This window comes from Cibotium barometz, chromosome 11 (assembly GCF_041138505.1).
Source record: "Cibotium barometz isolate CiBa-2024 chromosome 11, ASM4113850v1, whole genome shotgun sequence".
In the NCBI taxonomy this organism is placed as follows: domain Eukaryota; kingdom Viridiplantae; phylum Streptophyta; class Polypodiopsida; order Cyatheales; family Cibotiaceae; genus Cibotium; species Cibotium barometz.
Genome location: NC_141056.1, coordinates 13,400,473 through 13,544,651, shown reverse-complemented (window position 1 = coordinate 13,544,651; position 144,179 = coordinate 13,400,473). Strand labels below are relative to the sequence as shown.

General features: G+C 43.3%; 3 protein-coding genes across 11 annotated transcripts in view; 1 reads left to right on the top strand and 2 right to left on the bottom strand.

The window, feature by feature from the left end:
* Window positions 1–6,068, top strand: part of LOC147633783 (dolichyl-diphosphooligosaccharide--protein glycosyltransferase subunit STT3B-like) — a 23,748-nt gene extending 17,680 nt beyond the window's left edge. For 5 of the 7 annotated variants that reach the window (XM_086804816.1, XM_086804819.1, XM_086804818.1 and 2 more), the window contains exon 8: window positions 5,670–6,068. In XM_086804816.1, the coding sequence (XP_086660942.1) occupies window positions 5,670–5,799 (130 nt within the window). In that variant the 3' untranslated portion in view covers window positions 5,800–6,068. Of the gene's footprint in view, window positions 1–5,110; window positions 5,190–5,669 lie in introns of all 7 variants that reach the window. The other 2 variants (XM_086804821.1, XR_015266925.1) reach the window with 2 other exon arrangements.
* Window positions 6,069–22,947: 16,879 nt separating this feature from the next.
* LOC147633782 (uncharacterized) lies at window positions 22,948–25,513 on the bottom strand. The gene has a single exon (XM_086804815.1). It carries the CDS (start codon window positions 25,128–25,130, stop codon window positions 23,595–23,597), a length of 1,536 nt encoding a protein of 511 aa, XP_086660941.1. The 5' UTR covers window positions 25,131–25,513; the 3' UTR covers window positions 22,948–23,594.
* A 23,122-nt stretch (window positions 25,514–48,635) lies between these two features.
* Window positions 48,636–138,155, bottom strand: LOC147633781 (uncharacterized). Of its 3 annotated transcripts, XM_086804812.1 has the most exons (6): window positions 137,975–138,155; window positions 137,195–137,314; window positions 63,576–63,793; window positions 51,849–52,038; window positions 51,575–51,742; window positions 48,639–48,866 (listed from the first exon to the last, which is right to left on the bottom strand). In XM_086804812.1, exons 2-6 carry the CDS (start codon window positions 137,276–137,278, stop codon window positions 48,786–48,788), a joined length of 741 nt encoding a protein of 246 aa, XP_086660938.1. In that variant the 5' UTR covers window positions 137,279–137,314; window positions 137,975–138,155; the 3' UTR covers window positions 48,639–48,785. The 3 variants fall into 3 exon arrangements, with proteins under 3 accessions (XP_086660939.1, XP_086660940.1, XP_086660938.1); XM_086804813.1 differs by lacking the exon at window positions 137,975–138,155 and having other exon boundaries at window positions 48,636–48,866; window positions 137,160–137,310; XM_086804814.1 differs by lacking the exons at window positions 137,195–137,314; window positions 137,975–138,155 and adding an exon at window positions 94,302–94,394 and having other exon boundaries at window positions 48,637–48,866.
* Between the last annotated feature and the right edge of the window lie 6,024 nt (window positions 138,156–144,179).

Sequence of the window (144,179 nt, the reverse complement as noted above, 5' to 3'; positions counted from 1 at the left end):
CGCCTCTCAATGGATGTGATGTATTGCTTGGCAAGCCTTGGCATCATAGGCTTGAGCCCTGCAAAGAATATAAAACCAACAGGATCACCGTTATGCATAAAGGCCATATGCATGCCATTGATGCTGGCAAAGAAGGGGATTTCATCCCAGTTGTATCTCACATCCAAATTAATAAGGCAATGAAAAAGAGTCTTTCCGCGTACTTGGTTTTTGTTCGTGACAAAATTGAACAAAATAATGTGAATGTGGATGTATTGACTCAAGAAAGGCTGAATTTTCTTAATGCTTATAAAGATTGTTTTGTCGATGCATTGCTAGGAGAGCTACCTCCTAAGAGACCCGAGGATCATTGCATAGATCTTGTGCCAGGTAGTTTTCCACCTAACAAACCCGCATATCGTGTGAGTGCTGCACAACAAGAGGAGATTATGAAGCAGGTTAATGAGCTTTTAGCGAAGGGTTTGGTTCAGCCAAGCTCCTCACCCTTTTGTTCTCTTGTGCTTCTTGTGTAAAAGAAGGATGGATCTTTCCGCATGTGTGTGGATTATCGAGCTCTAAACAAGCTCACCATCAAGAACAGGTTCCCAATTCCATGCATAGATGACATCTTGGATAAGCTTGATGGCTTGGCTTGTTTCAGCCATATAGACTTGAAGAGTGGCTATCACCAGATTCGTGTGGTACCCAAGATGTCCATAAAACTGTATTCAGGACAGCTTTTGGATTGTATGAGTTTTTGGTGATGCCTTTTGGCCTTACCAATGCCCCGGCAACATTCAACCATATGATGGAGAGGATATTTTGACCCCATCGTAAGTTCACAGGTGTATTCTTTGATGATATCTTGGTTTTCTCCAAGAATGAGGAGGAGCATAAGACTCATTTGGCTACAGTGTTTGAAGAGTTGCGAAAGCATAAAATTTTCATAAATGCTAAGAAAAGTGAGTTCTTCCTCATAGAGATACACTATTTGGGACACATTGTATCCAAAGAGGGTGTAAGAATGGACCTTGCTAAGATTGAAACCATTTGGAATTGGCTAGAGTTGCAAAATATACATCGAGTGCGTAGCTTTCTTGGGTTATGTTCATAGGCGATTCATAAGGCATTTCGCTAAGATTGTCTCGCCTTTGCATGATCTTACAAAGAAGAAAGCTACCTTCCAATGGACTTCGAATGAGCAAGATGCCTTCTTGCAACTCAAAAATGCTATCATTTGTGGGCCGGTTTTGATTGTTCCCTATTTGCAAAAGCCATTCACGGTGGAATGTGATGCATGTGGGAATTGTATAGGAGCTATTCTAAATCAAGAGGGTCATGCAGTTGCTTATGAGAGTCGTCGATTGCATGATGCTGAGATCCATACGGACATTTATGAAAAAGAGCTCTTGGTTGTAATTCATGCCTTAAAAATATGGAAGCATTATCTTCTTGGGGCTAAATTTGTAGTCAAGACAGATCATCAAAGCTTGAGGTACTTTCTATCTCAAACAAAGCTTTCGGAGAAGCAAATGAGAATGGTAAACTTTCTTTTCATGTTTCATTTTCAGATTGTACATACTCTGGGAAAGAAGAATGTAGTGGCAGATGCTTTGTCTAGGAAGCCTTGTATAGCTGCAGTTTCAGTGGCCTCTCATGGGGACTTATCTACCATGCGGGATTTGTATCATTTGGATGTTGATTTTTTCTATATATGGACTGATTTGATGGCTGGTCACTCACATGCCTCTTATGTGATCAAAGAGGGTTATCTTATGAAGGATAATTGCCTGTGTGGTGAAGGATATGCGTCCAAAGGTTATGGAGAAATGTCATGCTCCACCTTATGCTGGTCACAGAGGTATTTTACCTACGACACGCATGATAGAAAGATATTTCTTTTGGCCTAGCATGCGTAAAGACATTGAGGCTTATGTACGCGCATGTATTACCTGTCAAAAGGTGAAATTTGATAGGCAAAAGTCTCCAGGTTTGCTTCAGCCATTGCCTATTTTCTCACAGCCGTGGGAAAGCATTACTATGGACTTACCTAGATCCCAACATGGGAATGATACTATTTGGACCATAGTTGACAGGTTTAGCAAGCAAGCTCACTTTTTGCCCGTCAAGAAAACCATTAAAGTTGATCATATGGTGAAGCTTTTCCTTACTATGCCTAAGTCCATTGTTGGGGATAGAGATTCGAGGACTACGAGCCTCTTTTGGAGGGCTTTGTTTGATAACATGGGTACTACGCTTGAGTTCTCATGTGCTTATCACCCCCAAACAGATGGTCAAAGTGAGGCTGCAAATTCTACTGAAAGATTTATTGAAGTGTTATGTGGCAGATCAAAAGTGTACCTGGGAGAAGTATCATCCACTTGTGGAGTTTGCCTACAATAACACAGTACATACCTCCATGGGCAAGGCTCCGTTTGAGATGATTTATGGCAGAGTGATCTTGCCTCCCATCCTTCGTACGAAGGATGAGATTTTTGCAGCGGATGAGTATGTCCGTGACTTGGATGTAGCCTTTGCTCAGGTGCGGACAGCCATTGCAAGGTCACAAGACAAGCATAAGAGGGCTGCCGACAAGCATAGAAGGGAGGACATGCAAGTCAAGGAAGGTGATTGGGTATTGTTGAAATTTGAGAAAGCTAGGCTTCGGAAGAGGCTAGGACGAGAGGGATCATATCCAAAGCTTTCTACTTGATATTATGAACCCTTCAAAGTGATTGCAAAGATCAATGAAGTGTCCTACAGGCTTGCTTTACCCAGCCATTGAAAGATTCACAATGCTTTTCACATTTGAGTCTTTTGCGGAAGTATGTGGGGCCAAATCCGGAAGAGCCTCTTACAGAAGATCCGCCCGAGATTGATGAGCTTGAGGAGATCCTCCAGCCAGAGCAGATTGTTTTTCACAAAGAGAGCAAGCTACCACATGGGAAGCTTCCCAGGAGATACCTTGTGAAATTTAAGAACTACTTACCCATTGATGCAAAGTGGGTAGATGAGGATTACTTTGTTGACTACCCGCAGCTTTTGCACGCATATTTTGAGGCTTTTCAGTTGAGGTCAACTGTTTAGAAGCCGGGGGAGATGTCACCATTTGGTCTATCTCCATTTCTGGAGCCACTTCTATGGGACTGTCACTCCATAGAGCGGCCAGATTTCTACCATGTTCACATGTGGCCAGGCCAGTGTCCCATGTGAAAGGGTCATTTGGTGTCACATGGATGGGAACCAGTTTTGTGCCACCCGTGTGTGACTCATATGGACGGGAGCCTGTTTGTTGCCACCCGTGTATGACCAGGATTGCGTCTTATCCATGGGACTGCCACTTCATGGTAGGGCTGATATTTGTGCCGACCTTGTCTATGGGATTGTCACTCCATAGAAGGCCCGTGCCAAGACTCGTGTTTTGCCTGTGGGACTGTCACTCCATAGGAAAACCGGGACTCCACATTTCTGTTGCGCCTGTTTTGTGCCTGACAAGAAATGCTTGTACAAGTTTCATGAAAGGGAGATTTCGTCCATTACATGTGCACATGCATTTATGTTTGCATGCATAAACTTGTTTTCACATGTCTTGCTTTCATGTGTTTGTCTGCTATGTTGTGGCAGTACACTGGACGGGGACGCCTCCAGTGTACTGTGGGTGTGCTGTCTGCTGACGAGTTGGTGTGGCGTGTGAACAGATGGTAAGTATTACCCTTTTTGGCCTTTCCAAATGTAAAATCCCTTAAGTAATGTCAACCTTAATGTTTATAAGGTTGGGTGTTCACACACATTTAAACATTGGCTGGACATTTGCTCTAATGTGGGTGCCCAACATTATTAATAATATTTATAATTAGTATTGCATGAAGAAATTCTTTTTCCCCACACGTGGATGGTTGGTGGGAGGGTGGTAGATGGAAAGTACCCGCCTCTGTCTAGCAGCTTGTACCCGCCTCTGTCTAGCAGCTTGTACCTGCCTTTGACCTGCAGCCTGCAGCTAGTACCTGCCTTGGAACTTGCAATTGTACCTGACTGCATCCACTGTACTAGCATGAACTGACTGTACCCGATTGTACTTGCTGTCCTGCACCCGACTGTACTTGTTGCTGGAGTACACGATTGTACTTGTAGTTGTACCAACTGCTGTCCAGCATCTACTGTTGCGAGAATCCGCCTACTGAGTTGTGTCAGTTGCTGCCCTATACTTGGGTGTACCTGCAACCCTTGGACCTGCCTACAATTTGGGAGTGCAGCATGAACTGACTGGACCTGATTGTTCTTGCTGTCTTGCACTCGACTGTACTTGCTGTTGGAGTACGCGATTGTACTTGCAGTTGTACCAGCTGCTGTCCAGCATCTACTGTCGCGACTAAGTTGTCAGTTGTTGCCCTGTACCCGGCTGTACCTGCAACCCTTGGACCTGCCTACAATTTGGGAGTGCATTAAAAAAGGGGATGAGCTTCTCTCCTGAGGATTGAATTGGAATATTTGTCATGTATTTACCTCTATATTTTCAGATTCAGTAATTATTAAAATTTAATGTTGTTTGCACAAGTCTTGTCAGGCAAAGATATCACATCCCGTTGACTTCATTAAGTAAGGCCACCGGGACGGTGACTTTTTCCCATGATTACCTTGACTGCGTCCTCACATTTTGAGGAGCCAGTGAAGGTCCTTTGGGGTATGAGAAAAACTGGGAGCAAAGCTGATTCGGGAGCACCAAGTATTACTCCCTCCGCGGTGTTTCACCTTGCCAGGCGTTAGTACGAGCATGCCTGTTGGTGCACGGTCCCGAAAGACCAGTGAGGGCATGTGTTCACCCAGTGAAGGTGGGAGATTACCTGTGACTTGATCTACTCCGACAACTGATTCTTCACTGACAAAATCTTATTGTTTACCAGTTGTACTCACTTCTTGTTATGGAGAAATCTTGCCTAGGGCTCGTGAACACTTGTACATATCAATACTCTAAGAAATACAACCGTATTGAGGAGGGGGCCGGCCCTTTCCGGCCCCAGTGATGGTGTCAAGTGTTCTTTATCATTTTCAGTTTTAATGTTACAAGTATTGTCCATTGTTTGAATTAGTTACGTGATCTAAAATATGTGTATTTTATCTTCCGATTTGTCAGGCCTCCTATAGGGACCGTGTCAACCGCCACCATCGTATAGGTCACTTGCCTGTACGGGCTCATGATGATGTAAGCACAGGTACATGATTGCGATGATATATGGAAAAAATTCGGGGGCAAATAGGGCAGGATGAACCTTGGGCTTTGGTACCTTTGTTGGGCTAGGCTTAACCCTAATTTGCAGGAAATGGGGGCAGAAAACAGCGGAGAGAGTGAGAGAGGTGGGAGAGCAACACGATGTTGAATGTATTAGAACGATAAGGTTGTGTGTACACAACCACAAGTACAAGGCATAATAATAAAATGCTGTCGCTCTGGTGTCCTTTCACACTGGGTGGTCGCGGGGGGGAGAGAGAGAGAGAGAGAGAGAGAGAGAGAGAGAGAAATATTGAGTCACGACCCTTATCATATTCCAATGAGTCATGACCCTGCATTAGATCTGCTGTCTGATTACGGTGAATATTTGTCATTGATTCTAGTCAAATGTTACTGGTTTTGCTGTGTCGAGGAACAAACCTCAGTCGACCACTTGACTTAATTGTGTGTCCTTCAATAACAGGTGGGATCGTGCAAGAGGGGTTGAGATAGGAAACAAGGATTTTGAGCTGCACCATCTCGAAGAAGCTTTCACGACCTCAAATTGGATCGTCAGGATCTACAAAGTGAAGCCACCACCCAACCGTTTGTAAATCTTTCTTTTTTGGGTTCTTTCTCAGATGAGATGAGATGATTAGTCCGTTGGAGCAAATGCCTTTAGAAAGGTGTAGGCCTCAGGTCACCATTGGGACATAGCTGCTGCATTTTGGACATCTGCCTATATGCTGAGCTGCTCCATTGCAATGGTTCTTCAACGAATGAGAAAAGTTGTTTTTCTGTTTATGATTTTCAAAAAGTATATTTACCCACTGTGTTTACTTTGAAGAAATGGAAAGGCATATAAACTTTAAATCTCATGAAACTATTTGAGAATGCATGCATCTATCCATGATTCAAAAATTAAAGCAAATCATGTATCTAGCATTGCGTGTAATTTTTAAAATTACTAAAATACCATAAAAATGTTGTATTAGCCTTATCTGTAAGGAGACATATATTAAAAAGTGTCTTTCGTTCGTATAATGCACATGCCAATGGTCTCGATACATATAGAATAATTTTTGTATTGTATTTTGAGTATGCCTAAAAATTGGAACAAGTTACATAAAATTAAAAAGTAAAACTTTTTTTTTAAAAACAAAAAGAGCTCAAATTATGACTATGAAAAGACTATGTAAAAGGTTTTATCAATGCTCTTCTTCAAGCTAAGATCTTATATTGAGAGTAATTCCCTAGTAGTAAGAATTTCTTTACAACAGTAAACCCAAGAAGAAATGAGTTTAAAATGACAACAATATCTAGCTTCTTTTCTATAAGACTAGTAAAAAGTAATACTCTAAACAATTAAGACACTACGATAAAAGAAGCTTGCTAACACATGCTACGCTTGTAAAATAATACTCAATCGATTGTAGAACTAAAGTAGAGGAGAGCATGAACCTAGTTCAAATTAGCTAATGGAAATTAGAAGGCCCTCCTTGTCCTAGTAGTTATTTCAATTCCTTCCACCATTTCGCTAGTTGTATACACTTGGTATTTTTTTCCAACTCAGATATTGTATTGGAGAACTACTATTGAGAGAGTAGATCTCCAGTAGGAATTCCCTTGAAACAATAAACTTAAAAAGAAATGATTTTTTAAAAGACAGGAGTATTTAAAAAGTGTATCTTTTTCTATGAGACTAGTGAAATTTATTATAAGACAATACAAAAAAATGTAGCTTGCTAAAACATGTTACATTTGTAAAAGAATACTTAAATCAATTGTAGAACTCAAGGAGAGGAGAACATGAACCTAGTCCAAGTTGGAGAGCTCTTGTTGTAGTGGTTATTTCGAGTTCAATACACCAATACCTCTAAAATATATATTGAAAAGTATGCATTTTTAAGCTATCAATGGTTCATAAAAAAGAGGGACCATTTCAAGATTGTTCTAAGTGGAAGTAGAAACGTGAGTGAGAGAAGGGGTCATGGTAAAGGAACTGGTAGATGGGAGGGTACAACTAAGTGTTGGCCTATTCTTTTCATGAATATCTTCGCACACATGGTAGGGTAAAGGCTATAAAATCTTGTATCCTCTCAAAACATTTTTAAGTTCATCACCATGTGAATGATCTCACTATTCAACTTTTAAATCATTGTGATAATAAGTATGCATTATATAAGAGGAAATGAAAATGCATATCTTTTATATAAAGGGCAACATAGAGGCATTTTTAAGAATTTCTCTGCCACAATGATTGCTTGCGATAGAAAATGCTATCTTTCTTAACATGGAGCCCTTTTGTATGGCAATTGAAGTCATCTAGTGCACTCAATAAGATTTAAGGGGCTACATTTTGTAAGCTTAAGGTGAAGGATAATTCTAGTTAGTTGATCTCCATCCTTTTGTTATTAGCATGCAATAGGAATAGGAAAATTATACATTTTTTCCCTTGAAATTAATTTGGGAAATAATGGCCTCCTTTTATTGAAGTAAAGAAAGACTTATTACTATGCCGACCACTACGTTCAAAATTTATGCAAAGGCCCTGGCTAGTAGACTCTCCCGACATTTAAAACAATGGATAACGCCCGAACAAAAAGGCTTTATTAAGGGGACAGATACATACTGGATGCCATCATAGCCTTGTGGGAAGGAGTTGAACATGCTCAACAAACACAACAAGACTTCATGTTTTTCAAGATAGACTTCGACAAAGCCTATGATTGGCTAGATTGGAAATTCATCTTTCAATTCCTCAGCAGGGATATGGGTCGAGGACCAAACTTCATCCAAATAATTAAAGCACTTTTTGGGAATGTGTAGGCTAGAGTGACAGTCAATGGCCATCTCATGGAAACATTTGACTTAAAGAGATCCATAAGACAAGGATGCCCCATTGGCTCCCCTACTATTTGCTATTGTAGTGGATGCCTTAGGCTGGTTGGTTCAAAATGCAATAGATAAAGGACATTTAAAGGGTATATTCCTTCAATATTTGCAGACGACACTAATAGTTTGATTCATAACGACCAGCCATCTATACAAGCCTTTTGGGAATGCCTCAAACTGTTCTACTTGGCGTTAGGGTCAATTATCAACTATGAGAAAACAGGAATCAATACCATGCTCAATGAGCCTCCATAGTAGGTGGACGTGGGTTATGGAAAAATTGTAGGACAAATTGAACTCCAACACAATTTTGCAGGAAGAGTGATTATTCTCAAACACGTTCTCTTGCCCACAACAGTTTACTTTCTTTCATGTTGGCGTCCATCCAACTAAGAAGTGAAGCAACTAGACAAACCGTGTAGAAATTTTATGTGGTTTGGTAATGCAGAAGAGGAAAAAATTTCTAAAGTGGCGTGGCATGTGTGCACCGGGTTTGGATCTAACATCACTGATGTAGTAGACTGAATGGCTGCAAAATGGTTAATAAGAAGCCTTCTCAGGCAGATTGGGCAATACTTCTCAACCGAAACTTGGACAATTTCGGATTGACTTGCTTTTAAAGATGGAAGAAGCTCCCCAAAGTGCTGCTGTATTTCAGTCTTGTAAGAATAAAAGTGAAAGGTAGCCAGCCCGCTGGTTAGAAATATTTGGTAGGCTTGGAATAGATATTAGATTGCATAAGAAAATCAGGAAACACATCCACACTTTGCACCTAGACTCCGTCTAGTTTTCGATGGCAGTCGGGAACTACATACATGAAAACTCATATAAACAGGCTCACAAATTGCATAAAAAAGGAACCAGTTCTACGTGGGACCAATTATGGTGCAGAAATAACCAGAGATGGTTGATTGATTAGGAGCTCAAGGATTAGTACAGGTTATCTGGACCAGCTGTTCTTCTGATCACAGAGAGGATAAGTCTTTTGGAAGGGGGAGAAGACAACCCTGTTCCAACTAAAGGGACCTAAATAGACAACAAATGTAAACCAAGGATGTTTCCTTTGGCAACTGCCTAATCTAGTGACCCAACACAAAATGCAGAGACAATGTGCATAATAGAAGTCTGGACGGTGTCGACATGTGAGCGAGTAATAGCAAGAAGTGTGGAGGACCAGCTTGGTTAATGGCTATTTAGAGCTAATAGAAAACACAGACAGAGCGTGGAGAGAATGCTAGGTGCCAACATGCTAGCGGCCAAGAGCAACCCAATGCGGTCGTCCAATGCAGCATGCAAGTGACCAGGAACACAAACATCCCAAAAGGTTTAAAACCCTAGGTCTGTGTGTCTAGTTTTATACACCAATTCCACCACCCATGCCCATTAGAAACATTGATAAAAGATCACACATTCCAGAAAATTCCACTTGGACCAGCCTCCCTCTCCTTTTCAAACCTTAATCCTTAAACACATCCTTCAATCCTTTGCACTATTCAATGATTGTATTTAATTAATTAATGTAAAAAATTAAGAGCACATATTAGCTCTTTCTTAACTAATCTTGCCTTTGGAGGAATAAGTTGCTTTTGTTTTTTAAGGAAAACCAGGATCACACCTTTATATTCCACCATACTCATGTAGAGGCTCACACTTGTTGATTGAAGACGAGGGCAGGGGGAACACATCTAGTATATTTCCCTTTATTTGAAAAACATGCACTTTATTTAAGTGCCTCTCTATTTTCTCTTATTGAGTAAAGAATTCACATGAAGAATGGAAGATTTTGACTATCCTATATAAGGGGGAGGTTCATATGTATGAGAATGTTATGGAGGTGGCACAATACTATAGTAACAAAAAGACAACTCAATAGTGTGCACATTTGAATATCAATTGTAATATAAAAATGCTATTAACCTAGTATGCTTGATAGTGGTTCTTCAAAGAAAAGTTGAGTGGAAAAAGTAACACTTACATACTAAAATACTTGCTCAATAATTTTACTTATTAGATGAAGTACTTGAATTGGAATGAAATACTTCATTACAATTGAAGTACTTTACTTAGTACTTCCATCGAAATGCGTTTACATAATCCTTAGAGAAAAAAGCTAAAGTTTTTGAAAGCTAGAATTAGCATATATAATGATTCCTATGCTAAATATCATAATGCAACATGGACATGGTAATGCTATTAACCGAAGGAAATATATCGCATGTAAAAAAATGTGAGGCTTTGTTTCAGGTGTTGGAACCTAATTTCTCCATGCTCAATAAGCATTCCAAGGTGAAAATATAAAAAAGTGTGGAGCTTAATTGAGAGCGAGAAATGTACACATGTTGTAATTGATGTACGTTATTGTAAGTGATGAATAGTTACAAAACATCTATTACATATTAACCATGGACAACCAAGGTACAAGGAGAGGAGAGAAAAGAGAAATCCTGGATTTCTAAAAAATAAGACGAAGATATCCCTTTGATTGACCCTTTGTATTCTGGCTTCCATTCCTGCGTTTCGCTTCTTAATGTCTTTTACATACCGTAGAAACGTGTGCGTTGAGTGCTAGTTATTGTAATTGATGAACATAAGTTACTTGGGCATGAAAGGAGGAGAGACGGGACAAAAAAGATGGACTTGATAAAAAAAGGAAAGAAAGAAGGAAGAAGATTTGTGAAAGTTTTGGTAGGCTAAAAGATTTAGCACAGGCACACGGTAAAGCCTTAGAAGATGGGGGTATAGGGCTCGACAGAAATAGTATTTCAATGTATTTTAACTGGTTGAAATTTGAAAAAAATTGGCTAGAAATATATCAAGCCCTTACAAAAAGCAATTCAAATTTACTAGTTTTTAGTTTTTCAATGTATTTTTATCGGCTGAAATTTGGAAAAATGGGATAAAAATATATATCAAGCCCTTACAAAGAACGTTTCAAATTTACTAGCTTTTAGTTAAAATAGAGGCAAAATATTCTAAAAAATTTAGCCTAGAAAATGGGTTAGTTTATAAGCATGGCTTTATTTAAAAAAATGCTTTTGTGGGGGGATGACATAATAATAATAATATGGTGATGAAGTTAAAATATGGATCAATGGTGAAAAAGTGCGTGCAAACACAAAAAGGTGAAGGCTCTAAATCTGGCTTCTTGAGCCTTGAGGTGCGGCCACCTTTCACCACATTTTTTTCTTTTTTTGGTTCGCTTGAACCACACGTCTTTTTTTGGTTCGCTTGAACCACACGTCTAGTTTTCCCTTTTGATAGCATCTAGATGGCATCCTTGTTATCCGGGGTTCCTAATAGTATGAATTGTTGAAGACATATCTTTCATAGTGGCTTACATTTCTTAAAACATACTTAGTGGTGAGGAAGGGGTTACCTAGAGACGTTACCTAGAGATGTTACCTAGAGACGTGTCCCATTTTAAAAGGCTCTGGGCACTTTCTTGGGCATTTGCTTAAGGGGCTGTGTATGTAATGCTCATGTGGGTGTATTGACATATATAACCAAGTTCTGGTGGGATCCATTAGCTTTGAGATAATGGTAAGGATACCATGGATATATGTAATTTCTTATCCTCTAATTAATAAATATCTATTTCTTTACAAATATTTATTTCTCTAAAAAATAATAATAATTAGAGTATCTCTCATAAGAGAAGGGAGAATTCATTTTCCAAAATGAATAGATAGAGTTAAATAAATGAAAAAGCTCATTTGCATTGATGGGGCATGTTAAGGTTTTATTGTGATGCATAAGTTTAAGTTCTCACAAATGGTTTCTTGTATTAACTCTCACGTCTCCTACGTGTATTGCAATGTACATATGGTTTTATAGAGGCACATAGGTGTCTAACATAATAATGAGGCTACAATATGGCCTCAAGTTCTCTAGCCACTCTGTGTGGCAAGTTTGTGATATACCTTTATTCTTTTCTAGTGCCAAAGGCTTTATGCTAATTTGCTCGAGAAAAATGATGTAAGACTATGATCTTGTCATCTCTTAGGATGTCTCATGAGTTTGTTTATATGTTGATGTATGTAATGTAAGTACAAGTCCACCCTTAGAGTTAGTAACTCAATGGAGAGGAACTAAACCCTCTTGGAGAATTTTATGTTATATCTATTAAATCTCAATGACATAGTATAATCGATACAATAAGATGGCACGCTACTATACCAATGGGTATCATCAAGGGGAGAGAGAGAGAGAGAGAGAGAGAGAGAGAGAGAGAGAGAGAGAGAGAGAGAGAGAGAGAGAGATGAAGGAGATTAGATATTTTAGTACACACACCCACACCCACATCCACACCCACACCCACATCCACACCCACACCCACACCCATTAGTACACACACCCACATCCACACCCACACCCATTAGATATTTGATTACACATACACATACACAACAAATAAATACCTAAAAATATAAACATTAATGATTCAATAATTAATTGAATAAATATATAATTTAATTTACATTAATAATTATATAAGTTATTATCATATTTATAGAAAAATAATATTTTTAAGAGTATATTATGAATAGTATGTAATAATAATAACTTAATAATTTATGTATATACATAGGATTAATTATTGATATTATGATAAATAATAACTTAATAATTTATATATATACATAGGATTAATTATTGATATTATGATAAATCATAAAATTATGTAATGCATTTTTAATTTATAGATTATAAATAATATCATGTCTAATAATAGTATATTAATGTATAAAAATGTTAAATATAATTACATAATATATTAAATGTAAGAAAAAACATATACAAAATGTATATAAAAATATAAAATGTATACAAAATATTAACGTATAATTTAAAACCAACCAGTCATATAACTAGAAGAAATGGTATTCACATTTATGCAACAAAATTAGGTTATCACATTCCATTTTTATTGTACGGAGGTCCCTCGACCACCCCCACACCAGTTAGCAATATCTAAAAATTCAATCTTTTCCTATGGTAACTATTAGCCTTAAAGTGTACTTGAGAATTAGTGGAGGAGTCCAAATGCAGCCCATCATTGCAAAATGCATGTGGATTAGATCATTTGCTTCAAATATGTAAATTCCTATGTGGGACATGTAAAGATGTTTTGTCATGGATTCAAAAGTTAAATAAGAAATCTCATTAGCTCTAGCCATTTCTTTACAACTTATTTTGAGCTTATTATCTAATTCTATGATGCAAAATGTAATAATGGAACATCAATTAAATAGAATACTCAATACTGGACCAAAAGCGATTCAAAATACATAAAAACCTATTAGTGTGACCAGAAAGATACCATAGAGCAAATTTAGCTTCCATGAAGTCTTCTTAGATGTGCATAGATGAAGAAGATTGCATGGATTCGATATGATTTTTTTAAGCTTGATTCAATAACTAAAAAACTATTCTCCCTAGGCTATAGTATAGTCAAGAATCCTTCCACTACATTAAATAATAAACCTCAATACTATGGATACATGACTTCTAGAATGCTAGCATAAAATTCATACAACCCCTACCACATGTTAAAATTTCAATGTTGAGTTATAGTTTGGTAGTGGTTTTGTCTAAGGCACATTATGCGCAATAGAAATTCTTGTCTATTTTTAGGTTTTTTGAAAGTGGTGATTTGTATAAGGCAAGAAACACTCTAGAATGAGTGAAAAACGTAGGGGGTTCAAAGGAAAAAATGTATGATATCACAACATATGACCTATTTGTAATTAGTCCGTTTATAATTTTACATTTACAAGAGGTGTCTTATTTATTGATTGACTATGTATTTGGAAAAAAAATCGTATACATACAGGAGGATACTTGGCATGTTTCCCTTAATTACAAATGACATTGCCTGAAGTGGTTAAGCGGGAAGGATAAGAAGCCGCAAGTTAATACTATACCAGATGTACAAGGAAAGACTTCCCATGCTCTAGTTCAGAGACTTGGGAGGAAGCAGAGTCCAATGCTTTCACAACACTTAAGAATGCCATTGCAACAAGACTCGTGCTTATTGTGCTTGATTTACATAAGCCTTTTTTAGTTGAATGTGATGCATCAGGAGAATGTATTGGAGCTGCCCTCAATAATCAAGAGGGACATGCAGTAGCCTATGAAAGCAGATGTTTGCAGAAATAGCAAGGGGAAATGTGCCTTTGCCACAAAAAAATTTAAGTATAAACTTGCTTTGCTTTTGAGATGGTGGCAGGTGAGAATCCTTCCTTGACTTTATAAAGTGTTACTGTCCACAACTAGCCAGTGGTCAAGCATAGTGAGGTTTAAGGCTTTGTATTTTAATTGTAACAAAATTTGAGTTTCTTAAAGTTTATTTCAGATGTAAGTCATTCACCGTTATTGGTGTAATTATAAATTTGCCTTCTTGTGTGGTTAATATTTCATTTTTCAATTCTACAATTCCCACCCATTGAATTCATAAGAGAGTGGCAAACAAATTTGAGAGGAGGATAAGGTGATAGTTAATAGGCGCCTACAACGAGTGGAAAAAGAAAATGTATTAATTAGTGAAGGAGATGCTTTTTCAAGGTCTTTATAAGGTCCTTTCGAAGGAGGGGGAAAAATAACTCAAAGCCTAGACATTAGAACTATGAAATTCTTGAAATTTTCAGGACAGCTATGTTCTAGCTGCCCATGCACACAGAGTAACAGTAATGTCAAACGACATGTACTCACGCCTTCTTAGGTTCAGATATGACAAGACCCTAGAGCCAGTGAGCCTCACTGACACAAGGATGAAAGATATACTGGAGAACCCCCCCTGAGGCAAGGACATAGTTTTGTCAACTCACTGAAGAGACTAAGGGCAATCATTCTCATGACACATGGCAAAACGTGCAAAAGGCTAACAACGAAGCAAGAAATAGGAAGGCTGATATGGAGAGAGTTGAAAGGGCAAGGAGAGAATTGCATAGTTCTAATGTCCAGGCTTTGAGTTATTTTCCCCCCTCCTTTATTGTCAGGTTGCTAGTACAAGACACTCCTCAATACTTCCCTTTCGAGGTGGAAGAGATTGAGGTTTTATGCAGAATGTACAAGGAGGTCAACGACATAGTGATGCAGGCTGTTTTAAGGTTTGTTATGTTCCATGCCCTAAACTTTAATTTAAAGTGTTATTATTTCTCAAAGTAATACAATGTTAATTATCTATGTAGTCTAGTTTTATCAAATCTGCCATGGGAAGCTCAGTGCTGGGCATATATTTTGGATTCTCTTATATTTTCGCTTTTGGTTTCAGAGGATGTTTCCTACGTGGATATATGTCCACGGTTTAGGCACGTAGATTTGGACCATGCTCAGATCTTTGTAATAGACTACCATGAAGTGTAAGTGTCATGTGACCTAAATTGTACTTGTGGTATTCTGACATAGATACTAGCTTTACCGTCTTATATTGTTTATTGACTTTTGTAGTGGAAACTAGAGTTAGATTTTTTAGATATTGAGGCAAAGCGATGCTATCTTGAGGCAAAGCGATGCTATCTTGCCAATTCAACTAGAGTTAGATTTTTTAGATATTGAGGCAAAGCGATGCTATCTTGCCAATTCAACTACAGGATTTCATGGCAACGTGAGGTAGTAAGTCCACGTGATCATTTTTTTTATTACTCTGAGAGAGAGAGAGAGAGAGAGAGAGAGAGAGAGAGAGAGAGAGAGAGAGAGAGAGAGAGAGAGAGAGAGAGAGAGAGAGATTACTGACAATTGAAAAATGGTGTGCAGATCTATTAGAAAGTTAGTAGCTAGTATTGAGGCCCTTACCCAGGAGGTGATTTTAGATTCAACGGAGATCATTATATGCAAAGTCCTAAAGCAACAGGATGGCTTTAGTTGTGGTTGGAGAGTGTGCTACAATGCCATCTTGCTGTTGCACGCATTGTTGGCATTGCCCCCCTTAGAAAATGTAAGCATGCACTTCTTCTTCTAATGATACCTCAGTTTCTTTGTATATTCACTAATAGCACATATGTAATTTTTCGTTTCTTTTTATATTACTCGTAGTAGCTATCTTGGAAATGCTCAATGAGCTAATCCTCGATAGCCTCATGCAAGCACCCTAACTCCGAGTCCAGCCAACACACATCATAGCGTTGGAATGGGGGCTTCAGAATGGCACATTTCATGTGCCTCTGCACCTTTTGTAGTTCATGTAAGACGGACCTATGCTACTCGTACCTTTGAGTTCTCATTGAGCAAAGGCTGGAAATATTCTTCCTCGGTCCAACTTCTTGAGCTTTCTGCCCTATTTTCAGATCCTTAGACGAGGAGACCCTTGCTGTCTTCTTTGTCCATGCCATCTATAAAATATTTAGACAGATGGCTCAAACGACTAACAAGGAAACTTTTTGGATGAATATCACTACAACACGATATGCAGAAAACAAACATACTCGAACCCAAACATTGTATTGTACTACATTCACAATCGAAGAAACTACAACACGCCAAAAAGACTCAAATGAAAAACAAAAAAACAATTCGGATTAAATTCACAACGTGAGGGGAAGAGTTCCAACACACTCCCCCCCCCATATTGCGTTGTACTGCATTCATAATCAAAGGAACTCCAATACGTAAAATAGGCTTAAAGGACCACTAAGGATAGATTTTGAACAAAACTCACTACAACGATAAGAGGACTTCAAACACATTGAATCCTCCATATCGCATTGTAGTACATTCACAATCAAAGGAACTCCAATACGCAAAATAAGCTTTAAGGACCACTAAGGATATTTTTTAAACAAAACTCGCTACAACGTGATAAGAGGACTTTAAACACACTGAATCCCCCATATCGTGTTGTACTGCATTCACAATCAAAGGAACTCTAACATGCAAAAAAGGCTCAAGTGACAAACAATGAAAATATATTCGATAAAATTCACAACAACGCGATAAGAGGACATCCAACACATGTAGAATGTTCCATATCGCGTTGTATTGAATCTCATTGAAGCAAACTCCAACATGGAAAATTGGCCCAAATACAATGCGATATGCAAACAAAAAACATATTCAAACCAGTAAATCGCGTTGTGTTGCATTCAAAATCAAAGAAACGCAACAACATATTTGGAGTTAATGTACTACAACGCGATGGGAAGAGTGCTTTCATGCAAAGTCATTGCTTTCTTGATTATGCTTGATGAGAGCACTCATTGGGGATTAGAGTTTAAAAAAATTCCCCTATTTTCAATCAACATCTTTTAATTCCATATTGTACTTATGTCAAAAATATAGTTGCATAGTTATATATATCACAAATATCCTCTTATTTGTTTTCTTACTTTATAAAGTACTAGCTTTTAATATTTATGAATTTTCACTCATCACAGTGGTTGACGTTACGTAGAATTTAAGAACATTAGAATAAAATAAGCATTGAATCTCTTTAGAAAATATGAAAAAAGGAGAATTTAGATTAGAAAAGAGGAGAGAAAAGCCCAATATAATAATATTATTTTTGTACTTTTCCTAGATTCCAAGGAGGAGAGAGAAAGCCCTTAAAGGGCCCATTTGCAGCCTGAATTTTCCCTTGAGGTGGTAAGGTTTTCACGTAAAGATAGAATAAAGAAGGTTAATTTTTGTGTGTGTGGAAGCCCATTGTTTAATTAATAAGAAGAGGATGCACCGCCAGTGAGCTGGATTCATGAAGAGGAGTTGGAGGTCGTCTGTGCAGAGATGCGGGGCTACTGTGACTACTGTTGATGGCCAGCGTTGCTGGTTGCATAAGCCACAGAGGACTTGTGTGCTTCCGAGTACGCTCTTGCTAAAGCTTAATGAGGAAGACGATGCTGCTGACAGTGGTGATTATTGCCGCTGCCTTCAATATGTCGCCTGCTACAACTCACAGCTGTGATGGAATATAGCTGCTTGGTCATTATCAAATATGATGGGAGACACTATGTCTAGACTAGAAGAGGACTGATTCATGCTGAAAGCAAGTGTAAGAATCCCTGCCTGCCTGATAGATGAGACTTAAGAGTACTTAAGTAAAATAGGAATGGTAATCATGTAAGAGCTAAATGCCATAGAAATCACTCTTCATAAGAGCTAATTTGCAATAGAAATCCCTCTCCATGAGAGCCAAAGATAAATCCATCTACATAGTTGCAATGCACACTTAACCACCACATGCTTTCACCATGCCAACCAACAATCCTTCCATGCTTCCACCTGTCTGAATCTCCTCAACAACTTTTTTTTCTTCACCTCAGGGGCCTCACTCGTAAGAACATACCCTATCACTTATGTGTGGAGGATATTAAAAAATAGGTATGTATACATAGTTTTTGGGTTGCAACAAGATTAAAAAAGGGGAGCACGGTGAGCCCTTTTAAGATTTTGTCAAAACCCTCTCATGTGACATATCATTGAAAAGCTCTTGAAGCGTAGGTTCTAAATCCAGTCTCCGGCAACTTTGGAATTGGTATGCTGAAGATACACCAAAATTTAAATTAAAAAGCAAATTCCCAAAGTAATGAGATTTTTCTAAATTCCTTAATGTGGTCTTCTTTCCATTCACCTAGAAGCATGGGTGTGTTAGAACTTGAAAGAGTTAGATATCTCAAAGGTAAGGAGATATCAATCTCCTATTCCCGACTAAGTACATAATCATCATACTTTAGGGATGAGGTATGAAAAAGTGCTGCATCCATTCCTAGGAAACTTAGTGTGAAAGCTCATGCTTGAACTAACTGACATCTAGCTGTATGAATATGTAAAATGAACTAAGAGAACAGTATTAACTACCTACAAGTGCATGAGAGTAATCAAGTGGATAGGCTCCTAGCTAACACCCAATCCATCAAACAAAAGAGGCAAGTCTAATTTTGAAAAGTCATAGAAAAATTGCATTCTCAAGGAAAAAGTGGACGAAGTAAGGCAATAGCATGGCAAAGTAGTACTTGAAAGATAAAACTCGTAGAGAGGCCCCAAATTGCAAGGTAGAGAGCCACCATAGCCGTCTTAACAAGGGAGGAGTCAATAAAGAATGATGAAGGCATATGCCACCCTTTAAGGAGGAGGTCACCCAAGATAGAAAAGGAATTAAGCCATGTTGTTGGCAAAGTGAGAAAAGGGCATCATAGAAAGAGGCCAACGACACTAATAAAAGGCATGGGAGTTACTCTAAGCTAGTGTGAGCTTTAGAGTGGGCAGCATCACTGCCTCCAATTGAATCCAACCATGGGTATTGCCATTAGAGCTAAGACAAGATTTTGCATAGATCAAGCATCATGCCTAGGTAAGTGCATTAATCTTATTACATTGGTGATGTGATCGTTCACAAGAGATCTAAGACATAAAGAATATCTAACACACACACACTCTCACTCACTCACAGATCTTCATGCATGGACGATGATGTGTTTTTTATAACCCACTATTTGAAGGATGCCTAAATAGCGCTTGGTGTTGTTTTTCTAAACCATGGAAGATGTGAAGCACAATTCTGATCTCTATGTAATATCTTCAACCACACTTTTGAAATTTAAATCAGGTCAAAATAGAGGCAAAACAAGATTTGGAAGGAAAGATGAATTAATGGTTATACACAAGATTGATCATTTAATCATAGGCAAGTGTGTAGAATCTTAGAATACTAGGTTAGATATTAAGTTGTAGAATCTTAGAATACTAGGTTAGATTTTAAGTTTAGACTAAAATGTGCTTCCACTTATAGAAGGAACAAAGATGAAATATTGATCTTAATTTTTTGACTCAACTAATTATTGGCTTGAGAAGTTAAGCTTGGAAAATTTAAAAAAAAAGGAACAATAAAGCACTACTCCTTATTAGGCATCATCACATGATGCTATTATGAAAAAATATCGTGTGTCATCCAACTCAAATTATAAAATTATTATTGTTCTTTCTAGCACACATGTTCAAAAGTTCATAAAATAGGTCACACTCAACTCACGTATGCGGAGAACTTTAAGTTATTAACGTGAACCATAGAAAATCATATTGCTTAAAGTTTTGATACAAGTCTTTTTCTTCTAGAAGTTGTGGAGTCTTATTTGCATGACATGCATGCTCACTTGCTTTCAAGGTCAAAATTCGTAGGAATGGGTAGATATTTGAAGTTTTCCTTGTGTGGTTGTTGGTTGTTAAATTTCTTTTTTGTAGGAATGGGGAGATATCTTGAAGTTTTCCTTGGGTTGTTATTTTGGTTGGGGGTTGTTGGTCGTAAATTTTTTTTTTTGGGGGGTGGAGAGAGAGAGAGATCAATATTGTTTTTGTGTTTGTACTCTGGAGCTAGAGTAGATTTTATTTAAGGGGCTTTACACATTTGAAGGCTTTGGAACCTGGATTTTTGCCTATAATCACGCGTGCAGGCCGATGCACAGGGGGGTTCGCCCATGCAACACACAAATGTGGGCAATAGTGTTCGAAAAGAAGTATTTTCCCAAAAGTGGAAAACCTACATTTAAAAATTTTGAAATTATTTACAAACGAAAATCTTAAAAAAAAAAATTTGGCGACTACTAGAAGGCAACAACATACTCCGTGAGGACCCGTCATATCCTCTACAAAGTGAGGGCAAGGTAACAATCGGGTGTCTAGCTGGGGATCGAACCTCCCTTTAACCACTAGAAAATAAAGGAAAATCTTGAAGTCTCAAAGTTTTTGTGCTATAACTTCTAAAAATCTGGAGGTATTTGTACCTTCAAGTTTTAAAATTTGAAGGTATTTCTGCAGGTGCAAACTACACTAAACTCGGGGTTTTTTCAAACACTGGTGCTGGGTAGGTAGGATGGAGCGCGAAAAGCCCTTCCACTTAATTGAATGGTGAGACTTGAGGATGATGCCCTCCTCCACATGTGTGTGTAGATGCATGTGTGTGTATGTCAGTGTTCACTGTTGATGAGAGAAGTATCATTATGTGTTGATGAAGACCTTTGAAGGGACTACACGTGAAATTTGAACTAACCCATGGCGTGTCACGTGTGGTGATAGTGACACCGAGGATGCGATTGGCTGCAGCCTGCACGTGCTAGCTATCGGAGACGTGTCCGCCATCCGTGAAAATGTATCATAAAAAGTGGCATCACCACCGCGCAGCCTTTCGCTTTACCATCCGATTTAAACTAAGGTTTGACCTTTGCAACTGCGTCCAAGTTGATATTTAATTCATGTGAAAAAGCATGCAAAAATTTGCAACACTCTTCTAAGTTGAAAAGATAAGGCTTTCAACATTTCCCCCAAGCATCCAAAATTCTTACAAAGGGAACTCCAGGGTTCTAATCTACCAAGTGATGGCATGTTACTTCTGATTTGAATTCACATTTCTCTTCTAGTGAATCCTTGCTGCCACTAATCAAAATGTTGCTCTTCATCAAATTTCAAAACTATTTCATGGTGCTCTGAATCATCCATTGAAACTAGTACTTGTACCACTATTATGGAAACAGAGAGCAACCATAAGCTATCGTCTCCCTTGTTTCCATTCCATTGGGTCATGCGTTGCACAAGTTGTCATGTGGTGGGATGGATTGAGTAAATTAAAGTTGGGCATGGTCACACATCATCCGTAATTGTCATGTGGTGGGATGGATTAAAGTTAACATGGTCAATCTTGCTACCTCACATCACACATCATCCACAAGTTGTCATGTGGTGGGATGGATTGAGTAAATTAAAGTTGGCATGGTTATGGATGATGTGTGATGTGAGGTAGCAAGATTGAAATGAACTGAAAGAAAGGGCCTTAGTTCCTCAAAATTTAAGTAAGAATACACAGTGCGGCTCAAAGGTATCTATCTCACAAGAAACTTGGAGGAGTATGAGGCAGAGAAAGCACCTTGCACAAGTGGATGGGGTTTCCTACCTCCAACTTGTACCCAACTTGTAGAAAGATGGAAGAAGGCTTGTGTAAAGAAAGCAAATATAGTCAAAGGGGAATTGTAGAATGCATGGAAATTACAAGCTTACAAAGTCTAGCTCTTCCAAGAGGTAAAGGATCTCAAGAAGAGCTTAAGAAAATGTGTTCAATTAATTGAAGCAATAAAGGATGGTCAAGAGCTCTATTGAAAGATCGAAGTAGTGGAAAAGACTTACTGGGACGTTGAGAGCATCTTTGATATTTGAAGTAGATAGTGCTCTAAAGGATTGACATGAGTGGAACTTTAAGGGGGATAAGATGCAAGGCAAAGAGAGTGGAAGCTTAAGATGGATAAGATGTAAGGCAAAAAGAATTGAATTAGAAAAGCTCTTGGTTGACGAAGGGGCATCGCATACATAGATGCTTAGTATAAAGTAAATGGGCAAGTGGAAGCTTAGAAAGTATCTCATGCACTAACATATGGTCATAAATATAGGATGCCATGTGCATTATACCACATAGCAAGATATGTTGCAAATTCAGTGTTGAGAGATTCTAGCCAAACATGTTGATGGCATGTCAAAAGTATAATAAGTCTCTCATTCTTCAATATAGTTGGCTTTGTGATGCATTAAAAGGTCATGGAATTTTAGAACAATCTACTTTTACTAGTGCTTGATAATAAAAACCTATTGTCTTTGCATGCGATGCACAATTAAGTGCACTAACTTTAATGTAATAAAGCATAGTATATCTCACATAGACCATTTGTATTAGTGCTTTGTAATGATTGTTGGCTAACATGGTTGCATAGCGAAGAACGAGTTTAATGTAACTTTAATGTAATAAAGCACTAACTAACTTTAATGTAATAAAGCATAGTATATCTCACATAGACCATTTGTATTAGTGCATAGCGAAGAACGAGTTTTGTGAGAAAGTTGTCCGATAGCGAGGCAAACACCCTCTCCAAGTCATCACCATATAGCATACACCATACATACATGTCACGCTAAGCTATCATTAGTCAGATACCCACATGAAACATCCCACAGCCATCTGGAAGCCATGAAAACTTTGCATCTACATCGTCAATGGCATGCATACATCTTTTTTTGTATATCATGATGACTCCCTGCAAGCAGCATTAAGGCCATACATCTGTCATCAGAAAGGCCTCTCTGCAATCATCACCAAAACGGCATACATATGTTATCACCAGCGACCAGAAGATCTGTATGAAATAATCATCAATGGCATACATGTAGCAGTCGACGCGCGGATCATAGGATCTCTCTGCGATCATCATCAAAATGGCATCACCATGAACCATAGGACATCTGTGGAACCATCATCAGTGGCATACATGTGTTGTCTATGTGGATCATAAGACCTCTCCAATCATCAGTGGCATACGTATGTCAACATACGTATGTCAACAGCATACATGTATCATTGATGAAGATCATAAGACCTCTTTGCAACCATATGTAGACTTAAGGAGTGAGTGGTCAAGGATCCAGTGTGAAAAATGAGGATTTGCACCATAGATCATAAGATCCCAATGCATGATTGCATCATCAGCATAAAGCATATACCATGTGTTTCCATAGCTCCAATGAGAGGGTATGTGATGAGGTAGATTGAAAATCATGCACTAGATCGCCGTCCTCGGTCAAGCAGACCTTCCATGATCACCTTCTTGTACTCATGGGACTGCAAGTCATACTTGCCACTGCTAATACCTGTCATGGTTTTTTTGCTCTTTGTTTTGGTGGTGTTAAGTGTGATGCCATTGCTGCTGCTGCTGTTGTTTTTGTTGTTGCTGTTGTTGTTGTTGTCGTTATGGCTATGATGATGGCTTCTGACAAAGGGCTTGTCTCCCACAGCCTTTCTCAAACTAGGCAACACATACCACCAGCATACAACACATAGAATTGCAGCAACATAACCCTTCACAAGGCCACTTAAACACGATACTAGCCCTGTAGCTGCAAGAGCTTGGCCCAATTTTTCTGATCTCTCCTTTTCCCCCCTGTCAGAGGCCATTCTCAACACCTTAAGTGAATTGGCCTTCTGCAACAACCTATCTTCTTTGATATCCATGTGGGTGGCTTGGTTGTGGACACTGCGCATCTTCGAGGGGGTGCCAGCTGCAGAGGAGGGTTTTGTGGGCTTCCTGGAGTCTCTGAGTGTGCTGGAGCAGAACCCTTTGACCTTCCCTTTATTATGCTGCTTGGTAGCTTGTACATGTGGGGAGCCCATATCTTTGACGTGCTCTCTGGCAACTTGATCAGAGAGTGTGTTTTTGCTTGCAGTTCTCACTGGAGCAGGAGATGAAGGCATAGGCAAGAGATGGGCTTGCAATGAAGATGAAGAAGAGGCCATACCCAATGGGGGAAAAGAGGAAGAAGAAGAAGAAGAAGGGTTAGGGGAGGACATAGCTGCAGATGGGTGAGCTATGGCAACACTTTCCTCTTCGGGGAAATTCGTCCTCTCTGTAGAAGGTAAACTGTTCACCATAGGCTTGGCAAGCAAACTCAACATAACAACATTGCTTGCTATGGCTGTTGCCATGCCTATACCCAAAGCAGCAGCCTTTACCACCCATAAAACCCCTGCGGTGGCTGCCATCAAGTACCTCAAATTCCCTCTCTGGTTAACCTTTTCTTCCCCTTCATTTGCAGCAGCAATGTGCTCTGCTTCTGATGAAGCAGGATTAGTGACTGGATTTTCACCCAGATCACCCTTCTCTTCACTGATCAAGCCACCCAAAGAGGTCTTATCTTCACTAATCAAACCACCCAAATGGTTCTTGCCTTCACTAATCAAACTAGTCTTACCTTCACTGCTTAGATCACCCAGAGCAGGCTTGTTTGCACTGATCCCAGCACCCAAAGCAGGTTTATCGTCACTAATCAAAGCTGTTGTTGCTGCTGCTGCTGCTTTTCTGATGGCTTGGCTTTCATTCTTTGATGATGGAGTGATGATGATGGGGATCCATTTGCTGTGAGACCCAATGGCAAATTTCACCACGGACAATGGGGTGCCCAATTGGGCGGCCAATTTTTCTCTCTTTGCTTCAAGCTCTGCAGAAACAGCGGCAAATTTGTCCAGCCCTTGGCCAGCATAAGGGTTTGAACTGGCCTTCTTAGACCTCCTATAGCGCCACCTCAGGGCAGCCATGGCTTCTCTCAATGCAGCCAGTTCTGTTGCGATCTCAGAGTAATTTGACCAAACTTGGCGATTAATAACCTAGTCAGGAAATTGGCGATTACATACCTGATGAAAAAGGGTTTTGATCTATTGGGGCGGCTAACCTGAGGGACATTTCAGCAAATCAAGACCTACTTAAGTGGCGAAAAGGAATATTAGTGAGATGATTAAACATAGTATTAGATAAGCTTAATAATAATTAGGCTATGGAGATGAAGGAAAACGAGCTTCGCATAGGAATGGGCAAGCATTGTGTCGATTTTGAATAAGAAAATGCAGTGAGATGAACAGTGGATACATAAATATTAATTTTTGATTACGAAGTGGCATGTCTCGCAAGGCAGCCGTCTGGGTGTAGTTTAATTAACAGCATAATGATGATCTTAATGACTTAATCAAGATTGACAAAAGCACAATTAGGTTACAAGATGGAAACTTGTACTCATAGAGAGGCTTGAGAGCTGTTTTTCTTCATTTGAAAATGATCCCTTTTATATGAGGAGGGTACACCTATTTACAAATGTGCTCATATGGGATAATGTCCAAGTGACGTGGCTGCATGCTCCTGATCCTAGTCCTCTACTCATACCTTGCCCTTAGTGGCAGCATAATTTCAACACCCCCCCTTGGTGCCATGATGTATAGGCTACTACAAGGTGAGTTACAAAAGATCCATCACTTTCCCTTATTGCAACATGCTACTTAAGGTGGTCAAGTGTGGTGTTACAATATTTCATCACCCCTCTTGGGTGCATAAATTGCTAGAGAGGCTCGAGAGTTACTTGTCTTCATTTGAAAATGACCCTTTTTATATGAGAAGGGTACACCTCTTACAAATGTGCTCATATGGAAAAATGTCCAAGTGTGACGTGGCTACATGCTCTTGATCCTGGTCCTCTATTCATACCTTGCCCTCAATGGCACCACAAATTTGAACACCCCCCCTTGGTGCCATGATGTATAGGCTACCGCAACGTGGTTGGATGTGAGTTACAAAAGATCCATCACTTCCCCTTATCAAAATTATGCGGAGTATGCACAACGGAAGCAATAGTTGATGGCAAGATAGAGCAACATATATGAGAGAGAGCAAGAACACAAGATGTATAGAAAGCTTCTATATTACCTTCTATTTCAGCCACTCCAAAGTTGGCTTAACCTTCACCTTCAAGTATTGTGTTATTGAGAAGGTTAGGAAGATGGTCAGAGCTGTACTTAAAGTAGACAAGAGCAGTGGTCCAAGATGTATCCAAATGATGTGTTGTGTTACAAAAAGTGAGGTCTCCTGGGCTTTATATAGAGTCCACCAAGGGCTAGGGTTAGTAGGCCAACCCTAGATCCCTTTTCCACCCACATGCCCATTTTATTTGGGGTGTACAATGCCAAACATGGAGCAAGGTGAGTATTGGACATACAAGAACAAACTGACCCCCTCTCACCCATAGGATAGATGACAAGGTAGGTAGCCTTTATAAATTAGGCTTTTACAAAAGTAATGAGTTATAGAGAAATGTGGTTCACTCCCAATTCTAGTAAACATGCTTCACTCCTCGACTAGAAGAGTTGCTTATCTGGAACATTTGAGGAATTTACATGATATCCCTCAACCTTAGTAACATCTTTGGTACCATCTCTTCCATAGTGGCTTCGTGTACCACCCTTGTTGATCCTTTACTTTGATGAAACCATCTTTTTGCAAAAAACAATCCAATCCTTTCTTGTGGTAGACATGCTTCATGCGTACATGTCTCTTGCCATATAGACTAACACAAAGTTGCCACCCATGTTTTAATAGATTATGCATGTGCTTCTCAATATGCTTCTTGCTTCCACCTTCCACTTCATCGTGATACATAAGTACATACACCAATGTGAACATTGATTTAGGAGAGGTCTTACCACTTGTTTATCAACACAAGGGCAGTGTCTAACTCCATTACAATACGGTAGACAACTTCCATGCACATCAGTTCATCAAAAAATTTTAGGATCGGATTTCATGCTTGATGGGTCAATTTTGTTTGGTTTTAAAAATAGTGCATACCTTGTACTTCCCAAGTGAGAACGACACAAAATAATTTCTTCCTCCACTTTCCTCAAGCTTGAAAGAAATGAGGAAAAAAACATTTGAGTGCTTGGTTGAAAAACCTTAGAGCAAAAGGTTTAAAGAAAACCTTTTGCTTGGTTGAAAAACATTTGAGTGGTTGGTTGAAAAACCTTAGAGAAAAAGGTTTAAAGAAAACCTTGGTAATAAAGGTTTTAAGAAACCTTTGAAAGGTTTCAAAAAAACCTTAGAAGAGAGGGTTTTTTTTTCTTAAAAAAAACTTCTGATAAGATAAAACGCAAAGGTTTTGAAACCTTTAGAATAGCGTTTTTTTTCCTGGCACGACGGTGTTGCTCGCTATGTGATGATGCACTGGCTCTGACGAAGTTGGCTCTGCATTGCCTTGTCACAGTGTTGCTCACCACAACAACACGGTTGTTGCATAAGCAACAGCCACCACACTCAAAAGACGGTGGCCCACATATTGTGCTCAAAGGCGGCAAACGGAATCGCGATGGCAACGAAATCTTTGGACGACAGACGGCAATGAATGACAATCGGCAGGCGACGTCAAACGGAAAAAAAATGCAAAGAATTGCAGAGATGGTTGTATGACAACTTGCTGCGTTGATGTGCCAAAGGATGAAGTTGTTGATGAAGTTGCTTGTTGATTAAGAGAGCATCCCCAACAAACTCAACCAAACACAAAGAAGCTCCCATGCATCCTTCACATCTTTGAAGAAGATTTATGACGGAAAACCAAAAATTTACCAATTTTCTTGTGTTCTCTTCATTCTTGTTGTTGTTGTGATGATGATGATCTTCTTCTTCTTCTTCTTCTTCTTCCAAGCTTCAAGAACTTGTTGATGATGACTACCTCTTGATGAAGCTCTTTTTTTGCCTTCCTTCTTGATGCCTTTTTTCCTTCTCACCTTCTTCTACCACCGTCCTTCTTGTTGATGAGGATGTGAATGGCTTATGATAGTGAGAGAGAAAGAAAAAGGGATTGAAGGGGAACTTAGCCTTTGCAAGGCTCTGATACCATGTCAAAATTATGGGGAGTATGCACAGTGAAAGCAATAGTTGATGGTAAGATAGAGAAACATATATGAGAGAGAGCAAGAACACAAGATGTATAGAAAGCTTCTATATTACCTTCTATTTTAGCTACTCCAAAGTTGGCTTAACCTTCACCTTCAAGTATTGTATTGCTTGTGATGTGTTACAAAAAGTGAGGTCTCCTGCCCTTTATATAGGGTCCACCAAGGGCTAGGGTGGGCTAACCCTAAATCTCTTTTCCACCCACATGCCCACTTTATTTGGGGTGTATTTCACACGTACATGACCTCTTTCTCTCACCCTTTATCACATGTACATCATATATTTCAACACCCCTTAGTACAATATGCTACTTAATGTGGTCAAGTGTGGTGTTACAATATTTCATCACCCCCCCTGGGTGCATAAATTGCCACCCTCATGTGGTCAAGTGTGATAAAAATAAAATACAAGCTCTACTCATTTGGTGATCTTTTACAATCATGGGTAAGGTGGTGAGGCTTGTCGATGTAGCTTTGGTTTAAAAAGAAATGCTCATTGGGGATCTTCTCTTTGCTTGATGAAGCCTCCACATAGTTGGCTTCGTGGTTCTTTAGTTTGCATTCTTCTGCCTTGTTCCCGCATTTATTTGCAGTGTCCACATTTGGGCTTGTGTTTAAGTCTTTATTCTCTTTTGAAGTGTCATTTCCTTCTGCAATGGTACCATTATTTTATGGCTTTGTTGGTGTAGAATGCTTGTTCCCTTGTTGTACTTTGTGTTTCATTCTTTAGCTGCTTCTCTTCTTTAAGTAGGGATAAAATACAACCCTCAAATTTTGGTTCAGGCAAATTCTTTAGAGTGGTCACTAGTGCACCATATGCTTTTTATAAGTATGGTAAGTGTCTCCTTTTCACCTATCTTTGCATCAATGCCATCTAATTGGGTCATGATACTTTTCATTTTGCTTATGAATTGTGCTAGTGACTCATGAAATTTCATCTTTAAGCCATAAAATTCTATTTTCAAATGGATTTTCGGATTTTTGGCCTTGGAACCAAATATTAAATTTACCTCATCCCATGCTTCTTTTGTGGTTTTGGAATTAATGTGATAAATAAGGTTAGTGCCCAAGTGGAATCCAATTAATGATAGTGGATGTTCATCTTTTTCAGTCCAATCCTCAGTTGGATTAGTGGATACATTATCCTTACTTAATTTCCATAGCTTCTTGTGCATGAGAAGATACTTCATTTGTGTGGCCCAGGTGCGAAATCCTTACTTAATTTCCATAGCTTCTTGTGCATGAGAAGATACTTCATTTGTGTGGCCCAGGTGCGAAATCCTTCCCTAGAGAACTTCTCAACATTCATGATAGTGCCTGACACCATTGCAAAGGTCTTACCGTAATTTGACTCTCGACAATGTCTAATTGCTTAGAGTATAAATTTGAATGTTATTGCAAGTAGATATGTGATTGTGTGACATTTGATTTGAAGGCTTCCCAAAACCCAACCAAATGCCAAATGATGAATGTTGTACAAAGCTAATATACCCCAAAGATTTTAATTTTGCTCTCAATTGAACCCAATTTTGACTAATCACCACTTAATTTTGATGCTTGTACAAAGCTAATATACCCCAAAGACTTTAATTTTACTCTCAAGTGAACCCAATTTTGACTCTCAAGTGAACCCAATTTTACTCTCAAGTGAACCCAATTTTGACTAATCACCCTTTAATGCCGTGTTTAGTGAGTAAACAAGATAATTCGCATGACTAGAATTTGGAGGGCTTCATTGAGCTCATGGGAAGAGATCTTGAGGGGTTTTTACATAGAGCTATTAGCCTTGATGAGATGTAAAGTCTAGGGTAGAAAAAGATAGCTCAAACAATCCTAAAAGGTGTGCGTTTGTTAGAAAAAATCGACGACTTTGTTTTTCCTTCTAGCACCGTGTGACCAGTGCATGAAATAGGGTAAAACTTGGGCTAAATATAGCTCATACCATTGCTAAGGCACTCCTAAGAAGGCTCAGCTCAATTTGACGCACATAGAGCAAATGGTGAAAAAGACTAGTCAACAGAACAACGTGATTTTCGAGTAGCTGGTGGCAAAATTACTTAATTCCTTTGGTGAAGTTCAGTGCCTTGATGTGATGAAGATGCCCCTTGAATAGCTTGATTAATGGCTATAAGGATAAGGAGAATGGAGCTCTTCAAATTTGGTCCACAAGGAGGCGTATGGATAAGCTTGGGGTTAATCAGCTTAATGAGGTTGGTTAACACTAAGAAACTAAAAAATGATTAGAAAGGACTAAAGCTAATCTAATTGAGAAGCTCAAGAGAAGAGAAGTGGCTCTGATACCATGTCAAAAGATTGAACATGACCCTCAAGCATGCATGATGTGCTTAACTCTAATTATTGTGATTAAAGAACACTAATCCTATGGTGGGTGTAGCTTAATTAACAACATAATGATGATCCTAATGGCTTAATCAAGCTTGAATCAAGCACAGTTAAGTTACAAGATGGAAACTTGTACTCATGAGAGGCTTGAGAGCTGCTTGTCTTCATTGCTTGTTGAAAATGACCCTTTTTATATGAGGAGGGTACACCTCTTACAAATGTGCTCATGTGGGATAATGTCCAAGTGAGATGTGGTTGCATGCTCCTAATCCTAGTCCTCTACTTATACCTTGTCCTCAATGGTACCACAAATTTCAACACAGAGTTATAGTTGTTGATTCCACCATAAGACTACTTAGCCCTACTCATATTGGTTCTCCTATAGGTTTATTTTCACATGTTGGGGGTGCATGTTGGTTCTCATGTATGTTGGGGGCAAATGTTGGGGAATGTCACTAGATGTGTGAGTGACTATTGTGTCCTAGTAAAGCTTAGGCAAGGCCTAAGGTGGTCCATTTGGCCTACTCATTCCTCCCTCTTTCAATTGTTACCTAGAAGAGTCATGCAAAGTTTTAGTTTTGGTGATTCCACCACAAGATTACTTTTAGCCCTACTCCTATTGGTTCTCCTATAGGTTTCCTCTCTTAATCCTTGCATGACTCGACTAAACAACAGTTGTTGTATTGATGGGAATCTTTCTACACAAGTGTTCATTCCCTCATATTGATTCTCCCTCGATCAATGCCTACTTGGACTAAATGGTTCATGGAATTGTTTCTATACAAGTGCTTATTGGATAAAAGAGAGTTAGATTATTGATCTCTTTATGAGATCCCAGGAGTGATGGAGAAAGGGTATATGTAGAGATTTAGATTCCTTGATCCGTTTGTGAGCTCCCAAGTGTGATGGAGAAAGGGTATGCCAAGTCAGCAAAAGGCTTGGCGAAAGACTCAGAGGGAGGCTTCATGAGAGAGCTGGTGTGGGGAAGTCAGCATGAGACTAGGTAGGTGTGTGGTATATTCCCAATAAAGGTGTTCTTGGGGAAATCAAGTCCTTGCTACCCTACTTTCTCCACCAAGCATCGCATTTCCAAGTAAATTCTTCCTTGTGCGCATACTTATCCCATTTCTCTTACATCTCCCTAGCACTACTAGCTTCCTGTTACTTACAATCATCAATGCAAGGATTTCAAAAGAGGATTATCCCTTAGCTCAAGGAGCAATTCTATGTTAGATTTCAATCCCACGCAATAGAGCTCTATGCAAGATTTCAATCCCAAGTAGTATCTCTCTCTCTCTCTCTCTCTCTCTCTCTCTCTAAACACACAGTATCTCTCTCTCTCTCTCTCTCTCTCTCTCTCTCTCTCTCTCTCTCTCAATCCCAAGTAGTATCTCTCTCTCTCTCTCTCTCTCTCTCTCTCTCTCTCTCTCTCTCTAAACACACACACGCGCGCGTATGTATGTATGTATATATATATATATATATATACATATATATATATATCAACTAGGAAAGACTTATTGGTGATCTTGAAGACTCACAAACTTTGTAGTACCTATTAGAGTGCAACAAGAATCAACAATGAGAGGGAAAGATGAAGGAAGTTTAATAATGTAAAACTCCATTAAAATATAGAAAGTTCAACTTATGTAAAGAATGATAAGTTAATGGACATTTTCATGTCTTCTTATCCTTTTCCACTTATACCCTAGTCTGTTACATGATTCTTTTATTCTCTATCAGATCATAATTAAAGTATTAGCCTAGGCACATTTAGTAGAACTGTTGTTGTGTCATCAGACATCTATTGCTACTACGATTACCCACTACATTTGCTAGAAAAATGGACCAAATTAGGTCCCTCTCCTTGGATGTCAAAGCTTGTATGAAGTCTATATGCCCTCGTAATCCACCTTTTGATTTTGTCTTTGACCTTGTTGTGATGGTTCCTTATGCATCATGCATTTGGCATTATAGAAAACCAACCATGAACCAGTTAAGTCCCTTGTGCTTGAATTATCTTTCCAAGGCTTTAATTCCTATATAAAACACTTGCATTGATGGTTCTTACTACCTTTGTGTATTATCACTATCTACCAACATATCACCAAATTACTATAATTTAGTAATTTGGTGAACTAGTTAAGTCACTTTTTCTTGAATTATCTTTCCAAATCTTTAATTCTTACAGAAAACACTTTCTTGTAGTGATGATGCGAAGATAAATCCCCAAATGGCAATAAGCCCAACAATAAGCTTCAAACTTCTCTTGTGAGAGAGACTTTATGAATATATCTGCAACATTGTCGTGTGTAAAAACATAAGCTAGGCTAATCTCTCCTGCAATGAGTCTCTCTCTGATTTAATGATAATGTACCTCAATGTACTTTACGCGAGCATGAAACATTGGGTTTCTCCCAAAGCTAATGCACTCCTGTGAAGATGGAGGTGGGAGATTGTGTCCACAACACCAAGATCTGCAAAAAGGCATCTGAGCCATACACACTCCATAGTCTATTGTGAAAGCTACCTTGTATTCAGCTTCACAGCTCGAAGTGGCCACTGTCAGTTGCTTTTTTCTCGAAGTGGCCACTGTTAGCTACTTTTTTCTCAGCCATGATATACATGAATCACTAGGGTGAAAGCAAAATCCACTAGTGGACACTCATGTGTCATGACATTGAGCCCAATTGGAATCACTGAAAGCATATAGCTGAACATCACCCCCCTTAGCATAGAATAAGCCAAGGGACAAAGTTCCCTCTAAGTATCTAAATACTTTCATGGAAACCTTCCAATGGTTACCTCTAGGATTGTAAATAAACGTGCTCAATAGGGAGACCCCAAACTAAATGTTTAGTCTCATTTCCTACCCCTTCTCAACAAAACGAGGCCTGAGATACATAAACCTCCTCATGCAAGTCACCATTTAAGAAGGCAGCCTTGATATCCAACCAATATACATTCCAACCATGATGTGTTGCCAATGCAATAATACACCTTATACGAGATGTGGGTGCAAAGGTCTCATCATAATGCATAAAATCATGGGCTAAATTGAGTTCTCAACAAAGATAACATCTCTACTTACCAAAATCCACTTTGTGGCTGGATGGTAGAGTCTATACCCTTTGCTTTTTGAGCTATGTCCCATTAAAAATATAATTTACCAGTAGCTTATTGTTGCTTAGGCCCACTAGCATAAGAAAGATAACAAAAAATGCACAAATGAGCCACAGAGGGCTTCTTGCCATTCCAAGCTTCATAAGGGGTCATTGTATGCAAGGCCTGGGTGGGGTGTCTGCTTAGTACATAAGTGGCACACATAACTGCATCTAACCAAAAACATGAGGTAAGTCCTTGCCTTTAACCATATAACGTGCCATCTCCATGAGAGATATGTTCTTCCTCTCACCCGCCACACCAAATTTTTGAGGTATATAAGGTAGTGTGCATTGATGTTTTATGCCTCATTTAGCCATATATACATGAAACTCCTTTGACATATACTGACCTCCTGAATCTGTACGAAGGGTACCAACTTTATATGTAGACACATTTTTAGCCATAGAAACAATGTCTAAGGCATGTAAAAACCTATGACTTTGCCTTCAATGGATACATCGACGAGGGGTGCCTAGAGTAGTCATCAATAAAACTCATAAATTAGAGATATCCCCCAATCGATGGTGTACTTATGGGACCACATATATCACTATGTATAAGCTATAATTTATGGACATCTGTGATCCATCTTTTGGGAATTATGTTCATTACATCTTGCCTAAAATGCACCCCTCACATAAATGCTTGATAGGGACCTCAAGCTTTAGCAACAAGTGCTTGTGCAAGCACTCTTAAAGTATGAGACATGCTGATCTATCACACACTCACATGCATACATCATGCCATAGGACAGAAGGATCATAAATGTAGTGCACAATGAATGCCCAATCATCTTATACATAGTTCATTGACTCCTTCGTTTCAGCACTTGGTACTGATACATTAGGCACCAAAGCCATGCTACTGATACATTAAGCACCAAAGCCATGCCAGACTCTTTCTTCTTCTCCTTCTCTAGCCTTTTTTTGCATTCATAGATGTAATGACCTGGCTTTCGATGATGGTACTTGCATTTACCTTTTTTCTTAGGCTTATCACCCCCCTTCTTAGTATCCTTTCCAGAAGATTGGATTGATTCTACCTTTGGCTTATAGTGGCCTTGAGAAACGGCTTTGCCTTTACGTTTTGCCGAGATTGCTCTTCTTGGAAGAGTACTGCAACTAACTCATCAAAATTAAGGGCGTTGGGGTTACCCCTCGTCTCATACAAAACCTGTTATGAATCTAGTAGAGCTATGAAAATAGTAGATACCAAAGAACTATTCGGATGGGCATCATCAATACATACCAGCTCCTTGTTGAGATCTTTAATCCTTTTGAGGAACTCATCCATTAAAGATAGTAGCTTGTAGAATAGACCCACCAATTGACCATTATATTTGAGGAAAGAAAAAAAAAGGAGAAAAATTACAGCTCTATTTATTTTTGGTTGTATAGCATTGTCAAGTTATCTATTATTCAAAATACGTGTAATTTTGATCTTTGTTTTTTCTTAAAAGTTTTGTATCAACTCAAAAACAAGTTTTATAGAAACCTTAAGATAAACAAATACATGAATATAAGGACATTCATAATGGTAGGCCATGTTAAGAGCATATCCTTCATTCTTTGGCTAAATAAGAAATGCATTGTTTGATGAGGTCTTAAATAAAAGTACTTAATGCTATATTAAAAAGGTTCTTTAAACAAATACCCAATGCTGTAACATAGTGGTTCCAATAATGTGATCAAGTATTAATGAAGATAGCTTCCAACAAATAAAAATGAAAACTATAGTTTGTCCATACGCGTAATTTATATGAATGCTAATAGGAGACTCTAAATGATGTAAATATCATAATTAACATGTATGACTTTGATACAAAATAACAGAAAGAGAGAGAGAGAGTAGTTAAAATCTCACTTGCTATGCACAAGGAGTTGACAAGATCCTAGTGTTGCAAGGGGTCATCTGAGAGTTTGGGGTTATACACATTGATGATGTAGATTAGGGTATCATGATAGCGTTTTGGCTTCCCATTCACTTATTGGTGCCACCTGTCTTGAGGTACATGTTTATCCACTCATACTGTTATTGCTATAAAAATGCCCCTCTTTTCTAATCACATTGCTCGAGAAGAATTAACATGTTGACATTATAGATTATATGAGGATTCATGTTGACATTATAGATTATATGAGGATTCATATTTCATTACAATCCATGCTATCCTTTGTGCATTTGACAATAACTTGGATACTTTAACTCTAAAGCGACTACCCATTGAACTGTGCATACTAAAGAACAACAAGGCATGCTTTTATTGTTGCTTTTAGTAAAAACTAGAGGCATGGAGGCTTCCAAGTGGTTTACTTTTGGTTGGGACGAATCTGGAATGAATGTGTATTAGAATGAGAAGTTCTTGAATGAATGTGTATTACTGTTGATCGGGGTGTTCTTGAATGAATGTGTATTACAATGAGTTGTTAAAACAATCTGAAAAGACTCTCTCTCTCTATCTGTCTGTCTGTCTGTCTCTCTCCCTCCTATTCAAAGTTGGTGAAGTTTTGAAATGGAGGATTACCTCGTAAACCACCTACCCTTTGAATTAATCTCACGGATGGGTTGGAGATTGGCATTATTAAAGTGGGCCTTGTTAGAGTGTAAAAAGCCTTGAGAAACACTACTCCATCACACATGTGAGTTGTATGAAGGCTTAGAAGTCGTTACCTATTTATGTAAGACAATCATGTGCGTCCAACACGTGTGCCCAAAGATGACTTTTCGTGCGCAAGGTTTCATAAAGGTCTTTTGTGGGTTGAGAACAGTTCCATGTGTATAACCACTAAATTAACTTCACAGCTTGTTTATTATTCGTGTTTAAAGCAAGTAAACCAGCTTGATCATCTAACACGGACGGCACATGTGGACCCGCATATGTGGAGCTGATATGCAAATTATCCTTTTCATTTTTCCGACTCAGCCAGCACCCAAACCTTCATGTCAAGGCTCCATAACCATAGACCTAAGAAGAAGAGCGGTTGCACACAACGTAGCTTTTCACAAAGGTACACATTTTTATGTAGCTAGATAATTACACATTTTTATGTAGCTAGATAATTACAACACCACCATGCAATGTGCATGGTCATCATATATTTAAGCATCAACATTGAGTGGCCCTAGGGTACATTGACAAGATACATGGGGCTAACACTCACCAGTCCTAGAGTGCAAGCAATACCATGGAACATTGTGTGAAAAGCCCCTCTTCAATACATTTTTTTTCTTGAAAACAATTTTGAAATCGAATTATATCACCATTCTCCATCTTCTACAATAACGTTTTGGTAATTTTAATTTATTTTTATCGAAGGTCTCTTCAAGGTTGAAAAGACGCAGAGGGATCATTCATGGACATAGCATCCTTCAATTCACCAAATTATAATTGTGCTCCTGTTTAGTGAGAAGATTATAGCTCGAAATTTGTGCTCATAAACTCAACTTCTTGGTAATTTTGATTTTTTTATTGGAGGTCTCTTCAAGGTTGAAAAGTCAAAGGGGTCATTTACAGACATAGCATCCTTGAACTTATTGGTAGATATCAAAAAATCATATTATCATTGTACTATAAGCTAATGAGAAGATTGCACCTCGAAATTTGTGCTCATAAACTCAACTTCTCTTGTGAAAAACTTTTTGTCGTTTAAAGGGCATGAGCACTTTTTTTGCAATGGGAGGTGTCCAATATTCAATAGGTGATCACCTTTGCAATGGGAGGTGTCCAATATTCAATAGGTGATCACCTTTGCAATGGGAGGTGTCCAATATTCAATAGGTGATCACCTTTGCAAAGTGTCAAGGACACAAAGCCAAAGGATGTGTATTTTCATAATGGGAGGTGTCCAATGATTGGCTTGCTTACCTAGGTGATTACCTTTGCAAAGTGTCAAGGACACAAAGCCAAATGACATCCTAGATTTACACAAGGCTACTCAATGGTGGATCATATGTTCACCTTTAAAGGTAATAATTAAAGAAGCTCATTATTAGTTTCATAGATCTACCGTAATCTTGTAGACTTTAGCTCCATACAAGAAAGTTTATCTAAAATTACAAGAACAAGAATACCCACCACATATAATTTGGGCAATAAATCATAGCTCTATATGACTTTAGCTCCATACAAGAAAGATTATCTAAAATTACAAGCACAAGAATACCCACCACATATAATTTGGGCAATAAATCATAGCTCTATATGAGTAAATGAATCAAGATACCAATTTGGGCAATAATGGCTTTAAATGAGCAAACGAGTCAAGATACCAAGGGAGTTGACAAAAAACATTAAATGTGCCACATCAAAGTGAAGTATAAGTGTCACATCAAAGTGAAGTATAAGTGTCCTTGTCACCAAATTTCTTTAAGTAAATATTGAGAAGGTGAAGTGGTGAAGTTGTCAATAAGAGATCTACATAGAGGGTTCTTACTAGCTTAAACTATCGTACTAGTCCTTCCCTAAATATATTATCTTATGCCATGAAAGCATTTAGAAGACATTGGATTCACTTGAGGCCATGGGTCATTTTTAAGATTAAGGACTAGCTTGAGTAAAACCAAGGTTATGATCTTAAACACTATTAAGGTTTTTCTTAAACCCAAATCATTAACACTTTCAATCTTATTCATAAAGAGACATATTTTATGGAGATAGTTATTAAGATTAAGGACTAGCTTGAGTAAAACCAAGGTTATGATCTTAAATGTATCACTATTAAGGTTTACTTAAGCCCTAATAATTAACATAGTCAATCTAATTCATAAAGAGAGAAATTTTATGGAGCTGTTTAAATAAAGAACTACCAAAGTTACTTGTATAATGACCAACATATATACACCAAGATATATGCATCACCATTGATGAGTCTTAAAGCCAAGGACACAAACCCAAAGGACATCCTAGATTGTGACGAAGCTACTTAAAATTTAATCATATGTTTACAATTAAGCTATAATTAAAGAAGATAATTATTTATTTAAGAAGTCTACTAATGTATCATAGACTTTAGCTCCATTGAATAAACTTTATTTAAGATTCTAAGAATAGGAATATCCATCAAATATAGTTTAGGCAATAATAGCTCTATGATCAGAGCAAGCGACATGTTAGGTCAAGATATCAATAGGAATAAGATGAAAAATCAAAAGCACCATTATAGTGATGTAAGGGTGTTTTTTGTGACCACCAACATTCTTTGGGTTCCATATTGATGAGGTGAAAATGTTAGTAAGAGATACTTACAAGCTCAAATCATCACATTCATCCTTCTCTATAAAGATGGTAATATGCTAGGAGACATTGGATGCTTTTAAAGCCATTTGCTATTAGTAATATAAAGGGTTCACTTTAGACCAACCCTATAGTATTTCACACTTCTTGAAGTTTGATAAAGAGATTATATTTTTGCATATAAAGGGGCCCCCATGGACATTGTCACGTTTTAAAGTGTTTATAGGCCCATTTCTAGGATTTCCATTTAAAGGCCATGTATGGGAATCCCTTTTTAACCTACTAGGAAAAACATTACGCAAGGATGGAGAGAGCATACACACAAGAAATTTTACCAAAATAAACATGGATAAATTAAGAGCTTCATAATACCTCACAATGTCATAGAAGTTCATAGCATCATCATATAAAAAAATTATCTCCCCATATTCGATCAAATATTTTAGCATAGTCAGTTGATCACACCATCTGTATAATAGTAAGATTTAAGTGTGTAATTTCATATCTGTATATAACATGCGAGTTTTAGCACTTAGACCATGGATTATTTATATACCAGTTGTTGATAGTAGTCTAAAGAATATTGTGCGTCTTAACTCACCCAACATCTACATAACCAACATATTGTGCTTTTAGAACTTGTCATTCAATTTCTTGTTAGATAAGAGTTTTAGGTAAGATGGGGTGAAAAGAATCATGGTGCCTAGGGAGGATCAAAGGAGTAAGAATCAATGGCAAAAATATGCCTAAGCAAAAGAGGCAAGGTGAACAAGGATTAAGTATAAGAGCTAAATTCTTTAGAAATGATTTTCTTCATGAGAGCCCAAGATACATCTATATTTATAATTGCAATGAGTAATTTGTCCCCACCACATGAGGCTTCCATTATGCCAACCAAGAGGCCTTCCATGCTTCCACCACATCTCCTTTATAACTCTTTTTACTCAGCTTTTTGCTTTCCATTGTTAATAAAATGTTATCCTTAAATGGGTTGGCTAATTTGCCTCTTCCTTTGAACTAGCCTGTTAATCCATTTATCAATCTTGATAGCCTTTCCCTTGAAAAAAGTTTGGCCTTTTCTCTTCTAAAGTCTTCTTTTTCTTTCTTCTTTGGTTGAGCCCCCTAAAAACCAACTTGATTTTCTAAGGTTATTCCCCTCTAGACAAATGGAATTGAATTGAGACTGAATTGACACTGAATTCCCTAGGTTGAACCACAAATTGTGGAATCCTAAAACCATGGGTATCATACTCCCTTCACTATTGCTACATCAAGATTTTGTGTCATGTTTCTAGAGATGCTGTCTTGCGACATAAAACTTATGCTATCAATGCCGCTCATTTTTAAAGCTCCAATCTTGATTTTGATCTCGATTTCTTCTCTCTACAAGATGTTGATCACCTTAAATGTTTTAATTCCTGGGTGTTCCTTTCGTACTAAAGCTTCTAATTTAGAGGTTATCCATGATGTTAAATTTGTAAAAAATTGTTGTAATATATTCCATCCTTAAATTAAATGCCGTTGCAAAATCATTGATATAACTTCTCAATGCATTAACCACTTCTTTTGGTATATGATTAATAATCTTGAAGATGAATGTTTTACTATTCCTTCTGCTATGGCTAGATTCTTTGCTTTTCTTTCTTGGGTCAGCTTTATAAGATGCATCCTCGATGGTGGTGGTGGTGGTGGTGGCCAGAGATTTTGCTCCATTTAAAAGTTGTTTATATCACTTAGGGAATGCCTTACCCTTTTGTGGCACATCATACTCTTGTTCTTCATGTTCAAAATCCATCTCCATAGAAATGCTATGGTTTACCCTCCATAGGAAATGGTCTACCCAAATGCGAGGACCATACCATTTCCATAGGTATTGGTTTACCCACCATCAAAATGCAAAGACCATACCATTTCCATAGGAATTGGTATGGTCTACCCTACCATCAAAATGTGAGGAGCATACCATTTCCATAGGAAATGGTATAGTCTACCCTAGCATTAAAATGTGAGGAGCATACTATTTCCATAGGAATTGGTATGGTCTACCCTACCATTAAAATGTGAGGAGAATACTATTTCCATAGGAATTGGTATCGTCTACCCTACCATCAAAATGTGAGGAGCATAACATTTCCATAGGAAATGGTATGTATGGAAATGGTGTGCTACTCACATTTCCATAGGAATTGGTATGGCCTTCCCTACATTTCCATGGGAATTGGTATGGCCTTCCCTACATTTCCATGGGAATTGGTATGGCCTACTCACATTTCCATAGGAATTGGTATGGCCTTCCCTACATTTCCATAGGAATTGGTATGGCCTTCCCTACATTTCCATAGGAATTGGTATGGTCTACCCTACATTTCCATAGGAATTGGAATGGTCTATCCTACATTTCCATAGGAATTGGAATGGTCTCCCCTACCATTAAAATGTGAGGAGCATACCATTTCCATAGGAAATGGTATAGTCTACCCTCCATCAAAATGCGAGGAGCATACCATTTCCATAGGAATTGGTCTACCCTACCATCAAAATGCAAGGAGCATACCATTTCCATAGGAATTGATCTACCCTACCATCAAAATGCGAGGAGCATACCATTTCCATGAATTGGGATGGTCTACCCTACCATCAAAATGCAAGGAGCATACCATTTCCATAGTCTACCCTTCATAAAAATGTGAGGAAACCCATGCTGAATGTGGAGGTTGTGTTGCTCTTTGGTGGTGGTAAATTCCTTATTGCATGTGATGAGACAAAGAAGGAAGCTCCTCCTCCATTCTGACGTGGTTATTCTTGGAATAACGCATCATGAATCACTATGATCTTATTTGCCTAAGGTCATAGAGATGATATCCCTTGGACTTTATACTATAACCCAAGAAGATGTATCTTTGGATTTTAGCATCCAATTTGGGTTTCTATAGCATCTAAAACATGCACCCAAAACTTTCAAGTGTGTAGCTGAAGGTTTCTTACTTAAATAGGCATGCAATGGACTTATCCCTTTGATGGCATTTAGTGCACTCCTGTAAAGAATGTACATAGTTCATACTCCTTATCTCCACAATAGTGAAATTCTTGTGCTCTACCTATTGTTGCAGCTACATGTTGTGGAGTGTGAGCACAATAGTGAGATGTCACTTTACACCTCTTTTTATGCTGAAATCCAAGAATGTATTAGATATGAATTCTCCTCCTTGGTCTGTTTTGAACTGCTTCGATATCTCAGTTTAACCAATGTAAGCTATTATTTGAACTTTCCGAAAGCCTGAGACTTTTCAAAATACACCCTAAAGTCTTCCTACTATAAAATCATTTATCAATGTGAATAAATACAAAGAACCTTCAAATGCAATAGTACTTATCTTTCCATAGAGATCAGCGTGTATACAAGATCAATGTTGAGATTAGTGTATATGAGCTAAAGAGGAGCCTTAGCCATGAAAACTAGCCTTTTGTGGAAAGGGTTTTTAGTGGTGTTGCTTATCCATTATGCAAGCTTCACATGCATCAAAATTGTTAAGACATTGGTGCAAATTCTCAACTAGCTTAGCTTTCTACATCTCTAAAAGAGTCTACATAGTGAGATGCCCATACCTCTCATGGAAAATTTTGATGCTACCCAAATTGGCATGTACTACAAGTGCCAAGCTCAGACACGTTTTTCCTTTCAATGACCTTTACAATGACCTTGTCATGTCCATTAAGAATGACTGCACTATTCTTGTCAAAGTGAACTTGCAAGTCATGTTCCATGCTGGTGGTGGTGGATAAGACAGAAAGGGGGTTCCTCTTCATATTTGAAACCCAATGAACATTAAAAAGGCTTTTTATACAACTGTTTTTAAACATGTGTGAAATAGTACCTGAACCTTTAAAATTGGGCACTGTGTAGCATCATTACCCCCACTACCACCATGATGTCATCCCCACAAGCTTTAGGGAGGAAAGTTTATGAAAAGTTATAGACTATAGAGTGTGGAACTGATACTTAGTAGGAATACAAAAATTGATGATGATGTAGATGATGTTGTTGAAGCCATTGAAGATGAGCTTGAAGACGTGATGTCAAAGATAACGACGGCCCTGTCTACACACCAATCTACTATGAAGAACACTCAAAATCAAATAAGAATAGTTAGAACTAACACTCCCTTGGGATGCTTGCAAAAATATTAAAGCATACGAACGAGTCTAGAAGCGTGCCTGAAACACTCCAAAATGCTGTTAATGTAATTAACATCTCACTATAGGGTATACCTTCTCCACCTAAGATGATAGTTCAATTTGAGACAATCAAAAGAGAAACTCTAGGAGAAGATGACAAGGGGGTGAGGGTAAAGAGAACCTACTCTGATGTCGATTGTTAGAGTGGAGATCAAAGTAGCAGCTTACACATAGATACATCAAGTAAGGAGAGAGAGATGGAAGCACAACACTCAAAGTAGATTGATGAGAATGATTGAAGTACAAGTGAAGTGACATGATAAGGTCATTTACACACTCATAAGATTGCATATATATGCTTGAGGAAAAAACCTCCTAAAGAGGGAAAAAGTACCCCAGCCCATTCTTAGCATATATCCACACAGCACTACCATATAAATGGCTACATTCTTTTCCACCTACATAATCATAGTGCCCACCACTACTAAGGGTGGATTGGTTGATGGTTAGTTTGTAATGCATAACTTATATTGTTTGTCTTGTAAGTTTTATTTGAAAATACTTTCTTATGGTATATTGACTTCATTCTTTACTCTTTTCCTTCAATCTTATTTGAGAATTTACTAGGTCTAATGGTGGTCTGGTTATGCTTTAAGTATGAATCTTATGTTTTTCTCTTTGGACCACCCACATGGGTGGTGGCCTACTCTTGGGATTTAGGGGTGCGCACGTGCACACATACACACACAGTGCACACCCATGCACACATTCACTTGTTGAGTGAGGTCTACAATCGAGTCACCTTTACTATGTGGATTTCCCCTCCTCTCTCTACACATGCATATTTCACTTGTCACCACCCATAAATTTTCGTGGGTTTGTTACCCGAAGTAAATTACCTACATGCATATTTCACTTGTCACCACCACCCATAAATTTGCTTAGGCTTGTTACCTCAAGTAAATTGGCGATCTTTACTTCTTTGAGAAAATTGGTATATTGTTAGCATGTTGCTTCTCGCTCTTACCTAATCCTTATGCCTTTTGGTAGCTTATTTGAAAGTTTTGGTTTAAAACCTCTTGATTCACCAGATTTTAAGGAATAAATATCAATGTATTGTAATTTGCAACGTTGGTCTTTTTCCCTCATAAATGGAATAATTTGGTCTCTTTTCTTTATAAATGGGATAATTTGGTCTATCTTTTAAAAAGAGAATGCGTAAGGTCTTGTGGAAGGGCTACCACTTTTATAGCTTGAGCAAGAAGTTACATGTCCATCCTAGGAAAGGAACATAGAACCACGTTCAACAAAGGTACTTACATAGCAAGGCAAAGGTTGGAGAATATAAATTTATGGGGGACCATGCCGAGTAACATCTATTGGAGGACATCACTACTTCAAGACATTTGTGGATGATATGACTTTCTTAAGTGAAAATCTGATGCTTTCATCTATGTTATACTAATCCAAAGATTAGAAAGAATGTGGTTCATAACGCTAAGGTCAAATGAAGAAGTGGGGAGGGGTGGATTACATGCCAATGGAATTTAAAGAATATTACTGGTAGCATGGCATGAGAAGGCAATACACATACTCTTACATGAATGGTGTAGCAAAAGAAAAAGTAATTGCAGGGCATGCTAGGGCAGTGTTAAATAAAGAAAATCTTCACTATTTGGTTGAAAAAGCAATAAATACATTAGTTTATCTCATGAAAAAAAGTCCCATTGAAGCTCATGTCAAACTCATTCTATAGAAGAAGCATATACGGGTAGAAATCCAAACGTATCTCATTTGAAAGTGTAACATCATTTCATACATGCATGTCCTAATTTGTGAACAGAATGGAACTAAATGCCAAATCTCAAAGATGTATATTAATATTAGGCCAAAGGTTATAGTTATATATAATCCACATTCAAGATAACTTTTTATTTCTAGAGATGTTGCATTTGTTGAGCATGATAGGTGGTACAAATCAACCCAAACTTCATGCCATGGAGATGTTGTATTTGATGAGCATGACAGCTAATCAATCCAAACTTTATACCGTTGAGGTATAGATACATGTGAATGATTGGATTCAAAAAATTACAACCCAAAGAGTTCCCAAGAAAGTCTACAATCACTTTTTAGAGCCCTTGCATCTTTCACATCATCTCGAAGTGAAGATATGGATCAACATACAAGTTTTACTCACGAAGATAAAACAATTTCAGCTACACCAAATTTAGGGAGGTGTACAAAGGAAAGTTCACTCTCAAAGGTTGACTTATACATCAAATTTTATATCCAATAATGTGGATTTTATGAAAAGTGAAACCCATTATGGAGCCTTAAAAATGTGAAGAAGATAAAATGATGGATTTTAGCAATGGATGAACAACATATAGCTCTCATGGGCAATGATACTTAGGAACAAAGAGAATTCTTAAGTATCGGATAGTTGATTACAGATTGGTTTATGCACTTAACTTAGTTGTAAAGTTGTTTGGAAAGTAATATTAAATACATAAGGTCCTACCTTACACTACTATTGTTGTTCACTTGGAAGTGGCATGCTCAATTGGTCAAGCAAGGAGCAACCCACAATTGGTCAAGACGCAACCCAAAATTGTACTCTCATCTACTGAAGCTGAATATATTAGAGCAACAAACATAACTATGAAATTGCATGGTAAGAATGATGCTTGTAGATATTGGTATTTCAAACAAAGGAAAAACTAAAGTGTTTTATGATAATCTTTCCAGTATATATCTTGCCAATAATCCGATATGGTACCTCCATAAGAATGCGAGGAAGCCCATGTTGAATGTGGAGGTTGCGTTACTCTTTTGTGGTTATTTCCTTGTTATAATAAGTAAGAAGGAAGCTCCTTCTCCATCTGATGTGGTTATTTTTGGAATACCACATCCGAATCACTATGACCTTCTTTGCCTGACGATCATAGAGTCCATATCCCTTTTTTATATAACCCAAGAACATGCACATAACATTCACACCCAAAAAAAATTGTGTAGCTGAAGGTTTTTACCGTGTACTTTAGAAACTAGAGATTGTTCATTGGTTACCAGATGGTTGTGGGAGTGCTTATGCAGACATGGCAATATGATGCATATAAGTGAGGGTGGATAAGACCACACTCTTGAGGAGAAGGAGATCTTCTTGAGATGACTTGTCCTTTGATTATGGGGTGGTCCAAACATGCCTCCAACTGTCCTTGCGACAAATGGACTTAGAAGGGTGATGTGGTCAATTTAGTCCTAGTTATGTGACCTTGTCGGTTCGGTCCATCTAGACTAGTTATAGGTAGTCATAAGGTGGTGATTGAGCTATGACATGACCAACCCTAGAGTTATTCATTGCAGTTAACATGGTTTTACTCGTGCCCATCCACCATAAGGTCCTACCGTAAGGTGCTTTGGCACACCTACTCACACCTATGTTAGTGTCCTTACCCTATGGTTTGTTAGTGTCCTTACCCTATCCAATTTAAGTTATGGTCGGTTAAGTGTGAAAACTAACCAATGTCAACTTTGATATTACGTTTGAAGATAGCTACTCCACAAAATATAAAAGTGTCCCAAGATGCTTTTATGTCTAGTTACCAAACTAGTGTTAAAGGTTGTGACAATACCTCATAATGATTAAAAAAATTGTGCTACTTTGTCTTTCATTCTCGACTATTTGGCAAATTGATAACTTTTATATCCAGGAAATTCTTTCTACATTAGTGCTCACATATCTCTAGAGATTCTAGAGTACAAGCAACAAAGGCTATGCCTTTGAACTCCAATATGGAAATGTAAGGTGCTTATGGAATGTCATAGAAAGGGGTGTAGAGAAAAAGAGGGCACACAAAAAGAAATGAGTGCAAAAAGCAAAAAGCAAAAAGGGGTGCATAGTGGAAAGGATTTGTTGTACAAAAGGGGTTGTGGGGTAGGAAGGTGTTTTGTGGAGTAAAAACGTCACCAAGTGTTCATTTTAGGTCAAAGCATGTTGAGCATATCCGACACACTAAGCTTCTATCCATAGTGAAAATACTTCCTTGTGCTATCCTAATCCACACTACTTAATGGTAGTAAGCTCAATGTGAGATTTCAATCCTATTATTATTAGGGCTCAGAATAGATAAGATAATGGCCCTTAAACATGTGTCCTTAGCTTGTAACCCACTTTTGCCTTCATCGATTCTCCCATTCACTAACACACTAATGGGCAATAAGTATTAGTAGAGGCACATTAACATGCACATTCTTGTTTAATCCTATGCTTTACATTAAAGTTACGTACCAAAATGATGGCTAGATTCAAAGAACCCTTCCCATTAATACTTTGTAGTTGTCATCTTGTGCCCATTGTTTCTTTCTAGGTCAACATTTATTTAGCATGCATATCTAAGGTTTTCCACTATCGTTTAGATTTCCTTTATTATATCCCCCTTTAATGCTTTATTGAGCCTATATTTTTCTTAACACATCCAATAACTATGAGATATGTTGTTTCTTTCATTTTATTCAATGCATTTTCTGTTCTCTACATTTTTGTTATAGCGTATATGCTGGTCATGTATATTGTGCATACATTTTCTTGAATCTTCATCTTACTTTTGAACATCTTCTTATGTAGTGTGCCAACTCTTCTAATATTAATCGTTTTTTACCATCATTTCACGTCTAAAAACACTGCATTCTTTCTCCCCATCCTCTAAAAAGGCTCTCATACTTAACTTTTCCTTTATCTAATCTTGTTCAATGGTTATCTTGTAGCTTCAGGATTTCGTTTAAAAATGCTAAGTAACAAAACATAGTATGGCAACTATGACATGTCATCAAATTCATCAAGTTACTTTAGATCAACACGAGTGGTGCCAATATGTTCTTTAACACCCACAATAGTTTTTATTTTGAATGTGTAAAACCCCAAAATTAACTTTATAAATTTAGAAAATCCACCCAAAATAATAGTGGCCAAATAATACTAATCTAAAATTAGTGCTAAAAGATGTAAAATTACTCATTTTACTACCCAAAAAAGTAGAAATGAAAAGAATTTTCTTTACATTTACTCAAGCATTTACAATCCAAAGAAGTAGAAATGCATTAGAAACTAGGAACATTGCGAGAGAGAGAGAGAGAGAGAGAGAGAGAGAGAGAGAGAGAGAGAGAGGTTGCACATGAACAAAGAGGACACCTAACAAACAAGTAAGAGGATTCACATAGGCACCTAAAAAGGGATATCATAGAGATGCATTATCAATATGAACTCTTCCACCAATACCAAAGATTTTAATAGAGTAGTATTTTTGCTCAATGAACATCTTGAAGATTACTACTAGGACCTTCCTTTTGTGATAGCATGCCAACAAAAGATGACGAACCAAAAACCAACAAAGAATGTTAAGGCAATTTTTTTTATATTATCACTAATCACAAAGAACCGTAAGAAAGATTTGGCAATTAACCTACATGTCACATACAAAGAATTGCATTTTGATATGGAGGAGACTCCATGTGTTATCCTAGACTAAAAATAAACTAGAATATTATTACCATCCACAATATCAAAAGAAATTGTCACTATCATTATCATCTATATCTTGTTCTAAGCTTGGAGTGTCACTCGACATGGTATCCATAGCGTCCTGTAGTAATAGAGATTCAAAGTGTCTAAGTAGCACGAGCAATAATTCCAGTCATAATAATGATTGTATTTAAATGAAATTACAACGGTAGATGTTTGAATACCTTACACACATGCATACATAAAAATTGCGTATGCACAAACGTGTGCATGTGTGTGTAAAGTTTTTTGCTGTCATTAAATAGCACTAAGGTGTCATCTTTCATGCTTTTTAAACTCAACAAGTTTGCAAAAAAATGCAAAATTCTACATCACTTTTTTATATTTCCATTTGACAATGGCAATAGCTTCAAAAGAGAAAAATAAACTTTGAAAAGAGGAACTATGTTTACATAGCACTAAAGGCTAAGAGCATGAACATGAGCCTCTCTAACCTTCAAGAAAATGCATACCTTTTACATGGATTACACTTTTTAGAAGTTACTCAATACCATCCCCCCATCCCTTATGTCTCGCTCTCCTCCCCCTTCAATGCCCAACATACTATGAGATTAGAGTTTATCATTTTAAATTTTAACAATTTGAGTGTGACAATTAACCAATCTAACTCAGGTTAGGTTAATAAGGTGCATGGATTAGATATCTATGGGGAGGTGTAATGGTTATTAGAGACAAACGTATATTTAGGGCTCTTGTCTTTTATATTAGGCCTCCTACAAAATTAAGCTATTGCCATAGTCTTGGAGCAAAGTGCATTCTTAGTCCTGGATTCATTGGGGTATGTCATGATGCTATGAGCTACCAAGGCTTACTACACGTGAGCTATGTCTCTATCTCCAGTCAGAGTCGTTGGCAGGTTAGGGAAGCACATCTTTGTTGACCCCCCCCCCAAGGGATGATCACAGAGAGTGTTAGCCTTTGGTTGTATGGTGGCTGCCCTATCAGACATTTGCATTGGGACCCCGGTGAGTGGGTGTGGAAGGATGCTTGTAACCCCTTGAAAAGCATGCCTTTTTTCAGTTATACGGTGCGGAATGCCAGACATCTTATCTTGGGACACATTCAGAGTGTCCCTACTCTTAGACCCCATTGGGAATCCTACGACATTTCGACTGACATTCAGAGGGTTTTTTGGCGGAGATTGTGGCATTCTTATAGGAAGCCAGAGATTTCCTCCTTTATCTGGGTTTGTCTTCATGGTGGTCTGGCCACCAATCAGTGGAGGTTAGTTACTGGTGCTTGCCTAGCATGACCTAGATGTGCAAGAGTTTCGGAGTCACTTTACCATTGTTTATGGGAATGCAGGGAAGCACAGAGGGTTTGGTCTGCGAGCACACCTCTTTGGTAGGATTAAGAGGGATGCTATCATTTCTTTTGGTTCTATCATTTGGTTGACACAGTCTGGGCCTCAACTGAGATTCGAGGAGACTGACAGGAGCTTGGCCATTATGGTTAGGCAAGGAGTTGCTCGGCAGTGTTGTCTTTAGGATTTGCCACTTTCACACTTTGTCCCTCCGGCACAGAGGTAAGACAGTTCTTGGGAGATTATTGCTAGCATCTCAGCCTGGAATATCTGGAAGGCTAGATGCACCGAGGCCATTGAGGGTACTCCCGTTCTTGTTTCTCAGTGTCTTTGCAGGATTTGGAGTGATATTATTCACACGATCATGGCTACCTGGGCCAGAATCTAGGGATCTTCGAGGGTTGCGGAGAGGAAGCGCGGCCAGTTTATGAGAGAGTGGGACATTGGTATCTTTTTCACGTCCTCTCATTTGGGACCCTATTGGCAGCACAGGGCTCCTAATTGGTTGAGATCTCCACCTTTCTTGGTGTGAAATCTCCATTTTGTAAAATTTTTTCATACTTAATAGAAGTCTCCTTTCTGAAAAAAAAAAAAAACTGACCAATAAGGTTACAAAGATGCATGAGTATCTCATTATTTAAGCGGCTGCATGCTGATCCCTCAGTGCATCTAAGAAACATGTCTTTGATTTCTCTTTGAGAGGATTTTCTCAGCTTTGCGTAGTCCCCATCCCCATCTATCAACAAGTAATCCTTTAATAAGCAAAGTCTCATTGAGACAGGGCAACATAAGCATGCATCATCTGAGGATTGAAGGTGTGAACACTACTCTTGCACTGGATCTAGAGGCTTAGGTATAGACTCATGACTCATGAGAGACCAGAGAACACCAGGAAGCCACAGTCAGACACTCCCTACATCGTTTTTTCATAACACTGGACCCAACCTAGAGTTGGAGAGGATTATGCCAAGGATAAGACATAGGGACACTCTATAAGGGCCCAATTCAAGAGACCCTGGTAAATAAATTCTGTAACATAATCTAGGTTTTGGCATATGTCCTACAACTACAAAGGTAGTTGTAAGTGCCATATGGAACAGCATTTCCAACATGAAAGAAGATTATCACAACCCAACCCCTTGTGTGGACTTTAGACAGAAAATGCACCAAGCATCTTTCAAGAATATAGATGGGAATTTCATACACAACCATTGTGTTGGTTCAAGGAGTCCATGTACCCATCTATGATCTCTGTGTTGTGGGGCTTTATGTGTCCCACTGTGGTGGATGCATACCGAAGAAGGCGTTAGATTTTGCCAAAGAAACTTACAAATGCTGATAAGAGTTTTGTAACTGAGGCCCATTACAGATTATACAATATAGCCCTCAAGCGCTGATGTGAATCGAATGAGGAAGAAACATGAGTTCATATTTTTATATACCAAAAGATGTAATCAAGGACTTACAATTTCCGTTTTCATATTTCCTAAACTCTCAACATTGCCAGCTCTTCGGGAGGTTGGAAAGCAGCTATCGCCCTCTATGGTTCGATGTTCGTAATCTCCTATTTTGGAACCATGGTCATTACCAATGGAAAGGGAAACCATATCTACACCTTGTAAAAACTTCAGCTCCTGCACAAGGACTTTCTTTAGCATGAGTGAATTAGCAGCTCAGCACTAGAATTCAACTTAATAATAATTAAAGGTTTTTTTTAAAATGGAATCATCACCCAAATACCTCTTCGTGGAACTGACGCTGAAGGGATCTCATCCTACGCTGAACCTCATCGTGCTTTTTCTGTTCTGCCAAGTGAAAACCTTCCAACTGGGCTTCTAACCATTGCAAGTTACGGAATCGTTCTACGTATATAGAGAAAAGACCTTGTAATTCTTTCTGCAAGACTTCATATTCATCCATGTATGCAGGCCTAAAGAACACAATTGTGGTCAAAAGAATGGTCATATTCAACGTATACTTGTATCAAGTATACATCAAAATTCTCATGCTATTATTATTATTATTATTAATATTTTGACTGGCTGCCCAAGATCCTCCTGTAGTTACCAATTTTTCACAGCCCTCAGACGCCCGCCCATGGGTGCTTAATTATCTGCCCGTAGGTGATGCCGCCAAGGAAGCACCAAGGGGGGTTTTAAGCCCAAGACCTCTTGGTCCCAGGCAAACACCTTCACCACTTGAGATATCACCTCATTGGCTTCTCATTATTTACATAACTCTAACAATATTTGTTCACAAACTTATTACATGCGTAACAGGCCATGTCCTGCTAGAGGTCAAATTATTTATCTACACTATAAAAGCCAAGAGAAAACAAATCAAAACAAACAACAGTGAAATCAACCATGTGCATGTGTGAATGTGTGATAAAAATTGTGCACTTTAAATTTTGTAAACAGGCCCCTCAAAAGAAAGTTAAGGCCCCGATTTTCCCACCCAGAGTAGCAGGCCTGAAAATAGCTAAATCAAGTCCATGATGGTCAAACAATGATACCACGAATAGGAATCTTCATCCAAATTCGGTCAACAAAAGCCAAAGGCTGGTCAATTTTGATCAATGCAAGTCAAACCCGGGTCAACTCGCGCGTCAACTGCAGTCAAAACTGCTCAAAAACACTCAGGAAGGGTGAAACTTGGTCCAAAACTGCCAAAAAAATGGGGCAATAACCAATCAAGCACTGTTTGGGGAGCCCATAAGCAAACTCTCGCATCAAGCCTTGCTGGGAGAGAATACACATCAGAATAATAAAGAGCTTCAGGCTCTTTTCATAATGATCTTGGCCTTTTCCCAGTGTTGCAGAAAAAGAAAAACTAGGAGCCTATCCTTGCCTATCCTCGCTTGGCAGTTCCGGAAGGGAGCAGTCCTCAAGTGGCCACTTAATCTCGCCCTCTGAAAAGGGGGAATTCAAAGACAACCGCAAAGCCGATGAGACAATGGCCCTAGGATGCTGCCAAACTGCCTGGCATGCCAAAGTGTGTGAAAACAGCATTTTTTCCAGCCCTAAAAAGGGAAATTTTCGGGCTTTTTTGGTATTTTGTGGGTCTTTGCTGCTGGCCGACTGCCTGTAGCCTGGCCGACCAGCAGCCCCACATACTATATATAGGTTAGCTTCATCATTCATCATCTTGTACCACTTCTTGACCATATCTTATCCGGTACCATCTGCTGCTGCTGTTGCTGTTGCCCGGCGCATACACCATACCTGTGTTATCATCATCTCTTGTCAGCCTCAGCACATCAGCGTTTTACTACTGGCCACACCTTGGGACAGCAGCCCACTCTCTGCTACACTGGGACAGAAGCCCTCTCTGCTACATTCAGTACATCAATGTTACATATCTATTCATGGGACAGCAGCCCTCTCTGCCACATAGATCACATCAGTGTTACATATCTGTTCATGGGACAGCAGCCCTCTCTGCTACAGTAGAGCATATCAGTGTTTTATCTTCAACTCATGGGACAGCAGCCCTCTCCGCTACATAGAGCACTTCAGCATTTTTCCTCAGCTCACACCATCGGGACAGCAGCCCACTCTCTGCTACATCACACCATCGGGACAGCAGCCCACTCTCTGCTACATCACACCATCGGGACGGCAGCCCACTCTCTGCTTATCTTCACTATCAACACCACTCGGGACGGCAGCCCTCTCTGCTCTTCACAACCCCTCAGGTACGCAGCACCCTTGTCACCAGAGCCTGCACCCCTCAGGTACGTCGTACCCTTGTCACCAGAGCCTGCACCCTTCAGGTACACAGCACCCCTGTCACCAGAGCCGGCACCCTTCAGGTCTTGCAGCACCCTTGTCACCAAAGCTTGCACCACTACACCACTCGGGATGGCAACCCTCTCTACTCTTCATCTACCACCTCGGGTACTGCAGAACCCTTTTCATCAGAGCCTGCATCATCTCATCCCTATTGCTGCTCACTACCACCTCGGAGTGCCTCTGCATCCACCGACGCAAGCCTTCGACACCGACCACCTCACAGAGTGCCTTTTCTTCACATCGACGCGAGCCTTCGTTACCGACCGTGCTTCATCTCCGACATCATCTTTGCTTCTGCACTGGTATTCTTCTACTCAGAGTCACCTCACATCAGAGGGCCCTTGTACATATGTTCACTCACCAATATATATAGACTCACTCACCTATTTCATGCTATGTTGTTTTGCTGTGATCTCTCGTACATATGGTCCTTTCGTCCTTTTGCCCTCACACAAAGTCTAGCAGGTGCCAGGTGTTTTGGCTTCTAATAGGGAAGAGCAGTCTCCCAGGTGGTGCTCTCCACCTTTGCAACTGTAGAGTCTAAGCTGCCGCCCTTGCAATTTTCTCGAGCCTCAATCATGTTACACTCCACTTCCATGGACCAAGAGTCTACATGAAGAAGACCTTGATGCACATACATTCAAAAATTTGTGCAAGCTTTGTTAGGGGCATAATATTGAGGAGGCCGACCCTGTCCTCTCCAAAGGAGAGAATCACCCACAGAACTTTGACTGGGATGATAGTACTAGAGTCTGTCACTTGTGGAAGAAACCGGGTGCTAATGGAGATGCTTACCCATGGGTCCAAACGTTAGGGACTAGAAGCTACACCTTGGGAGAAGCTTCCCAATGTGCATGGTCCAACCCACTGTCAAATGGTGCATGAACCATGAGCACATCAAAATCACCACCCTCAAGAGCGCGTTGTAACTCCTCCCAAACAATCATCTTGCACATGTGACTACAAACATGGAAAGGGTATGAATGACGTCAGTCCATATGGAACTGTTGATGATCTCCCATCTTTGACTAGTCCCCGTGGACCAAGGCTATGACAATCTCTTGGGAGTGGGAACAATATCAATCTTGTAGTAAGAAAGTCGGAGAGCTTGTCCTCTTGTTGCCTCCTGGAGGGAGAAAGAAGGGCCAATCTCAGTGACCCAAGCTACTGCCCCCAAGTGATGGTGCATGGAGCAGCGCCAGTTGTCATAAAGAGGTGAAGGATCATCTGCCAAACTTGCTGCAACTTTGAGGAAGTCCCAAAGGCAGTGCCGTTGTGACGCTGTGGGATGGCTACAAAAACACACATCAAGTCGGCCGTCCTCTGATGGCCAATGAGGTGCCAACCGTGAGGCTATGGTGGGCTAATTGCTAGTGGAAGAGTGTGATCTTCCTTGGCTGATAGCTGTCCCGCATCCGCTTCCAAAAATCTCCAAGGAAGCGAGGACGGATGCCTATGAGGACCAGTGAGCTGCCGCTCTGCCGGAGTACCATCAATCTCATGCATCTGGATCTTGTGACCCGTCCTCGCCGTGTAGTGAAAAAAGGGGGTGGTAGGACTCTTTAGGCTGAAAGAATCCTACCATAGTTGTTTCGTACGATACGAAAATACTTAGAAACTTAGGTATTTTCAATTTCAAAGAGAAGACAAGTTGTCACATGACACAAACCAAAATTCCATTAAAAGCAAGTTGAAAACATACATAGATGATAGACTAAGTCATAAGAAGAAGTGTACAAAAAAGATAGGCTAGAGAGTTGGGGCTAGAATCTAGATGGAGAAGTAATCACTATCAAAATTAGAGCACTCGCTAGGATCATCTCCATCAGAAGAGTGCCCGTCGGAGCCCTCACGAAGGTCACCTTCGCTAAGGATGTTGCCCTCGCCATCAAACTCGGGCTCTCTAATGTCTTGTGACAAGGCAATCGAAGCGTCTTCATTTGCAAGAGTGGAGGAAGAACTACTGGAACCTCGTCGTGTGTAGGTTTACTCTGTGCTACTCAAGTTGGGACGAAAGGTGCATCCGCGAGTGCCACACTCCTCTGCTACTAGGCTGAGTTGTTGTACGTCCAAGACGAGTACGAGAAACTCGTCAATCAATCTCCTCGAGCTCTGCATAGAGCTCCACATACAATCTCTCCTCCTCCTCATATACCTCCTTGTGGACACTCTTGAGAGAGTCGCTTGTGAGCTTGAACTCGTCCACATTGACCTACAAGTGATAATGCACATTGACACATAGTTATTATCAAATAAAACTTAAAAAGCAAAAAGTTAGAAGTTTACAAATTACAATTTAAGTTTTAACTTTTAAGTGGTCATTTGTGGATAACTAGTTAATATAGTCTATAAGTTTAGTTGTAACTTATACCAGTCTAGCCGAGTCCATCTTGTACATAGCATGCATCATGTGCAAGTTAGAGTGGCAATACACTAGCCGCTCTAACTATTGTGTGCTCAAGTGATTGTGGAGCTTTGTGTGTATGAGAGAGTAGGTGCTCCAATTCCTCTCACATGCAACCGAAGCGCAATCCTGAGCCAAGAGTCTCAAAGCCACCTTTTGGAGGTGGCTGAGCATGTAACCAAATGGATCCCACCAAAAAAAGGGTTTCACAAGATACTCCCTTTTCCAAGTATGCAGTTATGCAAGTGCAGCTCCCCCCTTTGGTTGTTGTAGCTAATGAGCTCCTCCAAGAATTTCCCATGCAACTCCTTTGGCAATGCCTTACGCAAGAAGGCACCATTGTCCTCTAGCAGCTCAATGTCGGTGAAGAGGGCGGGTGATTTGTAGGCTAGATATAGCAAGGCAGCAAGACCATGCATAGATCGTCGCATCCACCTCCATCTCCTATTCAACATGTGCAAAAGATATTCGTGCTTGTCCTCACCAAGGGAAGAACAAACACGCAACTCGATGGTGGCCTCTTGCATGAAGTGGACCAAGAGGCCCAAGGTAGTGCCCTCCATGTCGGTCATACGCAAAACCCTATAGAAGGGGGTTATGGCAATGACAATGCTCTGCACCTCAGCCCAAAAATCCTCATGCAAGCACAATTTTGCATGTCCTTTGCTTCACTCGTCTCTCTCTCATCCCAATCCATCCACTCTGGGCCGACCACCGTTTGGCAAAGGGGTGTTTTCACATCATATAGCTTGTCCAAGAGAAGACACATGTGTGCGAAGCGTGTGGTGGAAGGCTTCTTTAGCTCGAGGGTGCTGTGTGCACGGAACATGGCAAGCACCTTCACCTTTGAGGTGGAAAATGTGATGATGGAGGTGGCTTGCCGCATGATTGTCTTCATCCACTCCAACTTGTCCATGTCCTCCATGAGCAAGTCTACACAATGAGACGCATATGGCGTCCACACTATAGAGGGATAATCCCTCTCCAACAAGCGACCCATCTGTCGGCAATTGGATGCATTGTCGGTGATGACTTGCACCACATTTTCTGGGCCAACCTACATCATACATGCCAAAATATTTAAGTAACTTAATCACAATACAGCAAAGGTTACATCCATCAAAGCACTAGAGAAAGTTCTATTAGACAATGGTTTGCATGGTGGACATGAAAAATTAAAACAAGATGAAAAAAGGTCTAAGGATGAGAAGAATGTACCTAAGAAACCTTCCATTGGGGATGTTAAAGCAAGAAGGTTTCTTTTTGAACCAACATCAGAAGGTCGTAGAAGAAGACGATCAGTGCAGATCGTAAAATGCAACAGATGGAAGTGCGTTCACAATGCAGTAGTAGACCATGCATGCAAGCTCTAGGGTTTGCCTCCTTCCTCTGCCTTTTTGGAGTTATCAACATGGTATCTAGAGCTGGGGCAGGAGGTCCATTCTTGAAGGAAGCAAAACACTGAAAGAAATATTGATCCACTGAATCTCTTACCAAAGCTCCATTTGAAAGGTACTGCACGAGTTGATGAAGTAGATGAAGCTGATTGATGATTTGAACGTCCTCTTCATGGGTATCCCGCCTCTAGGCTTCAGATCTCTTGTAGAAGACCCCTCTGAATGGACTGTTATGCTGCAGGTTCATGTCATCTTTGTGTAGCATGATAGTTGCCCCTCATGAAGAAAAACGATGACTGTATGCTCTGGGACACTTCACGGAATAAAAATGCTGATCAGATAGCTGATAACAGGGCTCATCCTGGGAGAGCGAAAAGGAGACTAGGTTCAAATTTCTAAGCCTAGTGCTCCTCAGTTTTCCACGCTTGATGAAGAGAGGGGATTTTCGGACCTCTGTTGACCCCATGCACATACACAGGTCTTCATCTAGCCCAACAATACACTCATATCAAGTTTCAGCTGAATCTTCCCCCCCCCCTCCCCCCCTTTGGAAAAGCAACTTCTACTGCATGGGAGATCATTGCTAGCATCACAGCCTGGCACATCTGGCAAGCTAGTGTCAAAATACGCAGCAGAGATGATGACCAGATCTGGGAACACGAGAGCAAAACGCAGTGCAGAAAATCACAGCACAAGAGAGAGAGAGATAGAGGCGTGTAACTCTGCTCTATATACACAAGAAGATCCCGAGTATGATACAAAATGGAATGGGGGGCTGGAGGCCTATTTATATGGCCCCATATACCAGTGGGCCTGTGCTACAGGCAGCCGAGTGGTCCTGAATCTCCACGACCAGCATATGCAGCCAGTCGGCCAGTTGTGAGGCAGCCGACTGGACATCCACGACCTGCAACAGCAGTCGGCCTGCTCCATAATGGGAACACACACATGCTGATGCAGTCGGCCAGCAACTAGATCCTCCTGCCAACTCAGGGCTACCTCCCAAGCGGGAAAAAATACGGAGAGGGGAAAAATGAGAAAACACCTCATAAGGGCGGGCACACCCACAACAAAGGCCCTGGTGTATAAAAATAGACAGGAGATGACTTCTAACACCCCCTCTCAGCTCCTGACTGTGAAACCAACCACAGGGAGCTGGGGCGCCGCCTGAGCAAATCCTGAGATAGCAACTTCGTGAAGAGGTCCACCGTACTGTCCTCCGTTGAACAGAACTCTAGCAAGATGTCATCAGCAACGATCTGTTCACGAATAAAGTGCCTCTAGATGACCATGGGTTCCTCCAGTGGAAGCCCAAACCTGCAATGCAACCTCTGCACCCTCACCACCTCACAAACAGCATCACAAACAGCCCGGTACTCTGCCTCTGTCCTCGACAAGGCAAAAGATGACTGTCTCTTACTGCTCCGTATAAAACTTCTCCTGGGCCTGAAGTAGATCTCCTCGTGTCCGGATCTCCTCCCCAAACTGAGTCACTCCAACCGTGGAGTCGGACTCCATCCAATAATCCCCCTCCTGTGTACAAGAGTCCACGATCCTTCGCATGCCGCAGAAACCACAGGAAACACAATCCTGCCTCCCAAAGAGTCATCCACAACCATGAGCTCAATTGCCTCATCAGGAAGCTCCCGTCCAATCTGGTGTCCATCAACCAGATCAATGAACCATTCTGCTTCTGAGTCAAAGAGGCATCACACTGCTCACAAGGATCAACACCTGTTACGGTGCAAAACCAAGTCCTGGAAACCTGCGGAAGACCATGCAAGGCTTTCCGAAACCTGTCAACCACCCCCTCTGAATTCGGAACCACAAAGCCTGGAGTATGCACCTCCTTCTGCAAGTAATCAACTGCCACCTGCTTGGCTTTCCGAAAGGTCCCCGTGGAAAGAACATCCTCATCTACAGGAGGTTCTTTGTCCCGAATACTACGAGACATCAGAGCATAAGTTACTTGTTCAGTTTCCTCTGACTGACGAACACAAGAACTACCAATATCAGTACTAGAGAGTTCTTGCCAACTGCTGCCATCTACTGGCAAGCTATCCACCATCTGGTCTCGGAAAGCCTGCACCTGCAGCGTATCCACACTTAAGTGGCCATTACCAGACTGCCACTCATCACAAACGTGAGGACCTGGGAGAGAGAGTGCTAAAAGCTTGTAAACTCCATTCTCCACTCCGCCTTCCCAAACCACTTGGCCTGTTGCTTTGTCCCGGAGAGCAACAAAATGCTCATCAAACTCCACCGGTACGCCAGTCTTGCAAACCTGATGCACTGACAACATATGAAAACCAAGTGCCGGAACATACAACACCTGGGAGGAATGCTTCCCCCCCTGCCATTGGGAACTATCTCCATCCTGCCCTCACTGTGAACTGGGATAGTGGATGTATCCCCAGTAAGAATGTGACCAGAAAACCTGCAGAGATTCTGTAAACTAGAGCGGAAAGGTGGAAGCACCAATGTCTAGAATCCACTCCCGAGTATACGTCGCGGAGAGTCCTCCAATCTCCTCCCTGCCTGAAGAAAATGAAACATCGGTGTCCATCACCTCCAGGTGCACAAAAGCCGGAGTCTTCATGATTGCTGCTGAGGAATCTTCACTCTTCTCGGTCTTCCGCTTGGGACACTGCCTCCAATAGTGGCCTTTCTCGCCACAATCATTATAGGTTCTCTCTGCCTTTAGTTTCTCGCGGTCAGTAACGGACTTCTTCTCAGAAGACTTCTCCGACGAAGCCTTCCCTTTGCCCATGTTACGGCCTTTCGAATGTTGGCCAATTAAGGCCTCTGAACCTCCACCCTGAGGAGGGTTCGTGAATCGTTCCTCTTGGTCCAGGACCATGGGCACAAGCTCCTCCCACGTGATGGTGCTGAGCCTGCCCCACTGGTAATCAAAGACGAGTAAAATGCTGAGTACTGAGAGGGCAAGTGCGACAGCAACGTTATGGCCATGTCCTCTGACGATATCTCCTTCCCAGCCTGAAGAACTTCCTGCTGAAGAGCCTGTAGCTTGTTAATATGCTCCCGCATCATCGACGACTTTGCAGGGCTCATAACCCGCATCTGTACTTCCAAGGAAATCCTCTTCATGGGCGATACCCTGTTGTAAAGAGAGGCCAAATGCTGCCATATACCTCTGGCCAGCGTCATATGCTTTACATGATTGATTACCTGCGGTGTGCAATTGAGAAAGATAAACGAACGGACCCTGGCGTTGACACGATCCCACATCTGTGTCTGAGCCTCCCGGTCCTTTCGGATCGACAGTAACTCCCCTTCCTCTACTTCCGGCCGTGGAACCCCAACAACGACGAAATCAGCGAGGTCGTAAGACTCTAGAACAGATTCCATCATAACCTTCCATATGCCGTCGTTGTTCCCGTCCAACTGACAGTCCACCGGGAACGTGGGGAGTGTCGGGATCTTCACATGCCTCTCGGCCATCTCAAACAGATCTGCCATTGTGGGGATGTACTCTGAAAAGGGTGGGTGCGTGGGAACAAAGAAGAACTAACACTTGCAATTGGCTGTACAGCAAATCAGCCCGCCATCCTCTTGCTTCTCTTCCCCAACAGTCCCGTACGGTCCACCAATCAGCAACACAGCAGTCCCCCTCTTGCTCACACAAATCCCAAGAACTATCTAGAGCCTAGGCTCTGATACCATGTCAGAATACGCAGCGGAGATGATGACCAGATCTGGGAACACGAGCAAAACGCAGTGCAGAAAATCACAGCACAAGAGAGAGAGAGATAGAGGCGTGTAACTCTGCTCTATATACACAAGAAGATCCCGAGTATGATACAAAATGGAATGGGGAGGCCTATTTATATGGCCCCATATACCAGTCGGCCTGTGCTACAAACAGCCGACTGGTCCTGAATCTCCACGACCAGCATATGCAGCCAGTCGGCCAGTTGTGAGGCAGCCGACTGGACATCCACGACCTGCAACAGCAGTCGGCCTGCTCCATAATGGGAACACACATGCTGATGCAGTCGGCCAGTTGTGAGGCAGCCGACTGGACATCCACGACGTGCAACAGCAGTCGGCCTGCTCCATAATGGGAACACACACATGCTGATGCAGTCGGCTAGCAACTGGATCCTCCTGCCAACTCAGGGCTGCCTCCCAAGCCACAGAAAAATGGAAAAAAATAGGGAAAAAATACGGAGAGTGGGGAAAAAAGAGAAAACACCTCATATGGGCACACCCACAACAAAGGCCCTGGTGTATAAAAATAGACAGGAGATGACTTCTAACAGCTAGATGCACTGAGGCAATCGAGGGCACTATGGTTTATGATTCACGCCCCCACCCCCCTTACCCGCCAATTCAGAGGCGATTCTGACAAAGACTCTGGCGTTCGTATAGGAGAGTAGGACAGGTATCCTACCTCTGGCTGTTTCTATACGGTGGGTTGCCCAACACCAACTGAAGATCTATTTTTGGCCTGGCCCCTCTAATCCTACATGCCCAGCTCCATCCGAGATGATGTATCATTGCTTATGGGAGTACAGAGGAGCACATAGGATCTAGGTATCTATAGCCCATCTCTTGGCAGATTGAGGAGTCTATATTACTTGGGGAACTATTGCATGGTTGACTCAGTCTAGCCCACAGCTTCTTTTTGAGGGCAGGGTAGCAAATCTTGTTATACTTGTCCGTAGGGGCAGGGTAGCAACTTGATCGTAGGGGCTGAGCTCAAAGATGTTTGCTCAGGATATCCCCCAATTACGATACACACCACCTTCGCTGAGTATTGACACCACCTGGGAGATTATTGCTAGTATCATGGCGTGGCATATCTGGAAGAACAGATGCTCAGAGCCCTTGGAGGGTATTCAGGCATATGACACCCAATGTATTTGCAGTATATGGAGTGACATTGCTGCGCAGACAAAACGCAGCAGATTTATGAGAGTGTGGAACCATGGCATTTTCTTCTCCTCCACTCCTACAGGGCTTTTATGGCAGCATGATGCCCCCAATTGGTTGAAATCTCCCTACCTTTTGGTTTGAGATCTCCCTTTGTATGATTCTATTTTACTTAATAAAAGTCTCTTTTCTGGGGGGAGAAAAATAGCATCTTTTTGCATATGCTCTCTAGAGCCATCGAACTCAGAGCACATGAAATATCAATACCCCTCTAGACCAAGAAAAGCCAAAGACTGAACCTCAATCCCAAAATGACCTAAAAACAACAAGACTTATGCCAGTTGATAAGGGCCCCTGCTGCAAGTATCCAAGGTCAACAGAAGGGCGTGAATCATATGTGGAGGCATCCAAGAAAAATGTTGTAAGCTCACTATCCATAAGCTCCTCAGGAGACTCAAGCGTAAAACCCCTATCTATGACCTCAAAATAATACTTATAGCCTCAGCAACAAATCAATACAGTAAAGGTGCAAGGGGGCATCCCTCTGACCTAGAAATCTGAAATCTCTCCCCGCTACCTCCACAGATAAGTACCTGACAGTGAGCTGAACGTTATAAGGAAGAGATGCCCTGATACACAAATCTGAGAAGCCAAAAATATGAATCTGAGAAGCCAAAAATATGAATCTACTCTATCATAGGCTGTTCTCAAAATACATAAGGGTAGCCAGGTCTTGGCTATTGTGTCTTGCCCACTTTGAGGCTTACCAAAGATATAAAATATACTCCTGCCATGCGCCCCTGTCAGCAAGAGGGCCATCTTGGCTGCCGTGCAGAAGCCATCTAGATTCTCTGGTTCCAAGTAAGCATCTTTTGTGTCCATGCTTCTTACACAAAACAAATAGGGATAAAACGTACATATTTGATTCTGTAGCTCTCACACACAAAAAATAGAGCAGCAAGGTTTTGATTCCAACCTGACATTCATGAATGTAGCAAGCCTCTCCTCACTCCTCTCCAACTCCATTTTACGCTTTTGAAGGGTAGACTGTACGCTTTTCTCCTCAGCTTGTGTTTGGAGAAGATCTTTTTCAGTAACCGATATCTTCTCAAGCATCAAAGCTGTGCCCTCTTTCAAAGACTGCTCCATATCATCATATTCTGTATTTTTTGTTGTCACACTAGACCTTTCATCCTGAATAAAGGCCAAAAAAGGCGCAATGAGCCGAACTCAGGTAGTCATGCAAGTGAGTTGAAGCACCTGTCTACATGTGTTACAAAGATTTATCTTTGATCTATTAAGTTGAAAATAAAATTTTACATTTCTTTGAAAGATTCAAGGGGTTTAAAACAAACATTTTAGCTTCAATTCTATTACTTAAAGGTGTGTCTTCCAAAGATTAAAAAAAAGCAATAACAAATACATTCAACTATCAAGCTTTAGATGAGTTATGTTAACAAAAGACCATGACAATGCTGTATGGATTACAGGATAGAGCACCAATAGCAGTAAGTTTAGAGAAGGAATCGGTACTAGCAGCTAAGAACTTCCTTGGGGATATGAATTGAATGATTAAGCTGGCTCAAGACAGCATAAGAAGGGCAAGAAATCACATAAACACATATGGACGAAGAGTAGATCTCATTAGGGATGATAAGGTCTTTTTGTAAATACCTAATTCTTCTCAAACTCTTAAAGAGAAGTTGATGTGCTAATCTCTCCTAGGTATTGTGGTTCTTTCATGAATTTTAGAAAGATAGGTGAAGTTGCTTATGAACTATAGGAGATAAAAAACAACTCAAGGCGATGAAGATGACCTCGTAGGTTGATGAGGCCCATAGAACCACCTAATCTTCTGCATGAACTAGAAAGAACTTGAGATACTAGACATGCACATATTCATCGTACAAAGGTGGTCTGGTGAAATCTAAGCATGGTTCAAAGGAAACTTCAACTTGGGAGAAGATACACATTTCAAGAAAGAAAGTTCTCGACACCAGGGTGATCCCTTGCTTGGAAATTCATGTGGTACAAGCTTGGAAAGATGGGAGGTTGTCCTTGACAATTGTTTATGCATTCCTACTCTGCATGCTTGATGAGAAATGATGTGTGTGAAACTACTTTCTGGTGTGGAAATTGCCAAGATTCATTGCCTATGAGTGTCCATGGATGCCTCAGAATCCCGAGGATGCACGTGCTTTACCCTATTTTGAGACTAAAAGTGATTTCACATGGGCCTTACACATGATAAAACCTTTTTAATTCAATATTGTTAGTACTTCAATGTAATGTACAAGCACTTAATAAACAAGGCGGACACCTCATAAACTCACCGCCCCTCATTAAGACACCGTTCAAAAGGCCCACCACCAAATGCATGCCAAGTGTTTGGGGCTGCCCACCACTTGCTCACCACTGCAAAGTTGCACAAGTTGGTGGGGGGTGTTGGGAAGGGTCAACCAGCCCTGCAGGGGGACAGCCCTCTCTCCATCACTTCTTTCTCCAAGTCCTATCTGATTGTTCGGATTGGGACCCCTTCCACCATCATGTTAGCACTTTCATCCCCAGTTTCTGCCCATTTCTGGTGTCCTTTTGGTCCCTTTTTGATGGCCCTTGATTGTGGGCTGGCCACCCCTATTTTACATATTTTTCTGGGATTTTTCCCAGCCCGTTTGGTATTTTCCCAGTCGGCCAGCTTCTTAGCTCCAGCTGGCCCGCTTATTCAGCTCCAGTCGACCAGCACTACCCACCTATAAATAGGTGGGCTGGCCTCTCACCTTTTCATTCAGTCTTGTATATCTTTTGCTCCCTCACTTATGAGACTACTTGTGTCTCTTGATATATTTACAGCACCCTCTCCTCTGCGTTTTTTCTCAGATTTGCAGCCTCCTTGTTGCTGCGTTTTTTGGACACCATCTGCTGATCACTTCCTCTTCAGATTGGCTTCACCGCTTGCAGCCATTAGGTAATTTTCTTATCAGCGTTTCATTCCATGTGGAGTTTGGATATAGGCGGCCTGTTTTTTCAGGACAGCATCCCTTCTTTTGCTACGTTTTCCTCTCCGGTGGTCATTCCCTAGTGCAGAGGGGGATTGTGGTGGTTCGGGCTTTGGTGGCACCCTTGGTACCTGTGGAGGACACTTCTTTTGAGATTGTGAGATTGAGCCCAAGTTTTTGTGATGGCTGCACCGACTTCTCTTCATATGTTCTCTGAGTCTGCAAAGTTGAATGGTTCCAACTACACCTTGTGGAAGGTGAAGGTGAAATCAGCCTCGCGTGGTGTGGATCTTTGGAATTGGCTTGTTACACTGGCCAATGCCGCCCCTCCCACCCTTGCTTCCGGTGGTGTGACTCAAGCACAGATTGATATTTGGCAGGCGAATGATCGTCGCGTTTTCTCCTTTCCGATGTTGAACTGTCAAGATTCTGTTCTCTCTCATGTCCGTGCAGCAGATGCTGCACATGAAGTTTGGAAGGCTTTTGCAGATCTCTACGAGATTAAGTCTCCAGGTAAGATTTTGGCATTGGAAAAGCAACTTATGAACTTATCAGTTTCTGCCTTTCCATCTTTATATGCTTTCATCTCGAAGATGAAAGATCTCCGAGACGAGCTTGCTGTTTGTGGCAAGGACATCTCTACAGAGGACATGGCTATTCAGCTTCTCTCCAAGCTTCCAGAGGGGTTTGATGCATACTTTCAGTCTCTTGTTTCTTCTCCTCGTCCTGTTCCCGTTAGTTGGGAGGAAGTTCTCCCCTCCGTTATGCAGATTGAGTCTCGCTTTGAGGAGCGGACTGGCACCTCTAGTGGCACTGATGGAGCTTTGGCAGCGCGAGATAAAGGGAAGAATCTACAAAAGAAAGGGGAAGGAAGTTATGACAAGAACTCCAAGGATTCCGACAAGGATAAAGACAACAATAAATCTTCTAAGAACAAGGACATTGAATGTCATGATGTGGCAAGAAGGGTCATAAATCACCCCAATGTCACAAGAAGAAGCGTGATGAAGCAGCAAAGAACTCTTCCTCTACAGCGGTGTCTCAACCCAAGCAGGTACTCGTCGTATACTTGCACTTCTCAGTCACGGTCTTGGATTGTGGATAGTGGTGCTACTGCTCACATGACACCCCATCGAGATTGGTTCAAGGACTTCACTACCAGGTCAGGCGAGATCACTTTGGGTGATTCTTCTTCCGTGCCAGTGCATGGACATGGCACTATCACCATCTTCTGCTCTTCCGAGGACAAGTAGGTACTTCTCTGACGTTCTGTATATTCTAGATTTGGCTTTTAACCTTTCGTCAGTGAGTGCTCTTACAGCTAATGGTGCGGAGTGAAAGAGTGCACAGAGCAGAAGCAAAGTCGCACTAGAATGTTCTGAACAGAGAGTGCAAGAGAGAGAGAGATATAGAGAGAACTATGCTCAATATACTGAAGCAAAAAAATCCCAAGCAAGAGACACAGATAGTCTCATAAGTGAGGGAGCAAAATATGTACAAGATTGAATGAGAAAAGAGAGGTACCCACTATTTATAGTAAGGGAATGCTGGCCGATTGGAGCTGCAAAACAGGCCGACTGGAGCTACTCGACATGGCTGCCTGGTAAATGCCAGAAAGGTTGGGAAAAATCCCAGAAAAATAGTAGAAAAAGGGGTGGCCAACCCACAAGCAAGGGCCATGCAAAAGGGACCAAATAGGCACCATAAAAGAGCAGAATCTAGGGATGAATATGCTAACACCCCCTCTCAGCACTAGATGCTGAACAAACTCAGAGAATTTGAAGATGAGGAGCCACGGAAGCCTGAGAAACCCGCTTGGTGAACAAATCTGCAGCATTCTCCACGGAAGGACAATACTCCAAACGCAAATCTCCAGCAAGAACCCATTCACGAACATAGTGATATTGAATCTCAATGTGTTTTGTACGAGCATGAAACACAGGGTTCTTGGCAATGGTGATGCAACTCTGATTGTCACACCAAAGAAGAGTAGATCTGGTAGGAGGACAGCCAAGCTCCTCCAATAATCTCCGCAACCATATCGCCTCACATGCAGCATAACAAACTACACGGTACTCCGCCTCGGTGGAGGAAAGCGCCACAATAGGCTGCTTTTTACTACTCTAAGAAATGTCTCCAAACCCAAGTGAAAAAACACAACCAGTGGTCGAACGCCGAGTATGTGGATCTCCAGCCCAATCTGAGTTAGCCAATCTGAGTTAGACCATCCAACAAGAGTGCGTCCTTGGTCATAAAAGATGCAAAAATCCAGAGTGCCACGCAAGTACCGAAGAACTCTGAGAGCACACCGCCAATGCTGCTGAACTGACTGCGAAGCATATGTCCAACCGAGAGTAGGTCAACCATACCAAACAACCGACGAGAACCCGATACTATCCCTGTACTATTAGCCCTGTACATGCTCAAAACCTTTTGTCTTTGTGTCACAAATTTGACAATGCTCCTCGCGGTGGCAAAGATTTCGCTGACCCAAAAAATTCTCCCCAAATCCTCAATCAATAAATCAAGACTATGGGAGGCACAAGGGGTCCACACAATTGTTGGGAGTGCATCCTCCAACATACTCCCCATGGAGACACAATTGCTTCCATTGTCCGTAATAACCTGCACAACATTTTGTGGGCCAATCTCCTCAATCACCTTCTTGATGTGTGTCCAAATAAAGAGACCTGTAAAACGGTGAGACCCGCAGCCGATGCATCAATGGCCTTGTAAAACATGGTGCCTTTGCAAGAGGAGATAAGCACATTATACACATTCCGCTTGCGTACATCTGACCATCCATCACATAAGATAGTGCAGCCATATTTCTTCCATGTTTCTTTCAAAAACTCAAGCTGGCCTTCTACGTTGAGTTTCTCCTTCTTTAATTCTCGTGTGCGGATTGTCTCAGCCGAGGGACCCCAATAGGAGACCTGTTCTGAATGTAGACAGCAGTGGAAGCCGCCTCAGCCCCAAAAACGTCGAGGTAATGAAGAAAGCTCAAGCATAGCATGGGCCATCTCCATAATGGTCCTATTCTTCCTCTCGACAACTCCATTCTGTGATGGAGTGTATGATGTAGTAAGTTGTCTCCGAATGCAATGTGTCTTGCAATATTGCTGAAACTCCTGGGATGTGAACTCACCCCCTCCATCGGTCTTGAGAGCCGTGACCGAGTGACCGGTCTCTTTTTCCACCTCAGCTTTCCAATCACAGAAGTGCTGAAAAGTCTCATCCTTGGTCTTCAGAAAGAAAATCCAAGTATATCTGGTAAAATCATCCACCATCACGAGCATGTACAGCGCCTTACTCAAAGATGCAATACTCATAGGACCACATAAGTCTACATGAATGAGAGCAAGTGATGTCGAAGATCTGTGTGTCGCCTCCTTCGGAAAGGCGGCTCAGTGTTGCTTCGCCTGTAAACAAGAGGAACATGCAGAAGATGGAGCCTTGATGGTCGGCAATCCCTCAACCAACCCATCCTTCGAAGCTCGCTGCAGAAGTTGATAGCTCAAATGGCCAAACCGAGCATGCCAAAGAGCAAAACAAGCACCAGAAGAAAGCAGAGCGGTCAACTTGTAGAGACCACTATCTTGGACTCCCTAAGCCAAGATGCTACCAGTCGCCTTATCACGAATGGTAATCTCATAAAACGAGAAAAGATCACATCCGCACCCTGAGCTGTAAGAGCACTCACTGACAAAAGGTTAAAAGCCAAATCCGGAATATACAGAACGTCAGAGAAGTACCTCTTGTCCTCATCAAAACGGAAGATGGGGATAGTGCCATGTCCATGCACTGGCACAGAAGAAAATTCACCCAGAGTGATCTCGCCTGATTTGGTAGTAAAGTCCTCGAACCAATCTCGATGGGGTGTCATATGAGCAGTAGCACCGCTATCAACAATCCAAGACCGTGACTGAGAAGTCGCAAGAGCAAGTATACGCCGAGTACCTGCTAAGAGAAGTATGCCATCATCCTTCTTGGGTTGAGACACCGCCGTTGAGGAAGAGTTCTTTTCTCCTTCATCACGCTTCTTCTTGTGACATTGGGGTGACTTGTGACCCTTCTTGCCACAATAATGACATTCAATGTCCTTATTCTTTGAAGATTTGTTGTCTTTATCCTTGTCGGAATCCTTGGAGTTCTTGTCAGAACCCCCTTTTCCTTTCTTTTGTTGATTCTTTTCTTTATCTCGTGCTGCCAAAGCTCCATCAGGGCCACCAAAGGTGCCAGTCCGCTCCTCAAAGCGAGACTCAGTCTGCATGATGGAGGGGAGAACTTCCTCCCAAGTAATTGGAACAGGACAAGGAGAAGAAACAAGAGACTGAAAGTATGCATCAAACCTCTCTGGAAGTTTGGAGAGTAGCCGAATAGCCATATCCTCTGTGGAGATGTCCTTGCCACAAACAGCAAGCTCGTCCCTGAGATCTTTCTTCTTCGAGATGAAAGCAGATAAAGATGGAAAGGCAGAAACTGATAAGTTCATGAGTTGCTTTTCCAACGCCAAAATCCGACCCGAAGACTTAATCTCATAGAGATCTGCAAAAGCCTTCCAAACTTCATGTGCAGCATCTGCTGTACGCACATGAGAGAGAACAGCATCCTGACAGTTTACCATCAGAAAGGAGAAAATGCGTCGATCATTCTGTGCCTGAGTCGCACCGCCGGAAGCAAGGGTGGGAGGGGTGGCATTGGCTGGTGTAACAAGCCAATCCCAAAGATCCACGCCACGCAAGGCCGATTTCACCTTCACCTTCCATAGGGTGTAGTTGGAACCATCCAACTTGGAGGACTCAGCAAACATATGAAGAGAAGTCGGTGCAGCCATCACAAAAGCTTGGGCTCAATCTCAAAAAAAATGCACAAACTCTGAAGAAGAAGTGTCCTCCACAGGTACCAAGAGTGCCATCAAAGCCTGCAACACCATGAGTGGGGGAGGGGATGGAGCTCTACTACTAGGAGAATGCAAAGCTATATGCATGGAGTATACAATCATGATATGCAACCTAGCTAGCTCCATCCTGTACCATACTAGGGGTATAAAATGGTATACATCAATGAAGGGGATGTCCACAGCTCCCTGAAGAACATGCCTGGGTCTGCTCTGAAGCGAGCTAGTCGCTCCGCACCCTCTCTGTGAAACTAAGCTCTGATCTCTGTCATCTCTTTCTCGTATAGGCGTGGTGTCCGAAAGCCAGGTGTCCTCTGTCTCCTGCGGGCTCTGAGTGTCTCTACTATCTGGAGAGTAATTCCCTGCCGTGTAGGGGCTCGGAGGGGGATGGATCTCTGAAAAAATGTAGTAATCTATGTCTGTCGTCCCCCCTCTGGAGCTGTCTGAGCCTGTAATGATGTCTCTCTATGACGCTATATGTCTAGAATGAATCTCCCCAGTATGCGCTGGTCTGCTGCCTCAAAGATCTGGCATAGGGAATGTGGCTCTCTGAATAAAATGGGATATCTCTCTCTCATGGCTGTATATGCTCTGCATCTGCAAACATAATGCTCCTCACTCTCCACCTCCTCTCTGCACAATCTGCATACCCTCTCCTCTCGGGGGATCTGTGCTGCTCTGCCAGTCTCGATCTCCAATCGATGTGATGAAACTCTAAGCTAACCAATAGCCACTCGGGAGCCGTGTGGTAAAAAGCCCTCCATGTATCTAGGCCTCTCTATAAATCCATCATCAATGATACTCATGAAGTGATCTCTGTAGTATAGCATCTTCGGTGGAAGAGGCTGTGTAGGCGATATCCATGTCTCTCGTGTATAGAGCTGCCATAGGTCCTGTCTCAATATTCTGTTCCTCTCACTATGAGAGAGACGGATATGTGGTGCATCCCTGTCATACTGGGATGGTGGTAGATGATCCATGTCTAGGCCATGCTGTGAGAACCAATGTGTGACCTGTGCATACCATGATCCTCTGTCTCCTGCCTCAGCCAGCTGTCTAGATGCCTCAAAAGCTCTGTATGACAATCTGTCCTGTGGCATCTCTCTGAATCTGTCTAGCAGGCATATAGTCTGGAATATGGCCTCTACCATCATAGGAGGCGCAACAAACTCTGCTCGGATAATGTCATGAGGTACCGACGGTTTGCTGCGTATCATGCGTGCCATCATGAGGGCCTGTGGTCTCTCTATCTGTGTCCACCAATGGGTAGCAAGGCCTGGCGCCCATACCGCTGCTCCATACATTAGTGCCAGTGTGACTAATGTGTCAAATAGCCACCCCTTCATCCGGGGCTCCTGAAAATGCGCCTGGTGGCACTGTCTCTCTAGCATAGCCAATGCTGCATATCCCTGTGTCAATCTAGCTCTAGCTGCTGAACCCATGGTGAAGCGTGTGGCTACTGCAGAGAAGGTAACCCCTAGGTACATGTATGATGTCACCACCTCCACCTGGCGTCCTGCGAGAGTGAATGTCAGCTGACTCCTGCCCTCTCTCGATGTATGAAAGACCATAACCTTGGTTTTCCCAAGGTTCACAGTAAGACCTCTCTGTGTAGAAATCATTGAGTGCATGTAGATGCTGCTCTAGACCTCCTGGAGACTCAGACACTAATACAATATCATCAGCATAAAGCATAATATGTATTGAGGTACCTGCTAAATCAACTCCATCTCCGCCTCCCCGTGTAATGAAGTCAGCCACCTCATCAATGTATAACCCAAATAGCGTGGGGGAAAGTGGGCATCCTTGCTTCACACCAATGGTGCTAGCAATAGTCTCGAACATACCTCCTGGACATTTGACTCACCCAAAAACCTGCTCATATAATGCATAGATGCCCCATGTCATATCTGCTGGTATGCCAAGAGACTGCAGGCGCTGAAAGAGCCTCTCTCGTGGTACTGTGTCAAATGCCTTGCGGAAATCCACAAAGCAGCAATAGAGCTTTCTCTTCCTCACTCTGGCCTGATCAATCATACATCTCAAAGTGAATACATGGTCAGTGATAGAGAAAGCTCTCCTGAAGCCTGCCTGCCTTGATGAGCGTAAACCTGCTCGCTCAGCATATAAGCTAAGCTCTTGCTCCAACACTGCACCATAGAGTTTGGCCAACACGTGGCCAACCATAACCATCCTGTAGTTGCTCGGATCGAGCATATCCCCTATTTTGTGAATCGGCACAATGGTGTGCATCGTCCACTCCGCAGGCAAATCCTCTGCTAGTGCCCTGTTAAACAGGTGTGCAAGAAAAGGAGCCAAAGAATCTACTACATATATGAGATGCTCACCCTACAGGCTCATATGGTCGGCGGCCCGTCCATGCTGTGGGCAGTAGATAGCTTCCTTTACCATCGAGTGGGTAAAGAAGCTAGCTGTGGTAGGTCGAGGCTCCTGTGGCTGAGGTATAGGTGGTTGTTGTGGGGTGTGGTATAGGCCCTCTGCATATGTATGCCATGTCTGTGGGTCTGCAATATGTGTCGGTGTCCGAGGCTCTCCGAAGTGCCGCCATGAGATAGGGCTATCTCTACTTATGAAGAAATGAAAGATCTCTAGCTCCTGTATCTCTGCAAAGGCCCGCCTTTTGCGGCGAGTAAGTCTCCTCATCTCTCTCCCCTCGACTCCTACTCTATGATGGCTCCCAAGGCTCTCTGTATGCGGAGCCGTGAGTATAGGGCTCTGCACTCGTCATCATACCATCTGTTCTGGGGCATAGTCCCAGATCTCGCAGGCTCTCCTGAGTGGACACGATGTGGGAAGCTCTGTAATGCAGCCGTGTGTAGGAGTGATGCCAGCTGGGCTGTAATGGTATCCATAGGTGCCAGGGGATCCATGAGTAGGAGCCCATCCTCTACTCTGCCAGTATGTCTGCCATGTCATGTGTGAAGTAGATGGTAGTGTGTGGCGTCGGTATGTGGGGGGCTGGTGATACTGGTGATCCGGCTAGTGAAAATGCCAAGTATGTATGATCTGCGCCAATAGGACGAGGTGGAATAGAGAATAAGGTGACAAGCTGTGATGCCTCCAAAGACCCCATAATGTAGTCTACCACCGTGCCTCCGGTCCGTGTATGACCCCCATGTGGGAAGCATGTCAGCCCTCCTGATCCCGGCCACTGTAACATCCCGTTATAAATAACGAGACGATGCCTAGCTCCCAACTCTAGTAAGTGGTCCCCATAACGTCCTCTGTCTGGTCCAGTGTCCTCTGATGCCCGACTAGCCCCTCTCTCCTCTGGATCCACAGGGTCGAGGATCTCCATGTCATCATAGTCATACACCTCACACTGTCTGCTCTATGTGTGGGCATTGAAGTCGCCCATAAGAAATACTTCCCCTAGTGTAGAATAATGCATAATCTCCTCTGACAGACAAGTGTATGGCGAGGCTCCTGTCTCCTCTCGTGTGGCATGTCCTCTGTAATGACATAGGAGGATCCTGATGGAGGAAAGTAACATAGGGCTATGTATATAACCCTGTCTTGTGAGAGCTGTAAGCTGATCCACATGTATCTGGCCTCTGGATCCTGTGCTACCACTCTCAGTCTCCCCTGCAGCTCCCGTCTGAATAGAACTGCTACTCCGCCCGACCCTCCCGAGGTACCCTGGCGTGTGGTCCTCTTGTATGCTGACTCCCACTGGAATCCCTCTACTCGAGGTAGCCCTCTCTCTGGGCTCTGATGTGTCTCTGTCAGAAGTATGATGTCTCTCCCCACCATAACATGCTCCAGTCATCCAGGCTGCACCCATAGTGAACCATTATAGTTCCATATTGCCATGTGTATCTCTGTCAGTGGCCTAGTCTGTGTGCCATAGGCCCCAAACCGCTAATCCATGGACCGGCCATCAATGATGACCCGACCATCTCGATAGAAGGCCTTCTTGCCTTCTCTCCTCGCGTGTAAGACTTGCGGCATGCAAGCTCTCCTATGCTCAAGCTGCATTCTCGTGAGATCATCATCCAAGAAAATAGGAGCTCCCTCTAAACCTCGTAGTAAGACCCTCTTCCTCATGAAGGTGACCCTCTCCGTCTCCCCTGCAAACTATAGGATGAGGGCTCGCTTGCGTGTTGAGTCTTTCCCGGCTCTCCATGCTTTGGTGAAGGCGAGAGGGTCCTCTTCCCTGTAGCCGAGCTTCATGCATAGAAGCTGTCCATCTTTCTCAGGAGTGGAGTCAGGTGTCTCGGCTATACCTGTGACTCGAATGTTGAGGCAGCGGTCATCTTCTCCTCCTCAATGGTGGTGTGAATGATTTGGTGTTCTTCCCTTTGAGTCTCCTCCCTCACTTCTTTACGGATGTTCTTCTTCACCACCTCAACCCATCCTGACTGCTTGGCTTCGAGTTTTCCCTCCATGTCCTTTGTGATCTCCTTGGAGATCTCTTCTTTGATGGCCGTGAGAGTGTCGTCATTGATCTCCCCTTCTTTCTTCTCAGTATTCTTGATGGCTACCAGTTCCACTTTCAATGCACTCACCTCCTCCTTGAGTGCCGTGTTCTCTTGTTCAAGGTCCGTGACGCGTGCTTTGACATGATGTGCCGGTGTAGTTTGTTCTCCACCTCATTGAGATTGGAATCGGATGTCTTCTTGTTCTCCTTGATTAGTGCCTTCATTGCCGTCTCGAGGGTCTCGAGTTTCTCTTGGAGACTCGGGCCCATTCCTCCAGATTACTCTGCAGTCCTTCCCACAGGCAGGGAGGAGAGAGAGAGAGAGAGTTATGTTGCTGCCTTGGGGGCCTGAGCAAGGGTGGGTGGGAAAAGGGGGGCACAGAGCCTAGCGGGGAGGGAGGTGGGCCAGCATAGCGAGGCGGCGGCGGGGAGCAGTGAAGCGAATCAGCGAGGCGGAATCACAGGGCCTACCGGAGAGGAAGGCGAGCCAGCATAGTGGGCGGCGGCGGCGAACACCGAGGCAGAATCGGCGAACAGTCAGTAGGGCAACGAGGCGAAAGGGCTAGTGGGCGGCAGCGAAGCGAATCGGCGAACAGTCAGCAGGGCAGCCAGGCGGAAGGGCTAGTGGGCGGCAGCGAAGCGAATCGGATCGGCGAACAGTCAACGAGAGAGAGAGAGAGAGAAAAATGAAATGAAATGATATATTAACGTCTTCAAAAGGTCAAAATGACCTATGAGACCAAAAAGGTTACAACAATTGGTGGATCTGATACAATGTCTGTGTAAGAAAAGCTAAAAACAACTAACTGAAATTGAAATAACTATGAGGAAAAGTACGGTACTAGGAGCTCCTAATGGATAACATCTGGGAGGAAAACTCCAGCAACAAAGGTAAGCATCATACACATCACTATCCAAAGAAGTCTCTCATCGGTCGATGGCGGATATCCTCAATGTCCTCCATGGTGAGTACTCTGACTGGACGTCTCCCATGTCCTGATCCTCTGTTGTCGTCTCCGCCGGTGTCGAGATGGGCCTCTCATCTTGGGGCGCCTGGACCGCCCCAGCTCTATAGCCCGATCAATCAGTGTACCTCTAGTGTGGCTATACTCTGGGGCTAGCTGCAATGCCTGCTGGCCTGACTGCTCAATCTCTGGTCGAAAGAAGTCTGTAATCTGCCTCTGTAGGTGTCTCTCCCTCTCTGATCCCCTCCCTCTCAAGAGACCCTCTCTATGTCTACGAAGCTCCAGCAAGTATAATCCGAGGCATCTCTGATCCTGGTATCTCATGACTCTAGAAAGTGGTCCGAAACCCTCTCTAAACAGGCAGTGAAAACGGCCTCGTATCTCATAATATACTGGACAGTGACATATGTAATGTAACTCTGTCTCTGGCTCCATCTGGCATAGCTGACAAATCCTGGCCCCAGCTGGTACTCCTCTGAATCTGCCAGTCTCAAAGCCCATTTCTTGCAGGATTTCCGCTTTCGCCTCGCCTTCGCCTGAGCTTCAGACTTTGATGGAGACTCCTCCCGCCTCGCCTCAGAGGGACTCATCCGTAGCCCCCTCGCCCGCCCCCGAGGACATCCCCATCAGGCTTTCTCTTTCGCCGGAAGAGGAAGCGAGCCTCACCGCAGAGGTGGAACGCCTCCAGGCTCATTCCACCATCTGCCGTATAGTCGGCACTCGCCCCAGCAGAGGGGAGATCAAGGATCTTCTTCATGCTCGCCTTCTTGCAGATGTGGGCAAGATCCTGGATGTACAGCTCCTGGGCCGGGGACATTATCAGATCGAGTTCGAGGCCGCCCAGAGCGTTGCCAAGGTCCTTGCCATGAGTCCCCTGGACATCAAGGGTGCTCGGGCTTTCTTCAGACCTTGGCAGCATGGATTTGACCCAGCAGCGGCGAAGCAGGGAGAGCGCCTCTTCCATGTTACAGTTTGCTTCCCTGGACTCCGCCGGGAGTATCTTCCACTCCTCTCCAGGCTCGGAGCATTGGTGGGCTCGGTACTAGAGACTGGCCCCTCAGCAGCTTCAGTGGTGGCCAGAGCAGCTGGGCTACCTTCGGTCAGAGTGTTGGTGTCTGACATCTCCTCCCTTCCTAAGGTCATTCAGCTACCTAGGATAGGGGGGGGGGGGGGGTGGATAGATTAGAGAGTGGAGTTCTCGGGGCTCCCGAATCAGTGCTTCATTTGCAGGCAGGTCGGTCATCTGGCCAAGGCCTGCCCTCGCAGGAACCCCGACCCTCACCACAGCAGCAGGCTACTGATGGCCCGCCCACAGATTTGGCTCGGCAGGCTGCCTCCGGGACACCTGCTCAGGCCACAGAGACTTCGGAGTGGCAGCCTGGACAGGGGCGCCGCCGAGGGAGACAGCCACAGCAGCACGCCCAGAGACCGCTGCAGCAGCAGCCACAGTCTCAGCCTCACTGGGTTCCCGTGAGGAGCAGCTTTTCTCCCCTCGAGGAGGAGACCCCCGCGGCGACGACTGAGGACCAGGAGATGCCAGCACCCCCTCCGTCACCCCCGCCCCCCCCACCGCCTCGCTTCCACCATCGCCTCCTCCCGTCTCCGCTCCGGTTTCGGCAGTGGCTCCCTCTCCATCCCCCTCGCCTCCCCCTCCTCCCCCTCCGCCCGCCTCTCCCTCCCGGGAGGCCCTGGCGGTTCCCTGGCGTTTACCTGCAGTCCGAAGAGCGCTGAGCACTGATCTCGCTCGAGTATCACAGAGGAGACCTATGCCGATTAGGGCTTCACGGATTTCATCTATCCGCAGTCGACTGAGTCGCCTTGGCATTAGACAGCGCTCGAAGGCTTTTGATTATACTTTCACACGGCTTTTTGGAGCAGAGGGCCCCCATGAGCCAGCACCCATCCGAGTTCATGTAGTGATACCTCCGGCCCACGGAGAGGAGGCACTAGACTCTTGTATTGGAGTACAGCTCGACTATCCTTGGCTGGAAGGGTGGTGGTGGCAAATCAGGTGCTGTTAGCGACCATGTGGTACATTACGTCTTGCTGGATTTTCTCGAGCTCTTGCATCAGCCAGGTACTGAGGCTGATCAGGAACTTTCTGTGGTCTGGGCGGGACGGTCAGCCAGCTCGGGCAAAGGTTGCATGGGCAGTTATTACACTTCCGTTGGCTCAGGGAGGTTTGGGCATTATAGATCCAGTCGATCAGAGTAGAGCCTTATTGGGGAAGCTTATTGTTCGGGGGTTGCTTCCAGGCGCTGAGCCTTGGAAAGAGCCCCTCTTGCAGCGGCTGCAGGCTCGGGCGCCCCCAGCAGGGGGTACTTGGGCACCAGAGATTCACTGGATCTTCATAGAGATGAGGAGGACAGGCCTCAGTAGAGGATGGGAGGACAGATTTGCTTTGAGTATCCTGAGAGCTTGGGAGCTGCTGAGACCGGGGCTCTCTCAGCGACCTCCTTCTTGTGTTGAGGAGCGGGCCAGACAACCGCTCATCTGGAACCCAGCGGTTCGCACGGAGCAGGGTCATATGCTGGGTTCTCGGCCTCGTCTAGCCTGGGGACCTCCAGCGGCAGGCCCAGCTCGTAGTTTTGGAGACTGGCAGACCTTCTACAGTCTCCCAGAGGAGATCCAGGTGGAGAGGCTGAGTCACTTCAGAGGGGGATTGATTATGAGGGATGATATTCAGGCGGCACTCACAGAGGAGTGGTTCACGCCTCTTGAGCCAATGGCCCCACGGTGGATGGGAGCCTTTACACAGTTGGAGATCCTGATTGCAGTCAGAGCTTGCACTGAGGATGGCGGTTGCCTCTACTATGAGATTCAGGATGAGGGCAGACTCCAGAGAGTGGAGATGGAGTCGCCTTTGGTTGCAGAGTGCACCTTTCAGAGGATTCGGGTAGTGGCCGCCGCTTCTCGGAAGTGGCATATTGACCCCGACCCTGCAGATGTGCTCCCGGATTGGCGCATATGGGCATATGCAGCGCGCCCTTTGGCCCGGCTACAGTGGGACCCCGGGGAGTACGAGTGGCATGATCCTTATGCATCCCTTGAGGCCACAGAGATTACCTTTTTCCAGTATACTGTTCGGCTGGGGCGGCATATTTTGACGGCGAGGAGGACGGTCTCTCCAGCGGCAGCGGGGCATTGGCGGCTGCAGGGACTCTCACAGAAGCTCCTGGAGGATTTTTGGGCTCGGCTCTGGGCTAGTCGACAGACCCGCAGGATCTCGACTTTTCAGTGGGGGCTGGTCGCCCATAGGGGCTCAACAGTTGGCACTTGGCTTGTTTACAGCGGTCTTCCGGCGGCCTGCGTCCGATGCGGCCACCCTATGGAGACACAGAGACATTGCCTTTGGGATTGCCCTCAGGTGCAGCAGATTTGGCTGCGGATGCTGCGTATTCTGGCTCCCCTCTCTCCAGAGGGTATGTTTACGTGGGGTGCCGCTGCTTGGTCGACCTCGTCAGGGCCTGCGATGGGCTATGAGATGGAGCAGGGCAGTCAGGCCATCAGATTTATTAGGGGCCAGCCTCGCCTGGTTCCGGCACCGGATTTCTCGTCCGCCAGCTAGACACCGGAGAGGGATTTACGATGGGAGCTTCTCAGCAGCCTCACCATCTGGTTCACCTGGAGGGCCCGGTGCTTCACGGCCTTTGAGAGGAGATTGGAGCCACCAGCAGAGACTGTACGGGGGATTTGGCAGGAGTTGATCCACACCCTGCGAGGACAGTACGACCGCATCCGGGGAGACTCGGATGAGGCGATCTTGCGGCGCCAGGCCTTTCACACCACTTGGCGTTGTGGCCCCTTCTACACCTTACACACGGGATCCCCCCGTTGGCACTACAGGCCACCTGTTTGGCTCTTCCCCCCCCCCTATTGTATGATTTAGCCTCTCAGTCCATTGTGCTGATGCTTGTATTTTGCAAGCACCTAGGGAGAGTCTCCCGGGCTGCCATGCTGTATTCCCTGCTCTTTTTCTCTTATGAGCAGGAGAGATTTTTTGTCGCCCTACGGGCGTTTTTTATATAACTAATGAAAGGATCTTTTCTCGGAAAAAAAAAAAAGAGTCTCCGGGTCGGATTTTGGCGTTGGAAAAGAAACATATGAACTTATCAGTTTCTGCCTTTCCATCTTTATCTGCTTTCATCTTGAAGATGAAAGATCTCCGAGACGAGCTTGCTGTTTGTGGCAAGGACATCTCTACAGAGGAATTGGCTATTCGGCTTCTCTCCAAGCTTCCAGAGAGGTTTGATGCATACTTTCAGTCTCTTGTTTCTTCTCCTCATCCTGTTCCAGTTACTTGGGAGGAAGTTCTCCCCTCTGTTATGCAGATTGAGTCTCCCTTTGAGGAGCGGACTAGCACCTCTGGTGGCCCTGATGGAGATTTGGAAGCACAAGATAAAGGGAAGAATCAACAATAGAAAGGGAAAGGGGGTTCTGAGAAGAACTCCAAGGATTCCGACAAGGATAAAGACAACAGGGAATCTTCTAAGAACAAGGACATTGAATGCCATTATTGTGGCAAGAAGGGTCACAAATCACACCAATGTCACAAGAAGAAGCGTGATGAAGCAGCAAAGAACTCTTCCTCTAAAGCGGTGTCTCAACCCAAGAAGGATAATGGCATTCTTCTATTAGCAGGTACTCGTCGTATACTTGCTCTTGTGACTTCTCAGTCACGGTCTTGCATTGTGGATAGCGGTGCTACTGCTCACATGACAGCCCATCGAGATTGGTTCGAGGACTTCACTGCCAGGTCAGGCGAGATCACTCTGGGTGATTCTTCTTCCGTGCTAGTGCATGGACATGGCGCCATCCCCATCTTCCGCTCTTCCGAGGACAAGAGGTACTTCTATGACGTTCTGTATATTCCAAATTTAGCTTTTTAACCTTTTGTCAGTGAGTGCTCTTACAGCTCAGGGTGCGGAGGTGATCTTCTCTCGTTATGAGATTATCATTCGTGATAAGGCGACTGGTAGCATCTTGGCTCAGGGAGTCCAACATAGTGGTTTGTACAAGTTGACCGCTCTGCCTTCTTCTGGTGCTTCTTCTGCTCTTTGCATGCTCGCCTTGGCCATTTGAGCTATCAGCTTCTACAGCGAGCTTTGAAAGGATGGGTTGGTTGAGGGTTTACCGACCATCAAGGCTCCATCTTCTCCTTGTTCCTCTTGTTTACAGGGGAAGCAACACCGAGCCGCCTTTCCGAAGAAGGAGGCGACACACAGATCTTTGACATCACTTGATCTCATTCATGCAGACTTATGTGGTCCTATGAGTACCGCGTCTTTGAGTAAGGCTTTGTACATGCTCGTGATGGTGGATGATTTTTCTAGATATACTTGGGTTTTTTTTCTGAAGACCAAGGATGATGCTTTTTAGCACTTCTATGATTGGAGAGCTGAGGTGGAAAAAGAGACCGGTCGCTCGGTCAAGGCTCTCAGGACCGACGGAGAGGGTGAGTTTATATCCAAAGAGTTTCAGCATTATTGCAAGACCCTTGGCACTCGGAGACAGCTTACTACAGCATATACTCCATCACAGAATGGAGTTGCAGAGAGGAAGAATAGGACCATTATGGAGATGGCCCATGCTATGCTTGAGCATTCTTCATTACCTCGACGTTTCTGGGCTGAGGCGGCTTCCACTGTTGTCTACATTCAGAACAAGTCTCCTACTGCTGCTCTTCCAAATAAAACTCCATATGAGGCTTTCAATGGGTAGAAGCCCTTCGTTGTTCATTTTCGGATATTTGGGTGTGCGGCGTATGTTCATGTGCCTAAGGAGCATCGCTCCAAGTTGGACTCAAAGTCTCAGCGCGCATGACTTTTCTCGGATACAGCACTGTGTCCAAGGCATATCGTCTTTATGATCCTCAGGCGGGCAAAGTTGCTGTGAGCTGTTATGTGGTGTTCGACGAGACTCCTACATCTTCAGAGGGGGGTGGTGAGCTTCTTCTTCCTCCACCTCCGTCTCCGCCCGCTGCTTCTCTTACACCTCCAGCAGTGGACTCTCAGTCAGATGATGATGACTCTGCTCCTCCTCTAGTGAGTTCGAGCAGATCTGTGCCTGGATGGTACTATCAGACAATTCGTGATTCTAGGGTACGTGAGCTTCCTTCTGCTCCTCCGCCTAGTTCTCTCCGGGGATCTTCCTGAGTTACAGGGAAACAAATTCATGAGGGCAACATGTTTGTAAGCTATGCTCTTATGTCTCTATCATTAATGGTTCTACTGATCCCACTTCTGTGGACAAGGCTCTTTCACATGAACCTTGGCGTCGTGCTATGCAGGCAGAGCTGGATGCTATCGAGCGGAATGGCACTTGGATTTTGGTGCCTCGCCACTGCAGCGTAAGGTGATTGGTGTGCGTTGGATCTCCAAATCGAAGTTCCGAGCTGATGGCAGCTTGGACAAGCACAAGGCGAGGTTGGTTGCTTCTCTTACACCTCCAGCAGTGGACTCTCAGTCAGATGATGATGACTCTGCTCCTCCTCTAGCGAGTTCGAGCAGATCTGTGCCTGGATGGTACTATCAGACAGTTCGTGATTCTAGGTTACGTGAGCTTCCTTCTGCTCCTCCGCCTAGTTCTCTCCGGGGATCTTCCTGAGTTACAGGGAAACAAATTCATGAGGGCAACATGTTTGTAAGCTATGCTCTTATGTCTCTATCATTAATGGTTCTACTGATCCCACTTCTGTGGACAAGGCTCTTTCACATGAACCTTGGCGTCGTGCTATGCAGGCAGAGCTGGATGCTATCGAGCGGAATGGCACTTGGATTTTGGTGCCTCGCCATTGCAGCGTAAGGTGATTGGTGTGCGTTGGATCTCCAAATCGAAGTTCGAAGCTGATGGCAGCTTGGACAAGCACAAGGCGAGGTTGGTTGCCAAGAAGGCTCAGCGCCGTGGAGTCGACTTCGATGAGACCTTCGCTCCAATGGCCCGGATGACTACCATTTGCACCGTTCTTGCTCTTGCAGGTCATCATAGATGGCCCGTTTTCCAGATGGACGTCAAGTCGGCTTTCCTGAATGGAGAGCTTACACAGGAGGTTTATGTTGATCAGCGGCCAGGATTTGTTGTTCCAAACAAATAGGATCAGGTGTACCGGCTAAAGAAGGCTTTATATGGTCTGAAGCAGGCTCCGCGGGCTTAGTACCAGCGGATTGATGAGTTCTTTCAGAAGCTATGCCTACGCTGTTCTCATGCAGATTCGAACCTTTATATCCTCCTTGAGAGGGGGTTGATTGTTAGCATTGTGGTCTATGTTGATGACCTCATCTTTACAGGTTCTTATTCTGTGAGGATGCGTTCAGTCATGGATGCTTTGGAGACAGAGTTTGAGATGACGGATCTTGGCCTTCTGCGTTATTTTCTTGGCTTTGAGATTTGGCAGACCTCGAAGGGCATTTTCTTCTCTCAGCAAAAGTACACACGGGAGATTCTTGATAGATTTCAGATGACTGGATGCAGACCAGTATCTTCTCCTATGGATGGATACTAGTGAGAAGCTTTCTCTACTTGATGCTTCTCCAGGGATTGATCAGGGACAGTATCGGGTTCTCGTCGGCTGTTTGGTTTGGTTGACCTACTCCCAATTGGACATGTTTCGCAGTCAGTTTATTGAGCTCTTTCTCATCCAAACCCCATCAGCAACATTGGCGGTGTGCTCTCAGAGTTCTTCGGTACTTACGTGGCACTCTGGACTTTGGCATCTTCTATGGCCAAGGATGCACTCTTGTTGGATGGATTGATTCATATTGGGCTAGAGATCCAAATACTCGGTGTTCGACCACTGGTTGTGTTTTTGAAAGAGTGTGCACAAGCGGAAGCAAATAAACATGAGAGAGAGAAAGATTGCAAACAAGAACAAGACCTTTATTAGCTTGAGGTTACAGAGTATAAGAGCCAGCAAATAGGGCACTATTAGATGATACAATGAATAAAAGAGAGCAACTCTTATATACTTGTGTATGAACCAGGTTGGCTGTAGAAACAGGCCGATAGGACCTCCACGACAACATATTGAAGATGCATTATTTTAACACCCCCTCTGCATCTTGAAGTGTGCAAAAAGTCAGAAGAAAACTGATGACGAAGGTGCGACCATGAACACCTCAGCATGGCCAGTACTGAGTACAGCTCGGAAAATGCACATGTCAACTTGTTTTCTTCAGAAAACATAATGCCACTATAAAGAGCAAAAGAAAATCTGCTTGTCTCCAAACTCTAGGGAGAACTGTGAACACATCACATCTAATAACCTCGAACAAATGAACATGGAACACATCCTGTCCATAGTCTCTGCTAACCAATAGTTCTGGAACTCATCCGAACCATGAAGGAAACTTGGTTGATCCTGGAACTCATCCGGACCATCAAGTGAACTTGTCTGTCTTTATACTTGGAACTCCGACACACGGGTCCCATGCTCCAGATTTAATATAAGAGAGCTTTTGAAAGCCCCCTCTCCCGCCCACAAGCCGTTTCTGGAAGACAGCACGCGGGGGGATGCCATTAGGATCAGAGCAGGACACCAGTCATGTTCTCTCCAGTCTGTAAGGCCTTGGGAGAGTTGGGGTTATCACTAGACGAGTCTGTGTCAGTGTCCTGTGACTTGTTTTGTCTCTTCTTTGAAGACTTGCCCTTGTCCTTGGCTTTGCCTTTGTCCTTTGACTGACAATCCTTTGACAGGTGGCCTTTCTTCCCACACTTGTAACACCGACTCCAAACTTTCTTCTACACCGTCACGCGAGTGCCTGATCAGGTCCAATAGACGATGAAACTTTCAACTTCCCCTGTGAAACTAGGATGGATGCCTCTGCCAAGAGGAGAGTACACAGATCATCAAACTCGAGGGAACGTGTTGTGATCTGAACCCACAAAGCTCGGGAAACCATGTCATAATCTGCACAGGAAGCCTGATGAGGAGGAGACCAGCTAACTGAGAAGAGGTCAAGGCAGTACCCATTTCCAATAATTGGTCATGGATTACCTTAACCTTCATTACAAACGACTGCATGGAAGTCCCTGCTGTAAACTCTAGAGAAAAGAGCTGATCCAATAGGTTGACAGACCGCATTGTAGAGTCCTGTGCATATAGATCTGTCAGCTTTCTCCAAACAGAAGTAGCACAATCCAATGTTTGCACGGCGGGGGAGACCTCTGGTGAGATAGCTCGTACAAGTGCAAAGTGAGCTTTTGAGTCTTGATTCTCCCAAGCTGAAAGTTCTACGAGAAAGGCATCCTCCTGGTCCTGAGTCCACTTCTAGAGCTGGTAGGGCGTTTGGGCTTTCGTTCGTGGCCCTGAACAATCTCCCAGAGTCCCTTGCGTGTGAACCAGACATTCATCAGTACCTTCCAGTGATCATAGTTTGAACCACTGAGCTTGTCCTCCTTGTTCGTCAAGGGGGGACCCATGTCTGCCTCAAAGAAGCTATGTCTCAAACAACCTCTATAGTTAAGCAATCCACGTGCTCTCTCAAGCACCTTTCCATAGGATCCAACTAGGGACTAGTAGCCCCCTCTGAAGATGCAGGCTGGACAGCAGCAAAAGAAACCCAAAACACACCACCGAGAACCTCCTACCGGAAGGGGGAGGGGATCTCGGAGGGAGAAGAGCTGATGTGCCACTTGTCTGGCAAAAATATCCTTCAAGAACCTTCCAAAAAATTGATGCCCTTATTGAATTTGCAGCTAGAACTCCTCCACTTGCCTTTGTACAAGAAAATGCAGCTTGGGGGCTGGCCGACAGCAGTAGGAGGGCTTGTAGATCAAAAAACGCAGCTAATGAAGAAAATGCAGCCACTGTTGAAGTATATCTACAGCCTGGAGAATCTAGGGAAGCAAAAAACGCAAGGCATAGTTGAAGAAGGAGAGAGGCTGAGAGCAGATTTTGTGCAACAGCCTGAGCCTAAGCGTATGATACCATGAAAGAGTGTGCACAAGCGGAAGCAAATAAACATGAGTGAGAGAAAGATTGCAACCAAGAACAAGACCTTTATTAGCTTGAGGTTACAGAGTACAAGAGCCAGCAAATAGGGCACTATTGGATGATACAATGAATAAAAGAGAGCAACTCTCATATACTTGTGTATGAACCAGGTCGGCTGTAGAAACAGGCCGACAGGACCTCCACGACAGCATATTGAAGATGCATTATTTTAACAGGTTTCACACTTGGGTCTGGAGCTAATTTCATGGAGCAGTAAAGAGCATTAACATGACTCTTACAACCACCATGAAGACTCAAGAAGATCCAAAAGTCTGGCCTAAGATTGTGGCAAGAGAAGTTGCGATCCTCCTCCTCGCCATAAGCTGAGGGAAGGAAGCTTGAAGATTCTCGCCATAAGAAGCAACCTAAAGAGCTCAAGACTAACAAGCACATCAAGTTCGAGAAATTTCATGGTAGCTTGACCCAAATAAAGCTCTTTTGGCTGACCACCAACTGAAGACCTCCATCAAATATCACACAGATTCAACATAACAAAGACAGGGGAGCTACCCTAATGTTTTCACGTGGAAACAGGACATGGGTTTCATGCTGGGCCAAACCAGATGTTTAATGGGGAAACAGGTCACCCGATGTTTGCTGAAACAGGTCTTTGTTTCATGTGGAAACATGTTTTTGGGTTTCTCTAGGAGATAGGTCACGTGCAGGCAGAGGGTACAGGAATGGACACATGTTTGGGACAGCCTTGCTGCTGATTGGACAGGGGTTTGGGAATCCATGACTCAGATGGATAGTACCCTTGGAAGGCAGAGAGGGTTGGTACAAGTGTGTCGACTTTATGGTATGCTCTGCTGTGATGCGAGTTCTCTTTTGGGAAACAGTTTGGAGTCATCGTTGTGATGTAGGAGCAATGGATCTATCAGGGTGTGATACTATTCATAGGGTGAGAGGCTATGGATGGTTGTGGCAGCCCTGATCCTGGGAGAAAGATTCTGTATGCAGACTCAATGTGTGGGAGTCTTTTGATGTGAACAATGGCTGGACTTGTTTGTGGATGCTGAGTGGATATGAAGCCATGATGCAAGGTCTTTGCAAGCTTCAAGAGTTCTACTGTGACGGCTCAGTTTCCAGCCTTATTGTAATCAAAGCTCTCTTATAATCAATTAAAGAAATACCGCAAGGGGCGCCACTGCGTTTTGGGGCCAATCGGTGTCCGTGTACTATTTGCAGGAGCAGTCTAGCTCCCCCTGCTTGTTTTCCTTTTCTTGGTCCTCGAAGGTGTTGAAGTTTTTGTGTGCAAGTTTGTTTTTGCACCGCCCTTTGGTTTTGTCTGAAGACCGAGGCCGGTTCACAAGGTTCCGTTGGCAGGACAGCATCGACTTTCTCAAGTAGGCAAGTCCGTGGTTGCTCTAGTCGGGACAATCGCCAACTTTCCTAAGGGGGCGAGCTCGTGGTTGTCTCATGAGAGTCACATCAAAAGCTTAAACATGTGGAAAGTGAAAAGGAAGTGCAGGAGGCAGTGCAGGATTGTGTCTTTGCCTATATGAGGTGAAGAGCAAAAGCTGAGGATGAAGCTCAGGAGAAAAGACACCAAGGACAAGAAGTAGTCGATTAGGAGCAAGAAGCAATCGAAGTGTTATGGTGCAAAAGATGGGTTGAAGGCTATGGCTTTCGACACTTTGTCACCGGTGGTATCTTCACGGAGGCTTTATGGGTTCGGAAGGCAGCTTCTTTCTATGTTTAGCAGTGGTGATCTACTATGCTTCATTGGGGACTTGTGCTTACCACTTGGGTGGAGTGCAAGCAAGTTTTGGGTGCCTGAGGATGTATCAGATGAGGCTCAGACGAAGTGGAGGAACTTGATGAGGTTCTTATTCCCGAGCAGATACTGGCACACAAGGAAAGAAAGGTACAAGGTAAAGTTTCCCGTCGCTATCCTGTGAAGTTCAAGAACTATTCACCAATGGATGCGAAGTGGATGGAGGAGGGTGACTTAGCAAATTGAAAAAATCACCTAAGGTATTGTAGCTTTATCTTGATGCCTTTGAGTTGGAGCCGACTCTTGCTATGGCTCATTCAGGTTCAGCAGAGCTGGGGTCTGGAGCATTGCCTGATGCTCAAGAGGGGGGTAGCATCTCCGCTCCCTTGTTACAGATAGGCTCAGTTGTCATCTAGGAGTCGCTTGGTGACATCTTTATATTCACCCGAAGGTACTGGAGGCTGACAGTACATCTACTTATGGGACTTCTTTGATATTGTGTACTAGTCACATGAGATGGTACAATTGGGTATGGTTCACAGTCGGCCGCACCTGAACTATAACTGCAACTATGGAAAACTCTGTCTACACTTATGGTTAACAGAGATGGTTTTTGCCTTTGGAACTAAGGTATGACTGAGGAAGATTGGGACATTGATCTTTGTCATATGGTTCTCGCTGTTCTTGACCACAAGATCGGTCAATTGGATATTGAGATGATGCTATTTGTGGAGTTGGTCTCCTTTGGAATGGCATGGTTTGATTGAGCTCCTCAAAGTCTGCAGCAACCTGAGCTAACACTTGGAGACTCTATGGAGGGCGTAAGTCTTGCAAGCAGTCCTAGAGTTGGTTTGGTTCATGGATATATGGATTGAACTCTATTTGTGCATGTATGCATACACTTTTTGAGGTATTATTGTATTCTGGTGCCATTGGATCTTGGTACCCTTGAGAATACATTGGGTGATACTTTGGATTGTGTGGTGTGATGCATGTATGTTGGTATGATACATTGAGTACTTTATTATGTTCATGGATGCACCACTGGGTGCGACTCCTGCGGGATGGCGATGAGACATATGTGGGAAGTACTTAGTGGATGTATTGTTTGGATGCATTGAGTGCTTTCATATGCTCATGTTATACCATCAGTCGTGGGTCCTGCGGGATGTCCATGGACGTAAGGCTTGCGAGCAACCCTTAGACTGTTACTTCAGAGTAGGTAGAACATTTTGAGGAGCATATCGCTTGCGAATGCATATGTGTGTTATATGTAGAATGATGCATGGTTTTGTTTTTGGCTAACACAGGTTACGTGTTTCCACTTGGTTTTAGACTTTTGCTGCAGGTTCTGAAAGAACAAGCAAGAGTTATTTGTCACTTTCACGTGACGGTGTGGCCATATTGTGTAGGATGGTTGTTTTATCACCCAGATGCACTTGAGGGCCATTGCTTTTATCATATGGGACGTCTTTGCTCATAAGATGCCTTACTGTGCCATTGAGTGCAATCGAGGACGCTTGCTATTTTTCAAGAGGGGGGTGTGTCACGACCTTGTGTTTTTCTCTGGACAGTATGCAAGTGTGCACGGGGACATGGTGGACAGTGTGAATGGTGGACAGTGTGAATGGCATCAATTTGGAGTTAAAAAGGAAACCCATGTGTGGACAACCCCATGTGGGGGGAGGGAACAAAAGATCTTAAAAGCCTTAAAAACATTATAATACCCTTTATGAAATAATTCGTGGCCCATATGCTATTATTGGGGGCCACAGTTGTTACTGCCACCCTTTGTTTTTGTCCCGGGGAAAAAGATCCTTCTATTAGCCACAGGGAAAAACAACCAAAATGGCTGCGTACAAATCTGTCCCCAAAGGGGAAATGTCAGTCAAGATGAACAAAGGGGAGGATGCACTTCTCCTCCAGCTCGCTAAGTCATACAATGGGGGGAGGGGGAAATAACCACATAGGTGGTCTGTAATGCTAAGTGGGCTCGCCGCCACTATTTGTAAGAAAGGGACCGTGCTGCCAGATCTTGAGGAGGCCTCCCAATGCTTCCTCACAGTCTTAGCCGCCCTGAAGCTACGCCCGCTGACTCCACTAGCGGGGTGAGGGTGCCTTCAATGGCTTCACTGCATCGAGCTCTCCATATATGCCTTAAGGCTATACTTATGCACATCTCCCATCTCTGGCAAGAACCTAGGTTCCGACGACTAGTAGGCGGAGCTGGAAGTTGGAACTAGCACAATAGAAATATGAAGGTGAGATACCTAAAGAGCAAGTCCCCCACCTTCCTCCTCGTATGGCATGATGAGGAGGAAGGTGGCCCAAGCAACAGTGCCCCACGTAACAATACCGGTGGGAGCCCGATCCATAGTGAAAATGCGTAGGATCCTATGCCAGACCTGTTGGAATCCCAAAGACAGTGACATTGTGACTCCTGTGGATGGCCACACCTCTGACATAATGCTGGTCTGCCCCCAATGGCCAATCAAGTACTAACTGCCAATGTGTTGCTGCTGTTGTGCTGGAATGCCCTCCAGCTTTGACATCTAGATCCTGAGGCCCAGAACTGCAAGTGTAAGCAAAGAAGGGGGTACCAATCGACTCCTCTCTGTCTCTAGATCCTGCCACGTCCACTCTCATGGGTCCCACTAGAGACTCGTAATAGAATGGCCCTCCCACATCCATAGCTACCATGGTCTCTCTCTGGTCACCTTGGTCGGTGGAGGGTCGATGTGCCACTCATGTGCGTGAAAACCAATCACCAGGGTATACCATGCCTCCCAGCCACTACGGAGCAGAAGGATCCGGTATCAAGGCCAGCCACTCCGGAGGGATGGAAGAGTTGATGTCGAGGCTAAGTTGGTCTTTGCCCTGGATCCCAATAAGGCCTCTCTCCTGAGTCTCTAGGGATAGCTGTCTCAATGCAAGTCAATCTCCAAGTGACCTAGCAGGGCCCGAACTCAAGGCTCCCCATGATACATGTGGGTGAACCCCGAGCATGTGACCAGTAGGCAGCAGACCAAGGATTCCAGATTAGAGGCTGCCGGAGCCACTCCTCAGAGGCATGATACATCGTCCCCTCCAAAAAGCCCCAGTCCACCCTGTCAAAGGCTTTCTCAAAGTCCAGAGAAGAACTATAAAATCATGTTGCCTCAACCTGGCCGAAGCGGCCGCCTCCCAAAAAGTGAAAATGTTGTCCAGAATGCTCCAATCTTGGACAAAACCCGTCTCTGTGCCATGAATCAAATCGAGGAAAGGCTCCAGTCACCAATTGATGGCTTTGTCTAAGATTTTGTACGCGGTGGTCCCTAGGAGGGTGATGGGCCACCACTGCCAAATCTTCAATTTGTCACCACCCTCCTTGAGAATCAAATGAATCAATCCCTCTATTAGCCTCTCCGGGATGGAGCCCGTGGTCATAATCTCATTGAAGGCAGCATTGAAGACACCTTCCATGAGATTCCAATGCCGAAGAAATAAGGAAACCGGAATCCCATCTTCTCCGGGGCATTTGCCCTACGGAGTGCCATTAGAGACTTGGCAAACCGAACTAGCCTGCTAGCTCCTCTCAAGGTCAGGTGCGGGCGGTTGGGCGGCAGGTATGCTTTGGCGAGGCGGATGGGGGCGGAAGAGGACGATCTAATGAAGCCGAGGGGAAGGGATGGAAGGAGCCGAAGGAGGGGAAGCCAGAGCAGAAGTTGGGGGAGGTAGACGGGGGGACGAGGGCTGAGGAGGGAGCTCCGCAGAAGAAGGGTTCACCTGTGAGGGAAGGGGGGGCTGAGGCTAAGAGGCTGGGCCTGCCAGGGACTCTGATGGGCCTGAGGGAACCTGGAAACCTAGTGGAGGATAACGGCGAGGCAACAATCTCAAGGGGGGCCGCGTGGGGGGGGGGGGGGTATGTTGGCAATCGTTAATACGGGGTTCTTTGATAAGTGCTCGTAACGGTTCACTAAAAAAACTGTATCCTCCTCCTGCAGCCTGCCAGACTAGCGCGCACGACGCCCCTCTGCTCTCGAAGTCCGACGGTGGTTTCGCCTAGAACCGACGGCCTACCACTCTCCCGCACCGGGATCCCCAGGGTTCAAGACCTAGTGCGTTGAATCCTGGGGGACCGGGATTCCCTCCTCCCCCCTGATGAGGAGCTGAGCTGGGAATGGTGCGGGGGGCAGGGGGGTGCCCTCTCTTGGAATGACAACAGGGACAAGCTCTAGCAAGGTGTTCCATCTACCGACAAATGCAACATTTCCCGCGGAATAGGAGCCCCATGGAGGCATGGAAGCGATATGGCGTGTGGAACTGTCTCCGCAAAGGCTATGCAGACATGAAGAGAGGGAATCCCTACCATCAAAGCTAGAACCGAGGCGGAAGTTGGGGGTGGGATTCCATCGCTCTCTCAATAACACCACCTATCACCGGGAGGAGTGGAAGATATTCCTTCCTGAGGCTAGGAAAGCGGACTGTGACGAGAACGGAGAGAAGATCAGGACGACGGGAGCAGGCTGGCGCAGAACATGAGGGTAGGTGGAATGCAAGACTAGTGGACACCAAAGAAGAAGCAATGAGGCAGAAGAGGTGAGAAGAAGGAAGCTGAGGGGACACGAGGTGGTGTGGAGAGAAGCCGGAGAGGCACACAAAGGCAGGGGGCGCACATCGAAGGGGAGGCAAGGAAGGCGAAGGCGCGAGAATGCAGAAGAGGCAAGAAAAGGGGAGAGGGGAGGGGGGGGGGGAAGGGGGCGCAGCTAGCAGGGCTTGAGGTGGGGCGGACAGTAGAAGGGCGAAGGCACGCGACGAAGGGCTCAAAGGACGCAATAGGGGAGGAGAGGACAACACAGGAGGCAAGGCAGCGCGAAGGAGGGAGGGGGAGGCAAATTCAGATGTGCAAACAGGGCGCGCGCGGGGGGGGGGGGGGGGGGGGGGGGGGGAGAGCTCCAGCTACGGACCATTGACTATCCAAGCATACCAGGTTAATCCCCTTGTTCACGTTTCATTTTTAATGAGGCAGAGTATAGAGCAAATTCCGCTAAACTTATAGTTGCCATTATCAGAGCCTAGAGTAGCATGAGACCTTTCTTAAAACAGAGGCTTCCTAGATTAGAGCATGAGGCTGAAACAACCCATTATGTGGAATGACCTCATTAGAGATGAGGTATGGCGACCTTTGGGTGCGTTTGGATATATGCAGTGGCATGGCTGGGAGAGATCTGCATTGACAGTCATTGCTTGGAAAACTTTTAAAAGTCTCCCTATGGATCGGAGACTTGCATCTACCCAGGGAGTCTTAGACGAATCAATCCAATTGATGCAGCTATACCTCATGAGTGGACTACTGGCAGAGGATGATTGGACAAACGGAAAGTCTTGGATCACGCAACAATTGGTCAACCGTAAGTTTCTTTGCAGGTCTTTGTGCTGACAAGAAGCAACTCTTGAGAACCCAGTGGTGGCTCTAGTTTCTCTCTACCTTGCTTGATGGAAGGTGCTTGTGGCTTTCACCCAAATTGAACAATGTTCGATTTGGATCCTCTCCTAAAACAAGAAGCAACTCTTGCAACCTCTGGTCCACCCTTTGTCTCGTTTGATGGAATATGCTTCTAGTTTTGACCCAAAGCGAATAATGTTTGATCTGGGTCCTCTTGACATAAGAAGCAGCTCTTGAGGGATGGTTCATTCATCTCACCTAAGGTGAAAAGCTCTAGTGGCCCTCTATCTTGCTTGATGGAAGGTGCTTTTTGACTTTCACCCAAGTCAAACAATGTTCGATTTCGGACCTCTTCTTAGATGAGAAGAAGCTCCTAATAAGGGATGGTTGTGGTTCATCCTACCCGATGGTGGTAAGCTCTATTGGCCCTCAGTCTTTCTCGATGGAAGGTGCTTCTCGCTTTCATCCAAATCAAATAATGTTCGTTTTGGGTCCTCTCAAAAAGCGTCTCCTAAGTTGTGGTAGGTTTCTCCCCATGGTGAGGACGGCATGTGAGCCGAAGCATCACAGTGTTCGGAATCTTGGGTACATTGGATGAGCGCTTTGCTAGGATATTTTCCTTTTATAAAAGGGGACTTTATGTGGACACCATGCAACTCAGGACAGCTGCAATGCAAGTGGGAGAGAATATGACACACCTCACCTATGGTACATGTGGAGACCTGTAGGTAGTGGAGCAGCAGCATGTAGGGCAGTCAGGCACCAGGTGCAACCACCTGAAAAGGTGTAGGTGACAGGTGGCAATCGGTCCTAGGCAGTCCTCCTCATAACAGACCGACACTGTTTTTACACGCTGACCAGCACCTGGCGGTGCTATATATACGTGTGGAAATTCAGTCATTCCCATATGCATTTTCTCAACGTTAAAGCCTTGTTGAGCGATTCTTTGCAATGCAGGCTGGGCAAGGGGAAACTTAAGTAGAGCGTTGGGCTGCAAATTCATTCACAAGAGTCATCTCTTGTACTTGAAATTCAGTTGTAACACCTTTTTCTTGTACATAATATAGATCATAGTTTAGGGCTATTGTGTGCTGTGTGTTTGAATTCCGTTGCTCTCTTCTCTCTCTATTCTCAAAACCCTAGCACATGGGCACACAATTGCAGTCATGGTGGGACGAACACGACAATGTCAATTACTCACCAACTAGACACTTATAAAAAAGAGTAAAGACCATGGTTAAGGTACACATATCTGGCGCATGTGTACCTTGAGCCTAGGCTCCTCCAGTAGTATGTCGTACAAAAACGAGTTTTGATCATGTCAGTTACAAGTATTCTTGTTGTCATATCTGTGGCCGTTTTGAATGTGAACAAGCACCAAGTTTTGTTCACAGTGGCAAAGCATAAAATAAAAAGAAAGAGTTCTGCTCACACCAGACGCTCTTTAAAGAAGTCACTTTCAACTTCCCAGAAAAAAAACTTACGGCAACCCCGATTGCAAGATTCTTAAGGAAAAAAAATTATATTTCTTTTATTTCGGCCTGCCAAAGAAGAAATAGGTAAAAGGAGAGATGGGTTGTTGCACAAAGGACCATAGCATAAGACTCCTTTTCAGGTACAAAAACTTATACGTTCATCAATTTATTTGATCCGTTTCAGAAGCAAATAAAATTTGTATAAAATCTTATTTGTTTCATAAAATAAAATTTGTAGTTTGACAAGTAAAAAGGGTTTCCCTAATTCCAACTAACAAGTTTCTCCGATGCTAAAGGCGTAAAAAATTTATACGTTCATCAATTTATTTGATCCTTTTCGGAAGCAAATAAAATTTGTATAGATCAAGCTTAGATTTCATACACACGCAGGTTGATAAGTAAAAATGGTTTCCCTAATTCCAACTAACAAGTTTCTCTGATGTTAAAGGGAAAAAAGTTCACATTAATATAAAGACTAGTATTGGACCCGCGCGTTGCTGCGCAAGGTATAGTTCGAGAAAAAATAGACTCGGTTTCTCCAAGATTTAGGTCATGTTTTAAGTAAACACAATAGATTATTTCAAGTGACTTCATATATACATATCTCAAAATAAGATCCATGTCTCATAGATTTATAGCGAAAACAAAAATATTATAGTAATGTAGCATATGAAGATGCAAAAAAGGACCAATATTACGTATTCTCAAAATGCACCACAAAATACGTATTCTCAGTCAGTAATGTCAGAATCAACAAATTGAATTCTTCTCTTGTGAGAAGGATCATTCATTTGTCTCCTCATAATACGCTCTCTATTGTAAAACGGTGATCCATCCCGCATATGCTCTACTATCGATGAATGCAAAGGACTTATACAAACGACACAACGATAAATCAAATCTCAAAAGGATCGGAACATAACGACACATCCATAAATAAAATCTCAAAAAAATCTTATAATAGAAAAACATAATCAAAATTACCTCGTACAATAGAACATCGAGTGGATGGTACATGAGGAGCTCTAGTATAAAACCCATAACGAATACCAATGGTCATGATGGATGTAAGAAACAACCAGTCATCGGGTACTGAATACCTCTCAATGATGAAAACGATGCCTTCGTCGACAACTCTTACCATAAACGTAGAGAAAGAAGCGAAGAATAGAGGAGTTGTAACTACATAGAGGAAGCGAATAAATAATAGGAAAATTTGGTGGCGTTAAAGCAACTTTTTTTCATTTTTAGATCGTGTTAACACGTGTTTAACGATTTGTATAAACTTTTTTTAAACCAGTGAAAAAAAAGGAGCCCAACCTGTTTTTATTGAACAAATGCATAGATTAAGCGGTTTTATAACTAAAACTTCATTATTTTTCTTAGGCAAAACTATAATCAGTTTTTCTCAATTTCAAAAGTGAAAATTACACTAAAGGACGGCTTTTTCCTGACACTAATCTGTATTGTGAAGTGCGAACATGACATCAACAACTCATGCATGTAAGACATCCACTTTGGTAGGATTAAGAGGGATGCTATCATTTCTTTTGGTTCCATCATTTGGTTGACACAGGATTTGGAGTGATATTATTCACACCATCATGGCTACCTGGGCCAGAATCCAGGGATCATCGAGGGCTGCGGAGAGGAAGCGTGGCCAGTTTATGAGAGAGTGGGACATTGGTATCTTTTTCACGTCCTCTCACTCGGGACCCTATTGGCAGCACAGGGCTCCTGATTGGTTGAGATCTCCACCTTTCTTGGTGTGAAATCTCCATTTTGTAAAATTTTTTCATACTTAATAGAAGTCTCCTTTCTGAAAAAAAAATCCCAAATAAAATTGGAGTTTGTCTTGAAGAAAATCCAAGTTTTACCATTTTTAGATATAAAACCAACAAATCTCATCATTTTGAGCCATTAAGGAGTCAAACCAGCAAACAAGTAAATAAAGAAAATCACCATTAGAGCCATTAAGGAGTCAGATAACCTTAAATTTGGTCAAAAAATGACCTTATTGATGTTTAAAGGTTTATAGAGCAAATAAAGAAAACCATCATTAGAGTCATTAAGGAGTCAAAATACATTTAAAATGACCTTATTAAGGACAAAGGTATATAGAGTACATAAAGAAAACCACAATTAGAGCCTAGGAATTAGGAAATGTCAATACATGAACTGTAAAAGTTGCCAATAGGAGAGGGTAATGTGGTGAAGTGAATGTGAATGTGAATGTGAAATGGAAGAATGTTTATAAACGTGAGTGATAATGTGGCAAGCAACCACAATTGTAAAGTTAGTTATGCAACGATGATAAGGCAATAACCAAAATTTAAACGTGAGTGATAATGTGGCAAGCAACCACAATTGTAAAGTCAGTTATGCAATGATGATAAGGCAATAACCAAAATTTAAACATGATGATGTGACAGTCAAATGTGAAGTCACTTAAACATTGATGTAAAGTCACTTAAACATGATGATGTGATAATCATAATGCAAAATCACTAAACATTGATGATGTGGGAATCAAAATATAATTTTTTTTTGTTGGGAAATCCCAACCAAGTTTATATTTTTTATTTCAAGTTAGTGGTGATTTAAAGGCTTGAGAAGTAGAGATAGAGGGTTTGGAGAAACGTACACAATCATCAAAATGAGAGAGTGAATCTCAATTCCTCGGTTGAATGTTGCTTTTTTGTAGGACTTTGTCGAATTATCTTGGAGTTAGACCTGCCCTTACGTTCTTCATCCCATGTGTTTGTAATTTATATAAATATATATATATATATATATATATATATATATATATATATATATACACATATACATACATACATACACATACATACACACACACACATATACATACATACATACATATACATACATATATGTATGTATATATATGTGTATGTGTGTGTGTTTGTGTGTATGTGTGTGTATATGTGTGTGTGTATATGTATGTATGTATGTGTGTGTGTATATATGTATATGTGTGTGTGTATATATATATATATATATATATATATATACATATTTATATTTATATAAATTAAAAACACACGGGATGAAGAATGTAAGGACAGTTCTAACTCCAAGATAATTCGACAAAGTCCTACAAAACAAGAAAAGCAACATTCAAACGAGGAATTGAGATTCACTCTCTCATTTTGATGATTGTGTACGTTCCTCCAAACCCCTCATCTCTACTTCTCAAGCCTTTAAATCACCTCTAACTTGAAATAAAAAATATAAACTTAGTTGGGATTTCTCAAAAAAAAAACATATTTTGATTCCCAGATCATCAATGTCTAGTGATTACCACATCATCAATGTTTAGTGATTTTGCATTATGATTACCACATCATCATGTTCAAGTGACTTTACATCAATGTTTAAGTGACTTCACATTTGATTACCACATCATCATGTTTTAATTTTGGTTATTACCTTATCATCATTGCATAACTGACTTTACAATTGTGGTTGCTTGCCACATTATCACTCATGTTTAAATTTTGGTTATTGCCTTATCATCGTTGCATAACTAACTTTACAATTGTGGTTGCTTGCCACATTATCACTCACGTTTATAAACATTCTTCCATTTTACATTCACATTCACTTCACCACATTACCCTCTCCTATTGGCAACTTTGACAGTTCATGTATTGACATTTCCTTATTCCTAGGCTCTAATTGTGGTTTCCTTTATGTACTCTATATACCTTTGTCCTTAATAAGGTCATTTTAAATGTATTTTGACCCCTTAATGGCTCTAATGATGGTTTCCTTTATTTGCTTTATAAACCTTTAAACATCAATAAGGTCATTTTTTGACCAAATTTAAGGTTATCTGACTCCTTAATGGCTCTAATGGTGGTTTTTTTTATTTACTGGTTTGTTGGTTTGACTCCTTAATGGCTCAAAATGATGAGATTTATTAGTTTTATATCTAAAAATGGTAAAACTTCGGTTTTCTTCAAGACAAACTCCAATTTCATTCCGGATTTTGAAATTACAGCTGATAAAAAATACATTAAATATCGGTTTTTTAGGAACACTGATCAAGATAGTGGATGTCTTGCATGCACGAGTTGTTGACGTCATGTTCGCACTTCACAATACAAATTAGTGTTAGGAAAAAGCCGTCCTTTAGTGTAATTTTCACGATTGAAATTGAGAAAAACCGGTTATAGTTTTGCCTAACCAAAATTTTGAAGTTTTAGTTATAAAACAGCTTAATCTATGCATTTGTTCAATAAAAATAGGTTGGGTCCCTTTTTTTTCACTGGTTTAAAAAAAAGTTTATACAAATCGTTAAACACGTGTTAACACGATCTAAAAATGAAAAAAAGTTGCTTTAACGCCACCTAATTTTTCTATTATTTATTCGCTTACTCTATGTAGTCACAACTCCTCTATTCTTCGCTTCTTTCTCTACGTTTATGATAAGAGTTGTCGACGAATTTATCGAGATGTACGGTATTGGTGTTCCAGATGAGGAGTGGGGTGTCTATTTGTTTTGGAGAGAGATGAACAGATGCTTTGCATCATTTGAGGGGTATTCAGTACCCGATGATTGGTTGTTTCTTACATCCATCATGACCATTGGTATTCGTTATGAGTTTTATACTAGAGCTCCTCATTTACCACCCACTCGATGTTCTATTGTATGAGGTAATTTTGATTATGTTTTTCTATTATAAGATTTTTTTGAGATTTTATTTATGGATGTGTCGTTATGTGCAGGTCCTTTTGAGATTTGATTTATCGTTGTGTCGTTTGTGTAAGTTCTTTGCATTCATCGATAGTAGAGCATGTGCGGGATGAATCACCGCTTTACAATAGAGAGCGTATTGTGAGGAGACAAATGAATGATCCTTCTCACAAGAGAAGAATTCAATTTGTTGATTCTGACATTACTGACTGAGAATAAGTATTTTGTGGTGCATTTTGAGAATATGTAATATTGGTCCTTTTTTGCATCTTCGTATGCTACATTACTATGATATTTTTGTTTTCGCTATAAATCTATGAGACATGGATCTTATTTTGAGATATGTATATATGAAGTCACTTGAAATAATCTATTGTGTTTACTTAAAACATGACCTAAATCTTGGAGAAACCGAGTCTATTTTTTCTCGAACTATACCTTGCGCAGCAACACGCGGGTCCAATACTAGTCTTTATATTAATGTGAACTTTTTTCCCCTTAACATCAGAGAAACTTGTTAGTTGGAATTAGGGAAACCATTTTTACTTATCAACCTGCGTGTGTATGAAATCTAAGCTTGATCTATACAAATTTTATTTGCTTCCGAAAAGGATCAAAAAAATTGATGAACGTATAAATTTTTTACGCCTTTAGCATCGGAGAAACTTGTTAGTTGGAATTAGGGAAACCCTTTTTACTTGTCAAACTACAAATTTTATTTTATGAAACAAATAAGATTTTATACAAATTTTATTTGCTTCTGAAACGGATCAAATAAATTGATGAATGTATAAATTTTTGTACATGAAAAGGAGTCCTATGCTATGGTCCTTCGTGCAACAACCCATCTCTGCTTTGACCTATTTCAAACTACAAATTTAATTTTATGAAACAAATAAGATTTTATACAAATTTTATTTGCTTCTGAAACGGATCAAATAAATTGATGAATGTATAAATTTTTGTACATGAAAAGGAGTCTTATGCTATGGTCCTTCGTGCAACAACCCATCTCTGCTTTGATCTATTTCTTCTTTGGCAGGCCGAAATAAAAGAAATATCCTTTTTTTTTCTTAAGAATCTTGCAATCGGGGCTGCCGTAAGTTTTTTTTCTTGGAAGTTGAAAGTGACTTCTTTAAAGAGCGTCTGGTGTGAGCAGAACTCTTCCTTTTTATTTTATGCTTTGCCACTGTGAACAAAACTTGGTGCTTGTTCACATTCAAAAAGGCCACAAATATGACAACAAGAATACTTGTAAACTGACATGATCAAAAGCGGCTCATTTTTGTACGACATACTGCTAGAGGAGCCTAGGCTTAAGGTACACATGCGCCAGATATGTGTACCTTCACCATGGTCTTTACTCTCTTTTATAAGTGTCTAGTTGGTGAGTAATTGACATTGTCGTGCTGGGATGACTTCCAAAGAAGGCCAAATTTCTTATCTTTCTCTTGGCACAACCACAGGAGCGGGGATGAGAGCATCTTTGCACGTCTGGACAGGTTTTATGTGGATGATTGGTCCTTGGACAGAGGAAGCACCATTGCTATTATGCCTGGCGCCACCAAATCCGATCATTGCCCCGTTGTTTCGTGTCTCAGGGAGCCTGGGGCTCGCTCGGCCTCTCCCCGTATCCGTATCCCTGACTCTCTTTATCTAGATGCTGACATTTCCCTTGAGATAAGAGAGAGATGGGGATCAGAGAGATGGAGATCTTGTGACGGTCTTGATCCTCGTCATAATATTGCGCTAGCTCTTGAGAGGACCAACCATCATTATCATAGCATTGCCTTGTCTAAGAAGAAGGAGGCTCTGGACAAGGAGAGAGCTAGTAGGCATAGGATTGCTGCTCTTCAGAGGAAACATGAAAAGCATCCACATGCGTCTTGGATTACAGACCTCTTGACCACAGTTAGAGCAGAGCTACAGTTGGCCATGGACAGGAGGGCTGAGTTCGCCTTTCATGCGAATGAGGCCTTTTGGACTCAGATGGGTGGCAGATGCAACAAAGAGTTTTTTTCAGAACACAGGCCTTCCCATAGCAGGGATTCTGTGAGGTACTTGCAGGATTCACAGGATGAGGTTCAGATTGAGCCTGATAAGGTGAGGGGTATTGCTTCATAATTTTATCGATCTTTGTTGATTGCAAAGGTGCCCTCCCCTTAGAGAGATGTGGCACGGCAGAAAGTTTGGGAGTGCATGCCCAAGCTCATTACAAATGCTATGTGTTCTTCCCTGGATGCCCCTTTCTCGAAGGATGAATTACTTCTCGCACTGCAGGCTCTTTCCAGTGGTTCATGCCCACGGGATGATGGTCTTGATCCCGCCTTCTTTATTCTTTTTTGGGATCATATTGGAGATGCTATCACTGTTGCCCTTCAGGAAATGTGGTTGTCGGTTATGATGCCTCCATACCTCACGGAGGGGCTGATTCACCTTACCCCCAAGAGTGGGGACAAGACTGACATCAAGCAATGGAGGCCCATCACCCTCCTTGGATCTGCATATAAAATCTTAGCTAAAGCCTTGAGTATAAGGTTGTAGCTGATTCTCCAAAGGACTATCCATGATACCCAGAATGGGTTCCTCCAAGGAAGGAGTATTTTTGATAACATCTTTTCTTTCTGGGAAGCTGTCGAGTGGGCAAAGTCTAGTCAGCAGCCTCTTGCCATTCTTTTGCTTGATTTTGAAAAAGCTTATGATAGAGTGGATTGGGATTTTTTGGAGGGCACTATAGCACACATGGGGTTTTCCCAAAACTGGATCAGAGGTGTGTCTTGCCTATATAGGGAGGCTCATAGCACTGTTTTAGCCTGTGGGGGGCGCAGTGAGCGTTTTCAGATTTCCCGTTCAGTGAGGCAGGGCTGTCCCCTCGCCCCTTTACTGTACCTCATTGTAGCTGAGGCTATGAGCAGGTTTCTTTAGGCTGCCCCTGGTGTTGTGGGTCTCAGGCTGCCTTTATGTATGGAGGAAGAGTTTTTGGACTCTGAGTTAGCAAATGATACGGCGTTGTTCCTTGAGGCTTCACATGCTTGTTTATGTGCTTTCCGGACAGCCTTGGAGGCCTTTTGTTTGGCAGCAGGAGCTACTATCAATTGGCATAAGTCAGTTGGTTTTTGGATCAGTGATTCTCCTCTGGCAGACTGGGGTACAGATGTTGGTTTTACTTGGATTGAGAGAGGATGCTTTGCCAGATACCTTGGTTGTCAGCTGGGCGTTGACATCTCCCCTGCACAACAGTTTGCTCCAGTGCTCTTAAGCATTAAAAGCAAACTTCATCACTGGAGTAGGAGGAAGCTCAACTTGGCCTCTAGAGCTTTGGTGGTTAACCAAGTTTTACTAGCCACAACTTGGTTTATCGCTTCGTGCTGGATTTTTCATAAGGGCTGCATTGGCCAGCTTCGTCGCCTTATTCGAAACTTTCTTTGGTCAGGGCTTGATGGAAATGCACACACCAGGGCTAGAGTTGCTTGGGAAACCATTATCAGGCCTAAGCAGGAAGGGGGATTAAATATCATTGACCCTGAGGTGCAATGTAAGGCTTTGCTATGTAAAATGGTTGTTAGGGGCTTTCTTCCAGGCACTGAGCCGTGGAAGGACTTTCTCATGCAGCAGATCACGAAGTGTGTCCCTGTTCGCAGAGGTGACTGGACTCTCAGCTCACGCTTTATTTTTTCGAATGCAGTTCACCGCGCCCCTTCATCCCCCCTGGTTAGGTCCCTCCTACGGGCCTGGGACTGCCTGAGGAGTTTTTTGGTACACATCCCCCCGTGTTAGCGGAGGAAGTTAACCGGAAGCCGATTCTGTGGAATGATTTGATCTTAGATGTGCATGGTAGGCCTCTTGGGGCAGCTATGCATATTCTTTGGGCTGGCTGGGAGACCCTTTGCTCTACAGTGTTGGCTTGGAAGAGGTTTCAGAGCCTCACCGAGGTACAGAGATTGGATCTCATGCAGCATTTGAGAGGCTCTAGTCGGAGGATTGCACAGATTAATGCAGCCATTCCCAACCACTGGATTACTGGATCTTTATTGGAAGACCGTCATCATTCTTGGTTTGGGGTTTTTTCTGGGACAGGTGTTTCTCTTCAGGTTATGGGTCTCCCCTTGCCTAGGGAGGATGATGTACCGTTCTTTTTTTCTGTACAAGATGGATGGCAGTTGGAGAGATGTGGCGTGCAGGACCTTATTGAGGGCCCCCAGATTCGTCCAGTCAGAGTTGTTGGCAGGATAGGGAAGCACGTCTTTGTTGACCCCCCCCTCCCCCCCCCCCGGGATGATCACAGAGAGTGTTAGCCTTTGGTTGTATGGTGGCTGCCCTATCAGACATTTGCATTGGGACCCCGGTAAGTGGGTGTGGAAGGATGCTTGTAACCCTTGAAAAGCATGCCTTTTTTCAGTTATACGGTGCGGAATGCCAGACATCTTATCTTGGGACACATTCAGAGTGTCCCTACTCTTAGACCCCATTGGGCATCCTACGGCATTTCGACTGACATTCAGAGGGTTTTTTGGCGGAGATTGTGGCATTCTTATAGGAAGCCACAAATTTCCTCCTTTATCTGGGTTTCTCTTCATGGTGGTCTGGCCACCAATTAGTGGAGGTCAATTACTGGTGCTTGCCCAACATGCCCTAGATGTGCAGGAGTTTCGGAGTCAGTTTACCATTGTTCATGGGAATGCAGGGAAGCACAAAGGGTTTGGTCTGCAATTGCACCCCTCTTTGGTAGGATTAAGAGGGATTCTATCATTTCTTTTGGTTCTATCATTTGGTTGACACAGTCTGGGCCTCGGCTGAGATTCGAGGGGACTGACAGAAGCTTGGCCATTATGGTTAGGCAAGGAGTTGCTCGGCAGTGTTGTCTTTAGGATTTGCCACTTTCACACTTTGTCCCTCCGGCACAGAGGTTAGACAGTTCTTGGGAGATTATTGCTAGCATAGTCACAGGGGACGGGAGGGACGGACCGTTGGAACGGAGGGACGCCGAGTCGGGACAGTTCAGGAACGGGGACGGCAGGGGACGCTCGGACGTCCCCATGGAGGCGTCCCTCACAAGGGACGGTGAAGGGGATGGCAATAAAAAAGGGGACGGCTGTGGGGGATGGGGACGGCAGGGAGCCATTCTAGTCATGGGCCTTTAGCCTTGGCCCATAGGCATTGAGCGTTTGAGGCTTTGGGCCTTGGCCTCTCTCTTGCCTCCCTGAGCCCTCCCTATAAGAAGACACACACACACACACTCCCTCTCACACTTCAAGCTTTATCTTCACACACACACACACTCTCTCCCTCAAGCGGCAAGCCTCAAGGGCCAAGGTCTCAAGTTTCAAGCTCTCACACAAGCAAGCTGTAGCCTCTCACACACACACACACACACTCTCCCTCAAGCGGCAAGCCTCAAGGGCCAAGGTCTCAAGTTTCAAGCTCTCACACACACACACACACTCTCCCTCAAGCGGCAAGCCTCAAGGGCCAAGGTCTCAAGTTTCAAGCTCTCACACAAGCAAGTTGTAGCCTCTCAAGACACACACTCTCCCTCACACACACTCTCTCTCAAGCTTCACACACACACACACACACACACCCATCCTCACACTCAAGTTCTCCCTCAACTTTCGAGGCTCAAGCCTCACTCACTCACACTCTCTCTCTCTCTCTCTCTCTCTCTCTCTCAAGCTATCAAGTGACAAGGAGGCATCCATCATCCATGGCATCCTCCTCATGGCAGTGGCTCTTCAAGTTCCAACTACCCGTAGAAGCACGACGGGATGGACATGGTGGGATGAGATCAATGATTCAATCACACCCCATCCCCTCATGGAGGTGGTGCACAGCCATGGACATGCAAGCTTGGCCCGTATAGGCGAGTGGGTGGTACTGACAAAGTAATTTTTAAGTGCCGTTCCTACCCCCGTCCCCATTCCCTACATATGGCCGTCCCCCATCCCGTCCCCGTCCCCGTCCCCCGTTACCATCCCCCGTCCCTTGTGACTATGATTGCTAGCATCTCAGCCTGGAATATCTGGAAGGCTAGATGCACCGAGGCCATTGAGGGTACTCCCGTTCTTGTTTCTCAGTGTCTTTGCAGGATTTGGAGTGATATTATTCACACCACCATGGCTACTTGGGTCAGAATCCAGGGATCTTCGAGGGCTGCGGAGAGGAAGCGCGGCCAGTTTATGAGAGAGTGGGACATTGGTATCTTTTTCATGTCCTCTCATTCGGGACCCTATTGGCAGCACAAGGCTCCTGATTGGTTGAGATCTCCACCTTTCTTGGAGTGAAATCTCCATTTTGTAAAACTTTTTCATACTTAATAGAAGTCTCCTTTCTGAAAAAAAAAAACACACACACACAGCACACAATAGCCCTAAACTACGATCTATATTATGTACAAGAAAAAGGTGTTATAATTGAATTTCAAGTACAAGAGATGGCTGTTTGTGAATGAATTTGCAGCCCAACGCTCTACTTAAGTTTCCCCTTGCCCAGCCTGCATTGCAGAGAATCGCTCAACAAGGCTTTAATGCTGAGAAAATGCATATGGGAATGACTGAATTTCCACACGTATATATAGCACCCCCAGGTGTGCTGGTCAGCGTGTAAAAACATTGTCGGTCTGTTATGAGGAGGACTGCCTAGGACCGATTGCCACCTGTCACCTACGCCTTTTCAGGTGGTTGCGCCTGGTGCCTGACTGCCCTACAGGCTGCTGCTCCACTACCTACGGGCTCTCCACATGTACCATAGGTGAGGTGTGTCATATTCTCTCCCACTTGCATTGTAGTTGTCCTGAGTTGCATGGTGTCCACATAAAGTCCCCTTTTATAGAAGGAAAATATCTTAGCAAAGCACTCATCCAAGGCACCCAAGATTCCGAACACTGTGATGCTTCGGCTCACATGCCGTCCTACCGTGGGGAGCAACCTACCACAACTTAGAAGACGCTTTTTGAGAGGACCCAAACGGATCCTCATAGAATAAGAACTCGTAAAGATGAGGTCATCAACATAGACCACAATGATAACAATCAACCCTCTCTCAAGGAGGATATAAAGGTTCAAATCTGCATGAGAGCGGCGCAGGTCGAGCTTCTGAAAGAACTCATCAATCCGCTGGTACCAAGCCCACGGAGCCTGCTTCAAACCATATAAAAGAACTAGGCAAAGGAGCAGAAGGAAGCTTACGTAACCTAGAATCACAAACTGTCGGATAGTACCATCCAGGCACAGATCTGCTTGAACTCGCTGGAGAAGGAGCAGAGTCATCATCATCTGACTGAGAATCCACCAGTGGAGGTGTAACAGAAGCAGTGGGAGGAGGAGGAGGAGAAGGAGGCGGAGACGGAGGTGGAGGAAGAAGAAGCTCACCACCCCCCTCTAAAGATGTAGGAGTCTCGTCGAACACACCATCACGGCTCACAGCAACTTTGCCGGCCCGAGGATCATAAAGACGATATGCCTTGGACACAGTGCTGTATCCGAGAAAAGTCATGCGCGCTGAGACTTTGAGTCCAACTTGGACCGATGCTCCTTAGGCACATGAACATACGCCGCACACCCAAATATCCGAAAATGAACAACGGAGGGCTTCTACCCATGGAAAGCCTCATATGGAGTTTTATTTGGAAGAGCAGCAGTAGGAGACCTGTTCTGAATGCAGGGTTGTCACGGTACGAAAATACGATATCGTACGATACGATACCGTACGGGAATTTTTGGTACGATATGAAATTTTCGGATACGGTACGATAAAATACGGTTTTTATTTTTTACACTTACAACCTATGGAGCTTCAAGCTTGAATGTGAGGGAAGGTTGGGAGGGGAGGAGTCTACAGTGCTTGAGGAACCAGAACATGGATATGTGTCTCTCCCGGTTGGATCTCCCGATTGTCTCCAAAAAAGAACCTGGATGGGTAATGCAATACCAAAGGTCTCCCAGTGTAGCGTTTAGATGTTGAGCACACCCAATAGCTCATCATGCATCCTCAGAATGACATACTGTGCTCTACCAGGCACAATGATCCCTCGATCCACAATGGCCTGCCGCCATACATCTGCAATAACCATGCATACTCCTCCCTGTCCACCCAAAGGACCAAACCCTGCAGACCAAAAAGTGTCCCATCTACCAGGCATCACCGAACCATATCTCCGGATCCTGCTCTCACCCAAGTGGTGCTCCTGCATCATCAAAATGTCAATGCTGCCACCAACCAGGCATCTCTGAAGCTCCTGCCTCAAGCAACCTCGATAGCGTATAAAGTGTGCTCCGCCAAGGCCCTGTACATTCCATGAGATGATCCTCATGGATGCCCTGCTGAGGTGGATGCGGTCTCAGCCGTGCGGCGGGCCTTCGCAAGCGGCTTGGATGGAGAGTAGTCCCCATCCGAACGGCTGCGAATCTGCCCACCCGGTGTAATGCAAGAATCCCGGATCAGGCGCCAGTGGCTGTGGCCCATGGCGACTGCCTCCTGCTCTGACAGAGAAACCTCGTGTATACTCACATATCCAAGGTCGCGTGCCAAGTCTGCCACTATGCGCACGACCAAATGCCGAATCCCTGAGGTATCCACACTCCCGGGATCCAAGAAAAAATGAGCCAACTCCCAAAGTCGGCCTATCACATCTGTCACCTGCAGATCGCTCATGTGGTGAGAAAACTCAACTGCCTGAGTCTTCAAAGTGCTGAGAGCGAGCTCTAGAGTCCACTCCCGATCACAAGGTCCACATAGAGGGAACGAGAAGGCCACCGCTGAGTCTAGTGCCTCCTCCCCGCGGGCCGGAGGTATCACTACATGGACTCGAATGGGTGCTGGCTCATGGGGGCCCTCTGCTCCAAAAAGCCGTGTAAAGGTATAATCAAAGGCCTCCGAGCGCTGTCTAATGCCAAGGCGACTCAGCCGACTGCGGATAGATGAAATCCGTGAGGCCCTAATCGGCATAGGTCTCCTCTGTGATGCTCGAGCGAGGTCAGAGCTCAGCGCTCTCCGGACTGCAGGTGAGCGCCAGGGAACTGCCAGGGTCTCCCGGGAAGGTGAGGCGGGCGGAGGGGGAGGAGGGGGAGGCGAAGGAGGTGGAGAGGGAGCCGCTGCCGAAACCGGAGCGGGGGCGGGAGGAGGCGAAGGTGGAAGCGAGGCGGTGGGAGGGGACGGGGGTGGGGGGGGTGAAGGAGGGGGAGCTGGCATCTCCTGGTCCTCGGTCGCTGCAGGGGTCTCCTCCTGAAGGGGAGCAAAGCTGTTCCTCACGGGAACCCAGTGAGGCTGAGACTGTGGCTGCTGCTGCAGCGGTCTCTGGGCGTGCTGCTGTGGCTGTCTCCCTCGGCGGCGCCCCTGTCCAGACTGCCACTCCGAGGTCTCTGTGGCCTGAGCAGGCGTCCCTGAGGCAGCCTGTCGAGCCGAATCTGTGGTCGGGCCATCAGTAGCCTGCTGCTGTGGAGAGGGTCGAGGTCTCCTGCGAGGGCAGGCCTTGGCCAGATGACCGACCTGCCTGCAAATGAAGCACTGGTTCGGGAGCCCCGAGAACTCCACTCTCTGATCTATCCACTCCCCCCCTATCCTAGGTAGCTGAATGACCTTAGGAAGGGAGGAGATGTCAGACACCAACACTCTGACCGAAGGTAGCCCAGCTGCTCTGGCCACCACTGAAGCTGCTGAGGGGCCCGTCTCTAGTACCGAGCCCACCAATGCTCCGAGCCTGGAGAGGAGCGGAAGATACTCCCGGCGGAGACCAGGGAAACAAACTGTAATATGGAAGAGGCGCTCTCCCTGCTCCGCCGCTGCTGGGTCAAATCCATGCTGCCAAGGTCTGAAGAAAGCCCGAGCACCCCTGATGTCCAGAGGACTCATGGCAAGGACCTTGGCAACGCTCTGGGCGGCCTCGAACTCGATCTGATAATGGCCCCGGCCCAGGAGCTGTACATCCAGGATCTTGCCCACATCTGCAAGAAGGCGAGCCTGAAGAAGATCCCTGATCTCCCCTCTGCTGGGGCGAGTGCCGACTATACGGCAGATGGTGGAATGAGCCTGGAGGCGTTCCACCTCTGCGGTGAGGCTCGCTTCCTCTTCCGGCGAAAGAGAAAGCCTGATGGGGATGTCCTCGGGGGCGGGCGAGGGGGCTGCGGATGAGTCCCTCTGAGGCGAGGCGGGAGGAGTCTCCATCAGAGTCTGAAGCTCAGGCGAAGGCGAGGCGAAAGCGGAAAACCTGCAAGAAGCGGACTGCACACAAAGAGGCGGAAGACCGGATGAAAATGAAGAAAAACAAAACCCCCTGGGGGTAAAAAGAGCACGAAAGAGGAGGGAGGGGGCGAAAACGAAGGAGAAACCCTAAGGGGGGCGGCAAAAAAAAAAAAAAAAAAAAGGGGGGAGGGGAGACGGGGCGCTGCTGAAGGGAGGCGGGTGCGAACAGGCGGAGAGGTGGGGGGCGAACAGGCGACAAAGGGGAGGGGGGGCGAACAGGCGAAGAGGGGGGGGGGGGGCGAATTGACGAAGAGGCGGCTAGGGGGGGGGGACGAAATGGCGAGGAGGGGGGAGGCGCAGCAGCTAGGCAGGAGGGGGCGCAACGGGGAGAAGAAGGGGGCGAAGGCAGGCGGGGGGTGGAGGGGCGAACAGGCGGAGAGGTGGGGGGCGAACAGGCGACAGAGGGAGGGCGGGTGCGCAGAGCATGGTGGAGGCGCGAGCTTCAGCGAGCTACGAATAATCAAATCAATTACCAAATATGTACGTTTTATCCCTATTTGTTTTGTGTAAGAAGCACGGGGGAGGGGGGACACCCACTCGACGTGGGCGGGGGGAGGCGTCCCTCCCCCCGCACCCCGTCGTGCGGCCGACGGGCAGCCCCGTCCCGACACCTCGCCCACTATCTCCCAGCTCCGCACGGGGGCGAGGCGCGGTCGACCGTGCCTCCAGGCACGGCCCCTCGACGGTACGTCCACGGTTCACGGATTTCTCTCGGATGTGTGTCAATGATCCTTCCGCAGGTTCACCTACGGAAACCTTGTTACGACTTCTCCTTCCTCTAAATGATAAGGCTTAATGAACTTCTCACAACGTCGCCGGCGGCGAACCGCCAGCGTCGCCGCGATCCGAAAACTTCACCGGACCATTCAATCGGTAGGAGCGACGGGCGGTGTGTACAAAGGGCAGGGACGTAAATATGAATCTACTCTATCATAGGCTGTTCTCAAAATACATAAGGATAGCCAGGTCTTGGCTACTGTGTCTTGCCCACTTTGATGCTTACCAAAGATATAAAATATACTCCTGCCATGCGCCCCTGTCAGCAAGAGGGCCATCTTGCCGTGCAGAAGCCATCTAGGGCATCTCTTCCTTATAACGTTCAGCTCACTGTCAGGTACTTATCGGTGGAGGTAGCGGGGAGAGATTTCAGATTTCTAGGTCAGAGGGATGCCCCCTTGCACCTTTACTGTATTGATTTGTTGCTGAGGCTATGAGTATTATTTTGAGGTCATAGATAGGGGTTTTAGGCTTGAGTCTCCTGAGGAGCTTATGGATAGTGAGCTTACAACATTTTTCTTGGATGCCTCCACATATGATTCACGCCCTTCTGTTGACCTTGGATACTTGCAGCAGGGGCCCTTATCAACTGGCGTAAGTCTTGTTGTTTTTAGGTCATTTTGGGATTGAGGTTAAGTCTTTGGCTTTTCTTGGTCTAGAGGGGCACTAGTCAAAGTACTTGGGTTGTCAAGTTGGTATTGATATTTCATGTGCTCTGAGTTTGATGGTTCTAGAGAGCATATGCAAAAAGATGCTATTTTTTTCCCCAGAAAAGAGACTTTTATTAAGTAAAATAGATCTCAAACCAAAAGGTAGGGAGATTTCAACCAATTGGGGGCATCATGCTGCCATAAAAGCCCTGTAGGAGTGGAGGAGAAGAAAATGCCATGGTTCCACACTCTCATAAATCTGCTGCGTTTTGTCTGCGCAGCAATGTCACTCCATATACTGCAAATACATTGGGTGTCATATGCCTGAATACCCTCCAAGGGCTCTGAGCATCTGTTCTTCCAGATATGCCACGCCATGATACTAGCAATAATCTTCCAGGTGGTGTCAATACTCAGCGAAGGTGGTGTGTATCGTAATTGGGGGATATCCTGAAGCAAACATCTTTGAGCTCAGCCCCTACGATCAAGTTGCTACCCTGCCCCTACGGACAAGTATAACAGGATTTGCTACCCTGCCCTCAAAAAGAAGCTGTGGGCCAGACTGAGTCAACCATGCAATAGTACCCCAAGTAATATAGACTCCTCAATCTGCCAAGAGATGGGCTATAGATACCTAGATCCTATGTGCTCCTCTGTACTCCCATAAGCAATGATACATCATCTCGGATGGAGCTGGGCATGTAGGATTAGAGGGGCCACGCCAAAAATAGATCTTCAGTTGGTGTTGGGCAACCCACTGTATAGAAACAGCCAGAGGTAGTATATAAACCATAGTGCCCTCGATTGCCTCAGTGCATCTAGCCTGCCAGATGTGCCAGGCTGTGATGCTAGCAATGATCTCCCATGCAGTAGAAGTTGCTTTTCCGGGGGGGGGGGCTCTGATGTCTCGTATTATGCGGGACAAGGAGCCCACTTCCGTAAAGGAAGCCCTCTCATAGGATACTTGGAGGAAAGCTGTTGGAATAGTCGGAGTCTTAGTAGTGTGGAAGGTTAACTTAGACTTTTGGTGTGAACCACCTCTTATTAAGGGTCAAAAGATAAGGCCTTGGTGCCTATAAAAGCATTGTACATGGTGTGAGTATAATCACTTAATACAATCATTGTGTTGGGGTGCAAGCTCTCTTGTGTTGTTATATATATCTCTCCTTGCTCTAGATCCAAGACATGCTCCACAACCATCAAGCTACCTTTCCATGTGACATAGCCAAGGAATACCTTCAGCCATACTCATTAGCCACATGTTTGATATTTTGGAGAGTGGTATACCATCTATTGGGAGCTGACTGTTGGAGGTGACAATTCTCGTAGCTACTCTCAGGTTATCGCATTACTAGAAGTTGTGGTGGATTATCCCATATGCAAGAGCATGGGAAGTTGAAGAGCCATATATAGGGTGTGGTGGCACCTTGTCATAGATATCTCCTCCGGCTGGGTTTTTGGGGGGGAGCAACGGCTAGGAGATGGGAGCCCAGCCACCGACGTTGCTCAGTGCCCTAGGGTGGTGTGCGTGCTGCTACTGCATGACTCTGACATGGTATCAGAGCTTGGCCTGTGTGGTCCTGAGCGGTCCTAACCTCTGTTTGATCAAGGTGCTCGAATTGAAGGAGGATGTTGGAGGTGGAAATTCTCGTAGCTACTCTAGGGTTATCGCATAGAAGTTGTGGTGAATTATCCCATATGCAAGAACATGGGAAGTTGAAGAGCCATATATAGGGTGTGGTGGCACCTTGTCATAGGTATCTCCTCCGACTGGGTTTTTGGGGGAGAGCAACGGCTAGTAGATGGGAGCCCAGCCACCGATGTTGCTCAGTGCCCTAGGGTGGCGTGCGTGTTGCTGCTGCGTGACTTTGACACTGATGCCCCTCTCATGTTCCATGTTCCTGGTATTCCATGATGAGATTCCATGGATAGTTTTGCATCACCCCAGTGAGATAGATTTGTTTTGTTTCTATTTTATTTTCCATTCCATGATGAGATATGCCATGGACATTATTATACCACTTTGATCTCTTTCTTTCTTTCCATCCATGGCTGCTTATCCACCTTCCATGGCTTGTTCTCTCTATCCTCTTCCCTTCCACTCATCCCTCTTGGACCTGGCCATGTTTCCAACATGATTGGGGCGATATAAGTGGGGTGATATGCCTATTGTGTGGACTGCGGTATTGTTGTGTATTCTACCGGTGTGGTCCGATGACGGGAAGCCCATGCCTAGGCCTGGGGCATGATCCATGGATTCCTTAGCTCAAGGGGCTCAGGGGCCGTCTGTGGACATGGACTTATGGTTGGGAGGTGAGCTAGCTTGCACCCCTTATATTTGGTGCTAATCTTGTTTGTGTTTAGGGAGACCTTGGGAGAATCTTGCACAGTAGGTTCAAACGGGTGACTCGCACTCTTTTTCTCAATATTGCCCTTAGGGCCAATTGACCCTCTCCCCCATTGAGAAGTTTTTCAGTGCTAGATTATCAATTTCCATGATCACCAGCTTCACATTGATCCTCCTCCGGTCAAAGTGGCCCACCACAAATCTTGGTGACTTTGGCTCTGGGAGAGCCAACTTTTAATACCTGTCGAGTGGAATCCAAGCAAGTGGAAGTTGTAGGATTCATAGTTGTTTCTGTACAGCGTACGACTGCTTATCGTATGGAATACCGTATGGTACAATACTGTACGGTGTCGCACGGTCTTGTTTCCGATCGTTTCTTACTGTTGCCGCTTGTGCGCAGTTTTGAGAAGTAGTCGTTTTCGATTATTCTTTTGCCCGTTTTGCATGTTTTGGGCCTTGTCATATGCAATATGCTATAGCCTAATACCTATGTAAGGCTCAAGCCTTCAAGCTCTTTCTCCAAGCCTTCAAGCTCTAACTCTAAGCTCTCAAGCTTCAAACCTCCAAGCTCTCTCTCTCTCTCTCCCTCCATCTATGATCTCTCTAAAGCTCTCAAGCTCTCACCTTTGAAGCTCTCTCTCAGATCCACCATGATGTAACTTTTTGGTCTCATAGGTCATTATGGCCTTTTGAAGACGTTAATATAACATTTCATTTCATTTCATTTCTCTCTCTCTCTCTCTCTCTCTCTCTCTCTCTCTCTCAAGCTGCAAAGCTTTTATAGCTTTATTAACATGATTAAGACTTAATTAACAAACATAAGACAAATGCTGATAGAAAGATTGAGTTGTTTGCATTGAGACAGGGGCCTTTCTTAAATAGAGGCCGAAAGGGTACAAGTGAAGAGACACATCCCTGAGAAGGGGTGTGGCTCTTGAGTCAACGGTTATGTCCTTTGGACTTAGGGGTGTGCCTTTTAATGAATAGACATGTCCTTTGATAGTGACCCATGTGTAAGGGTGTGACCCTTCAAAGATGCCCTTTCAGTTAATAAGAGATTAATGAGTAATTAAGAAGAGATTAAGAGAGTTAGTCACAATCGTGACATTCCCTCCCACTTAAAATAAGACTCCGGCTAAGAAGAGATGGTTGTCTTTGAAGGAATTCCCGAAGAAGTTCTAGATATTCCTATAAGTCTTCATCACTTTGCCAAGTAGAGTCGGAATCATCAAGATCTCTCCATTTAACCAAAAATTCTGTAGTGAGTTTATGTCGTGTTTCTTTCTGTCTGACATCAAGAATTATCTGTGGAATTAAGAGTATGTGTTCATCTTCGATTTCTGGAACATAATCCAAATTATCTAAAACTGGAAAATCACCGTCCACAAACTTCTTGAGCCAAGAAATGTGGAAAGTTGGATGAATTCTACCCCAAGAAGGTGGTAACTCCAACTTATAACTGAGAGATGAGTTCTTCTTAATAATACGAAAGGGTCCATAATATCTTGGGCGAAGCTTTGGAAAAACTGATTTCACTGTCTTGTATCGATGAGGGGCAATATATAATAATACCAAGTCTCCTTCTTGAAATTCAATGTGACGACGACGCTTAGTAGCTGTGCATTGATATTGCTCTTGGACGCTGATCATCTTACCCTTAATCTGTAATAGAATATCTTGCATTTCCTGAATGACGTGGTCTGCTAAAGCCACTTTATGTTGAAGAACAAAGTGGGCAGGAATAAGGAGAGTATGGCCATAAGCTGCTTGAAAAGGTGTCATTCCAATAGCTGAATGATAAGAATTATTATAAGTAAACTCTACCAACGGTAAATATTCTTCCCATGAAGCTAATCGAGACTGAACATAATGTCACAGCATTTCTTCCAGAATCTGATTAACTCGTTCCGTTTGTCCATCTGTCTGAGGATGATAAGCAGAGCTAAAGAGTAAATTTGTACCAAGAGACTTGAATATCGAAGTCCAAAAATGTCCTGTAAACTTTGGATCTCGATCCGAAACTATAGATTTTGGCAATCCATGAAGTTTGAAGATATACTGTATAAACAGTACTGCAATATCTGAAGCTTGGGCTGCTTTCTTGCGGATGAAATGTGCCATTTTAGAAAATCTATCAACCACCCCAAGAATCTGTATTGCCTTTAGAAGAACGTGGCAATGAAGTGATAAAATCCATACTAATACTTTCCCAGCATTCATTGGGAACTGGAAGTGGTTGAAGAAGACCAGCTGGAACTTGTCTGCTAGCTTTTATACGTTGGCATGAGAGACACGCTGTAACAAACTTAATAACACCTTGCTTCATTTGAGACCAATAGTATGTAGCTGTCAAAAGACGATAAGTCTTGTTGATGCCTGGGTGTGCAGCATAAGTGACCTCGTGATGTTCTTTCACCAATACTCTTCGATCATGAGTATCATGAGGTACACAAATACGGTCCTGATAATATAATAAACCATCCACTATTGTATATGCACCATAAATCTTTAAGTCGGAAGGAGTTGCAATTCTGAGAATCGAGAATTCGAAATGCATTTCCAAAATCACGATCTTTTGAATAACGGTCCTTGAAACTTTGAGGTATATCCATTTCAACTGTAGAAATAGCCAAGACCGAAGCTGACAGCATACGACTGAGGGCATCCACAACCACATTGGTAAGACCAGGAACATACTCAATTGTCATATGAAAATTAGCTAAGAATTCGACCCAACGTGCTTGCCTAGCATTCATAACTGGCTGCATGAAGATATATTTCAAAGAATGATGATCTGTTTTCACCACTGAATCCGCACCAAGGAGATAATGTTTCCATGCACGATAGGCATAGCTAAAAATTCCTTGTCATATACCGGGTATCTTCCTTGAATTGCAGAGTGCTTATGGCTATCAAACGCAATAGCACGTCCTTGTTGCATTAAGACAGCACCAGTGGCAATATCAGACGTATCCGTGTAAACATCAAAGGAGAGAGCAGAGTCTGGAATAGTCCCATGACAGGAGTTGTTGTCAAAGCTGTCTTTAAATTTTCAAAAGCTTCTGTTGCGGCTTCAGTCCATTGGAATACAGGAGCGGACTTTAAAAGTTCAGTGAGAGGAACAGCTATTTCGGAAAATCGATGAACCTTTGTGTGATAGAAGTTGGCAAGTCCCAAAAAAGAACAAACATCATGGATGTTTGTGGGAGTTGGCCACTTGACAATAACCTGTATTTTCTTTGGATCCACGGAAATTCCATCTGCTGAAACAACATGTCCAAGGTATTCCAAGGATGTCTTGAAGAATTCACTTTTGCCTGGATTAATATAAAGAGCATTGTCTCGAAGCACCTGGAAAACGATCTTAAGATGTGCCTTATGTTCTTCCATATTACGACTGAACACCAGGATGTCGTCAAGATAAATAATAACGAACTTGTCCAAAAAAGGACGAAAAAGATCATTCATTAGACTCATAAATGTTGCAGGGGCATTGGTTAACCCGAATGGCATGACCAGGTACTCGTAATGACCATATTTTGTGCGAAAAGCTGTCTTATATTCATCACCTTCGCAAATGCGAATTTGATGATATCCAGACTTAAGATCAATTTTGGAGAAGACCTTCGCATGGAGCAATTGATCAAACAATTTATCAATGCGTGGAAGAGAATACTTATTCTTGATAGTTAACTTATTAAGGGCACGATAGTCGATGCAAAGACACATAGACTTATCCTTCTTTTTCACCAAAAGCACTGGAGCTCCAAAAGGACTTTTACTTGGTCGAATATGTCCTTTCTCCAAAAGTTCAGTAAGTTGTCGCTGTATCTCCTGAGATTCCGTAAAAGAAACTCGATATGGAGCACGAGTAGGTGGAGAGCTTCCAGGAAGAATATCAATAGCATGGTCGACTGGTCGACGAGGTGGGAGGACCGCAGGAAGCTCCTGAGGAAAAAGATCCAAGTATGGAGCAAAGAAAGGTTGCCCGAGATACATCACCTTTGTATCTATGTCCTCGGGAGGGTCGTTGGCTGAATAGACCATTAAAAGTGCTGAGGAACAACCACTCCTGCGGACCCACCGTTTCACTTGAAGAGCTGAAAGGGTTGGTGTAGAAGGTTGGTCTCTGATTCCTTCGAGAGCCACAAGCATATCATTTTGAGCAAATTGTATAGAATGGTTCCGGAAACTGATCAGGGGATCATATTGATACAACCATTCTTGACCAAGGATCATATCATAATGTGCCAAATTCATGAATTGGAAATCCAATTTGTCACGATAGTGCTGAATTCGAAAGGAGAGGTGTTTGGCAATGGTGTTACACGAGGATGTGGAACCATCGGCAAGCTCTACTTCATAAACAACCGTACTTGGAGAAGTCCGAATCTTCAATCTCTGAGTCAAGGTGGTTCCCACAAAATTATGAGAACACCCACTATCAATGAGCACCTGAATAGGGTGACTGGAAATAGAACCTTGAAGAACCAAAACCTGAGTAGACCGCTAAGGCAACGGTGAAGAGGCAGTTTGTGCTGCAGTAGCGGTAATTACTGAAGCATGTGCAATAGCATGGTGATTAACTGCACGCTTTCCTTTGTCAGCAATTAGGGGTTTCTCCGCAGAAATGTGGGGTTCGGCATTAGAATTCTGTCGATGAGTTGGTCTTTTGGGACACTCAAACCAATCATGAGGTCCATTACAAATTGTGCACAATCCCGTCTTTTGTTGGTCCCGTCCAGAAGGAACAGTAGAAGGACGAGGATTGCGAGATTGGTTATGTCTTTGGTCCCGTCCATGATCTGAACTGCGTGGTTGGAAGGAGTTAGAACGTCGGAACCGAAAAGAGGACAATCCTTTTGATCGGCAAGGGTGTTGAGAGTTATTCCATTGGGAATTAGGCCGGGAGGTAGAAGAGCTAGATGACTCTCTGCGACTATCTCGGCTCATACGAGATCCATTGGCTTTCTGAAAGTCATTAGCTCGACCGGAAGAGGCCGGATTTCGAGAATTAATGTCTACAACGCGCTCGGCATATCGTATGGCATCGACAAGATCGACAGGGTTATATTTCTGGACATCGGCACGCAATGTGGGGTTAAGCCCTTCAACGAAGGCATGAAGTTCGTCCGCTCGGGACAAAGAATCAATCTCCAGTATCAAGTTGGTGAACCGGGAGATATAAGAGGCCAAGGAACCAGTTTGGTCCAAATGGCGTAAGCGAGTACGGGCTTGGAAATCCGCATTGGCAGGTATGAACTGCTTACGGAGGACCCGCGAACTGCTTACGGAGGACCCGCTCGAATTTTTCCCACGTTGTAACCGTTTTTCCAGAGTGCTGTCGTCGTTGCCACCATAATAAAGCAGTGTCTTTGAAAAGGGATACCGCAAAAGTCACCTTTTTGGAGTCAGAAAGGGTATGGATTCAAAGTATAACTACAGTTTGTAGAGCCATTGGTCTAAGATGCGCTTATTGCGCTGACCACCATAAGAGTCAGGGGGTTTAATTTCCAATTTCTTTGTTTTACTGGCTTGTAAAAGACGATAAAGAGTTTTAAGGTCGCCGCCTTCTACCTCAAAAGGAATGACGTCTTCGTCTGCTGGTACTGTTGCTAAAACATCTGCTGCTGCTGGTACGGAACTTGTGTAGGAGTGGCGATCCGTGTGAAGCTGCTGGATCTGAGAGGCCAAGGATTGCATAGACTCCTGGAGTTGCTGTTGGAAGTGCTGTTGGAGTTGCTGCATAGGTTCTGCCATGAGAGGAGATGTAGAGGCTTCAGGGTGATGAGGCTCTGGGGGTTTTTGCTGCTGATGATGCCGCTGGGCTCTAGTAAGAACCATCGGCTGGAGGGTGCGGCATCTGTAAATCCCGAGAGGAGAGGCTACGTACTGGTGAAGCGGCTATAGACCATCCAGTATAGTAAGGGCGATCCTCTGGGACTGGGCTCGCACGAGAGTCTACTACTGGAGAAGAAGGTACAGGAGTAGGGGCAGCTACTGGTGTCAAGGGTGTATACTCCGGTGTAGAGGGGCGCACCGTGAATGAAGAGGGATGAATGTCCTCAGAATAAGTGCAATATTCATGAAAGATGATGCTGCACTCGGGGAGGATAGCGCCCAGATAAGGATGACGCCTGAGTATAAAACAATAGTGATCCAGATCGTGTGCAGAAGTACGAACACGGATCACCCACACGTCGAATTCTCGGAGGTGAGAAGTCGGTGTGGCTATCTGTATGTGGTAATGAGTGGGCTGGAAAGAGGGGGGCACACTCACTGGAACAGGGGCTGGGGGACTGGTGGAGAAACACGGATAGGAGAGGGCACTATGGACTGAGAGGGTGTATCCTGTAAATAACTGAAGTTATAGGTTTCCTTTGCTATAAGCCGTGGGAGAAGAGGGTAGTGTGTGTCCACGTGATCCCGTAAAAAGGAGTATTGGCCCCGGACGAGTGGAGAGCCCGCAAAGGAATGAAATGGCGGGTTGCTGATATGTTAATACTCCACTTTATGTGAAATGTGTATACCCAAGAAAATGGAAAGATCACACCTGAAGGAGGTTGCCATAATAAATATTGCTGGAGAAGAAGCACCAAGGTCGTAGCCGTCAAGCCGCGGAGAACACCATCATAGACCGCAGGACCCTAGCAATGAAGAAGGCTGCTTTTGAGGAAGGAAGGCGGCAGCAAGTTGTCGCGTAGAAGACCAAGGCAGGCGCCATTTCGTAGGAACCCGTAAGGTAAGTGTGGGTTTTTTTTTTTTTTGAAAAGGCGCTGGTCGGCTGGCCGTTGTGTTCTCTTCCCCTTTTTTTTTTTGCGCTGGTCGGCCGCTGGCCGTCGGGTTCTCCTCTTTTTTTTTTTTTGTGTGCGCTGGTCGCTGGCGGGTTTCCTTGCGCTAACGGGTTGCCCTTCGCTGGCGGGTGGCCGTTGGGTGCTAGCTGCCAGCTGCTCACGTGGCTGGTGGAAGCCACGTGTGTAGAAGGCTTAAGTATAAGCCTTAAGTTAAAAGGCTTTTTTTTTTAATTTTTTTTGGTGTGAAATGTCACGTTTAAAAAAAACGTGAAGAGTCATGGCTGTAGAAAACGAAGGGTGGCGGCCCTTGCTTGGAGAGGTATTCAGCCCGAACGGAGTCCGATCAGGACTCACATTAGGGTTCCATCTAAGTGCTTGTAGGCTGCCTGTACTCTACTGGAGGTCCTGATCCCACTCCGTTCGGGCTGAATACCTCTCCAAGGAAGGGGCGCCACCCTTCGTTTTCTACAGCCATGACTCTTCACGTTTTTTTTTAAACGTGACGTTTCACACCAAAAAAATAAAAAAATAAAAGCCTTATAACTTAAGGCTTACACTTAAGCCTTATAACTTAAGGCTTATACTTAAGCCTTCTACACACGTGGCTTCCACCAGCCACGTGAGCAGCCGGCAGCCAGCACCCAACGGCCACCCGCCAGCGAAGGGCAACCCGCTAGCGCAAGGAAACCCGCCAAAAAAAAGAGAGAGAACCCGACGGCTAGCCGCCGACCAGCGCAAAAAAAAAAAGGGAAGAGAACACAACGGCCAGCCAACCAGCACCTTTTCAAAAAAAAAAAAACCATACACTTACCTTACGGGTTCCTACGAAATGGCGCCTGCCTTGGTCTACTGCGCGCCAACTCGCTGCCGCCTCCCTTCCTCAAAAGCAGCCTTCTTCATTGCTAGGCTCCTGCGGTCTATGATGGTGTTCTCCGCGGCTTAACGGCTACGACCTTGGTGCTTCTTCTCCAGCAAAACTATTTATTATGGCAACCTCCTTCAGGTGTGATCTTTCCATTTTCTTGGGTATATACATTTCACATAAAGTGGAGTATTAACATATCAGCAACCCGCCATTTCATTCCTTTGCGGGCTCTCCACTCCTCCGGGGCCAATACCCCTTTTTACGGGATCACGTGGACACACACTACCCTCTTCTCCGATGGCTTATGACAGAGGAAACCTATAACTTCAGTTATTTACAGGATACACCCTCTCAATCCATAGTGCCCTCTCCTAGCCGTGTTTCTCCACCAGTCCCAGCCCCTGTTCCAGTGAGTGTGCCTCCCTCTTTCCAGCCCACTCATTACCGCATACAGATAGCCACACCGACTTCTCACCTCCGAGAATTCGACGTGTGGGTGATCCATGTTCGTACTTCTGCACACGATCTGGATCACTAGTGTTTTATACTCAGGCGTCATCCTTATCTGGGCGCTATCCTCCCCGAGTGCAGCATCATCTTTCATTAATATTGCACTTATTCTGAGGACATTCATCCCTCTTCATTCACGGTGTGCCCCTCTACACGGGAGTATAACCCTTGACACCAGTAGCTGCCTATACTCCTGTACCTTCTTCTCCAGTATAGCAGACTCTTGTGCGAGCCCAGTCCCAAAGGATTGCCCTTACTATACTGGATGGTCTATAGCCGTTTCACCAGTACGTAGCCTCTCCTCTCGAGATTTACAGATGCTGCACCCTCCAGCCGATGGTTCTTACTAGAGCCCAGCGGCGTCATCAGCAGCAAAAACCCCCAGAGCCTCATCACCCTGAAGCCTCTACATCAACATCTCCTCTCATGGCAGAACCTGTTGACATACCAGCCCCTCCGGAATGGCAGTCAGCTTTGCAGCAACTCCAACAGCACTTCCAACAGCAACTCCAGGAGTCTATGCAATCCTTGGCCTCTCAGATCCAGTAGCTTCACACGGATCGCCACTCCTACACAAGTTTCGTACCAGCAGCAGATGTTTCAACAACAGTACCAGGAGACGAAGACGTCATTCCTTCCGAGATAGAAGGCGACAACCTTAAAACTCTTTATCGTCTTTTACAAGCCAGTAAAACAAAGAAATTGGAAATTAAACCCCCTGCTGTTATGGTGGTCAGCGCAATAAGCGCATCTTAGACCAATGGCTCTACTATAAACTGCAGTTATACTTTGAATCCATGACCCTTTCTGACTCCAAAAAGGTGACTTTTGCGGTATCCCTCCCCAAAGACCCTGCTTTATTATGGTGGCAACGACGACAGCACTCTGGAAAAACGATTACAACGTGGAAAAAATTCGAGCGGGTCCTCCATAAGCAGTTCATACCTGCCAATGCGGATTTCCAAGCCCATACTCGCTTACGCCATTTGGACCAAACTTGTTCCTTGGCCTCTTATATCTCCCAGTTCACCAACTTGATACTGGAGATTGATTCTTTGTCCCCTGCGAACGAACTTCATTCTCGAAATCCGGCCTCTTCCGGTCGAGCTAATGACTTTCAGAAAGCCAATGGATCTCGTATGAGCCGAGATAGTCACAGAGAGTCATCTGGCTCTTCTACCTCCCGGCCTAATCCCCAGTGGAATAATTCTCAACACCCTCGCCGATCAGAAGGATCGTCCTCTTTTCGGTTCCGACGTTCTAACTCCTTCCAACCACGCAATTCAGATCGTGGACGGGACCAAAGACACGACCAATCTCGCAATCCTCGTCCTTCTACTATTCCTTCTGGACGGGATCAACAAAAGACGGGATTGTGCACAATTTGTAATGGACCTCATTGTTGGTTTGAGTGCCCCAAAAGACCAACTCATCGACATAATTCTAATGCTGAACCCCCCATTTCTACAGAGAAACCCCTAATTGCTGACAAAGGAGAGCGTGCAGTTAATCACCATGCTATTGCACATGCTTCAATAATTACCGCTTTTGCTACAGCACAAACTGCCTCTTCACCGTTGCCTCAGCGGTCTACTCAGGTTTTGGTTCTTCAAGGTTCTCTTTCCAGTCACCCTATTCAGGTGCTCATTGACAGTGGGAGTTCTCATAATTTCGTCGGAACCACCTTGACTCAGAGATTGAAGATTCGGACTTCTCCAGGTATGGTTGTTTATGAAGTAGAGCTTGCCGATGGTTCCACATCCTCGTGTAACACCATTGCCAAACACCTCTCCTTTCGAATTCAGCACTATCGTGACAAATTGGATTTCCAAGTCATGAATTTGGCACATTACGATATGATCCTTGGTCAAGAATGGTTATATCAATATGATCCCCTGATCAGTTTCCGGAACCATTCTATACAATTTGCTCAAAATGATATGCTTGTGGCTCTCGAAGGAATCAGAGACCAACCTTCTACACCAACCCTTTCAGCTCTTCAAGTGAAACGGTGGGTCCGCAAGAGTGGTTGTTCCTCAGCACTTTTAATAGTCTAATCAGCCAACGACCCTCCCGAGGACATAGATACAAAGGTGATGTATCTCGGACAACCTTTCTTTGCTCCATACTCTTTTTCCTCGGGAGCTTCCTGCGGTCCTCCCACCTCGTCGACCAGTCGACCATGCTATTGATATTCTTCCTGGCAGTGCTCCACCTACTCGTGCTCCATATCGAGTTTCTTTTACGGAATCTCAAGAGATACAGCGACAACTTACTGAACTTTTGGAGAAAGGACATATTCGACCAAGTAAAAGTCCTTTTGGAGCTCCAGTGCTTTTGGTGAAAAAGAAGGATAAGTCTATGCGTCTTTGCATCGACTATCGTGCCCTTAATAAGTTAACTATCAAGAATAAGTATCCTCTTCCACGCATTGATGAATTGTTTGATCAATTGCTCCATGCAAAGGTCTTCTCCAAAATTGATCTTAAGTCTGGATATCATCAAATTCGCATTCGCGAAGGTGATGAATATAAGACAGCTTTTCGCACAAAATATGTTCATTACGAGTACCTGGTCATGCCATTCGGGTTAACCAATGCCCCTGCAACATTTATGAGTCTAATGAATGATCTTTTTCACAAGTTCGTCATTATTTATCTTGACGACATCCTGGTGTTCAGTCGTAATATGGAAGAACACAAGGCACATCTTAAGATCGTTTTCCAGGTGCTTCGAGACAATGCTCTTTATGTTAATCCAAGCAAAAGTGAATTCTTCAAGATATCCTTGGAATACCTTGGACATGTTGTTTCAGCAGATGGAATTTCTGTGGATCGAAAGAAAATACAGGTTATTGTCAATTGGCCAACTCCCACAAACATCCATGATGTTCGTTCTTTTTAGGGACTTACCAACTTCTATCACACAAAGGTTCATCGATTTTCCGAAATAGCTGCTCCTCTCATTGAACTTTTAAAGTCCGCTCCTGCATTCCAATGGACTGAAGCCACAACAGAAGCTTTTGAAAATTTAAAGACAGCTTTGACAACAACTCCTGTCATGGCTATTCCAGACCCTACTCTCCCCTTTGATGTTTACACGGATGCTTCTGATATTGCCACTGGTGCCGTCTTAATGCAACAAGGACGTGCTATTGCATTTGACAATCATAAGCACTTTGCAATTCAAGGAAGATACCCGGTATATGACAAGGAATTTTTAGCTATTGTTCATGCCTATCGTGCATGGAAACATTATCTCCTTGGTGCAGATTCAGTGGTGAAAACAGATCATCATTCTTTGAAATATATCTTCATGCAGCCAGTTATGAATGCTAGGCAAGCACGTTGGGTCGAATTCTTAGCCAATTTTCATATGACAATTGAGTATGTTCCTGGTCTTACCAATGTGGTTGCGGATGCCCTCAGTCATATGCTGTCAGCTTCGGTCTTGGCTATTTCTACAGTTGAAATGGATATACCTCAAAGTTTCAAGGACCGTTATTCAAAAGATCATGATTTTGGAAATGCATTTCGAATTCTCAATTCTCAGAATTGCAACTCCTTCCGACTTAAAGATTTATGGTGCATATACAATAGTGGATGGTTTATTATATTATCAGGACCGTATTTGTGTACCTCATGATACTCATGATCGAAGAGTATTGGTGAAAGAACATCACGAGGTCACTTATGTTGCACACCCAGGCATCAACGAGACTTATCGTCTTTTGACAGCTACATACTATTGGCCTCAAATGAAGCAAGATGTTATTACGTTTGTTACAGCATGTCTCTCATGCCAACGTATAAAAGCTAGCAGACAAGTTCCAGCTGGTCTTCTTCAACCACTTCCAATTCCCAATGAACGCTGGGAAAGTATTAGTATGGATTTTATCACTTCATTGCCACGTTCTTCTAAAGGCAATACACAGATTCTTGTGGTGGTTGATAGATTTTCTAAAATGGCACATTTCATCCCGTGCAAGAAAGCAGCCCAGGCTTCAGATATTGCAGTACTGTTTATACAGTATATCTTCAAACTTCATGGATTGCCAAAATCTATAGTTTCGAATCGAGATCCAAAGTTTACAGGACATTTTTGGACTTCGATATTCAAGTCTCTTGGTACAGTTTTCCAACCTTGCAGCACCTCTTACCGACTTGCTCAAGGGAGTGAAGACTCGCAAGCAGAAAGTCTCAGTTTACAGGTAAGGCACTTGATGCATTCCATGCACTCCTGTATTAAAGTTAGCATCATGGGATGAACCTTTCGAGGTCATCCACCGATGCCAGCAATGTAGCCATAGGTGCAGTCCTCCAACAGGACAATAGACCCGTGGCATATTATAGCAGAAAGTTGGATGTCGCCGAAAAGAGTTATTCGGTATATGACAAAGAGCTTTTGGGTGTGATCATAGCGCTCAAACATTGGAAGCCTTTTCTTTATGGACAGGCTTTCACAGTGAAAACAGACCACCAAGCACTTAAATGGCTTCAGACTATGCCAAGTACCCAGTGGAGTGATCGACAGACCAGGTGGAGTCAAATCTTCCAACAGTTTGGAGGTATGATTGAATACATCCCTGGTAAGCATAACCCAGTAGCAGATGCTCTCAGTTGAAAGTCCAACATCCAAGCAGTCCAAGAGGCTACCATTCTCGAAATCACGGGGAAGGACTTAGATAGTATGAAAGACCAATATGTCGACTCCCCTGAGTTTGGTACTCAGTATAGTTTGGCCCTCACTTCTGAGCCTGGCCACTATTCAGTACAGAACGGTTGGTTGTTCTACAAGAACCGTCTCAGTGTTACTCGGGAAAAGCGTTCCGCTCTTCTCCACGATGCCCATGACTCCTTAGTTGGAGGACATAGGGGTATCAACAGTACCCTTGAGAAATTAGAACAGTCCTTTTATTGGCCAAAGATGAGGCGTGATGTCTATGCACATGTACAAGCCTGTAAGATTTGTCAAAAAGTCAAGGTTCCCCATACAAAGGCGGCAGGTTTACTTCAACCTTTGCCTATCCCCGACGAACCTTTCATCGACATATCTATGGACTTGTAGGGCCTCTACCAGCATCCACCGGATCCCGTAACACTCAGTGTTTTACCATTGTGGATCACTTTAGTGAATTCTGCATGCTCATCCCATGAAAGCATACGGCCACAGCCGAGGACGTAGCCCGTCTGTTTCTCAAACATTGGTATCTAATTTGTGGTTTGCCTAGCACCATAATATCAGATAGAGATTCCAAGTTTACCTCGCATTTCTGGAGGGCATTATTTGAAAACTTCGGAACTAAGTTGCAGTTGTCTAGTGCATTCCATCCCCAGACAGATGGCCAGACAGAAATTTATAACCAGTTGGCATTTGATGTCTTCAAGTCATACTGTCATGATGACCAGCAGTCCAAATGGGAGCACTATCTTCCATTGGTCCAAGCTATCTTGAACGACACTCTTTCATCCAGTGTCGGACGGACTCCATATGAAGCAGCCTTTGGTCGTCGTTTTTCTTCTCTTTTGACGAGAATGGTGTCTCCATTTTTAGAGGCTAATAAAACCACGGAAGCATTTTCCGAGATCATTGAGTCAGTCAAGGACCGCTTGACCAAAGCTCAGGAAGCACATAGCAGACAAGCAAATAAGTCTAGACGAGATGTCCACTTCAAAGAAGGGGATTGGGTCTATTTGCGTATTATGAAGCAAAGATTGAAACAAGTGGGCAAACGTTGTCCCAAGCTTTCATTCCGTAGTTTTGGCCCTTTTCCAATAGTTAAGAAGTTAAGTGATGTCTCCATGAAGTTAAAGTTGCCTGCCAGTTGGACAATGCATGATGTTTTCCATGTTTCTTGGCTAAAACCATATGTTGGTCCAGAAGTGTTTGATGTTTCAGATGAACCAGCCAAACGTGGTAGACGAGGCCGAAGTGATTGAGCCTGAGCAGATCCTTCTTCATCGATGGAAGCATGGTTTCGGTTGACGGATTCATCAGTTCTATACGAAATTCTGAGATCGAGGCACCCACGAAGCCGTATGGCTCGACGAGGAGTTCTTCCAGGAGTACCCCCAGTTATTGGCGAACTACTTGGAAGCCATGAACCTGCCGCCAAGCTAATCAGGAGGGAATGTCACATGCACTCTGCACTCAGTGCATGGTGACAAACTGGCTCATCATCAAAAGTGCAACAGTTGTACAGTTTTAGAACCCAATAGGATGATATTTGTCGTACGCCGTGACCCCATTGTACATCCTTAGTCCAGGATAAGTCAGGCACGAGAAACGTAGGTCATTCCTCAGCCTTAGCGGGTCAATCAGTCAGTCAAGTCCCTTAACCCACTTGGAGAGAATTATTCATGCATGTAGAGTCAGTAGAAGCCTTAGGGTTTGCATCAGAAAGCACTCTGCATCCTGCATAATATGCATTCATATGCGTGTGCATCATTTAGAACATCCCAGAAGCCTTAGGGAATTTACTAGGATTTATCTGGTATTTTTTCCATATTTTATAGTATTTATTTAGCATTATTTGCATTATTTGTCATTTATAAATATAAACTTTATTAAATGACCAGCCAACTTGACCAACCTCCAGTTAGTATAAATAGGCTTGCATAGGGCTTAGTTTCTCATTCAGTCTTCAGTGTGCTAAGAGCTTTCCTCCTCAGCCCTAGGAGTTCCCTTGCCTTCAGCACTAGACTAGTCTCATCCAGCCCTTGGAGTGCTTGAGGTTGCTTCAGCCAGCCCTGTTCATCCAACGCCTGCAGTTCAGTAGTCCCTACAGCCATAGGCGCCTGCATTCAGCATCCGATCAGCCCTGATTCAGCATACAGTCCACAGCCTCAGTTCCACGCCAGAATTCAGCCTGCGTTTACAATTCAGTTCAGCACCCATACACCTCTACGTTTACAGTTCTGTCCGGCCATACACCTATGCGTTTACAGTTCTGTCCAACAGCAGTACACGCCTGCGTTTCTGTCCAGCAGCATAAAGCGCTCTCTCTCTCTCTCTCTCTCTCTCTCTCTCTCTCTCTCTCTCTCTCTCTCTCTCTCTTAGATGCACTTCGGGATCAGCATGCAGCCGCTTGAATAACGAGATAGTCATGCATCTTTGTAACCTCATTGCCTTGACAAAGTGCAAAGCTCACAGACCTCCAAAAGCTGCATATGCAAAAAATTTAACGAGATGTTGCATCTACAATGTGATATTCACATTCTCACCTCACCGAATGTTTCTAGTCCATTTTGTCTTTGTTATGATTGAGATCTAGGGGATGCTATCCATCCCCCACTTTTTTACAGATAGTATACATTCACAGTACACTTTGGTCTTTTTGGCCAGTTTTGTCTTCCATAGATAAAGCTCTCTCTCCCAACACCCTCCTCTCCTGCTCCAAGGAGATGCTCCACTTGACAGATTTAAATACAAGGGATCCTCCAGGGACACAAGAGTGTCCCTCCACAGGCAAATGGACATACAGATGTCAGAGCCTCTATTCAGCCACTGATGCTGAGGATCCTATTGATGGGATCCCGTTGATCCCATCATATTTATCATTGTATCAATTCTATTTGGTTTTTATAATTTTCCCTGATTCAATCACTTCATGGATATATTGTAAGTTCTTATGTGGTTAGGGTAATATTGGGCTCGATTTTGAGCACTCTTCACGCTGTCCCCTACAATTTTAAGCACATCTTGCAAGAAAGCCATAGTTGATTGCAATTTAAATCCTCTTAGTCCCACAACAATGGGTGACTTTGGCTGATAGCTATACATATGCATAAACGGGGTAAAACTAGTGGTTGAATGCTTACAACTATTGTACGCAAACTTGATCGGTGGGGGCTACGATTCCCACTCAAACTCTCTTAGAGACATACCCATAGCATATCCTCCATAGTCTTGTGTCTCAAGATGATCTAATGACGACATGCTCAATCATGTTTCTAGCTTGGAGAACATTCTTTATTGAAAACATGTAGTGAATTTGGGATCTTGGTCATTGACAATCTCCTTTGGTGAACCATAGAGCTTGTATAACTATTCCTGGGTGCTACATAGACATTCTCCTCATCTAGAACAGAGGATACCTTTTCCGATAGGCCAAGGCCCTGGGATAAGTCGTGAGGTGCTACCTAGGGCATTGCAAGATGTAATGTTGTATATGCCAGACCGGACGCTTATTAGACTCGTGGTCAGGTGTCTGGGAAGGCTGAGTCAGGTGTCTTGTTCTTGGTCCAAGTGTTGGGCAAACGTGTCATTCCATGTGTGAAAAACCATTAAGGTTAATCAATAAGTGCCAACCCTAGCTAACATCAGTGCCTATATATAGAGCAGATCTGGGGCAAGAGAAGGGATCTTATGTTAGCTATCCTTTGGAGTATACACCTCTCAGCAAGGAGAGTAGTACACTCAGCTAAGGGGCAAGAAAGGGAGGAAAAAGCACTGTATAAGGAGGGTGACCCGACCAACAAGCAAAATACAGATTAACACACATCATCAAGGCAGCCAATAGAGAAAAAATGCAGCCCATCTTGAGGGCAGCAAAACACACATCAGCGATGGCCTGTAGGGCAACAAAAGGGGCGCCCAACTCAGGTACCATCTGGGTGGCTCTATGAGCAGCCTAACGCACATCCAAAGGGCCTCCAAATCAGCCCAAAGGCAGGTCCATAACAGTCCAAGAAGGTCCAGGCATAGTGCAGTCCAATGGACAGCAAGTAAGTCAAGTCTTGAACCTCATTCTCTTGCAAGCAATAAAGCAAAGACACCTATAAGGTGGGGGGCCTTAAGAGGGTGGATCGGGACCCAGTATGGTGTTCAGGTGTCCAAGTAGAGTGCAGTCCAATGGACAGCAAGTTTTGTACCTCATTTGCAAGCAATAAACTTATAAGGTGGGAGCCTTGAGAAGGTGGATTTGGATCCAATCTGGTGTTCATGTGTACTTCTCTCAACCCTAAAGCTTGCAGCTCAGTTTTCAGCAAGTGTTAAGACATCAACATCAAATTTGGGGCTTTTCAATAATGAGGTGAAAATCATCTAATTGAAACTCTACATTCACCTAAGATTTAGGGCTTTTCTAAAATTTCAGCAATTATCCCAAAATTGAAGCCTCTGTAACACTCAAAATTTGGGGTTTTGCAAAAATTGAATCATTTGCATCAAATTAAGGCTTCAGCATCATCCAAAATTTGGGGCTTTTCCAAATTGAAGCCTCCTTCAACTACCCTGGCCCTCAGGCCTAAAATGATTGGCCAAGCATCAAGTGCTTGGCGATGCCGTCGCCGCAAACGACATCTTCTTTCATGAGAGAGTGGGATTATGGCATCATATGGGACCTTGCTGGCAGTACAAGGCACCAGATTGGTTGAGATTTCCCCCCTGCTTGGTCCGAAGTCTCCCTATTTGTAAAAGTTTTTCATACTTAATAGAAGTCTCTTTTCTGGGGAAAAAAATGGCATCTTCTTCGACACTCCACCAGCTTCGAAAGTTTTTAAACTTTCATAAAATGTTTATTTTCTATTTTTATGTGTTTGTGTCTTGTGGATCCTCTACCCTAACGAGGTTTCATAGACTTGACATTGTCATACATATCGCATGACTGCAATGGATTGTGGCTAGCGAATCACCACCCAACCGTAGGTTCAATACCGTGTACCACCCTCGAGCTTGGGGTCTAATTGGCGGTACCAACAGCCACAACTTAGCATCCCATCCCACTAGGCCGAACCACCCACCTTGCAACTCCATGGCCACGAGATCTTGCACACTTCCTTGGTAGCCATAGGCCACTGTGTGATTACTTGACCTCTTGTGTCTAATAAGTGACCCAACGTCACTTATATAGTAATAATCCGGCTATTATGGGCCCTTGCTTTATTTATTAACTTTCCTACTTTATTTATAAGTCTTTAGCCATTATTAGCCCTAGGCTATTAATTATAAGCCTTTAGCCAATCTAGACCTCATCTTGCTAGCACCCTTAGTTGTGAACCCTCCCGGTCCCCATGCCCTAGCTAAGCCTTAACTCTAATCTAATCTTAGGCCTATCGGGATGTAACAATGTATAGGATAATTGGGCATTCATTGTGCACTACAATTATGACCCTTCTGTCCATGATATATGCATGTTAGTGACAGATCAGTATATATGGTATTTTAATAGTGGTGCTAGCGAGTATATTACTTCTCAACGTGAATTATTTTCATCCACTGAGTCTGCTTCTCAAGAAGGCACAATCACATGTGCAAACAACTCATATCTAGTGAAAGAAGTTGGAAGGTTGTGCTTACTACTACAAATGGTGGGACAATCACTCTCTCAGAAGTCTTGTTTGTTCTAGGTATTAAAAAGAACTTGTTGTCAGTCTCTACCATTGCCAAGGCGCGGCAGGCCTAGTGGTCAGATTTGTTGATAACAAGTGTATAGTTCATGACTTGAGTGATGGAGGCATCATTGTAGTAATCGGTTCTCTAAGTCATAAGCTTTAGAGATTAGGCAGGTATGAGAGATTGAAACATAATGCTTGTTCAATTACTGCCACACATGCTATGAGTGACATGGAACTATGGTATGCTTGCTTTAATCATTTGAATTCTGGCAGTTTGTTGTGTCTTAAAAGGCAAGAGATGGTGTTAGAGTTGCCAAAGCTTGATACCCGTGTCAAAAATGTATGTGAGGGGTGCAAGATGTAAAGGGGCATCATTTTCGAAAGATGGATCAGTATAATGGCAATCTAGAAATTACAACTTATACATAGTGATGAATGCGGTCCTATAAGAACACCATCGATCCGGGTACCTCTAATTTGTGATGACTACTCTAGGCACACCTGGGTGTATTCGTTAAAATCAAAGTTAGAGGTTTTACATGCTTTACACACTTTGTTTCTATGGCTGCAAATGTGGCTACATGTAAAGTTAGCACCCTTTGTACAAATCATCAAGGGGGGAGTATATGTCAAAGAAGTTTCATGTATATATGGCTGAAAGAGACATAAAACATCAATGCACGTGCTTAACACGCCTTAGCAAAATGGTGTGGCTAAGAGAAAAAATTGATCTCTCATGGAAATGACACATTGCATAGTTAAAGATTAGGATTTTCTTTATGTTTTTTTGTTGGAGGCAGTTATGTGTACCACTTATGTGTGCTAAATAGATGCTTCACCAAGGCTTTGCAGACAATTACTCCTTATACAACTTAGAGTGGCAAGAAGCCCTTTGTGGCTCATTTGCATGTTTTTGGTTGCCTTGCATTGCTGCTCTTGTGCCTCAGAAAACAACGCAATAAGCTTGATGATAAGGTAGTAATATACACTTTTGTGGAATATATCCCATAAAGCAATAGGTACAGACTCTACCATCCGCCACCGGGTGGATGTTGGTGAGTAGAGATGTTGTCTTTGTTGAGAATTAAGTTCAGCCCATACTCTTATGTAAAAAAACAACAAAATGGATACTCACAAAACATCTTTGATACACTTCTACCTTTGTACAATGTCGGACAACCATATGTGGAGCAAATGAATGCTCAACAAGGTGTTGCAAATCAGCCCATACCGGGCAAAAATCAACTCGAATTCCAACCCACAAATCAGCCTATGATGAGACAATTATGGATAATTCACTGAATGAGAAAAGGGCATCCAATCAAAATTATTGGTGCAAACATTGTAGGATAGCAAATTAGCTGCTCCTTTGCCTAGCAGGGCATGTGCAGGTTCTCATCATGCATTTTATTCTTTTGTGGATCATGCTCTCATTGCCAATATATGCAATGAATAGGACTGGTTTCCTTCGAGGAAGACCAAGAAAATGATCATTAAATGCAGGCCAATCAGGATGAATACGAGTCAATCCTCAAAATGGACACTTGGTGTTTGGCAGATTTGCCTTATGGTAAAAAGGTCATTGGTACAAAGTGGGTTTATAAGCTTAAGTGTAAAGTTGATGGTAGTGTTGACCACTACAAAGAGTTATGCTCAAGAGAAAGACATAGATTATGATGAGACCTTTGCACCCACATCTCGAATGACTATAATCAAGGGTATTTTTACATGGCAGCACATCATGGTTGAAATGTACATAAATTGGATATCAAGATTGCCTTTTGGAATGGTGATTTGCATGAGGAGATTTATGTATCTTTAGCCTCATGGTTTTGTTGAGAACGGACATGAGTCCAAAGTATGCAAGTTAAGAAAAGCTTTACATGGCCTTAAGGAGGCTCCCAGAGCCTAGTATGAGAAGATAAATGCATACTTTCTTATAAAGAGAAATACAAAGAGAAGCACCTCTGGAGGACACCAACTCCCCTCACAAGTCCTTGTGACAAAGCCACCCACCTCCATCCGTGCCAATGGCAAGAAGTGGGTGAGCACATCATTGATATGCAGATCATTCAAAAGGTGTGAAAGCTCTTTTGCCTGCCCGTGGATGGCTGAAGACACAAACCATTCCATTCCCAGCACTGCACTGAAAGGAAAGTAGAATATCATCATGCCACTCCCTCGACAAGGAGGCATCGAAAGAACCTGTAGTCTACAGGTTGCCCCAAACTTGGGGGGAGGCCGCCTAGCGACTTTGGGAGACAGCACCCACCGGGGATGTAGCGATGGTCATCGCTATACTAGCTCTAAGAACCGGTGGATCAAGTGGCAAACCGAACTAGCCTGCTACCTCCTCTCAAGGTCAAGTGCGGGCGGTTGGGCGGCGGGTATGCTTTGGTGAGGCCGATGGGGGCGGAAGAGGACGATCTGATGAAGCCGAGGGGGAAGGGATGGAAGGAGCCGAAGGAGGGGAAGCCGGAGCAGAAGTTGGGGGAGGTAGAGGGGGGGGACGAGGGCTGAGGAGGGAGCTCCGCGGAAGAAGGGTTCACCTGTGAGGGAAGGGGGGGCTGAAGCTAAGAGGCTAGGCCTGCCAGGGACTCTGATGGGCCCAAGGGAACCTAGTAACCTAGTGGAGGATAACGACAGGGCAACAATCTCAAGGGGGGGGGGTGGCAATCGTTATTACGAGGTTCTATGATAAGTGCTCGTTAACGGTTCACTAAAAAAACTGTATCCTCCTCCTGCAGCCTGCCAGACTAGGGCGCACAATGCCCCTCTGCTCTCGAAGTCCGACGGTGGTTCTGCCTAAAACCGACGGCCTACCACTCTCTTGCACTAGGGTTCAGGACCTAGTGCCTTGAATCCTGCGGGCCGGGATTCCTTCCTCCCCCCTGACGAGGAGCTAAGCTGGGAATGGTGCAGGGGGGAGGGGGGGTGCCCTCTCTTGGAATGACGACGGGGACAAGCTCTAGCAAGGTGTTCCATCTGTCGGCAAATGAAGCATTTCCCGCGGAGGCGAGAGTACTCAACTCTCTGCAAAATAGGAGCCCTATGGAGGCATGGAAGCGATATGGCGTGTGGAACTGTCTCCGCAAAGGCTATGCAGACATGAAGAGAGGGAATCCCTACCGTCCAAGCTAGAACCGAGGCGGCAGTTGGGAGCGGGATTCCATCGCTCTCTCAATAACACCACATATCACCGGGAGGAGTGGAAGATATTCCTTCTTGAGGCCAGAAAAGCGGACTCTGAGACGGGAACAAAGAGAAGATCAAGACGATGGGAGCAGGTTGGCGAAGAACATGAGGGTAGGTGGAATGCAAGACTAGTGGACACCAAAGAAGAAGCAACGAGGAGGCAGAAGAGGTGAGAAGAAGGAAGCTGAGGGGATAGGGGGTGGTGTGGAGAGAAGGCGGAGAGGAGCACAAAGGCAGGGGGGCACATCGAAGGGGAGGCAAGGAAGGCGAAGGTGCGAGAAGGAGGCGAGGATGCAGAAGAGGCAAAAAAACGGCCCGCGGGGGGGGGGGGGGGGGGGGGTAGCTAGCAGGGCTTGAGGCGAGGCACACAGTAGTAGCAGAGTGAAGGCATGCGCAACGAAGGGCTCAAAGGATGCAATAGGGGAGGAGAGGACAACACATGAGGCGAGGCAACACGAAGGAGGGAGAGGGAGGCAAATTCAGATGTGCAGACAGGGCCGGGGGGGGGAATCTCCAGCTACGGACCATTGACTATCCAAGCATACCAGGTTAATCCCCTTGTTCACGTTTCATTTTTAATGAGGCAAAGTATAGGGCAAATTCCGCTAAACTTATAGTTGCCATTATTAGAGCCCAGAGTAGCATGAGACCTTTCTTAAAACAGAGGCTTCCTAGATTAGAGGATGAGGTTGAAACAACCCATTATGTGGAATGACCTCATTAGAGATGAGGTTGGGCGACCTTTGGGTGCGTTTGGATATATGCAGTGGCATGGCTAGGAGAGATCTGCATTGACAATCATTGCTTGGAAAACTTTTAAAAGTCTCCCTATGAATCGGAGACTTGCATCTACCCAGGGAGTCTTAGACGAATCGATCCAATTGATGCAGCTATACCTCATGAGTGGACTATTGGCACAGGATGATTGGACAAACGGAAAGTCCTAGATCACGCGACAATTGGTCAACCGTAAGTTTCTTTGCAAGTCTTTGTGCTGACAAGAAGCAGCTCTTGAGAACCCAGTGGTGGCTCTAGTTTCCCTCTACCTTACTTGATGGAAGGTGCTTGTGGCTTTCACCCAAATCGAACAATGTGGGTCCTCTCCTAAAACAAGAAGCAGCTCTTGCAAGCTCTAGTCCACCCTTTGTCTCGTTTGATGGAATGTGCTTCTAGTTTTGACCCAAAGCAAATAATGTTTGATTTGGGTCCTCTTGACATAAGAAGCAGCTCTTGAGGGATGGTTCATTCATCTCACCTAAGGGTGAAAAGCTCTAGTGGCCCTCTATCTTGCTTGATGGAAGGTGCTTTTTGACTTTCACCACCAATTGCCACCTGTAACCTACGCCTTTTCAGGTGGCTGCGCCTGGTGCCTGACTGCCCTACAGGCTGCTGCTCCACTACCTACAAGATCTCCACATGTACCATAGGTGAGGTGTGTCATATTCTATCCCACTTGCAATGCAGCTGTCCTGAGTTGCATGGTGTCCACATAAAGTCCCCTTTTATAAAAGAAAAATATCCTAGAAAAGTGCTCATCCAAGGTACCCAAGATTCCGAACAATGTGAGGCTTAGGCTCACATGCCGTCCTCACCGTGGGGAGAAACCTACCACAACTTAGGAGGCGCTTTTGAGAGGACCCAAAACGAACATTATTTGATTTGGATGAAAGCCAGAATCACCTTCCATCGAGAAAGACTGAGGGCCAATAGAGCTTACCACCATTGGGTAGGATGAACCACAACCACCCCTTATTCGGAGCTTCTTCTCATCTAAGAAGAGGTCCGAAATCGAACATTGTTTGACTTGCTCCTCATAAAAGACTGACAGTGTTTTTGCATGCTGACCAGCACCTGGGGGTGCTATATATACGTGTGGAAATTCAGTCATTCCCATCTGCATTTTCTCAGCGTTAAAGCCTTGTTGAGCGATTCTCTGCAATGCAGGCTAGCCAAGGGGAAGCTTAAGTCGAGCGTTGGGCTGCAAATTCATGCACAGTCATCCCTTGTACTTGAAATTCAGTTGTAACACCTTTTTCCTGTACATAATATAGATCGTAGTTTAGGGCTATTGTGTGCTGTGTGTTTTAATTCCGCTGCTCTCTTCTCTCTCTATTCTTAAAACCCTAGCACATAGGCACACAATTGCAGTCATGGTGAGACGAACACAACAATGTCAATTATTCACCAACTAGACACTTATAAAAGAGAGTAAAGACCATGGTGAAGGTACACATATCTGGCGCATGTGTACCTTGAGCCTAGGCTCCTCCAGCAGTATGTCGTACAAAAACGAGCCGCTTTTGATCATGTCAGTTACAAGTATTCTTGTTGTCATATCTGTGGCCTTTTTGAATGTAAAGCTTCTCTAAACCTACATACCATGTTTGAACAAGCATATAATTATTAGTAAAGATAGCCGCTATATAGTTATGTGTGTATGAGAATCATCATTAAAAACAAGATAACAGAATTGCTCTCAAGGAATGATCATGCTGTATAAAAATTACATATTGCCGATTGCCAAATGAACTTGTTTTTTTTTTTTATATATAATTGCAAGATGGGACATGCAATCCACACACACACACACTGCTGATTGCCAAATGCAATTAAAAAAGAAACATCATTGCTAGCACAAAATCCTCTTCAGTGTTACTTGCATGCATCCAAGAATTTTAAGTTAGAGAACAAAACTTAACGGGTTTTGTAGGTGTCTAAGGAAGGGGGTGGAGGGTGGGGAGGTTTTTGTAGAAGAAGAACTGGGGCAGTACAAATATAGGAAAGAATCCATAATTTCTTTAATTCGGTTACAGAGATGAAACATCATGCCATCGAGGGTGATGCCAAGAAGTGGCCTATAATCATACTAACACAAAACTGTGGAGGCTAGCACAACGAGTCATCAATGGCAGCAAGTGGTGGATACTGTGCACCAAAAAGGGAGAGAGCTTGGTGGCATAAACATTAGCCTGTCAGAGATTATATATGCAGAGCAATGCAAAGAGGACGGGACTTGGTAGCATTAAGTTACCTTTGAAATGCTCTGCAAGTAGAGGAGCGAAGAGTCACGGGCTATGCAAGATGGCGCCTCTAATTATTGCACAGAGCAGCTCGATCGGTAGAGGATTCGAGTGTTACAACTATGCAGAAGGAGGGTGGTTTGCGCAGAGAAAGGTGGTTTGCGCTTAGAGAAAGAAGCGAAGAATAGAGGAGTTACCACTAAAGCGAATAAATAATGGCGTTAAAGCAACTTTTTTTCATATTTAGATCGTCATTTTTAGATCGTGTTAACAAGTGTTTAAAGATTTGTATAAATTTTTTTTTTAAATTATTGAAAAAAAGAGCCCAATCTTTTTTTTTAAATTGAACAAACGTATAAATTAAGCGATTTTATAATTAAAACTTCAAAATTTTAGTTAGACAAAATTATAACCGATTTTTTTCAATTTCAAACGTGAAAATTACACTAAAGGATGGCTTTTTCCTGACACTAATCTGTATTGTGAAGTGCGAACATGACATCCAACAACTCATGCATGCAAGACATCTACTATCTTGATCAGTGTTCCTAAAAAACTGACATTTAATGTATTTTTTACCAGCTGTAATTTTAAAATCCCGAATGAAATTGGAGTTTGTCTTGAAGAAAACCCAAGTTTTACCATTTTTAGATATAAAACCAACAAATCTCATCATTTTGAGCCATTAAGGAGTCAAACCAGCAAACCAGTAAATAAAGAAAACCACCATTAGAGCCATTAAGGAGTTAGATAACCTTAAATTTGGTCAAAAATGATCTTATTGATATTTAAAGGTTTATAGAGCAAATAAAAGAAACCATTAGAGCTATTAAGTGGTCAAAATACATTTTAAATGACCTTATTAAGGACAAAGGTATATAGAGTACATAAAGGAAACCACAATTAGAGCCTAGGAATTAAGAAATGTCAATACATGAACTGTAAAAGTTATCAATAGGAGAGGGTAATGTGGTGAAGTGAATGTAAATGTAAAATGGAAGAATGTTTATAAACGTGAGTGATAATGTGGCAAGCAACCACAATTGTAAAGTTAGTTATGCAACGATGACAAGGCAATAACCAAAATTTAAACGTGAGTGATAATGTGGCAAGCAACCACAATTGTAAAGTCATTTATGCAATGATGATAAGGCAATAACCAAAATTTAAACGTGATGATGTGGTAATCAAATGTGAAGTCACTTAAACATTGATGTAAAGTCACTTGAACATGATGATGTGGTAATCATCATGCGAAATCACTAAACATTGATGATGTGGGAATCAAAATATGATTTTTTTTTTGTTGGGAAATCCCAACCAAGTTTATATTTTTTATTTCAAGTTAGTGGTGATTTAAAGGCTTGAGAAGTAGAGATGGGGGGTTTGGAGGAACGTACACAATCATCAAAATGAGAGAGTGAATCTCAATTCCTTGCTTTCCCTGTTTTGTCGAATTATTTTGGAGTTAGACCTGTCCTTACATTCTTTATCCCATGTGTTTTTAATTTATATAAATATAAACATGTATATATATATATATATATATATATATAGTGCTCTTATAAGCAAATATACAATGCAGTGCAATAGAGTGAGTCAAGAAGACTCTTGACATAGCTGTTGTTGAAATCAAAATCGTTTTGGAGAGGCATGAAAGAATTCTTTTGACTTGCGAGGATGATAGAAAAGTTTGTCACCTTCTTGAGATAATTGTGGGACTTTATGGTGAAGATACTTTTGTTTTGAAGGGGTTTATTGCTAGTGAGGTTTGCATGGGTGCCACTAAGGACAACTTATTGTGCTTTTACCTTTTCAATGAAAATCCAACTGATAGTTGTAACATTGAACAAGAAATTTTCCCACCATAGCCCTCCGTCCAAAGACGTACCTGGAGGGATGTTGATGACAAGGCTATGGTGCATACAAACTTACATTTTTTCACTAATATTTGTGTTTACTCACTAAGCAGCTACTACTACTACTATAGTTAGGTAATTGAAAAAAGAATGGTAAGCCGATGAGCTTACCATTGATGGGATTGGCTACTGTTGATGTGATTGAGGAGCTTGTAGATGGTTAATGAGGATTGTTTGGCTCCTTTTGTGGGAGGTTCTTATGGCACTTTTATTTTTAGCAATGGAGGAGAAAACAAACGAAAGCCTAAGCTTTAAGGCCTTGAAAAACTTGTTATAGTTATAAGCTTATAAAAGCATATATATATATATATATATATATATATATATATATACACACACACACACACACATAAGCTTTGAAAGCTTAAGCTCAAGGTTCCTCAAAAACCAAGATTTCAGTCCTTGTACTAGGTCTCATAATTTCTCCTTAGTTGCATAATTAGTCACAGATGATCTTGTTTAAAAGTTCTTTTTTTTTTTAAGAAAGTTTGGTCAAAGCTTTACTCCTTTGTCCTTTGTTTTATTAAATTGGCCGCCTCCAGGTTTTATCCTTTCCTTATTTTATCATCTTTGGTGTTTTTAACCACTCATAAATTTTAACCAAATCAAACCAAATTAGTTAGAGCTTAAAGCATGGAATAAACAAAGAGTTTAACTTAAATTTATGTTTCTTGTTTACTCAAGCTTCATATTCAATTTTTTAAAAAAAAACTTTTCTAGTTTATGTAATTGAAACATTTATGAGAACATTACCTTGATTTTTTGACAAGATACTTTTTGTTCACAAACTAGTTTGCCAGGACCTTGAGACGAAACTTCTCTTACTTGGGCTTGCTTTCCCACTTTTGGGCTTTGCTTTACATATTAATAGCCATATCAAGGTTTCTAAGGTTTGTACTTATCAAAACCTTTGTCCAAATATACGCCTTTACACATGAAATAACCTTATGCATACTTGCACTAAAATAACCTAGCCACATGAAAAGCTATAGATGACATAAAATAACCTAGCCACATGAAAGGCTATAGATGACATAAAATTCTAATACATGATTAGCAAAATGATATCCATCGCCACGCCACCGCTCCATACGACACCTTAATCGGTACCCTCGCAAATCTCGGTACCTATAGTCATAGACACAATCCACGTTAGTTAAACAATTAATTGAACACATCAATTAATCCCAACGTCATCATGAGATATAGGCAACTATAAAAATTTAATTACACATCTAACAGGCACGACACACACGAGCATCCCCGATATAAAATAAGAAATATAATTCCTCGTAAACAAGAGTAATTGAAGATGGAGGGGGCCTAGAGGAATGTTGACACAATCATCAGAATGAGAGAGTGAATATTAGTTTCTTATTTAATACATTAAAGCGATGCAAATGTAGCTTCTTGGATTTTGCTTTCCCTGTTTTGCAAGACTTTGTCAAATTATCTTGGAGTGATCTTGAATAGGACTTGTCCCTGGATTGTTCATCCTGTGTGCATTTTTTTTAATGTATAAATAAATTTTATGCTCTAATAAGTAAATATACGATGAGGTGCAGTAAAGTGAGTCAAGAAGACTCTTGATGTAGCTGTTATTGAAGTCAAAATCATTAGAGAGGCATGAAAGAATTCTTTTGAATTACGAGGACAATGGGTGCCACTAATGTGCTTGCATCTTTTCAAGGAAAATTTAGGTAATGGGTTGTACCATTGACCATGATTTTGCCCACCATGCCCCCCCCACCTAGAGATGCATCTGGAAGGATGTTGATATAAGGCTACGGTGCATATAGACTTGCATTTATTCGAGTGGGTGAGTATTTATGTTTACTCATCACTAAGTAAGTGCTACCATAGTTAGCCAATTGAAAGAATAATGGTAAGCCAATGAACTTACCATTGATGGGATTGGTTATTGATGATTGAGGAGCTTGTAGATGGTTGATGAGGATTGTTTGGCTTCTTTTGTGGGAGGTTCTTGTGGAACTCTGCCTTCTTTTTTTGGGTAGACGATTATTGTGGTTCCTTAGTTGTTATTATTTTCTCCTTGTTTTGTGAGCAAAAAGTTCTTGTGTCTACTCTCTTTTTTTAGAGAGTTGGTTCTTAAGTTTGCCATTAAGTTTGGACAACCTCCTTTGGCAGTGATTACCCATGTGGGTTGACAAACAGTTTGAGTCATGCTATTAAGTGTTCTGAGAACTCCGCGGTGGCAGTAGTAAATGTTGATTCTGAAGCTTTGACTAGTAGCTCTTCAAATGTTGATGCATCCATGAGGTGTTGCATATCCTTGTTATTCAGAGTGTAAGCAAGTTCTTATGGCTTCTCTGTTTTTTGGAGAGGGCTCTTGTTGTCTGCTTGTTGTTGCTTTCGTAAAAACCACACTATTTGAGATGTGGGTGTGCTTTCTCTTGGTACAAAAGTTGGTGGTGAGGCTATTTTTTTCTTGATTGCTTTGGGTACCCACATGGTGGAATTACCATCATAATACTCTTGAGCATTGAGTAGACATGTCATTTTTTATAGACTTTGCTACGTGGAGGTGGTGCCTTTATTGTCAAGGTTGGTTCCCAAGGTTGACCCTTTCGAGACCCTTCCCAAGGTTAACCCTTCCACTAATTTTCTCCCCTTTTTGGATTGATTAATGACCCTAATTAACCACCAACTACGAATTAGTTCACAAAATTAAGCACAAGCACCTCTGCATTTTTTAGGCTTTGAAGGTTTGACCCTTACGTGAATATTTTTAGGGTGGCCTTTTACTCTCGGCTCCTAGGGTTTGGGGGTTCAATGGTTTGGACCTTGTCTATGCATGAGCCTTGCCTTTGCATTTTTTTGCTTTGCAATCATCACATCCTTCCCAATATATCTACATTTTACATATGGAGATTCTTATGGCATTCACTTTGAACCTTGATAATATTCTGATGGTATAAATATGCATAACTATGTTTTTTGAGGGTTATTATCTACATTCAAATTTGCACTCTTGGCTTTGTATTTTCATGGTTTTTCAATATTCCTTCATCCTCATACTTCCATCAAACTTTAGTTATAATGTTTGAACGTCTTGGTGACTAGCATGCTTGGCATTAGCGTTTACCTACATGTTAATGGTTTTTTTTCCTTGCATTAAAAGGCTCTTTCCCCGTCTGCATTCCTAATATTCTAGGATTTTTCCTTGCATTAAAAGGCTCTTTCCCCGTCTGCATTCCTGATATTCTAGGATTTTTCCTATTGTCATATAGAAGTAGCCTAAGGCACACAAACAACAACAATGGATAGGAAAAGAGAAAGATGGACGAGCAATGTTGTACATGTCTAAACGTTTGGAATGAGAGGGTTCATGAACAAAGGCAAGAAGTTGGTGTGAAAGGAAACTAAGCCCCTCGAGCGGAATTGTCCACCCAAGAATACGTTGTGTAAACACACCATGTTAAAGTGCCTCTATAGGTAGAGGTATAATGCGAAGAGAAGGTTGTTCATGAAAGATAAATAGATGGCACAATGGATGGAGAGCGTGAGCCAATGCAAGTGTCAGCTCAATGGGGATCACACAAGTTTTTCCTTATTGTATCTAGCCCGTCTAATATAGACCTCTTTTTGAAAGTTATAAATCCACCCTAGATTTATCTCCGTCCCCACTTTACAAGCCATGCTAATCCTTCCTACCAAGATCAGATCACCAAGTTTGCAAAAGCTTGTGAGGAATGGGGTTTCTTGTTGTAGATATATAATGTTGATTATTATAAACATAAGGCATCGATTACTTAAAAATTATAGTTCACAATTGCATGAAAAATCTAGCATTGAAGTAAAAATTAAGTGCAAACACCATATGAATTTAAATTCATATATAATGACACTTGAAAGTTGACATTCAAAGTCATTAGCTTGGATAACATTTAACCAAAAAAATGTACAGCTCTTAATTTAGATGCCAACACATATAAGGATTTAGAACTTGAGATTCAACCATCATTTAGAGTATATGCTCTAAACTTTTGACTAGTGCACATAAGAAACACTAGTAGTAATATACTTTGCAAGATAAAAAAAGAAGAAACGTTAGGTAAAAGGTGTGGCTGCTTTGCATTTGCCTATTTGGCAAATGCAAAAAAAAATCTTTTAATTTTAATAATTAGTTGACTTAAAAAACTTTCGTTTTTATGAGATTCCTAGTTGACTTTAAAAACTTTCGTTATGAGATTCCTAGAACCAAAAAGGAACTGCATTCCAATCATCGATATTCTCTCAAATATGTGAAATAGAGAGGCTTTGTTTTTTTGATATA

Bases quoted from the DNA above. Each gene is read 5' to 3' on its own strand.
- LOC147633781 (XM_086804812.1), bottom strand. From the start codon at position 137,278: ATGACAACAAGAATACTTGTAACTGACATGATCAAAAGCGGCTCGTTT. The intron at 63,794-137,194 runs GTACACATGCGC...GCCTTTATTCAG, and splicing joins TGGAGGAGCCTAGGCTCAAG to GATGAAAGGTCTAGTGTGAC. The intron at 51,743-51,848 runs GTATTTGGGTGA...GTCCTTGTGCAG, and splicing joins AGCGTCAGTTCCACGAAGAG to GAGCTGAAGTTTTTACAAGG.
- LOC147633782 (XM_086804815.1), bottom strand. From the start codon at position 25,130: ATGGCTGCCCTGAGGTGGCGCTATAGGAGGTCTAAGAAGGCCAGTTCA.